The following is a 144179-nucleotide window of genomic DNA, read 5'->3' as shown; positions in this document are numbered from 1 at the left end:
ATTTTTGCCCTTGCTTCCCTTGCCTATGGCGATGTTTCTAGGAAGAAGTTCCTGCGGCTGAGGTCGAAGAGGTTGCTGCCTGTGTTCTCCTTTATGATTTTGATGGACTCCTGTCTCACATTGAGGTCTTTCAACCATTTTGAGTCTATTTTGTGTGTGGTGTAAGGAAATGGTCCAGTTTCATTCTTCTGCATGTGGCTGTCCAATTTTCCCAGCACCATTTGTGGAAGAGACTGTCTTTTTTCCATTGGACATTCTTTCCTGCTTTGTCAAAGATTAGTTGACCATAGAGTTGAGGGTCCATTTCTGGGCTCTCGATTCTGTTCCATTGATCTGTGTGTCTGTTTTTGTGCCAGTACTATACTGTCTTGATGATGACAGCTTTGTAATAGAGCTGGAAGTCCAATTGTGATGCCGCCAGCTTTGCTGTTCTTTTTCAACATTCCTCTGGCTATTCGGGGTCTTTTCTGGTTCCATACAAATTTTAGGATCATTTGTTCCATTTCTTTGAAAAAAGTGGATGGTATTTTGATAGGGATTGCATTGAATGTGTAGATTGCTCTAGGTAGCACTGACATCTTCACAATGTTTCTTCTTCCAATCCATGAGCATGGAACGTTTTTCCATTTCTTTCTGTCTTCCTCAATTTCTTTCATGAGTATTTTATAGTTTTCTGAGTACAGATCCTTTGACTTTTTGGTTAGATTTATTCCTAGGTATCTTATGGTTTTGGGTGCAATTGTAAATGGGATCGACTCCTTGATTTGTCTCTCTTCTGTCTTGTTGGTGTATAGGAATGCCACTGATTTCTGGGCATTGATTTTATATCCTGCCGCTTTACTGAATTCCTGTATGAGTTCTAGCAGTTTTGGGGTGGAGTCTTTTGGATTTTCCACATAAAGTATCATATAATCTGCAAAGAGTGAGAGTTTGACTTCTTCTTTGCCGATTTGGATGCCTTCGATATCTTTTTGTTGTCTGATTGCTGTGGCTAGGACTTCTAATACTATGTTGAATAGCAGTGGTGATAGTGGACATCCCTGCTGTGTTCCTGACCTTAGTGGGAAAGCTCTCAGTTTTTCCCCATTGAGAATGATATTCGCTGTAGGTTTTTCATAGATGGTGTTTATGATAATGAGGTATATACCCTTTATCCCTATACTCTGAAGAGTTTTGATCAAGAAAGGATGCTGTACTTTGTCAAATGCTTTTTCTGCACCTATTGAGAGGATCATATGATTCTTGTTCTTTCTTTTGTTAATGTATTGTATCACATTGATTGATTTGCAGATGTTGAACCAACCTTGCAGCCCAGGGATAAATCCCACTTGGTCATGGTGAGTAATCCTTTTAATGTACTGTTGGATCCTACTGGCTAGTATTTTGGTGAGAATTTTTGCATCCATGTTCATCAAGGATATCGGTCTGTAATTCTCCTTTTTGATGGGGTCTTTGGTTTTGGGATCAAGGTAATGGTGGCCTCATAAAACGAGTTTGGAAGTTTTCCCTCCATTTCTATTTTTTGGAACAGTTTTAGGAGAATAGGTATTAATTCTTCTTTAAATGTTTGGTAGAACTCCCCTGGGAAGCCATTTGGCCCTGGGCTTTTGTTTGTTGGGAGATTTTTGATGACTGCTTCAATTTCCTTAGTGGTTATAGGTCTGTTCAGGTTTTCTATTTCTTCCTGGTTCAGTTTTGGTAGTTGATACATGTCTAGGAATGCATCCATTTCTTCCAGGTTATCTAATTTGCTGGCATAGAGTTGCTCATAATATGTTCTTATAATTGTTTGTATTTCTTTGGTGTTGGTTGTGATCTCTCCTCTTTCATTCATGATTTTGTTGATTTGGATCATTTCTCTTTTCGTCTTGATAAGTCTGGCCAGGGGCTTATCATTCTTGTTAATTCTTTCAAAGAACCAACTCATACTCTTTATATTTTAGGTGTAGCTTCATATTTCAGTTTGTCATAACCAGGCTACTGAAAGCTCCTGAGTGAAGTAATTTTCAAAGGGTCAGGAAACAAAATGTTCCACATGTTGTTGTTGTTGTCACGATTGCTGCTTTTTAACACTATCTTTTAAATGTGCAAATGTTTCTTCCATAACAAATACTCTGTTCCAACTGTATCATTTTTCCATAGTTTTCAATAGATAGAGATAGTCAGATACAGAGAAAGAGAAAGGGAGGAGAGAGAAAGAAAAGGGAGAGGAAAGGAAGAGAAGGGTAGGGAAGACAAGACAGAAAAAAGGAAGAAAAAAGACATCATTTTAAAAAGAATGGTTTGAGGGTGAACAAGAATTCAGAAGAAAGAATATTCATAAAATGGAGTTTGGCATTATGAGTTGGCTTTCACCCTCAATATTTTCAAAGTTATCACTATCAGAAATCAATTATGAAATACTTTTATGCCCCCTAAAAGCTAGAGTCTAGAAAAGAATGATGGTCTCTGAAAGTCCGATGGCTATTTCCAACTGCACAGATGTCCATTTTGCAATTCTAAGTAGTATTACAACACAGATTGGGGGGGAGTGTGGGGATGTGATGAATTAGGTATGGAAAAAAGATCATTCCCTGCCTTCCTCTCTCAAATCAATGCAAATAAGACATTGGCTTTGCATAATGTGGTCAGAATACACTACAATGAGGAAATAATCTTACCTGTTGATACAATGTCTCTCCTCTCCAGTGAAGGGAGGAACCACATAAAGTCTGTTCTGTTCTGAGTCTCCAGTATCTGGTATACTCGCTATACACATGATAAGGAGAGGCCTTTACAAATCTTTTGGGTTGTATTTTGAGTACACAAGATGACAAAGAGAAGGACGGGAAGCACAGTGCAATGGAGTATGGAGAAATTAAGGAAAAAAGTTCACAAGGCATGCACAGGGAAGAGTCCCCCTGAAGTCAACGGTCTTCCAAGCCAGCAAACCAGGCCAGATTCTCTCCAAACTTCCTGACTAAGCCCCTTTCCATTTCACACATCTGGTCTTAAGAGAGATTAACACAGTCCATCAAATTATAGTCAACCATTCAGACTTAGGAGCAAGGCTGTCCCTCATTCTGTTCTAGTCCAATATATTTTTAACTTAAACTTTAACCTCAGAGGGCAATATTTTCCATTTCTAAGTTTTTGTGTTGAAACTGGTTTATCAGTTATGTGGCCATGGGAGATAATTTTCTGAGTTTTATTTCTTCATTTGTAAATAGGGATTGTTATGTCACTGGATCATTGTGTGCGCTTAATAGAGATAATGTATTTAAAAGACATTTTATATATGTTAAGAATTTTTCTCTTTACTGACCTTCAATTTTTTCACCCATTTCCACTCCAATGCCCCTTCTTTAAACCCCACAGGAAATATGAGAGTATGTCTCTCCTTTTTGATGGTAGTGGGAAAACTGGGAGCCATCTGCCCTGGAAGGCCTTAGTTGTCTGACATCCACTCATATTCATCTTTGTGCTACCTATAATCTAAGACATGTGCCACCTATAAGTCCAAATATCAGGAAATCCTGTTAGTAATGGCCATAAGTGGATATCCCAAATTTCCCATAGAAAGGGAAAAATGTATAACTATGAAAAACATGATAGAACTGTCAAAATTATACTAACTCAACTACATTCATTGTGAGATATAATGAATTCCATCCATTCTAAGACTATATAAAAATCAAGGATTTTCTATCAACATAAGAGACAAAAAAAGACTGCAAATGTTTAAATTGCTCCATCTTTCAAAGTCTTCTCAAGCCATTTCTAAGGACTATCTCCATTAGTTACTCAGCTTGGGTAGGGTAGGGAGAAGAGCACCATAGATTGTAAGAGATACCCAAGTCCTGGCATGTATGAGTAACTTTGAGAGCACAAAATAGCCTTTTTGTTGCCCTTACTAAAAAATATTACCAACTCCTATCATAAACAAAGGGAAAATTTCTCTAATATATATAAAGACCTACTAAAAATTTCAGTGGAGTGCCTGGTCCAAGATGGTGGCATAGGAAGTCCCCTGAACTCACTTCCTCTCATGGATGTACTGAATCTACACCTACATATAGAATAATTCCTCCTGAAGAAGAACTGAGGACTGAATGAACACCTTCTGTAGGACAATGGGTACAGGGACCACATAAAAAAATGGCAGGAGAGACAGAAACATGGTAACATCAGAACTGTACCACAGGGCACCTGGGTGTCTCAGTCGTTTAAGCATCTGCCTTCGGCTCAGGTCATGATCTCAGGGTCCTGGGATCAAGTCCCATGTCAGGCTCCCGGCTCAGCAGGGAGCCTGCTTCTCCTTCTGCTGCTCCCCCTGCTTGTGTTTCCTCTCTCTCTAATAAATAAATAAATAATTTTTTTTAATAAAAGGGAACTATACCACAAATACTAGGAACTGCAGTAGGAAAGGATAACACTGAGAAGGCAAACACAGATTCACCTGACCTAGAGCACAACATTAAAAACAATTTAAAGGGCAACTAGACTTTAAGTGAAGGAAACCCATCTACTAATACTAGAGCCTTCACCAAATGGTGGGGGAACTGTTGGAATTATCTCCAAGGTCATAGCTGCTGGCAACACCATGGTTTACATTCCCCTTCCACCTTGATAGTACAGATCAGAACATGGTCACAGTGCTCCAGTTGGCCTGCCATCTCAGTGAGCCCCAGATGCCTATTCTACACTAGGTCCAGCAGTCCCCCCAAGGTGTCCCTCACCCACCAGTGCCTACCCCAGCTCTAGCTGTCCACCAAAGTTGCCCCAGCACAGTATACACCAGGAAACCCCCCACCCTACATCCACTACAGTAAAGTCAATCTCATCAAGGCAGCCCAAGGGCAAAGCATCCCACAACACCCCTAGCTGACCCACTTGAGTTCCACCCATCCCACCAGACATCACCTGCACAGAGTGCCTGAGCCCACCCACACCAACCCCAGCTCCAGCCAGCCAGCCAAAGCCACAAGGCACACAAAGTCTATACATGGGACATTCCTACACAAGACCACTCCTTCAAGACTGGGAAAGGCAGCTGTTTCACCTACTTCATAGAAACAAACACAGAAAGTCAAACCAAAGGAGGGGACAGAGGAATATGCTCCAAATGAAAGAATAAGACAAAACTGGAGAAAAAAAAAAACTAAACAAAATGGGGATAAGCAATCTAACTAATAAAGAGTTTAAAGTATTGCTCATAAAGCCCCTCACCAGACTTCAGAGAAGAGTGAATAACTTGAGTGAGAACTTCAACAAAGAAAATATTAAAAGAACCAATGAGAGTTGAAGAATACAATCAGTGAAAAAAAAGTACACTAGGGGGAATCAACAGCAAATTAAAGGATGCAGAAGAACAGATCAGCAACCTAGAAGACAGGGTAATGGAAAGCACCCAAGCTAAGCAACAACAAAAAAAAGACTTTTAAAAAATGAGGATAAGTTAACAGACCTTTGGGACAACATTAAGCATAATAACATTCACATTATAGGGGCTCCAGAAGGAGAAAAAAGAGTGAAAGGGGCAGAAAAATTGTTTGAAAAAATAATAGCTGATACACTTGTGGTAAGCATAGCTTAATTTATAGAGATGTTGAATCAATATGTTATATACCTGAAACTAATATAACATTGTATGTCAACTATACTGAAAACAAATCTTTTTTTAAAAAGATTCAGAATAGCTAGACTAGGGACTATTCCTCCATATAGCACAACTATTTAATATTTAATGTGCATTTAAAAGTTATGAAAAGTGGTGCCTGGGTGGCTCAGTAGGTTGAGTGTCTGACTCTTGATTTCAACTCAGGTCATGATCTCAGGATCATGAGATCCAGCCCCACATCTGGATGCATGCTGGGTGTGAAACCTGCTTAAGATTCTCTCTCCCTCTGCCCCTCCCTGCATGCTCTCTAAATAAATAAATAAATAAATAAATGAATGAATGAATAAATAAATAAAGTTATGATAACACATTAGGTAAAACTAGCGAAAATTAGAAAAAAGTATGGACTATAGTTTAAAAATACTGTATCAGGGCACCTGTGTGGTTCTGTCAGTAAAGTGACCAACTCTTGATTTCAGCTCAGATCATGATCTCAGAGTCATGGTATCCATCAGGCTCCATGCTCAGTGGGGAGTCTGCTTGAGATTCTCTATCTCTATCCCACTCCCTCTGGTCCTCCTCCTGATTGTGCTCTCTCTCCCTACAATAAATAAGTAAATCTTTAAAAACAAAAATACTGTATCAGTATTAGTTCATTAGTTGTGATATATGTACCACAGTAATATAAGATGTTAATAACAGGAGAAACTGGGAACAGCGTATTTAGAAATCCTCTATGCTGTATTTATAACTTTGCTGTAAATCTAAAACTATTATAGGGGCACCTGGGTGGCTCAGTCAGTTAAGCATCTGCCTTCCGCTCAGGTCATGATCCCAGGGTCCTGGGATTGAGCCCCATATTGGGCTGGGAACCTGCTTCTCCCTCTCCCTCTGCCTGCCACTCTGACTGCTTGTATGTACTCTCTCTCTCTCTCTCTCCCCCCATCAAATAAATAAATATATAAAATCTTAAAAAAATAAAAAAGCTATTCTCAATTAAAGCTTTAAAAAAAAAGAGAAATAGCTGAAAATTTCTGTATAACTTTTCCGTAAATCTAAAACTATTCTAAATTAAAGCTTGAAAGAAAGAAAGAAAAGAAAAGAAAAGAAAGAAAGAAAGAAAGAAAGAAAGAAAGAAAGAAAGAAAGAAAGAAAGAAAGAAAGAAAGAAAGAAAGGTGAAAATTTCCCTAACCTGGAGAAGGAAACAGACATCCTGGTCCAGGAAACACAGAGAATCCCAAAGGAGATGAACCCAAGGAGATCTTTATGAACACACATAATAATTACAATGATAAAAATTAAAGATAAAAAGAAATTTTAAAGCAGCTAGAGAGAAGCAAATAGTTACATACAAAGGAACCCCATAAGGCTATAATCTGATTTTTCAGCAGAAACTTGCCCGTTAGAAGAGAGTGATATTACATATTCAAAGAACTGAAAGAAAAAAAACTTACAACCAAGAATATTCTACCCAGCAAGGATATCATTCAGATCTGAAAGAGAGATAAAGAGTTTCCCAGACAAACAAGTTAAAGGAGTTCATCATCACTAAACCAGCCTTACAAGAAATGTTAAAGGGATTTCTTTAGGTAGAAAAGAAAAGCCATAATTAGAAGTAAGAAAATTATAAATAAAAAGATGTAAAATGTGACAACATACATATAAAATGTGGAGGGGAAGTAAAAGAGAAATTATTTTAAAATGTCTTCAAACTTGAGTGACCATCAACTTAAGAGAGTGCTATATACTTAGGATGCTACATATAAACCTCATGGTAACCACAAACCAAAAACCTATAAAAGATACATAAGAAATAAAGAGAAAGAAAACCAAGCATAACACACACACACACACACACACACACACACACACACAGTCATCAATCACCAAGAAAGAGTGCAAAAGAAGGAAGAGAAGACCTACAAAAATAATCATAAAACCAGTAACAAAAGTACATAATCATCAATAATTACTTTAAATGTAAATAGTCTAAGTGCTCTAATCAAAAGACACAGGGTGGATATAAGTGGGGGTTCCAGAAATATGGTGGAGTAGGAGGACCCCAAACTCACCCCAACCCATGTTTAGAACTAGATATCATTCCCATCCAACTCAGTAAACTGAGGAGCAATTGGAAAACTAGCAGAACAAACCACAACGAAATGCAGAGAAGGAGCCACAATGGAAAGGTATGAAGGGCAGAAACAGTGGTTGAGAGCTGCCCATAAGAGGGATGGGGCTGCAGGTACAAGATGAAAAAGCACCAGGGAACCCACACAGGGAAAATAAATCCCCACAATGTCTGCTCTTGAAAACCAGAGGGGATGAATTCCATGAGTTTGTATAATTAGTGGGACTTGGAGCCTGGAGCTTTAAAGTCTGCTGACTCAGCATTAGGCAAGCAGGAAGGGTGAGTGATAGCTGGGTCCCCACCCTTAGAGAGACAATAGCCCACAGAGAGGCAATGTAGAATTGACAGTGTGCACAATGCTTGGGAGTGTTGGGGGACTTGTCTGAGAACAAAGAAGCTGGCAGGCACCATTTTCCTTTCCTGCTATTCAGCGTAAACACAGAACCACCCGCAGGAGGCAATGCTGCACAGACATTTTTTTATTTAACCTGTGAGCAGTGTGCTCTGCCCATGAGTTCTCCTGAGGACTTGCCCACTCTAAGCCTGTATGTTATGGTCCTAGGCTCAGTGCAAAAATTTTTTTTCAGTGCAAATTTTTTAACACAGCCTGTGCCCCACCCAAGAACCACCTCAAATGTCATGCCCCCAGGAGCCATCATGCTTCAGGAGATACAGCCTAGGAATAGCAGCTCAGCACAAATTTTGCTAATGCTCTCAGGAGCCACCCAGGTACCACCAAGCTCCCACTCAGCCTTGACACACACAGATGCTCAGCTATCATGTGTCTCTGGGCCTCTGCACACACAGATGCCCAGCCCTGCTCCGCACCCCTGGCTGCTGCCACTAAAGCAGGCTGCACCCCTGGCCACCATTGCACCCCTAGCCACCACTACACTTTGGGAGATCTAGCCTAAGACTAGCCACTCAGTGCAAATTTTGCTAAAACCATCAACCTGCCTCCCAAGCCCTCCTGCAGCCATGCCCACTCAGAGCCAGCCTACCTGGGTCTCAATAACACCACAGAGAGCAAGTACAACCCACAAGAGGCAGAGAGAAGTGCAGAAGTCTAGCTGAAAGGAAAAGCTACTCAGACACAACAGTAGGGCACACACAACACACATAGAAGACATCCCTGAAGCACTAGGGTCTGGTGAACAGGGTACATCGCATTGCAAGGCACTACAGGACCTCTTCTTTATAAAGCTACTACTTTCAAGAGCAAGAGATGTAGTTGACTTTCCTAACACATAGAAACAGACACAGAGTTAGACAAAATGAGGAGACGGAGGAATATGTCCTAAATCAAAGAACAGGAAAAAAATCACAACAGGAGACCTAAGTGAAACAGAAATAAGTAGTATGCCTTATAGAGAATTGAAAGTAATGGTCATAAAGATATTCACTGGACTTGAGAAAAGAGTGGGAGACCTCAGTGAGATCCTCAACAAAGAGATAGAAAACATAAAAAAGAACAAATCAGAAACAAAGAACTCAATAACTGAAATTAAAAATACACTAGAGGGAATAAATTGTAGAATAGAGGAAGCAGAAGAATGGATAAGTGACCTGGAGGACAGAGTAATAGAAAGCAAACAACCTGAACAGGAGAGAGAAAAACTAATAATAAAAAATGAAAATAGACTTAGGGAACTCAGCAATACTATAAAGCATAATAATATTCATATTATAGGGATCCCAGAAACAAAAGAGAAAGGGAGCAGAAAATTTATTTGAAGAAGTTACAGCTGAAAATTTCCCAGATCTGGAGAAGGAAGCAGAGATCCAGATCCAGGAGGCATAGAGAGACACCAACAAAATCAACACAAAAAGGTCCACATCAAGACACATAGTAATTAAAATAGAAAAAAGTCATGATAAAGAGATAATTTTAAAGGCAACAGGAATAAAAAAGACAGTTACATAAAACAGAAACCCCATAAGGGTATATCTGATTTTTCAGCAGAAAATTTGTAGGCCAGAAGAGAGTGGCATGATATATTAGAAGTGCTGAAAGGGAAAAAAAAAAAAAAAAAACACAACTGCAGCCAAGAATACTCTACCCAGCAAGGCTATCATTCAGAGAAGGAAGACAAATAAAGAGTTTCCTAAACAAACAAAAACTAAAGGAGTTCATGACCATGAAACCAGCCCTACAAGAAATGTTAGAGGGGACTTTTTGAGTAGATAGGAAAGACCATAAGTAAGAGTAAGACCAGTAGAAATGAAACACAAAAGCAGTAAAATAAAGTTTATCTAAAAAAATCACAAAATAAAAGGATGTTAAGTATGACACCACACACCTAAAATATGGTGGGGAAAAGGAGTAAAGAATGAATTCAAGGGGGGAGGAGCAAGATGGCGGAGGAGTAGGAGACCTGGATTTCGTCTGGTCTCAGGAATTCAGCTGGATAGGGATCAAACCATTCTGAACACCTACGAACTCAACAGGAGATGGAAGAAGAGAATAGCAACAACTCTCTGAACAGAAAAGCAACCACTTCTGGAAAGTAGGACATGCAGAGAAGTGAATCCGAGGCGATATTCGGGAGGATAGATGGCGGGGGAGGGGGCCTCCATCGGCCACTTCCGGCAAGTGACAGAGCAGCAGAGCACAAAATCAGAACTTTTAGAAGTCGGCTCTGCTGAGGGATGTCACTCCAGTGGCTAAGCAGGGGGTGGAACCCTCGCTGGGACAGTGTGGTCTCAGGACCCTCAGGGTCACAGGAAGACCAGGAGTGCCTGAGTGCGGCAGAGCTCTCAGGTATCAGAGCAGGGAAGCCAGCTGCAGAGACAGAGCTGAGGAATGGGCTCTCAGATCAGGGTTGCCATAAACTGTGATCTGTGGCACAGTCAGGCCACTGCTCCTCCAGCAGGGACCCAACAAGCGGCAGATCCAGGGAGACTCCTCTTCCTCCCCCAGGAGGAGCAGTGCGGGAGCGCACTGCAGGGATCTGCTGGGTTTGGACACTCCATACAGGGTCGTGTGCCAGAAATAGTAACGCTCCGTCACAGGCTGGATGAGCACAGAGTGTGGCTGGAGACAGGGGAGACGGGAGTCATTGACTGCTTTTCTCTGGGGGCTCACTGAGGAGTGGGGCCCCGAGTTCTCAGCTCCTCTGGGCTGAGATTGGGAGGCCGCCATTTTCACTCTCATCCTCCAAAGCTGTGTGGAAAGCTTGCAGGGAACAAAAGCTCCCAGAGCAAACCCGAGCAGATTACTTAGCCCAACCCTAGCAAAGGCGGGACAATCCCTCCTCCAGCAAAGACATTTGGGAACCACAGCAACAGGCCCCTCCCCCAGAAGATCAGCAAGAACAGCCAGCCAAGACCAAGTTTACCAATCAATGAGAACGGCAGAACTCCAGTGTTGGGGGAATACTAAACATAGAATTCATGGCTTTTTTCCCATGATTCTTTAGTCTTTCAAAGTTAATTTTTTTTAACTGTCTTTTTTTTTTTGGAATTTTTCTTTTTCCGTTTTTCAAACAACATCTTATCAATCCCTTTTTTAAAAAATCTTTTTTATTTTTCATTTTTAGAGTCATATTCTACCCTTCAGAGTAGTTACCCTTATTTTTGGTATATATATATATAAGTTGTTCACTCTTTAAAAATTTGGGATACAGTTTCTTCTAACAGATCAAAATCTATCCTAAATCTCTAGTGTATGGCTTTGTTCTAGTCTCCTGCCTGATCACATTCTCTCCCCCTTTATTTTTAAATCCTCTTTTTTTTCAACCAACTTCTTATCAATTCCTTTTATAAAATCTTTTATAATTTTCATCTTTACAGTCATATTCCATCCCTTCATCAAATTAACTTATTTTTGTACATATATAAGTTTTTCTTTCTTTAAAATTTTGGGAGGCACTATCTTCTAACAGACCAAAATACACCCAAAATCTAGTGTGTGGCACCGATCTATGCACCAGTCTGATCATATTTGATCATATTCTCTTTTCCTTGTTTTGTTTTGTTTTTGTTTGTTTTTATCTTTTTTTCTTTTTTCTTTCTTTCCCCCCAGTTTCAGGTCTTTTCTGATTTGTTTAGTGGATATTTTCTGGGGACATTGTTACCCTGTTAGCATTTTGTTCTGTCATTCATCTATTCTTCTCTGGACAAAATGACATGATGGAAAAAATCACCTCAACAAAAGGAACAAGAGGCAGTACCGACTGCCAAGGACCTAATCAATACGGACATTAGTAAGATGTCAGAACTAGAGTTCAGAATGATGATTTTAAAGATACTAGCTGGGCTTAAAAAAAGCATGGAAGTTATTAGAGAAACCCTTTCTGGAGAAATAAAAGAACTAAAATCTAACCAAGTTGAAATCATAAAGGGTATTAATGAGATGCAATCAAAAATGGAGGCTCTAACAGCTAGGATAAATGAGGCAGAAGAGAGAATTAGTGATATAGAAGTCCAAATGATGGAAAATAAAGAAGCTGAGAAAAAGAGATAAACAACTACTGGATCACAAGGGCAGAATTCAAGAGATAAGCGATACCATAAGATGAAACAACATTAGAATAATTGGGATCCCAGAAGAAGAAGAAAGAGAGAGAGGGGCAGAAGGTATATTGGAGCAAATTATAGCAGAGAACTTCCCTAATTTGGGGAAGGAAACAGGCATCAAAATCCAGGAAGGCACAGAGAACCCCTCTCAAAATCAATAAAAATAGGTCAACACCCTGACATCTAATAGTAAAACTTATGAGTCTCAGAGACAAAGAGAAAATCCTGAAAGCAGCTCGGGAGAAGAGATATGTAACCTACAATGGTAGAAACATTAGATTGGCGACAGACCTATCCACAGAGACCTGGCAGGCCAGAAAGGACTGGCATGATATCTTCAGAGCACTAAACGAGAAAAATATGAAGCCAAGAAGACTATAACCAGCTAGGCTCTCATTGAAAATAGAAGGAGAGACAAAAAGCTTCCAGGACAAACAAAAACTAAAGGAATTTGCAAACACAAAACCAGCCCTACAAGAAATATTGAAAGGGGTCCTCTAAGCAAAGAGAGAGCCTAAAAGCAGCATAGACCAGAAAGGAACACAGACAATATACAGTAACAGTCACTTACAGGCAATACAATGGCACTAAATTCATATCTTTCAATAGTTCCCCTGAATGTAAATGGGTTAAATGCCCCAATCAAAAGACACAGGCTATCAGATTGGATTAAAAAACAAGACCCATCGATATGCTGTCTGCAAGAGACTCACTTTAGACCCAAAGACAACCCCAAATTGAAAGTGAGGGGGTGGAAAACCATTCACCATGCTAAGGGACACCAAAAGAAAGCTGGGGTGGCAATGCTTATATCAGACAAATTAGATTTTAAACCAAAGACTGTAGTAAGAGATGAGGAAGGATACTATATCCTACTTAAAGGGTCTATCCAACAAGAAGATCTAACAATTGTAAATATCTATGCCCCTATGATGGGAGCAGCCAATTATATAAGCCAATTAATAACAAAATCAAAGAAACACATTGACAACAATACAATAATAGTAGGGGACTTTAACACCCCCTCACTGAAATGGACAGATCATCTAGCAAAAGTACAACAAAGAAATAAAGATGTTAAATGACACACTGGACCAAATGGACTTCACAGATATATTCAGAACATAACATCCCAAAGCAACAGAATACACATTCTTCTCTAGTGCCCATGGAACATTCTCCAGAATAGATCACATCCTAGGCCACAAATCAGATCTCAACCAGTACCAAAAGATTGGGATCATTCCCTGCATATTTTCAGGCCACAATGCTTAGAAACTAGAACTCAATCACAAGAGGAAAGTCAGAAAAACTCAAATACATGGAGGCTAAAGAGCATCCTACTAAAGAATAAATGGGTCAACCAGGAAATTAAAGAAGAATTTAAAAACTCATGGAAACCAATGAAAATGAAAACACACCTGTTCAAAATCTTTGGGATGCAGCAAAGGCAGTCCTGAGAGGAAAGTATATAGCAATACAAGCCTTTCTCAAGACACAAGGAAGGTCTCAAATACAAAACCTAACCCTACACCTAAAGGAGCTGGAGAAAAAACAGCAAATAAAGCCTAAACCCAGCAGGAGAAGAGAAATAATAAAGATCAGAGCAGACATCAATGAAACAGAAACCAAAAGAACAGTAGAACAGATCAACGAAAGTAGGAGCTGGTTCTTTGAAAGAATTAACAAGATTGATAAACCCCTGGCCAGACTTATCAAAAAGAAAAGAGAAATGACCCAAATCAACAGAATTGTGAATGAAAGAGGAGAGATCACAACCAACACCAAAGAAATACAAACAATTATAAGAACATATTATGAGCAACTCTATGCCAGCAAATTAGATAACCTGGAAGAAATGGATGCATTCCTAGACATGTATCAACTACCAAAACTGAACCAGGAAGAAATAGAAAACCTGAACAGACCTATAACCACTAAGGAAATTGAAGCAGTCATCAAAAATCTCCCAACAAACAAAAGCCCAGGACCAGATGGCTTCCCAGGCGAATTCTACCAAACATTTAAAGAAAATTAATACCTATTCTTCTGAAAGTGTTCCAAAAAATAGAAATGGAAGGAAAACTTCCAAACTCGTTTTATGAGGCCACCATTACCTTGATCCAAAACCAGACAAAGATCTGGTTTTTTACAGACCAATACCCCTGATGAACATGGATGCAAAAATTCTCACCAAAATACTAGCCAATAGGATCCAACAGTACATTAAAAGGATTATTCACCATGACCAAGTGGGATTTATCCCTGGGCTGCAAGGTTGGTTCAACATCCACAAGTCAATCAATGTGATACAATACATTAACAAAAGAAAGAACAAGAATCATATGATCCTCTCAGTAGATGCAGAGAAAGCATTTGACCAAGTACAGCATCCTTTCTTGATCAAAACTCTTCAGAGTATAGGGATAGAGGGTACATACCTCAATATCATAAACGCTATCTATGAAAAACCTACAGCGAATATCATTCTCAATGGGGAAAAACTGAGAGCTTTCCCACTAAGGTCAGGAACACAGCAGGGATGTCCACTATCACCACTGCTATTCAACATAGTATTAGAAGTCCTAGCCACAGCAATCAGACAACAAAAAGATATCAAAGGCATCCAAATCGGCAAAGAAGAAGTCAAACTCTCACTCTTTGCAGATGATATGATACTTTATGTGGAAAACCCAAAAGACTCCACCCCAAAACTGCTAGAACTCATACAGGAATTCAGTAAAGTGGCAGGATATAAAATCAATGCCCAGAAATCAGTGGCATTTATATACACCAACAAGACAGAAGAAAGAAATTAAGGAGTCGATCCCATTTACAATTGCACCCAAAACCATAAGATACCTAGGAATAAATCTAACCAAAAAGTCAAAGGATCTGTACTCAGAAAACTATAAAATACTCATGAAAGAAATTGAGGAAGACAGAAAGAAATGGAAAAATGTTCCATGCTCATGGATTGGAAGAACAAATATTGTGAAGATGTCAATGCTACCTAGAGCAATCTACACATTCAATGCAATCCCTATCAAAATACCATCCACTTTTTTCAAAGAAATGGAACAAATGATCCTAAAATTTGTATGGAACCAGAGAAGACCCCGAATAGCCAGAGGAAGGTTGAAAAAGAAAAGCAAAACTGGTGGCATCACAATTCTGGACTTCCAGCTCTATTACAAAGCTGTCATCATCAAGACAGTATAGTACTGGCACAAAAACAGACACATAGATCAATGGAACAGAATCGAGAGCCCAGAAATGGACCCTCAACTCTATGGTCAACTCATCTTCGACAAAGCAGGAAAGAATGTCCAATGGCAAAAAGACAGTCTCTTCAACAAATGGTGTTGGGAAAATTGGACAGCCACATGCAGAAGAATGAAACTGGACCATTTCCTTACACCACACACAAAAATAGACTCAAAATGTTTGAAAGTCCTCAACGTGAGACAGGAGTCCATCAAAATCATAAAGGAGAACACAGGCAGCAACCTCTTCGACCCCAGCTGCAGCAACTTCTTCCTAGAAACATTGCCAAAGGCAAGGGAAGCAAGGGCAAAAATGAACTATTGGGACTCCATCAAGATAAAAAGCTTTTGCACAGCAAAAGAAACAGTCAACAAAACCAAAAGACAACCAACAGAATAGAAGATATTTGCAAATGACATATCAGATAAAGGGCTAGTATCCAAAATCGATAAAGAACTTATCAAACTCAACACCCAAAGAACAAATAATCCAATCAAGAAATGGGCAGAAGACGTGAACAGACATTTTTCCAAAGAAGACATCCAAATGGCCAACAGACATATGAAAAAGTGTTCAAACGTCACTCAGCATCAGGGAAATCCAAATCAAAACCTCAATGAGATATCACCTCACACCAGTCAGAATGGCTAAAATGAACAAGTCAGGAAACAACAGATGTTGGCAGGGATGCAGAGAAAGGGGAACCCTCCTACACTATTGGTGGGAATGCAAGCTGGTGCAGCCACTCTGGAAAACAGTATGGAGGTTCCTCAAACAGTTGAAAATAGAGCTACCCTACGATCCAGCAATTGCAATACTGGGTATTTACCCCAAAGATACAAATATAGTAATCCAAAGGGGTACATGCACCCCAATGTCTATAGCAGCAATGTCCACAATAGCCAAACTGTGGAAAGAGCCAAGATGTCCATCGACAGATGAATGGATAAAGAAGAAGTGGTATATATACACAATGGAATATTATGCAGCCATCAAAGGAATGAATTTGCAATGACGTGGATGGAACTGGAGGGTATTATGCTGAGTGAAATAAGTCAATCAGAGACAGACATGTATCATATGACCTCACTGATATGAGGAATTCTTAATCTCAGGAAACAAACTAAGGGTTGCTGGAGTGGTGGGGGGTGGGAGGGATGGGGTGGCTGGGTGATAGACATTGGGGAGCGTATGTGCTATGGTGAGTCCTGCGAATTGTGTAAGACTGTTGAATCACAGACCTGTCCCTCTGAAACAAATAATACATTATATGTTAAAAAAAAGAAGACAGCAGGAGGGGAAGAACGAAGGGGGTAAATCAGAGGGGGAGACGAACCATGAGAGACAATGGACTCTGAAAAACAAACTGAGGGTTCTAGAGGGGAGAGGGTTGGGGGAATGGGTTAGCCTGTGATAGGTATTAAAGAGGGCATGTTCTGCATGGAGCACTGGGTGTTATATGCAAACAATCAATCATGGAACACTACATCAAAAACTAATGATGTAATGTATGGTGATTAACATAATAAAAAAAAAGAATGAATTCAAACTTAAGTGACCCTCAACTTAATATAGACTGCTATATGCAAAAGATGTTAAAAATAAACCTAATGGTAACCACAAATCAACAACCAGTAATAGATATGCAAAAACTAAAGAGAAAGGAATCCAAGTATATCACTAAAGACAGCTAACAAACCATGAAAGAAAAGAGGAAGAGAAGAAAATGACAGAGAAGAGCTACAAAAACATTAAAATGAATAACAAAATGACAATAAGTATATATCTATCAATCATTACTTTGAATGTAAATGGACTAAATGCGCAAATCAAAAGACATAGTTTAATGGAATGGATAAAAAAGCAAGACCCATCTATATAGTCCCTAAAAGAAACTCATTTCAGACCTAAAGACACATACAAATTGAAAGTAAAGAGATGGAAAATCATTTACCATGCAAATGGAAGTGAAAAGAAAGCCAGGGTAGCAATAGTTATAACAGACAAAATAGACTTTAAAACAAAGACTGTAACAAGAGATGAAGAAGGACACCATATAATCATAAAGGGAATAATCCAACAAAAAGATGTAATGATTATAAATATTTATGCACCCAACATGGGAGCAACCAAATACAAAAAGCAGCTAATAACAAACATAAAGCAAGTAATCAAGAGTAATACATTAATAGTAGGGGATTTTAATACCCCACTTACATCAATTGATAGATCATCCAAACACAAAATCAACAAGGAAACAGTGGCTTTCAATGACACACTGGACCGGATGGATCTAACAGATACATTCAGAACATTCCACCCCAAAATAGCAGAATACATAATCTTCTCAAGTTCACATGGAACATTCTCCAGAACATATCACATGAGGCTACGAAACAAGTCTCAACAAATTCAAAAAGATTGAAACCATACCATGCCTCTTTTCTGACCATGACACTATGAAACTAGAGATCAGCTACAAGAATAAAATCTGGAAAGAACACAAATACATGGAGGTTAAAAAACATGCTACTAAACAATGACTGGGCCAACCAAAGAGGAAATCCAAAAATACATGGAGACAAATGAAAATGAAAATGGCCCCAAATCTTCAGGATATAGCAAAGGCAGTTCTAAGAGGAAAGTATACAGCAATACAGGCCTACCTGTAGAAGCAAGATAAATCTCAAATAAACAACTTAACTTTACACCTAAAGGAGTTTGAAAAATAAGAACAAACAAAACCCCCAAACCAGTAGAAAATAAAGATTAGAGCAGAAATGAAGAAAATAGAAACTGAAAAAATAAAGCAGATCAATGAATCCAGGAGCAGGATCTTTGAAAAGATCAACAAAATTGATAAACCTTTAGCCAGCTCATCAGAGAGAGAGAGCAAGACAAAGAGACAGAGAGAAAGGACACAAATAAAATCACAAATGAGAAAGGAGAAATAACAACACTACAAAAATACAGACAATTATAAGAGAATATTACGAAAAATTATATGCCAACAAATTGAAAGAAGAAATGGATAAATTCCTAGAAACATAATCTCCCAAAATTGAATCAGGAAGAAATAGAAAACCTGAATAGACCAAATAGCAGTAATAAAATTGAATTAGTAATCTAAAAATTCCCAACAAACAAAAATCCAGGACCAGATGGCTTCACAGGTGAATTCTACCAAACATTTAAAGAAGAATTAATACCTATTCTTCTCAAACTATTCTAAAAAACAGAAAAGGAAGGTAAACTTCCAAATTCATTCTATGAGGCTTGCGTTACCCTGATACCAAAACCAGATAAAGACACTACAAAAAAAGAGAACTATGGGCCAATATCTCAGATAAACATAGGTGCAAAAATCTCAACAAAATATTAGCATACTGAATTTAACAACACATTAAAAAAATCATTCACCACGATTGGCTGGAATTTATTCCTGGGCTGTAAGGGTGGTTTAATATTTGCAAACCAACCAACATGATACAATCACATCAATAAGAGAAAGGATAAAAACTATATGATCATTGCAATAGATGCAGAAAAAGCATTTGACAAAGTACAACATCCATTCATAATAAAAACCCTCAACAAAATAGGTTTAGAGGGAACATACCTCAACATAATAAAGGCTATATATGAAAAATCTACAGCTAACATACTTAATGGGGAAAAACTGAGAGCTTTTCGCCAAAGGTCAGGAAAACACAAGGATGTCCATTCTCACCACTTTTATTCAATATAGTACTGGAAGTTCTAGCCATAGCAATCAGACAACAGAAATAAATAAAAGGCATCCAAACTGGTAAGGAAGAAGTATAACCATTTGCAGATGACATGATAGTAGATACAGAAAAACCCTAAAGACTCCACCAAAAAACGACTACAACTGATAAAGAAATTCAGTAAGGCCATAGGATACCAAATCAATATACAGAAATCCATTGCATTTCTATACAGTAATAATGAAGCACCAGAAAGACAAATTAAGAAAACAACGCTATTTGTGACACCTGGGTGGCTCAGTCAGTTAAGTGTCCAACTCTTGATTTTGGCCCAGGTCATGATCTCAGTCAGGGTTGTGAGATGGAACCCCATGTTGGGCTCCATGATTCTCTCTCTCTCTTTCTCCCTCTGCCCCTCCTCCAAAGAAAGAAAGAAAGAAAGAAAGGAAGGAAGGAAGAAAGAAAGAAAGAAAGGAAGGAAGGAAGGAAGGAAGGAAGGAAGGAAGGAAGGAAGGAAGGAAGGAAGGAAGGAAGGAAAAGAAAGAAAGAAATCCCATTTACAATTGCACCAAAAAGGGGCACCTGGGTGGCTCAGTCATTAAGTGTCTGCCTTCGGCTCAGGTCATGGTCCCGAGGTCCTGGGATCGAGCCCTGCACCGGGCTCCCTGCTTAGCGGGAGGCCTTCTTCTCCCTCTCCCACTCCCCCTGCTTGTGTTCCCTCTCTCGCTGTGTCTCTCTCTGTCAAATAAATAAATAAAATCTTTTAAAAAAAAACGAACAATTGCACCAAAAAGAATAAAATACCTAGGAATAAACCAAGGAGAAAGAAGAAAGATCTGTACTCTGAAAACTATTAAACATTGATGAAAAAACTGAATATGACAAAACAAATGGAAAGATATTCCATGCATATGGACTGGAAGAATTAATAACGTTAAAATGTCCATACTACCCAAAGCAATCTACAGATTCAATGCAATCCCTATCCAAATACAAATAGCATTTTTCACAGAACTAGAACAAATAATCCTAAAATTTGTATCAAACCACAAAAATCCTCAAATAGCCAAAGCAATCTTGAGAAAGAACAACAAATCTGCAATTATCACAATTCCAGATTTCAAGCTATACTACAAAGCTACAGTGAAAAGAACAATATGATAGTCACATAAAAATAAACACATAGATCAATGGAACAGGACAGAGAGCCCAGAAGTAAACCACATATATAATGGTCAATTAATCTTTGACAAAGGAGGCAAGAATATACAATATTCAATCTCACCAGTTTGGGGAAAGCTGGACAGTGACAGTGCAAAAGAATGAAACTAGGCCACTTTCTTATGCTATATATAAAAATAAACTCAAAATGGATTAAGGACCTAAATATGAGACGTGAAACAATAAAACTCTTAAAAGAAAACATAGGCAGTAATCACTTAGACATCAGCCTTAGCAACATATTTATGAATATGTCTCCTCAGGCAGGGGAAACAAAAGCAAAATTAAACTATTGTGACTACACCAAAATAAAAAGCTTTTGCACAGTGAAGGAAACCACCAACAAAATAAAAAGACAACCTTGTGAAGGGGAGAAGACATTTGCAAATGATATATCTGATAAGGGTTAATATCCAGAACATGTAGAGAACTTAACACCAAAAAAATCCCAAATAATCTGATTTTAAAATGGGCAGAGGACCTGAATAGACATTTTTCTAAAGAAGACATAGAAATGGTAAACAGACACATAAAAAGATGCTCAATCTCACTAATCACCAGGGAAATGCAAATCAAAACAATAATGAGATGTCACTCTACAACTGTCAAAATGGCTAGTATCAAAAAGATAAGAAATAACAAATTTTGATGAGGATGTGGAGAAAAAGGAGCCCTCATACACTGTTTGTGGAAATGTAAACTAATGTAGCCACTGTGGGAAACAGCATGGAATTTCCTCAAAACATTAAATATGAGGTACCATATAATCCAATACTTCACTACTGGGTATTTACCCAAAGAAAATGAAAACACTAATTTGAAAAGATACATGCACCCTTATGTTTATTGCAGCATTATTTACAATGGCCAAGATATGGAAGCAACCCAAGTTCCATCAATAGAGCAATGGATGAAGATGTGGTGTGTGTATATATTTATGGATGGACCCCAATATGGATGGACCTAAAAGTTATTATGCTAAGTCAAATAGGTCAGAGAGAAAAATACCACATGATTTCACTTATACGTGAAATCTAGAAACACAAACAAATGAAAATAAAGCAGAAACAGACCCACAATACAGAGAACTCATGGTTGCCAGAGTGGAGGGGGTGAGGACGGGTAAAATGGTAAAACGGAGTAGGAGATACAGGCTTCCAGTTATGGAATGAGTAAGTCATGGAGATAAAAGATACAGCCAATGGTATTATAATAGCATTGTATGATGACAGATGGTAACTATACTTGTTGCAAGTTAGCATAACATTATAGAGTTGTCAGATTACTATGTTGTATGCCTGAAACTAATGTAACATTGTGTGTCAACTATATGTCAAATTAAAAAAATTTTTTTAAATTTTACTCCATTGTCTCCTTGCATTCACTATTGCTGTTAAAAAAGCTAAAGTCAATTTGATTTTTGTTAAATTTTAGTCAAGTTGCTTCCTTTTCTCTAAAAGCTTTAAAATTTTTAGGGATGCCTGGGTGGCTCAGTCGTTAAGCGTCTGCCTTCGGCTCAGGTCATGATCCCAGGGTCCTGGGATCGAGTCCCACGTTGGGCTCCCTGCTCAGCGGGAAGCCTGCTTCTCCCTCTCCCACTCCCCCTGCTTGTGTTCCCTCTCTTGCTGTCTCTCTCTCTCTCTGTCAAATAAATAAATAAAATCTTTTTTTTAAAGATTTTATTTATTCATTTGAGAGAAAGAGAATGAGAGATAGAGAGCACGAGAGGGAAGAGGGTCAGAAGGAGAAGCAGACTCCCTGCTGAGCAGGGAGCCCGATGTGGGACTTGATCCCGGGACTCCAGGATCATGACCTGAGCTGAAGGCAGTCGCTTAACCAACTGAGCTACCCAGGCGCCCAAATAAAATCTTTTTTAAAAAATAAAATAAAAAATAAAAGCTTTAAAAATTTTTCTTTAATCTTGAATGTCTTAAATATTCTATATGTCTAGATGTGGGTTTTTCTTTCTCCTGATTGGAATTCTATGTGCCTTTTTGGTTTTTTGGGTTTTTTGGGGTTTTTTTTGTTTTTTTAGATTTTTTATTTATTTGACAGAGAGACAGCGAGAAAGGGAGCACAAGCAGGGGGAGTGGGAGAGGGAGAAAGAGGCTTCCTGCCCAGCAGGGAACCCGATGCAGGGCTCGATCCCAGGACCCTGGGATCATGACCTGAGCCAAAGGCAGACACTTAACCGACTGAGCCACCCAGGTGCCCCTCTATGTGCCTTTTTGATCTAAGGTAATTTTTTTTTTAATTCTGAGAAATATATTTATACTATATTTCTCAATTATTTCCTCCTCTCCATTTTTATTTCTGTTTCTGAAATTTCTATTATTGACACTACCATGAATCATCTTCCATATCTAAAGTTTTCCTTCTGGGAATGTGCCTTCTAGGAGTCTTCCTTACATTTACCAGTTCATTCTTCAGCTATATCCTCCTTATTAGTTGTCTCATCTACTGTGTTATTCCAACTACTTTCTAGATTTTTCTTATACCTTATACTTTCAGATACCTCTTTTAGGAAGAGACAGCATTTAGAAAAAGTCTATCTTCCTTGATCATAACATTTATTTAACTTTCACTTTGTATTTTTAAACATTTTTCAAAACTTGAAAGAACTTGCTTTTGCTTTATATCATCTTAAAACTTCCATAATAGCTCACATTTGTGAAGCACATTACCAAGCACTTTCAAAGACATTATCATAATCTCTTCAATAGGCCCAAGAGATAGATACTATTTTATCTCAATTTTACAGAAAAGAAAGTAGAAACCCAGATAGAAAAAAGTGAGTTGCATAGTGTAATACTGTCATTTATAATAAGAACTACATACATTTGGTCTTTGTCCATTTCTGTCACAGAGCTCCTAAAACCCTTGAAATTTCTTAAGTGATAAGAACCATAATGATGCTTTGATATCCCAATAAATCTCTTTCAAACACACCAGAGTTTATGTTAATGTAGTGAATTTTAAAAATCCAGGTGTACCAACCGTGCAATCGCACGTTTAGAACTTTCAATCCCACCCAGCCACCCTGACTTCCTGGGAGGAACTGGAGATTGAATTGATAGTCAATGACCAATAATTTATCAATCATACCTAGGGATTGGGTATGAAGAGCTTCTAGGTTGGTGAACATGTGGAGATTTGAGGAGAGTGGTATACTTGAAGAAAGCATGGAAGCTCCAAGGCCACATACTTTCCCACACACCTCATCCTACGCATTTCTTCCATGTGGCTGTTCCTGAGTTATATCCTTTTACAGTAAAGTGGCGATCTATTAAATAAACTAGTTTCCTGAGTTCCTGAGCCACTCTAGCAATTAATCAAACCTAAGAAAGGGGACTCAGGAACCTCTAATTTATAGTCAGTTGGTCAGAAGCCCCTGGACTTGTGATTGGCATCTGAAGGAGGGGCAGTTTTGTGGAACTGAGTCATTAACCTGTGGAATATGACACCATCTCTAGAAAGACAGTATCAGAAATGAGTTGAATTGTAGGACACCCCACTGGTGTCAGAGAACTGCTTGATGGTGTTGGGGGGGGAATACACACCAGAATTGGAATCAAAAGCATACATAGTAATGGAGCAGTTTGGCCTAAAACCCAATTCCTATGACCCCAAGTCCAGCGCTAATTCAGATACATGCATCTGAAACATGTATTATCTACCAAGAAATTTTTGCTTTGAATTCATTATGATAATTGATACTTTAAATTATTTGAATACTTTTTAAATTATTTTAATTCTAACAGTAAATATAATCACACTACAGAAAATTTAGAAACAAGAAAATAAATTACTATTACCATTATTCTAACATATAACCTTATTATTTTCCCTTTAACATAGTACCATAATGCAGAGACTTCTTGACTATATTTAGAGAAAATACATTTAGCAAATAAGTACAAGACCATCAGTAGGAAAATTACCTTTACCCCCAGTTCAAATTCCTATGTTCTGATTACTGATGCTACCTGTCTCTTTCTGCTCCTGTTTCCTGGATCTTTGTATTTTCTCTTTGACAAATTAGACCTGGTTGTTACAGTCTCTAATTTCAGATCCTTGGCTTTCACCTAGAAAATAAGTATCTTAAATCTCTAGCCTGTGATGGTGAAAGTACCTGGATTCATGGGAAAGAATGACATCTACTAAAGGATCAACCATGGAGCCAGAGGGTAGCATTAGAGTTTTTGTTAATTTTGTCCTGGGCCTTGATCTTTAAGTTGTTTCTATTTTGGGTAACGTTAATCATGAACTTAATAGTTCAGAATCCATATTTCTGTTCCACCTTCTAAGTCCAGTTCTCCAACTAACTTAATCCTATCTCCTCCTACCTTCCAGAATGAACTGGAAAAAAAAAAACCATGAAATTAAGTGACTTATGATATATTTACTTAAAAGAATACTTTCTAAAGCCATTTTTAAAGGTTTATGCAAACTTTATAATAATATGAAAAACTTATGATTTTTACCTGAACAAATTATTATATATACAATATTAAGGTAACTGATTTTTTTAACCTCTGCAGAAAAAAATGGAGTGGAAAACACCAAAATTTAAAAAATTATTTTTTAAATGGTTGAAATGTGGTATTTTATTTCTGCTTATTTTAACTTTTGAGAAAGAGCTCAAGCGGAGAGAGGGGCAGAGAGAGAATCTCAAAAAGGTTCCATGCCCAGCCCAGAGCCCAATGCAGGGCTTGATTCCAAGACCCTGAGATCATGACCCAAGCAGAAATCAAGAGTCAGACACGGGCATCTGGGTCACTCAGTTGGTTAAGCGACTGCCTTCGGCTCAGGTCATGATCCTGGAGTCCTAGGATCGAGTCCCGCGTCGGGCTCCCTGCTCAGCAGGGAGACTGCTCCTCCCTCTGACCCTCCCCCATCTCATGCTCTATCTCATTCTCTCTCTCAAATAAATAAATAAAATCTTAAAAAAAAAAAAAGGAGTCAGATGCCTAACTGCCTGAGCCACCCGGGTGCCCCTTCTATTTCTTCTTATTTCTATTCTACATTTAGTAATAAAAAATAAACATTATGAAAAAATACAACTTTAAGAAGCAACAAAAAAGTCTAAGATATAGTTTAATACCTCTCATTCATTATTTTTAAGAAGCAATACATAAATAATCAAATTTTCCTTTGTCAATTCAACCAGAATCCTAAAATTGTCAAAAGTTCTCTACCTAGGAGTTGATTCTCAACTTCTAGACTGCCATAGTCTTCAAAGTTCCCAATTTCTTTATTCCTAGAGGCCAGCTGTCTTTTCCATCCCAGCACCAATTGGTCTCTTCACCCTTTGCTGTATAGGCTTATCTTGTACCACAAACCCTTCATATGTACAAAATTTATTTTTGCTACAAATAAGAATATAAAGATATACACTGATACATATGTATTAGACTTATAGGTTATGTGAAAGGTTAGATACAGAGAAGATACAACTTGCCATAAATTAGTTATAAGACACATGATGGAGCATCTGGCCAGGGCCAAAAAAAAAATCTTCCTGATTTGGTAGAACATTAAAAACTGAATGCCTCTGGGTATGCAGGAGAACATAGTCAAAAGAGTCAACAGTCTTAAACAGTAATAGTGAAGAATACAGTAACTATGAAATGCATTTTCTATTTCTCAAAAATTTTTTAAGAAAAAAAAAGACATCCATCTTCTAAATCCCTCAAATGGACTACTATAATTTCTACTCTTCAAAAATGTATAATGAGGGGCTCCTGGGTGGCTCAGTCGGTTAAGCGGCTGCCTTTGGCTCAGGTCATGATCCGAGGGTCCTGGGATCAAGCCCCGCATCGGGTTCCTTGCTCAGCAGAGAGCCTGTTTCTCCCTCTCCCTCTCTCTCTGCCTGCCTGCCACTCCCCCCGCTTGTGCTCTCTCTCTCACTCTCTCTCTGTGTCAAATAAATAAATAAAAACTTAAAAAAATGTATAATGAACACAAAATTTTGGGAACACTGAGGTAGGTAACACTTTTCTATTCTCTCTACATGTAATGCCTCTGTTCCCTTTCTCTCAAACACTAATAATAAAGAATGCAAAAACTATTTAGCCTGCGTCTGATTTCCCTAAAATTGAGAGACATTTCCCTCAAATTGGTGTGAGAGTTAATGAACTCACTTTAATCTCTTACTCAAACCAGAACTGACAGTTTTGTATTCCATATTACATTATTTATTTGTTCTACACAGATGGTCCCTGACACTGGCTTTGGCCTGAAAAATGAGCTTTAATTACAAACTATTTCTATTAAAGGGAGGGTATCTCCTACAATAGAGTATTTTGATTAATAAACCTGCACAGAAATTAAAATTTATTTCTTTACATGTATAGTGAATCTTTCTGCCAACCATTCAAGAAAATCTCTGCACTTGAAATAAACAAGCTTCTAATTTACCAAAGTCATGAAATAACATATGACTTGTTACCTAAGAACATTTTATTTCTTATACAGAAGTTATCCTTCCATTTCATTTCAAGAAAATAAGGGGAAATAGATTTTTAACTCTCAATAATGTAAGGGCAGTAAACAGACTCATGCAAAAATAGCGGAGATGCACTTCATTTTGGTCTCTAGAATAGTCTCAGATAGCTTTGCTGACCCCAAAATTGACTCACTTCTCCTAAGAGATACTACTGTAGGATTAATGGCACTTACAAAGCATTTTTTTTTCCACAGATATGCCTTGTCTCAACAACCATACTGAAGACTTTCTAGAATAAAGACTCATACCTCTTAGTGTCTTCAGCATCTATCCTGGTGCCCCAGGCATACTTTCAACGATGATAAATGTGATCCTTGCCAAGAACCTAGCCTTTCATGCCTCACTTTCCTTCCTCCTCTGTAAAAGAATAGTACTTGTACTTTTGTTGTAAAGATTAAATGAGATAATGTAGACATAATGCCTAGCATCCCCCCTCCACCTTGTGCACTGTGGTAATTGATTGTACATAGGCTTTCATTATGAAACAAAATAACATTTCCACACTTCATAAATTTTTAACACAAAAGGAGGTAAAAATTTAAAGCAGTAGATCAAACTAACAACCAAAGTATATTTTAAAATCAATTGTTACATCAGGGTCTGAAGGTTTACTTAATTATATTGATGGGGTTCAGGCAGGCCACCCCAGAATGTGCCGATTTGGCATATGGATTATTTGAGCTGAAGGCAAATCAAGGCCCAGCAAACTCAAGAAGAACTTTTTACCTCCCCCTTAACTACCAAAAAAATTTAGATACGGGGCCTATAACAGGAAGAGAGCTATTACCAGAGATAATCTTTTAATCAGAAAGACTTATCCACATGACATGGCAAACATTTGTTTACCCAACATTTGCTCTTCCCATCTTCCTCTGAATTGTCTTCTTTCCCTTTGGGGCCCCAGATGCTTACCTTTTTCTCTTTAGCCCAAGATGGCATTTAAGCCTCAATTGCCTATCTTTGACCCTCTCATGCCTCTGTCAGGCTCCCATACATACAAAATTAAATTTGCTTTTTAATTAATCTGTCTTATTTCAATGCAATTATTAGACCAGCCAAAGAACCTAAAAGAAAAGAAGGGGAAAGTTTTCTTCCCCTACAACATTGAAGTTATCTATGGCTACTCTGGCTCAGATTTTTACTACAAATGTGTTATAATCATGTAAGAACAAACCACATACCTTCCCAACTTGCAAAAATAAAATGAAATAATTTTGTCAAGCTCGTTAATTAGTAAAAAATCAAATTTAAAATAACCTCTAAGCACTACGAAATGGAAAAAAAAAACATGTCATTTAGCAGGGCATAAAGTTTATTGTTAAAGAAAAAGCTGAAAATTCTTATAATGGCCCAAAAGAAATTATCTAGGTTTTCCTACTATAGCAAATTGTAATCACATATTTATCTGCTATGACTTAGGCTTATGTGGGGACTGAAAAGATATAGTGGAAATAAAATTTACTGAATCATAAATCAGATTGCAGAAGATGATGCAACCCATGACTCAGGCAAGTACAATAGTGATGATCAAACTTATGCTGGCATTTTTCATATACATTTTGTCATAGCAATTGTAATTTGTAGTTATCAGCTGATTGTCATAAGTGGAGCTGATGTTAGATAAAAATAAGTCATGATGTTCAAGTAAAAGCAAATAAATGTTAAAATATTAATCTGTATAATATTTTTAGACAGTTACAAAAACATGATGATAATCATCTAAGTCTGTACCTTAGTACAAAGTTGTTCAAGAAATATTTTAGGTGATTAACATAACAATAAAAAATAAAAGTTAAAAAAATTTAAAAAAAGAAATATTTTATATTGCCCAAATATCTGTTATAAAATTTCCTCAGCAGTAATTAATCTTTCTCTAAACAAACTAGTAATGGTAAAAAAAAAAAAGTGTGGCGTGGAGATTCAGTGAGAAGAAGGGAAAGAGGAGAGAGAAGACAAAGGAAGGGAGAGAAGGTATGCAATATAGACATTACTTACCTTTCAAGGAATTGAAGAACAGTAAAGATCTTCAAAGCCCCAGTCCTTCAGGCTATATGTATAATGACTCTTCCTTGTCAAGTACAATTGAAAGAATACATGTCAAAGCAGAATACAGTGATAAAACACAAAGTTTGCCAATAATTTAATTTTTGAACTAAGTAATTTTGTGATCCTATTTCTTTGGAATATCCCTTCTTTCTGTAAAACAAAAATCCTCCTAAAAACAACTGTAATGTTTACTCTCCATGAATCTTTCCACCTTACTATCAAAAATTCCAAAATATGACATTAAATTCTTTAAGAAAGACATCTCTACTTACACTAAAATTCTCCCAACACCTTTTATTCTGAATAGCTTCATTTTATGAAAAAAAAAAAACTACTATGTTTTGTAGACAGCTTATCAAATATTCTCTCCTTAAAAAAAAAAAGACTTTAAACTGAAAAATCCTTCCCCCTGGTTATTCCAGTAGACAGTTTAATTTATTTGGCTATACTATTAGATTCTTGCCTCGATGATTTTATTCTCTAGTATGTAGAGACAAATTGATAGTTGATGACATCTAACATAGAGAGAAATTGAGGATTCCTTTAAGGGGAAGAAAAAGAAGAGTATTTTTTGGTTAAAATGTATTTCAACATAGTTAGGTTCTACTGTCCTTTAAAAATGACAACATTTTTTCCATTAAAAACAGAAAAATATTTTCATCTAGGAGCCATTTTTAAACTATGAAGAATATTTAAAGTTAACCCTTTTATCCTTTATTAAAAGAAAATAAAAATCAAACAATCACAATTCTTAAAGAATAGATTTATTAATTCCTATAAAACAGCCTTCAAAAAAATGCTTCAAATTATTCTTTATGTGTATCTATTTAACAAATATTCACTGAATGCCTGTCACAGTGCTAGGTATAGTCCCAAACTTCATAGAGTTTATGTTTAAAGAGATAAAAACATAAATCACACTAAAGAAAAATTATAGTTGTGATGAGTTTTCATTGCACAAAAAAAAATGGATATTTCCATTTCTAATTTTAACCTTCCTAAAATAATAATTTCAAATAGGTGATAATATAAACATAGTTGCAGCATAACCCAAAACTTTTGACCTGGATGCTGTGGAGTCAGAAAGTCAAGTTCCAGGCCAAAGAAATTGTTGCAAAGTCTTTCTGAACAATAAAATAAATACATAACCTAAATTACTTTAGATCTTAATGAAAAAGAGATTTACTGTACCCTTACCGAATAAACAAGTCTGATTGCATTTGGAAGTTACCTTCACTAAAACCCTTCCTTGCAGATGCTTATCCCAGGATGCTGTGGGTCCAGAGCTACACCTGGTGGCCATTCACAAACTTACAAGAAACTGTTCTAAACCTTTTAATGGAAATTTAGAAGTTATGCCTCTGTTAATCAAAAATAATCATCTCTCAAGAAATTATTATTACGGGCGCCTGGGTGGCTCAGTTGGTTAAGCGACTGCCTTCGGCTCAGGTCATGATCCTGGAGTCCCGGGATCGAGTCCCGCATCGGGCTCCCTGCTCGGCAGGGAGTCTGCCTCTCCCTCTGATCCTCTTCCCTCTCGTGCTCTCTCTCTCATTCTCTCTCTCTCAAATGAATAAATAAAATCTTTAAAAAAAAAAAAAGAAATTATTATTACTTGATAACTGAGAGAAGTGTTAAATTTTTCATGAAAAATAAATTTTAAAGTATTATGGCGAAGTATAACAACAGGTTAGTGGCAGAATTTAAGTGATAATATATGGATATTCACTGGAAAATTCTTTTATCTTTGCCGTATGTTGGTAAATTTTCATAATAAAATGCTGAAAAAATTAAGTATTTTAAAAAATGTTCCATCACTGTTATTTATAACACAAACACATTTTTAGGTAGTGTTTCCTTGTGTAAATGAGCATAATGTATGTCTTCATAATTCAGCTTGTGTAACACTCTATGATATTGACATACAATGAATTATTAAAGGATTCATTTGTTCTACATTTATTCAATTTCCAATTTAAAGTCTACAAATGCCTGTTTTTGTTTCTGTTAAAACATGTTTCAAAGACAAATTTTTTTTAGGATTTTATTTATTTATTTCACAGAGAGAGACAGGGGAGTGGGAGAGGGAGAAGCAGGCTTCTTGCTGAGCAGGGAGCCCGATGCGGGGCTTGATCCCAGGACCCTGGGATCATGATCTGAGCCAAAGGCAGATGCTTAACGACTGAGCCACCCAGGTGCTCCCAAAGACAAATTTTTTAAGACTGGGATCACTGGGATCAAAGGAGATAATCATTTTTATGGCTCATGAGACATTATCAAACTACTTTATTCCAACTTCACACTGTTTTCATAATTGAAAACTGACACCAATTTAACCACAACCATGGGACCTAGCCATTTTAATATTTTGCTGCTTTACTAAGCATAAAAATATAATCCAGAGGTTAATTTGCACTTCTTTTATTTTTGAAAAATTTTTACATATTTATTTCTGTATTCACCTACTGGAATCTTAATAATTTTTTATGAATTTGAATAATCACTTTACGGGTTATAACTATTAACCTACTATCTCCTAAACTCAGGCAAGTTTTTCTCATCAGCTACCATCCTTTACCATTTTCATTATGTTTATGTTTATATATTCTAATCTGTCAGTCTCGTCCTTCGTGATTTCTTCAATCCATTTAGGACTAAGAAATAGACTATTTCTTCATAAATCTAATAAATATTCTAAAACATTTTTGTTTTCTTTTTTTCCCTAAAGGAGCCACAGGACTGAAAGGAGCATGGTCCTCTCTTCTCCCCGCCATGGCATACGCTCACCCTTTGATATCAATATGATACAAAAAGGGGGAGTCATTTGGCAAAAATGTTACTTTGCCTGCCAGGTTCAAAGCTCCTATTAGACCTGATATTGTGAACTTTGTTCACCCGCTTGTGCAAAAACAACATATAGCCCTATGCTGTCAGTGAATTAGCCAGTCATCAAACCAGGGCTGAGTCTTGAGTACTGGCAGAACCGTGGCTTGAATTCCCAGAGTTCGAGGCAGTAGGATCATTGATCTGGCCAGGGTGCTTTTGGAAATATGTGTCGTGGGGGGGCCGCACATTTGCACCAACCAAAACCTGGAGCCATTAGCGCTGCAGAGTGAACACAACACAAGAGATGTATCATCTGCTCTGCCCTGGCTGCCTCAGACTTACCAGCACAGGTCATGTCTAAAGGTCATCATACTGAGGAAGTTCCTGAACTTTCTTTGGTTGAAGATAAAGTTGAAGGCTACAAGAGGACCAAGGAGGGGGTGCTGGGGTGGCTCAGTTGGTTGAGCGTCCAACTCTTGATTTTGGCTCAGGTCATGATCTCAGGGCTGTGGGATTGGGCCCCGGCTCCACACTCAGTGGGAAGTCTGCTTTAGATTCTCTCTCTCCCTATCTCTCTGCCCCTTCCCCTTCCCCTCCCCACACATGTGTGCTCAATCGCTCTCTCTCTAAAATAAATAAACAAATCTTAAAAAAAAAGAAAAAGAAAAAGAAGACCAAGAAGGTTGTTTTGCTTTTTAAGAAACTTAAAGCCTGCTGGGCTGAAGCCTTTATTTGTTGGTGCAAGGCTCTAGTGTTTTTCCTGCCTCAGTCATGGAAGCCTATACAGAAAAAGGGGCCAGAAACTCAAAGGAGTTTGGAATACTGAGGCCCCTACATGGAGAGCAGCTGTTCTGTAGAATCCCACAGTCCTGTGATGGACTTTATAGGAATGAGAAATAAACTTTTGTTAAACTACGAAAGAAAGAAAGAGAGAGAGAGAGAGAGAGAGAGAGAGAGAGAAAGAAAGAAAGAAAGAAAGAAAGAAAGAAAGAAAGAAAGAAAGAAAGAAAGAAAGAAAGAAAGAAAGAAAGAAAGAAAGAAAGAAAGAAAAAGAAAGAAAGAAAGAAAGAAAGAAAAACCTACAACCTGGAATAATATAAAAAAGGTCTATGCCTCTCCTGCAAATCATCGTACTCAGCAAAGAGGACCCTGCATCATCTATAATGAGGGCAATGGCATCACCAAGGCCTTCAGAAACATCCCTGGAATTAATCTACTTAATATAAGCAAACTGGACATTTTGAAACTTCCTCCTGGTGGGCATGTGGGGCTTTTCTGAGTTTGCAAAGACTGAAAGAGCTTTCCTCAAGTTAGATGATCCGTATGGCACTTGACATAAGGCTGCCTCCCTCAAGAGTAACTACAACTTTCCCATGCACAAGATGCTTAATACAGATCTTAGCAGAACCTTGAAAAGCTCAGAGATCCAAAAAGCCCTCTGAGCACCATGCAAGAAGAGTCATCGCAGAGTCCTAAAGAAGAATCCACTGAAAAACCTGACATGTTGAAGCTAAACCCACATGCAAAGACCATGCACTGGAACACCATTCTTTGCCAGACCAAGAATCACAAGTTCCAGATGGATAAGACAGTGGCAGCCTTAGAAGCCAAACCAGATAAGAAGGGGGATCCAGGCAAGAAGCTGTGGGAGCGAAGAAAGGAAAGAAGGTTGTTTGTGTTCAGAAGCCAAAGAAATGTTTGGTGAGAAAAAAGGCTGCAGCTACCAAGAAACCAGCAGCTGAGAAGAAGCCTGCGGGGCAGGGGGGTGGAAACCATCACAGAAGAAAAGAAGCCTGCTGCATAAACTTTGTTTACTCCATGAATGTCAAATCATTATGGGCAGCTAATTTTGATCAAAGGCAGAGAGAAACATGAAAAAAATTAATAAATCATTTTAAAATAGATTAAAATAAAATCATTTTAATCCATACACATTCAATTCAGAAAGTAAAACTCCCTTTAAGAAGATGAGAAGGAAATAAATAAAAATGTGGCTGGTAAAACTGAGACTTCATTCTCCCAGAGCACTGGTTTTAAATGTGGTCCTCCCCCGTAGATGCATCAGAGATACTTAAGGGAACTTGTTATAAACATAGATTCTTCAGTCCTATCTCTGATACACTGAAGCAGAATCTCTGAGTACAGACCCTGGGAAACTTTCATTTTTTAAAAAGATAACCAGATGATTCTCATGCAGATTTAGGATCGAAATTACAAACCAGGAGCAAGATTTTGGTGAGTCATGCACATGGGATTATTAAAATGCCTGAAAATCAGGAGACACTCAAATACAATCTGCATGAACACATACATGCATTTTTTTTCTTATAGGATAGTTTTTTGAGGTATAATTCACACACAACAAAATTCAACCTTTTAAAAAAGTGAATAATTCAGTGGTTTTCATATATCCAGAGTTGTGAAACCATCACCACTATCTAGAGAACATTTCCATCACACCAAAAAGGACACCCATACCCATCAGCAGTCATACCCTCTCCCTACTACTCCCCATCTCCAGGCAATCCCTAATCTACTTTCTATCTTGATAAATTTACCTATTCTGGACATTCCATAATGCCCAGAAATGAAATGTTCAGATAAATGAAATCATACAGTATGCAGTCTTTTGTGACTGACTTCTGACAATACACTTTAATGTTTTTAAGGTTCATCCATGTTGTGGCATGTTTTAGTATTTCATTCCTCTTTATTGCTAAGTAACATTCCATCGTATGGATACACAACATTATGTTTATTTTTTCATCAGTAGATGGATACTTGGATTGTTTCAACTTTTTGGCTATTATAAATATGCTGCCATGAATGTTCATGTATAAGGTTTTTGGGTGAACATAACTTTTCATGACTATTGGGTAATTAGCTAGAGTTTACTCACCAGGCCGTAAGGTAACACCATGTATGACATTTAGAGGAATTGTCAAACTGTTTCTCAAAGTAACTGTGCCATTATACATTTCCACCGGCATTACCAGTTTCTATCAGTCCTCCTCAACAGTTGTCATCTGACTTTTCAATTCTAGCCATCCTAGTGGGTATGAAGTAGTATCTCATTATAGTTTGATTTGCATTTCTCTAATGATTAATGACATTGACTATTTTCTCATATGCTTATTGGCCATTTGCATATCTTCTTTGGAGAAATGTCAATTCAGACCCTTTACCCATTTTTACATTGGTTTGTTTTTTTATTATTGAGTTATGAGTTCTTTATACTAAATACAAGTCCTCTAGAAAATATAGGAATTGAAACTACTCCCATTCTGTAGGTTGTCTTTTTACTTTCTTGTGTCCTTTGAAGCACAAAAATTTGTAATTTAATAAATTCCAATATATCTAATTTTTCTTCTCTTGTGCTTTTGGCATCCTATTTCAGAAAACTTTGTCTAACCCAAGATCACAGAGATTTACACCTATGTCTTCTTCCAAGAGTTTTATAGTTTTAAAGTTTTATTGCTTTACATTAGGTCTGTGAACCATTTTGAGTTCATTTTTGCATGTAGTATGAGATAGGGGCGCAACTTCATTCTTTTACATATCCAGTTGTCTCAGCATCATTTGTTGAAAAGACTTCTTTCCTTAGTGAATTGTCCTAATACACTTGTTAAAAATCAGCTGACCATTATGAAATTTATAATAGAAACTCTCAATCCTATTCCATGGATCTATATTCTATCCTTATGCCAGCACCCACACCATTTTGATTACTATTGCTTTAGAATAAGTTTTGAAATTAGGAGTGTATTCCTAGAAAAATTAGATTTTTTTATTTGTTTTGGTTATTCTGGGTCCATTTCATTTCCATATGAATTTTAGGATCAGCTTGTCAATTTCTGTAAATATAGACGCACAGATTTTGATAGAGATTGTGTTGAATCTTTAGATGATTGGGGAGTATTTCCAACTTGCCAATATTGTCTTCTAATCTATTAACATTACTTTGACTTTATTTTGGTCTTCTCTACTTTCTTTCACCAATGTTTTGTAGTTTTAGTGTACAAGTTTTATGTTTCTTTTGTTAAATTTTTCCTAATTATTTCATTCTTGCTGATGTTATTGTAAATGGAATTTTTTTTATTTTTATTTTTTTAGATTTTATTTATTTATTTGAGAGAGAGAGAGAGAAAGGGAGAGCACAGAGGGAGAGGGTGAAGGAGAAGCAGACTCCCTGCTAAGCAGAAACCCAGACACGGGGCCCAGTCCCAGGATCCTGTGATCATGACCCAAACCAAAGGCAGATACTTTTTTTTTTTAAAGATTTTTGTTTACTTATTGAGAGAGAGAAAGAGAATGTTAGAGAGAGAGGATGAGAGGGAAGGTCAGAGGGAGAAGCAGACTCCCTGCTGAGCAGGGAGCCCGATGTGGGACTCGAGCCCAGGACTCCAGGATCATGACCTTAGCCGAAGGCAGTCGCTTAACCAACTGAGCCACCCAGGCGCCCCCAAAGGCAGACACTTACCCGACTGAGCCACCCAGGTGCCCCTGGAATTGTTTTCTTAATTTCACTTTCAGTTATAGAAATTTCTAGAGTATAGAAATGCAATTTATTTTTGTGTAATGATCTTGTATCTGTAACCATGCTGAACTTATTAGTTCTAAAAGTTTTTTAATGGACTTAGATTTTCATTTTTAAGATTTTTAAAAGATAAATCTAAGTATATTTTTAAGATTATCTATGTACAAGATCAAGTCATCTGCAAATAGGGACAGTTTTACATCTTCCTTTTCAATCTGTATGCCTTTTATGTATTTTTCTTGTCTAACTGCCCTGGCTAGAACAAAATAGTCCAATGTTAAATAGAAGTAGCAGGAATGGACATCTGTCTTGTTACTGGAAAGCATCCATAGTGTTTTACCATTAAAGTATAATGTTAACTGTGGATTATTTATAAATATTATTTATCAAGTTGAGGATATTCCTTACTATTCTTAGTTTGTAGAGTGTTTTTATCATGAAAGGTTGCTGGATTTTGTCAAATGCTTTTTCTGTATTTATTAACATCATCATTGAGTTTTGCCTTTATTTTGTCAATACAGTATATTATATTGATCAATTTTCAAACATTAAACCTGCCTTGTGTTCTTGAGATAAATCCCAGTTTTTCATGGGTATAAATAATCCTTTTTAAATGTTTCTAGATTTAGAAGGAGAGAAAATGGCAAAGGAGAAGAATCCTGAGCTTACCCTGTCCCAAAAGACACACGAAGGTAACAGCTACCTTTAGGCAACTAACTCTGAAAATGACTTGAAAACTGGCAGAACAGACCTTCCATAGCTAGTCACAGAGAAAATGCCACATTAAAAAGGTAGGAGGGGCAGAGATGTTGTTGGGAGCCAGACCCCCAGAGTGACCAACCACAAATGGAAGGGACAACACAAGCAGAGAGAAGAGGATCAGACCCCACACTAGGTATCCCCAGCATTGGAGAACTGCATTGGGAAGATGAGTCCCCATAATGTCTGGCTTTGAAAACTAGCAGAGCTTAACTCCGTGAGATTTAAAACTCAATGGGCTTGACTCCAGGACTCCAGGAGGGCAATAGGAAACCAAGTTCCTGCCTTTAATAGCCAGCATACTAAATAAGCCCAAGATACAGCACAAAAGCAGCACAGGGAGTATACGTAAAGGAAATTTACTAATATCAGAATGTGTGCCAGAGGGGCAAACACCTGCAGATTTCTACAGGAATGAAAGTGCTAGTGGACACCATTTCTCCTCCTCTTTCCAAACCTAAATAGCCAGATATTTGCAGGAGCCAGGGCCAACACTCTCCATCTACCTTACCAGTGCCTCATACCCTCCCCCACTGTTTCCTTGTGGCCTCACCCCAACCCACCCACCTCAGCAAGCATCTCTCCAAAGTGGCTCCTACTCTACCACACGCAGCAGGAAGCCTCAGCCAGGACCAGTGCCACTCCAAAGTGACTCCTCCCCTGGGGAGGCAGAAACGATAACTACACACATCAGCGTACCCTGTTCCTGCAGCCAGGCCTCTTAGCTGGCTGTGCAGGGAGCAATCCCTATCCTTCTGTGGGCCTGCAGCTATGGCAGAAGGGCTAACTACAGATGGCTATGCTGCCTGCTGGCCTTACCTACCAATGAACCTGCAGCAGCTTCAGCCAATCCATTCAACAGTACGGGGAGCAAAATATGCTCAGTGTACCTATAGCTGACAAAGCAGGCTATTGAAGCCAGCTGGGCTAAAAACAATCATGGCTTAGATACAACAGGAGAGCACATGGAGCCCACACAGGGGACACGCTGGAGTGCCTGATTCTGGTGGCTTGGGGGATTGCACAATAGGGTACCACAAGACCTCTTCTACACAAGGACACTACTTTCAAGACCAGGAAATGTAGCTGACCTATCTAATACATAAAACAAACACAGAGAGGAGTGCCTGGGTGGCTCAGTCGTTAAGCATCTGCCTTCAGCTCAGGTCATGATCCCAGGGTCCTGGGATCGAGCCCCGCATCAGGCTCCCTGCTCAGCGGGAAGCCTGCTTCTCCCTTTCCCACTCCCCCTGCTTGTGTTCCTGATGTTGCTATCTCTCTGTCGAATAAATAAATAAAATCGTTAAAGAAAAAAAAAAACACAGAGAGTTAGACAAAATGAGGAGACAAAGGATTATGTCCCAAATTAAAGAACAAGACAAAATCAACAGTAAAAGAGCTAAATGAAATGGAGATAAGAAATATGCCTGACAAAAAATTCAAGGTAATGGTCATAAAGATACTCACTGGATTTTAGAAAAGAGTGGATGAACTCAATGAGAACTTCAACAGAGAGATAAAAAATATTTAAAAAAAAAAAGAATCAGTGAGAGCTGAAGAATTCAATAACTGCAAAGAAAAAATAAACTAGAGGAACTCAAAAGTAGAGTAGAGGAGGCAGAATGGATCAGCAATGTGGTAGACAGGAAAATGGAAAGCAACAAGGCTGAGCAACAAAAAGAAAAATAATAAAACATGAGAATGGATTGAAGGAAATCTGTGGCATCATCAAGAATAATAACATTCACATTATAGGGATCCCAGAAGGAAAAGAGAAGGGGAAGACAATTTATTTGAAGAAATAATAGCTGAAGACTTCCCTAATCTGGGGTAAAAAACAGACATCCAGAGGGGTGGAGCAAGATAGCGGAGGAGTAGGAGACCTGGGTTTCGTTTGGTCTCAGGAATTCAGCTGAATAGGGATCAAACCATTCTGAACACCTACGAACTCAACAAGAGATCGAAGAGAAGAATAGCAACAACTCTCTGAACAGAAAAGCAACCACTTACTGGAAGGTAGGACATGCAAAGAAGTGAATCCGAGGCGCTATTCGGGAGGAGAGACGGCGGGGGAGGGGGCCTCCGTCGGCCGCTTCTGGCAAGTGATAGAGCAGCAGAGCACAAAATCGGAACTTTTAGAAGTTGGCTCCGCTGAGGGACGTCACTCCAGTGCTAAGCGGGAGGTGGAACACTCGCGGGACAGTGTGGTCTCAGGACCCTCAGGGTCACAGAAAGACTGGGGGTGGCTGGGTGCAGCAGAGCTCCCAGGTACCAGAGCGGGGAAGCCGGCTGCAGAGACGGAGCCGAGGCGCAGGCTCTCAGCTCGGGGTTGCCATAAACTGTGATCCTCGGCCCAGTCGGGCCACTGCTCCTCCAGCAGGGACCCAACAAGCAGCAGAGCCGGGGAGACTCTCCTTCCTTCCCCAGGAGGAGCGGCGTGGGAGCGCACCGCAGGGATCTGCTGGGTTTGGAGACTCCACACGGGGTCGGGTGCCAGAGATAAAAAAACTCGGTCACAGGCCGGGGAAGCACGGAGTGCAGCCAGAGACTGGGGACACGAGAGTGACTGCTTTTCTCTGGGGGCGCACTGAAGAGCGGGGCCCCGAGTTCTCAGCTCCTCTGGGAGGAGATTGGGAGGCCACCATTTTCACTCTGGTCCTCCAAACCTGTACCGAGAGCTTGGAGGGAACAAAAGCACCGGAGAGCAAACCCGAGCAGATTGCTTAGCCTGGACCGACAAGGGCGGGACAACTCCGCCTCCGGCAAAGACATTTGGGAACCACGGCAACAGGACCCTCCCCCAGAAGATCAGCACGAACAGCCAGCAACCCAAGACCAAGTTTACCAATCAAGGAGAATGGGAGAACTCCAGCGCTAGGGAAATACCGCACATAGAATTCATGGCTTTTTTACCATGATTCATTAGTTTTTCAAAGTTGATTTTTTTAACTGCTTTTTTCTTTTTTTGAATTTTTCTTTTTCCCTTTTTCAACCAACATCTTATCAATCCCTTTTTGAAAAAAAATTTATTTTTCAATTTTTAGAGTCATATTTTATCCCTTCATAGTAGTTACCCTTATTTTTGGCATGTATATATATAAGTTGTTCTCTCTTTAAAATTTTGAGATACAGTTTCTTCTAAAAGATCAAAATATACCCTAAATCACTAGTGTATGGATTTGTTCTAGTCTCCTGCCTGATCACATTCTCTCCCTTTTCTTTTTTTCTTTTCTTCTTTGTTTTTTAATCTTCTTCTTTCTTTTTTCAAACAACTTCTTATCGTATCAATTCCTTTTATAAAATCTTTTATAATTTTCATCTTTACAGTCATCTTCCATCCCTTCATTGTATCAACCCTTATTTTGTACATATATGAGTCTTTCTTCTTTTAAAATATTAGGAGTCACTTTCTTCCAAAAGACCAAAATACGCCCAAAATCTAGTGTGTGGCACTGATCTATACACTAGTCTGATCATATTTGATCATATTCCTTTTGTTTTGTTTTGTTCTGTTTTTGTTTGTTTTTATCTTTTTCTTTTTCTTTTCTTTTTTTCCTCTTTCTTTTCCCCTGGTTCAGGTTTTTTCTGATTTGTATAGAGTATATTTGCTGGGGACGTTGTTAACCTGTTAGCATTTTGTTCTCCCATTCATCTATTCTCCTCTGTACAAAATGACAAGACAAAAAAAATCACCTCAGCAAAAAGAACAACAGGTAGTACCGTCTGCCGGGACCTACTCAATACAGACATTAGTACGATGTCAGACCTAGAGTTCAGAATCATGACGTTAAAGATACTAGCTGGGCTTGAAAAAAGCGTGGAAATTATTAGAGACGCCCTTTCTGGAGAAATAAAAAAACTAAAATCTAACCAAGTCGAAATCAAAAAGGCTATTAATGAGATGCAATAAAAAATGGGGGCACTAACTGCTAGGATAAATGAGGCAGAAGAGAGAATCAGCGATATAGAAGACCAAATGATGGAAAATAAAGAAGCTGAGAAAAAGAGAGATAAACAACTACAGGATCACGAGGGCAGAATTCGAGAGATAAGCAATACGATAAGATGAAACAACATTAGAATCATTGGGATCCCAGAAGAAGAAGAAAGAGAGAGAGGGGCAGAAGGTATATTGGAGCAAATAATAGCAGAGAACTTCCCTAATTTGGGGAAGGAAGCAGGCATCAAAATCCAGGAAGGCACAGAGAACCCCTCTCAAAATCAATAAAAATAGGTCAACACCCCGACATCTAATAGTAAAACTGACGAGTCTCAGAGACAAAGAGAAAATCCTGAAAGCAGCTCGGGAGAAGAGATATGTAACCTACAATGGTAGAAACATTAGATTGGCGACAGACCTATCCACAGAGACCTGGCAGGCCAGAAAGGACTGGCATGATATCTTCAGAGCACTAAACGAGAAAAATATGAAACCAAGAAGACTATATCCAGCTAGGCTCTCATTGAAAATTGAAGGAGAGATAAAAAGCTTCCAGGACAAACAAAAACTAAAGGAATTTGCAAACACAACCAGCCCTACAAGAAATATTGAAAGGGGTCCTCTAAGCAAAGAGAGAGCCTAAAAGCAGCATAGATCAGAAAGGAACACAGACAATATACAGTAACAGTCACCTTACAGGCAATACAATGGCACTAAATTCATGTCTTTCAATAGTGCCCTGAATGTAAATGGGTTAAATGCCCCAATCAAAAGACACAGGCTATCAGATTGGATTAAAAAACAAGACCCATCGATATGCTGTCTGCAAGAGACTCATTTTAGACCCAAAGACACCCCCAGATTGAAAGTGAGGGGGTAGAAAACCATTTACCATGCTAATGGACACCAAAAGAAAGCTGGGGTGGCAATCCTTATATCAGACAAATTAGATTTTAAAACAAAGACTGTAATAAGAGATGAAGAAGGACACTATATCCTACTTAAAGGGTCTATCCAACAAGAAGATCTAACAATTGTAAATATCTATGCCCCTAACATGGGAGCAGCCAACTATATAAGCCAATTAATAACAAAAGCGAAGAAACACATTGACAACAATACAATAATAGTGGGGGACTTTAACACCCCCCTGACTGAAATGGACAGATCATCTAAGCAAAAAATCAACAAGGAAATAAAGACTTTAAATGAAACACTGGACCAAATGGACTTCACAGACATATTCAGAACATTCCATCCCAAAGCAACGGAATACACATTCTTCTCTAGTGCCCATGGAACATTCTCCAGAATTGATCACATCCTAGGTCACAAATCAGGTCTCAACCGGTACCAAAAGATTGGGATCATTCCCTGCATATTTTCAGACCACAATGCTTTGAAACTAGAACTGAATCACAAGAAGAAAGTAGGAAAGAACTCAAATACATGGAGGCTAAAGAGCATCCTACTAAAGAATGAATGGGTCAACCAGGAAATTAAAGAAGAATTTAAAAAAATTCATGAAAACCAATGAAAATAAAAACACAACGGTTCAAAATCTTTGGGATACAGCAAAGGCAGTCCTGAGAGGAAAGTATATAGCAATACAAGCCTTTCTCAAGACACAAGAAAGGTCTCAAATACACAACCTAACCCTACACCTAAAGGAGCTAGAGAAAAAACAGCAAATAAAGCCTAAACCCAGCAGGAGAAGAGAAATAATAAAGATCAGAGCAGACATCAATGAAACAGAAACCAAAAGAACAGTAGAACAGATCAACGAAAGTAGGAGCTGGTTCTTTGAAAGAATTAACAAGATTGATAAACCCCTGGCCAGACTTATCAAAAAGAAAAGAGAAATGACCCAAATCAACAGAATTGTGAATGAAAGAGGAGAGATCACAACCAACACCAAAGAAATACAAACAATTATAAGAACATATTATGAGCAACTCTATGCCAGCAAATTAGATAACCTGGAAGAAATGGATGCATTCCTAGACATGTATCAACTACCAAAACTGAACCAGGAAGAAATAGAAAACCTGAACAGACCTATAACCACTAAGGAAATTGAAGCAGTCATCAAAAATCTCCCAACAAACAAAAGCCCAGGACCAGATGGCTTCCCAGGCGAATTCTACCAAACATTTAAAGAAAATTAATACCTATTCTCCTGAAACTGTTCCAAAAAATAGAAATGGAAGGAAAACTTCCAAACTCATTTTATGAGGCCACCATTACTTTGATCCAAAACCAGACAAAGATCTGGTTTTTTACAGACCAATACCCCTGATGAACATGGATGCAAAAATTCTCACCAAAATACTAGCCAGTAGGATCCAACAGTACATTAAAAGGATTATTCACCATGACCAAGTGGGATTTATCCCTGGGTTGCAAAGTTGGTTCAACATCCACAAATCAATCAACGTGATACAATATATTAACAAAGGAAAGAACAAGAATCATATGATCCTCTCAAAAGATGCAGAAAAAGCATTTGACAAAGTACAGCATCCTTTCTTGATCAAAACTCTTCAGAGTATAGGGATAGAGGGTACATACCTCAATATCATAAAAGCCATCTATGAAAAACCTACAGCAAATATCATTCTCAATGGGGAAAAGCTGAGAGCTTTTCCCCTAAGGTCAGGAATGCAGCAGGGATGTCCACTATCACCACTGCTATTCAACATAGTATTAGAAGTCCTAGCCACAGCAATCAGACAACAAAAAGATATCAAAGGCATCCAAATCAGCAAAGAGGAAGTCAAACTCTCACTCTTTGCAGATGATATGATACTTTATGTGGAAAACCCAAAAGACTCCACCCCAAAACTGCTAGAACTCATACAGGAATTCAGTAAAGTAGCAAGATATAAAATCAATGCACAGAAATCAGTGGCATTCCTATACACCAACAACAAGACAGAAGAAAGAGAAATTAAGGAGTTGATCCCATCTACAATTGCACTCAAAACCATAAGATACCTAGGAATAAATTTAACCAAAGAGTCAAAGGATCTGTACTCAGACAACTATAAAATACTCATGAAAGAAATTGAGGAAGACAGAAAGAAATGGAAAAACGTTCCATGCTCATGGATTGGAAGAACAAACATTGTGAAGATGTCAATGCTACCTAGAGCAATCTACACATTCAAAGCAATCCCCATCAAAATACTACCCACTTTTTTCAAAGAAATGGAACAAATAATCCTAAAATTTGTATGGGACAAGAAGAGACCCCGAATAGCCAGAGGAATATTGAAAAAGAAAAGCAAAGCTGGTGGCATCACAATTCCGGACTTCCAGCTTTATTACAAAGCTGTCATCATCAAGACAGTATGGTACAGGCACAAAAACAGACACATAGATCAATGGAACAGAATCGAGAGCCCAGAAATGGGCCCTGAACTCTATGGTCAACTAATCTTTGACAAAGCAGGAAAGAATGTCCAATGGAAAAAAGACAGTCTCTTCCACAAATGGTGCTGGGAAAATTGGACAGCCACATGCAGAAGAATGAAACTGGACCATTTCCTTACACCACACACAAAAATAGACTCCAAATGGTTGAAAGACCTAAACGTGAGACAGGAGTCCATCAAAATCCTAAAGGAGAACACAGGCAGCAACCTCTTCGACCTCAGCCGCAGCAACTTCTTCCTAGAAACATTGCCAAAGGCAAGGGAAGCAAGGGCAAAAATGAACTATTGGGACTCCATCAAGATAAAAAGCTTTTGCACAGCAAAAGAAACAGTCCACAAAACCAAAAGACAACCGACAGAATGGGAGAAAAGATTTGCAAATGACATATCAGATAAAGGGCTAGTATCCAAAATCGATAAAGAACTTATGAAACTCAACACCCAAAGAACAAATAATCCAATCAAGAAATGGGCAGAAGACGTGAACAGACATTTTTCCAAAGAAGACATGCAAATGGCCAACAGACACATGAAAAAGTGCTCAACATCGCTCGGCGTCGGGGAAATCGAAATCAAAACCTCAATGAGATACCACCTCACACCAGTCAGAATGGCTAAAATTAACAAGTCAGAAAACGACAGATGTTGGCGGGGATGCGGAGAAAGGGGAACCCTCCTACACTGTTGGTGGGAATGCAAGCTGGTGCAACCACTCTGGAAAACAGTATGGAGGTTTCTCAAACAGTTGAAAATAGAGCTACCATATGATCCAGCAATTGCACTACTGGGTATTTACTGCAAAGATACAAATGTAGGGATCCGAAAGGGTACGTGCACCCCAATGTTTATAGCAGCAATGTTCACAATAACCAAACTGTGGAAAGAGCCAAGATGTCCATTGACAGATGAATGGATAAAGAAGATGTGGTATTATATACACAATGGAACATTATGCAGCCATCAAAAGGAATGAGATCTTGCCATTTGCAACAACGTGGATGGAACTGGAGGGTGTTATGCTGAGTGAAATAAGTCAATCAGAGAAAGACATGTATCATATGACCTCACTGATAGGAGGAATTCTCAATCTCAGGAAACAAACTGAGGGTTGCTGGAGTGGTGGGGGGTGGGAGGGATGGGGTGGCTGGGTGATAGACATTGGGGAGGGTATGTGCTATGGTGAGCGCTGTGAATTGTGCAAGACTGTTGAATCACAGATCTGTACTTCTGAAACAAATAATGCAATATATGTTAAGAAAAAAAAAAAGAAGAAGAAGATAGCAGGAGGGGAAGAATGAAGGGGAGTAAGTCGGAGGGGGAGACGAACCATGAGAGACGATGGACTCTGAAAAACAAACTGAGGGTTCTAGAGGGGAGGGGGGTGGGGGGATGGGTTAGCCTGGTGATGGGTATTAAAGAGGGCACATTCTGCGTGGAGCACTGGGTGTTATGCACAAACAATGAATCATGGAACATTACATCAAAAACTAATGATGTAATCGATGGTGATTAACATAACAATAAAAAATGAAAAAAAAAAAAAAAAAACCCAGCCATCCAGGTCCAGGAATCAAAAAGAACCCCAAATAAGATGAGCCCAAAGTCCACATCAAGACACATAATAATTAAAATGCCAAAGATTAAAGATAAAAAGGGAACTGTAAAAGCATCAAGAAAAAAGCAACAAGGGCACCTGGTGGCTCAGTTGGTTTAAGCGACTGCCTTCAGCTCAGGTCATGATCCCAGAGTCCTGGGATCGAGTCCCACATCGGGCTCCCAGCTCAGTGGGGAGCCTGCTTCTCCCTCTGGCCCTCTTCCCTCTCATGCTGTTTCTCTCTTGCTCACTCTCTAATAAATAAATAAATAAAATCTTTTTTAAAAAAAGAAAGAAAGAAAAAAAGCAACTACTCACATATAAGGGAAACCATATTACAGGCCAGCAGAGAGTGGCATGATATATTCAAAGTGCGGAAAGGAAAAAAACCTACCACCAAGAATACTCTACCCAGCAAGATTACCATTCAAATTAGAAGGAAAGATAAAGAGTTTCCCAAACAAACATGTATTAAAGGAATTCATCACCACTAAATCAGCTTTATAAAAATGTTAAATAGAATTTTTTTTTTTTTTTTGCTTGTACTGATAATACTTTATTTTTTTCAGTTGAGAGGTAAGTATACACATGATCATTGTTTTGGGGGTTTTTGCATACTTGGAAAACAATTTTTTTAACTGAAGATATTAGAAATCCAGCTTAACATCTATAGTTTTCAGATAGAAATTATTCATAAGCTCTTCCTCTTCCAGGGAGCACACCCAGAAGCAGATAACCTCCCTCCTTTACACTGTGGTCCTTCTCCACATTATGTTTAAAGTCACAATAACTCCTTCCCATGCTGTCACCTAGAACATATAAGGTTAAGTACCATATGTCACATTTTTCCTCATGTCATGAGGCACACTGCAGAACACAGGAGACTTATTTGATGTTTTGTTGGCTTGCACCCTGAAGCTTTCTTTACAATACCTTCTATCCAGGAGCACAGAGAAGGATCTGATATTTATTTGTTCCATGTTTTGTTTCCCCTGGACCTTCCATGAGATATCTCAGCAGTAGAGCAGGCAACCAAACATTTAATCCATGAAGCAGGAAAACTACTAATGTTTACCCCTCAAGTCCAACTGATATACTGGGGCTAAAAAGAATTCTTTAAGTGAAAAAGAAAAGGGCATAACTAGAAGAAAATTATAAAAGAAAAAAATGTAAAGGGTAAAAGCAAACATGGTAAAGGTAGTAGATCAATCACTATTATAAAGCTAATATGAAGGTTAAAAGACAGAAGTATTAAATCAATTATATCTAAAATATTAGTTAATGGATTCACAAAATAAAAAGCTGTAAAGCATGACTATATATATATATAATGTGGAAGGGAAATTAAAAATGTACTGCTTTTAGAATGTTTCGAATTTAAGCAACCATCAGCTTAATACAGACTGCTGTATAATTAGGATGTTATATATGAACTTCATGGTAACCACAAATCAAAACTTGTAATACATAAATAAAAAATAAAGAGTAAAAAGCCAAGCATAACACTAAAGAAAGCCATCAAACCTGTTCCTTTCTTCTTTTGTTCTCTTCCTCCAGGTTTGATCAGTTTCCTCATTATTGATCTACTGGGATTTTCTGCTGCTTCTCGTGTCAGTTTTACAGGTTTGTGTCTTTCTAGGAATTTGTCCATTTCAGCTAGGTTATCTAATTGTTGGCATACAGTTATTAATAGTATTCCCTTATAATCCTTTTTAATTCTGTAAGGTCTGTAGTGAAGTTTATTCATTTCTGATTTTAACTGGAGTGTTCTTTTTCTTGGTCAATCTAGCTGAAGTTTTCTCAATTTTATTGAAGTTTACATAGAACCGACTTTTGGTCTCATGGATTTTCTTTATTGATTTTCTATTCTTTATTTCTGTTCACATCTTCATTATTTCCTTCCTTCTGCTTGTTTTGGCTTTACTTCGCTCATCTCTTTCTAGCTTCTTAACTAGATAGAAACTAAGGTTAAGTTAGGTTAGATTATTGACTGACATCTTCCTTTTTAAGTAAATTGTGGTCCAGTAGGTCTCAGGTCTCCACAATTGCCATGGTGTTGCTCAGCAAGCAGATAGCCCACTGGATTCTGGCCACATTGCCTCCTGGCATCATGGCTGAATGTTGCTGAAACTAGCTGGAAACCAACCTACAAACTGAACAAAAATCCTTGACTTTATTGCTGCAATTCCAGCATTCAAATCCTTAGGGACCACATTCCCTCTGTACAGTAAGCAGCAGGCCATATAATTGCCAAGTTGAAAATCACACTTGACTAGCTGGTTAGAGAACTTAAAGAATGTAGTGGTATATCTGACAGAGAGCTACTCACAGTAGGTTTTGTCAGCAGAGACGATGAGGGCAAAGGTTGTCATGGGGAAATGTATTCTCAGATTAGGTACGGTGTTGGTCTGGAACTCAATTATTAGGTCTACATTCAAGGGCCCTTCAAACCAAGGGAAATAATAATGGAAGACCTATCAGCCTATTTATGCGGGAATAAGAGGGGTGTTTTACACCAAGTATATGATGCCACATGTCACAGATGGTCATGGATGGTAAGGATAGAGTTGTAAGGCTCTACAGCAGTGGAGATCCTTAGGGCTGGATATACAGAGAACTCCAGTTTAATCTTCCTGCTATATTCTATCAAAAGCCACACCATTGGGGTATGCCTGGGTGGCTCAGTTAGTTAAGTGTCTGACTTTTTTTTTTTGGTCTTTTATTCACCTTGTTGTCTGCCTCTTTGTAAAGACTTACTTTTTGGGTTTGTTTGGTTTTTTTTTGATAGGCCATTTTTTTTTTCTCCTTAAGCGTCCAACTCTTGATCTTAGCTCAGATCTTGATCTCAGGGTCGTGAATTCAAGCCCCACATTGAGCTCCACACTGGGCATGGAGCCTACTTAAAAAAAAAAAAAAAAAGCCACACCATTAAGAGAGATATAAATCTTGACTCAATACCTCCTTCCAAAGCTTCAGAAAATTAAAAATCCCTTAAGTTCACTGCAGTGTTCTGCCAGCTTTTGGTCCTCTCTATTTCCAGATTGACAATCTCTGATGCCACAGAGTTGTGAACTCAGGCATGTTTGCTTGCAGCATCTTCCTTTATGCTAAGAAGATGCACTGGGTAGAAGAGTGAATAGTAGTTCCCTGCAAGAATCCCATCTGTAGCAGTTGGTCTAGGTCTGGGAGGAGTTCTCTGGGCACACATATCCCAGCTCTTGCCTCACAAAAGAAGGTATCAAAAGGCATTCATATTCTCCATTTTAATATTTTCCAACTGATCCTTTCTATTGTCAAAAATGATGTCACCTGGCTGTATTCCACATTCCAGGCAACAGTGTTCTCAGGAAGTGCTCCCAATCTGAATGCCAGGTTTGCCAATGTTAACGGAAAGGCATTTCCTCATGCTGATCTGAAGGTGTCAGCACCACATGGTAGTAATTCTAAATTGTGTCTCTTATAGACAGTACATAATTTAGTATTTTTAAATATACTCGTCCAGTTTCTATCTTTTGCTTAGAAAGCTTAATACATTTGTATTTAATATATTAGCTATGGTGCATTTTACATCTTTCATTTTGCTTTCTATTTTCAGTTATGTCTTATATCTTTCCTGTCTCTCTGTATCCCCACTACTGTCTTCTTTAGTGTTAGATATTTCTAATATACCATTCCCTTGTTTCCCCTTTATCACATTTTTTATTTTCTTAATAGTTTCCCTGGTAATTACAATTAAAACCTTACTTAAAGCAATCTAGTTTGGGTTAATACCAACTTAATTTCGATACCCACAATTTCAATGTTCAGTAGCAAACAAAAACTTTGCTGCAATATACCTCCATTTGCTCCCCCTCCTTTGTGCTATAATTGTCATACAAATTGTATCTTCACACATTGTAAGCCCCTTAATACAGTTTTATAATTAATCAATGCTTTATGCAGCTTTCTTTTAACTCTGATAGAAGAGTTACAAACAAAAATATACTTATACTGTCGTCTATATTTACCTATAGAGTTACCTTTACCAGTGTCTTCATTTTTGTGTGTGGATTGAAGTTACTATCTAGTATGCTTTCATTTCAGCCTGTATTGTTTTTTGTAGGGCAGGTATTCTAGCAACAAATTCCCTCAATTTTTGCATATTTAAGAATGTCCTAATGTTACTTATATCATTATGCCTTAATGCCTTAATATCACCTCATTTTTGCTAGATATAAAATTTTTGGTTGGAAAGGGGTTTTTTTCTTTCAGCACTCTGAATATATCATCAAACTGAATTTTAGCCCTTATTATTTCTAATGAAAAATCAGCTGTTACTCTTATTGAAGATACCTTGTACTCAATGAGTCATCAGTCTTGCTACTTTCAAGATTCCCTCATTAGCTCTAACTTTTAATAGTGTGATTATGGCATCTTTGGTTGTAAATCTCTTCAAGTTTATCTTACTTGGAGTTTCCTAAACTTCTTAAATATGCAGACTCATGTTTTTCATCAAATTTGGAAATTTTTCAGCCATTATTTCTTCAAATATTCTTTCTACCCCTTTCTCACCTCTCCTTCTAGACTCCCACTAGGCTGTTGGTATCCTTGAAGGTATCCCCACAAGCCTCTTAGTCTTTTTGGTTTTCTTCATTCTTTTTTCTTTCTGTTCCTCATTCAAGATAATCTCAATTGACTCATCTTTAAATTCGCTGACTTTTGTCAATCCAAATCTGCTCTTGAGCCTAATGAATTTTTCATTCCAGTTATTGTACTTTTCAGCTCCCTAATATCTATTTGATTATTTCTTATAATTTCTCTTTATTGATATTCTTTATTTGATGAGATATATTGTTCTTATACTTTCCTTTAATTTTTTTCCCAGAGAGGGAAGGGGGAGGAGGAGAGGGATAGAATCTTAAACAGTCTCCATGCCCAGCATGGAGCATGGCATGGGGTTTGATCTCACAACCCTGAGATCATGACCTGAGCTAAAATCAAGAGTCAGATGCTCAACCAATTGAGCCACCCTGGCACCCCTTCCTTGGTCTTCTTGTAGCCTTCAACTTTATCTTCAACCACCAAAGGAAGCAGGAACTTAGTATGATGACCTTTAGACATGACCTGCACTGGTAAGGCTGAAGCAACCAGGGCAGAGCAGATGATATATTGCTTAACCAGCTTGGCCACCCAGGCACCCCTCCTTTAATAATTTAGATAAGTCCAACATCCAGGCTTGCTCTTAGACAGTTTTTATTGTTTGCTTATTTTTTCTTGCACATGGACCATACTTTCCTGTTTCTTCACACATCTTTTTCTTCTTCTCAAAAGTGGACATTTTAAATATAACAGTTTCCAACTTTGGAAATCAGACTTCCCCCTCTCAACCCTTTATTATTTTAGTTTATTATTTGGATTTAGTTTATTATTACTGTGAGTTTTATTGAAAATAATGATGATGATTACTTAATGACTTTCCTGGACTAATTCTATGAAATCTGTATTCTTTCCATGTTCAGCTTAGCTTAGTGGTCAGCTAATATTTGGACAGACATTTCCTTAAAATGCCTGAACGCAGTAAGTTTCCCAACCTTTGCTGAGAGGCTATATTTTGGAGCATACCTTCAACACCCTGGCAGTTTACCACCCTGCCTTAGCCTTCACATCCTATTTTCCAGAACCTCAAGTTCAACTAGAGATGAAAGATCAGGGCCTTTGCAGGACATGCTGATAGCCTTGAACATGTCTACAGCCTTTTAGAACCCCAGGAATTCATTAGAGCTTTTCAATGCAGCCTATGAACATCATTCCCCGATTTTCCTATTAAATTGTTTTCCCTCAACAGGTGTTGCCACCTCAGACAGCTGTGATGTTAAACAACTGCCATAATTTTTTTCAACAAATGCCCTGGGAAAAGAGTTTTTCCATTGAAAAAACTCTGAGTCAAATCAAATAAGGACAAACCCTATGCAAGGGGCCTTCCCAGAGAGCTGCCAAACCGGTCAAATAGTGACAGTTCTCTGGCAATCGTGCTTTTTGAGGAGTTCGAAACATTCTGCCACTTCCATTGGCTGTTAAGCCACTGGTTTTCACAGCTAACATGATTGTGAGGCTGCTGGTTTACAAGGCTACTGCAGAGCTTGGGACAGGGAGATGGGAATAGGGCAAGTTAAACATGACAAAATTTGTAATTCTTACCAAGATTCAGGCGTCTTTCCTTAAATATGTTCTTCAAATTGTTCCAAGTCCTTGATTAATTCCCAGAGTTCTGAAAAAGTTGATTTTGACAACATTCTGCCAGTGTTCTTGTTGCTTTTATGGAGGAGATTTTCAGAAGTCTTTACTATGGCCAATCCAGAACTGCTTCCACATGTAGTTTTAATGGCAGAAGATACAGTTATACCAAAACTAAGAAACAATAAAGCATGTCATTTGCTGAGTTAAAAGAGAGATGCTAAGGAGAATTTAACAAATGTTGACATTTAAATACACCCTGAAATGACTTAGCACTGACACTATGAAATGGACGAGAAGCTTCCCATAAATTTAAGATTTTATTTAACTATTTATATATTTGACAGAGAGAAGTGAGTACGAGTGGGGAGAGGGACAGAGGGAGATGGAGAGGGAGAAGGAGAATCCCCACTGAGCAGGGAACCTGATGAGGGGCTCAATCCCAGGACCCTGGTATCATGACCTGGGCCAAAGGTATACAGTTAACCAACTGAGCCACCCAGGTGCCCCACCGATAAATTTATTTTGAGAAGAAGTTTATATTCCTAATTCTCTCCTTTTCAGTACCTTGATCTAAAACAGGACATTTTCTTCGCCTCATTTACTTTAGTGAAATGTGCCATCCTTAACTCCTTCCTCACGTCCTTTATTTCCCTACCCAAATCATACTCTCTGGTTAGCCATTTTACTCAAAAGTATAGGACTGTGTGATGCAGCTGCTCATAAGTTTAGAATAGTCTCATCTCTTATATAGCAACTCACAACTTCTATGATCTGTCCCCAAAATACTTTTCCAAGCCTATTTCTCAGCTCCACCATTAATGTCCTATACTCCAGCCAAAATCTTGCCTTTTCCTAACTCTACCCTTTGAGCTCTCTTAATTCCCTTGGCCCAATTCCAAACAAATAAAATCCTACTGCTCCTCTAAAATGTTTCAAATGTCTATTCCTCAACCTCATCATTCTTCTCTTGCCTTCCTTTCTTGTAGTGACATACATTATTTCTTTTCTTACAGCTTATTATATACTGCATCATTCTCAAACTGCCTATAGGGCAGTGAACATATCTTCTTGGCCTTTGCATTGCCTTTACACATATATATACACATATTTCAAGAAACACTTGTGGCATTGAAGAGATACTTAAAAATTTGTCTCTTTCCATCACACATCATTTGCCACTTTAAAACAATAAATAAAAATGCTAGCTTCGTATGCCAAAAAATCTGATTCTCACCCATTTCACAAGAGATAAGTTGCTAGGTATTTGTGAAAAAAGAGAGCTCATCAATTCTGGCAAACACTAAATAAAACTAAACAGCTCATCAATTTTGGCAAACACTAAATAAAACTAAACAGGTTTCGGGGGTGCCTGGGTGGCTCACTCAGTTAAATGTCTGCCTTTGGCTCAGGTCATGATCCCAGGGTCCTGGGATCAAGTCCCACACTGGGCTTGATCCCACTCAGCGGGGAGCCTGCTTCCTCTCTCTCCCTCTGCTGCTCCCCCTGTTTGTGCTCTCTCTAATAAAATCTTTAAAAAAGAAATAACTAAGCAGGTTTCTTTTCTAGACAACTTTCTAGAAACTTCCCATCTAATATGCATAATCTCAAATTTACCATTATTTTCCAAACAACTAATCACAGAACTTTTTGTGAACATCCCAAGGGACTAGTGTTCAGCAAAACACATTTGGAAAATGCTGGTCTAATTCTTTATTTTAAACACATTGGTATAAATAAAGTGATCTATTCTTTGTTGTCTTTAATTATCCAACTTTACTTTAAACCTAACTACTGTGTCTTTACAACTGAATCAGCTAAAATTAAGGTCTACTATAAAACAGGAAACCCAAAAAGTAGCAATGGCTGGAATATATGGCAATGGTTCTCTTTAGTATGCATTAGAATGACTTAAAGTGCTTGTTAAAACACAGATTTTCAGACTCTACTCCTGGATTCTCATGTAGTAAATCTGGAAAGGAGCCAAGAATTTGCATTTCTATTAAGTTCCCAGGTGCTGTTGAGGCTGCTGGTACAGGAACCATATGATGTAAGGCTTTATACTCTCAACTAATATAAAAACCTGTGGCTAGTACAGAGGCTCCAGAATGATTAAGGATATTAGCTCCTTTTAACTTGCTGCTCTGTCACTCCAGTCATGGGTTTCATCCTCAAAGTCACTTCATGATACAAGGAGGCTGCTTAAATTCTAACCACCATATTCACTTCTAGGCAATAAAAAGAGGATAAAGGCAAAAGGGCACATCTCCCAGGTAAGTCAGCTCCTTTAGGAGCCTTATCTGTAGGAACTTATTCAAAAGGCCTCAGCTAATGTAGGAAATGGTAAATATAGTCTTTTAGCCAAGTACACTGCCATCTCAAATGAAACCGGAATCTATTACCAAGGAAGAAAGGAAGGCTGGGTTTTAAATAGGCAACTAGAGAATCTACCATACTACTTTAGTCTACATACACTTCAATCACCAAGTTCAACTGGTCTGCCTTCTAATTATTTCATAAAATTTGTCACATATGTTTCATCACTATCTCTACTCCCCTAGACCCTGTTTTCATTATTTCTCATCTACTTTATTATATTAGCCTCCTAAACAGTCTCCCTACCTCCTATCCTGGTAGTAGGTAGGTGGATTTTGAAGGAGCTAAAGCTGTTTAAAATTCTTCAATAATTCCACATTTTCTATAAAATGATTAGGTAGGTCTGAGCGTTTTATTATTTTGTACGAAGTCTTTACCCACGTACTATATGACTATTCCCTTCTATTTTATACTTTTAAACACAACAAAAAGTTTCTCCCTTCAGTGCTTTTATCATGCTTTCTCTGCCAATTAAGATACTCTTGCTCTTTCCACTTTATTACTCATTCTATAAAATGTAATTAACGTACTATATCTTCCAGAAAGCCTTCCATGACATCCCTCTTCCACAGTATGAGTACTCTCCTGTGCTCCTATAAAGCTCCATACAAAGCTATCACTGATTATTCCATACTGTATTACGAAGATTTGCTTATATCTTTCTCAATACATTGTGTGCTTTGTAAGTATTAGGACAATGTTTTAATTACCTTTATATCCCCAGAATTGGCCACAAGGCCAATTATTTGTTGAACGTATCACCATCAGTGATTCATATAACTGAAAATCTGTATAGGATTTGTCCAATAGCTAATAACCTTTTCTATTACAAGTATCATAGTCTACGGAATTTCAAAAAGTACTATAGACAGAGGGCGGAGCAAGATGGCGGAGGAGTAGGAGACCTGGACTTTGTCTGGTCTCAGGAATTCAGCTGAAGAGGGATCAAACCATTCTGAACACCTACAAACTCAACAGGAGATCGAAGAAAAGAATACCAACAACTCTGAACAGAAAAGCAACCATTTTCTGGAAGGTAGGACGTGCGGAGAAGTGAATCCAAGGCGATTCGGGAGGATAGACGGCGGGGGAGGGGGCCTCCGTCGGCTGCTTCTGGCAAGTGATAGAGCCGCGGAGCACAAAATCCGAACTTTTAGAAGTCGGCTCCGCTGAGGGATGCCGCTCCAGTGGCTAAGCTGAGGGTGCAACCCTCGTGGGACAGTGTGGTCTCAGGACCCTCGGGGTCACAGAAAGACCGGGGGTGCCTGAGTGCGGCAGAGCTCCCAGGTATCGGAGCGGGGAAGCCGGCTGCAGACACGGAGCCGAGGCGCAGGCTCTCAGCTCGGGGTTGCCATAAACTGTGATCCGCGGCCCAGTCGGGCCACTGCTCCTCCAGCTGGGACCCAACAAGCGTTAGAGCTGGGGAGACTCTCCTTTCTCCCCCGGGAGGAGCGGCGCGGGAATGCACCACAGGGATCTGCTGGGTTTGGAGACTCCACACGGGGTCGGGTGCCAGAGATAGAAACACTCCGTCACAGGCCGGGGGAGCACGGAGAGCAGCCGAAGACCAGGGAGATGGGAGTGACTGCTTTTCTCTGGGGGCGCACTGAGGAGCAGGACCCGAGTTCTCAGCTCCTCTGGGCGGAGATTGGGAGGCCACCATTTTCACTCTGATCCTCCAGAGCTGTACCGAGAGCTTGCAGGGAACAAAAGCTCCTGAGAGCAAACCCAAGCAGATTGCTTAGCCCAGACAGACAAGGATGGGGCAATTCTGCCTCCGGCAAAGACATTTGGGAACCACGGCAACAGGCCCCTCCCCCCAGAAGATCAGCACGAACAGCCAGCAAGCCAATACCAAGTTTACCGATCAGGGAGAACAGGAGAACTCCAGCGCTAGGGGAATACCGCACATAGAATTCATGGCTTTTTTACCATGATTCATTAGTTTTTCAAAGTTAATTTTTTTAACTTTTTTTTTTAATTTTTCTTTTTCCCTTTTTCAACCAAAATCTTATCAATCCCTTTTTTTAAAAAAAGTACTATAGACAGAAAATCCTTCCTTAACAACTCCAGTTAAATGAAATTTCAAACTGTACAATTTTTTGCATAGCCAAACATCTTTTATTTTTCACAACTGGAATACCAAAGACACAACCCAACTAGCTCCGGAACACTTCCAGATTTTTTTCTGTTTATTTAACCAAACTAAACAAAGTTTTAAAAGGAACATCTGTAACAACAAAAAAAATACTAATCTATCAATCAGAGTTGGCTTCATCATTTCTTGTCTTTTCCTTATATTTATCCAAGTTCTCCATCTTTAATTCTTCTTTTTCTTTATATTGGGTATATTCAGTATCTTTTTCTGGGTTTGGAGTTGATTTCCCCTTTGGCACCAAGAAACACTCAGCATTCAAAACTTGCTCAGCAGTCATTGAACTTCTGCAATAGATCAAGCTATAGAGGAGGGATTTGACATTATGATCCTGCAAGGAAAAAGACAGGTTACAAAAGTAAAATCAAAAGGACAAACCTGAAATAAGGAAGGAGGATCCATTCCAAAAACACTTTTAATCAATAATACAGAGCTAACATCAATTTTTCCTATTTAGATTTTATAAGATTTCTACAAAATTCAACTACTTTTTATTGGAATTATTACTCCAATAATAAAACAATGGACTTAAATCACAGGGAAAAACTGTAATAGGAAAGATAATCACAGTTGAAATGTCTCAAAAACAAGTGAAATTCAAAAAAAAAATTTAAGACTACCCTTTTTCCTCTTTTTTATAGCACTGATCAGAGTTTGACACTGAAAATTTTACAGTGAAGCTTCTTTGGAAGGGTAACCTTCTTTACTGGTCAACTGCCTATAGTTTCAGTTTTGAAGTGATCTCCAGGAACTCCTCTATCACCACTACCATTATCATCATCATTATGGGGAGCCAGAATTTATTAGGTACCACTATTTCAAGGAACTATTTCAAAGTTGTTTGTATTACCACATGTAAACAACACTATAATACTGCTCTTTCATTATTTCCACCTGACAGAGCACCTGGGTATGCCTTTTTTTTGGTCCCTCTATGATGACTCCAAACAAAACACACTTCACACTGAATAAAAATCACCTTTATTGCTAGTGTCCTCATTAGACTCTAAGATCCTTAAGATTAGAAATTTTAATTTATCACTTCATCCCCAACAACTAGCACAGTGGCAGGGATACAGAAGATATTCAATAAATACTTGATAAATGAATGAATGCCAATGCCCACACTGCACTCTACAGAATATGTTTCTAAACATATTTAAAGACAGCACCTTCAGCAGGTATAACTAAAAATTACAAAATCTAGGGGCACCTGGGTGGCTCAGTCGGATAAACATACAACTCTTGGGGACACCCAGGTGGCTCAGTTGGTTAAACGTCTGCGTTCGGCTCAGGTCATGATCCCAGGGTCTTAGGATCAAGTCCTGCACTGGGCTCCTCACTCAGCAGGGAGCCTGCTTCTCCCTCAGCCTGCCACTCCCCCTGCTTGTGCTCTCTGTCAAATAAATAAATAAAATCTTTAAAAAAAGAAAAAGCATACAACTCTTGATTTTGGCTCAGGTCATGATCTCAGGATTGTGAAAACGAGTCCCACATCAGGCTCCACACTAGGCATGGAGCCTACTTGAGATTCTCTCTCACCCTTTCCCTTTGCCCCTCTAACCCCGTGCTCGCTTGTGCGCTCTCTCTCCCTCTAAAAAAAGAAAAATTATTGCTGGGAAGGTAAGCTGGTATAGCCACTGTGGAAAATAGTATGGAGGGTCCACAAAAAAATTTAAAATAGAACTACCATATGATCCAGCAATTCCACATCTGGGTATTTATCTCAAGAAAACAAAGACACTAACCCAAAAAGATACATGCACCCCATGTTTACTGAAGTATTATTTATGATAGCTAGGATATGGAAACAACCTAAGTGTCCATCAACAGATAAACGGGTAAAGAAAATATGGTGTAAATTATAGAAAAAGCCCAGGTGTCCACCCATAGATGAATAGATACAGAGGATGTGGTATACACGCACATACACACACACACACACACAGGAATATTATTCAACCATAAAAAAAAAAATGAAATCTCACTATTTGCAATGACATGGATGGACCTACAGAGTATAGTCAGAGAAAGACAAATACCATATGATTTCACTCATATGGAATTAAGAAACAAAACAAATGAGCAAAAGAAAGAAAAAAGAGAGAGACAAACCAAGAAATAGACTCTTAACTATAGAGAATAAACTGATGGTTACCAGAAGGTCAATGTGGGTAGCGGAATGGGTGAAACAGGTGATGGGGATCATGGAGTTCACTTGTCATGATGAGCACTGGGTGATGTATGGAATTGTTGAATCACTATATTGTACACCTGAAACTAATATAACACTGTATGTTAACTATACTGGAATTTAAAAAAAAAAGTGCTATTCTATGGCAAAAAAAAAAAAATATGGTGTGTGCATACACATACATACATACATACACACACACACACACACAATGGGAGCATTATTCAGCCATAAAAAAGAATGAAATCTTACAATTTGTGACAACACGGATGGATCTTGAGCATAATATACTAAGTGAACTAAGAGAAAGACAAATGCCACATGATCTCACTTATATGTGGAATCTAAAACAAAACAAAAATGAAAACCAAGGTCATAGACCAGACTGGAGGTTGCCAGAGGCAAGGGGGTGGGTAGGCAAAACTGGTGAAACGGGTCAAAAAAGTACAAACTACCAGTTACAAAATAAATAAGTCATGAGAATATAATGTACAGCAGCACGGTCACTACTTAATAATACTGTACTGCCTATCTGAAAGTTGCTAAGAGAGTAAATCTTGAAAGTTCTCATACCAAGGGAAAAAAATGTTTAGAACAATGTATGCTGATGGATATTAACTAGATGTTATTGTGGTAATTATTTTCCAATCTATACAAATATCAAATCATGAAACTAAATATGTGTCAAACTAATGTTATGCGTCAATTACACCTCAATTTAAAAAATGGAAAAATAATCAAGTTTTGCTACATGATATATGTACTTTTGAATATAATTAAACCACTTATGAAATTGTTTTTAAATAAAATATCTTATAATCAATGCAATACAATAAAGAGTAAAATAATAATAATGTCCTTAAAAATGGAGAGATATTATTTTCCCAACTACAAAAACAGTTTATCATTAAGACAGCAATTCTCCTTCAAATTAACCTATTAATTCAAAATGCTTACAAAGTAACAATGTTTTTCAGAGGACTTAACAAGTTGGTGCCAAAATTCATAAGGAAAAATAAAATGGCAAGAATAACCAAGACAATGTGGAAGAAAAACATAAGGAAGGAAAGTCAAAGCCCTCTCTCTATAAAGATACAGTATTTTAAACCATGGAACCCCATAATGTTGGCATAGGGATCAATAAACAAGCCAAAGAACAGAATAGAGCCCCAAACAGATCCCTGAGTACATGAAAACCTGGCACAGCATAGAGTGGCATTATTAATCAGCAGGGATAGACTACTGAATAAATGGTGCTGGGTCAACTATCTGTCCACATATAAAAAAAATTTTTGAACCTTACTTCATATATACAAAAATGAATTCCTGATAGGTTGAAAATATAGGGGGGGGGAATAGAAAAAAAAGGCAAGTTCAAAAAATGGTAGATGAAGAATATTTACCAGAAAAAAATATAGTAAAGGTTCATTCATTCATTAAAAAAATATTTATTTAGGTCTTACTATGTATCAACTATTGACACTGGGGATACAATGATGCATAACACAAAGCTCCTGCCCTTACTGAGGGTACAGGGCAAATAGAATTTTTTTTTAAACTTAATAAAATAATAATCTGTTTTTTAAAAGGACACATACATACACAGACCCTTCTATGTATGTATCTATGATCTGGCAACTTCTAATTTGGTCTCTGTATCTTTGTTTTAGATTCCACATATAACTTTCTGCAAAGATTCATAAGAAACTAGCAATACCACTGGGAGAAGAGACTTGGGTAGCTGGGGAACATATCAATAGGGATGTGCTTCTTTTTGTAACTTTTGAATATTATATCACACACATGTTATATGAAGGAACATCTATTTGAAGGAACTACCTTCAAATAAACATAAGAGTTGTACAATAGAGAATGAATTTATCTGAACTTAAAAGCACTTAAGCAAAGGCTAAGACCTATGACGAAAGAAATTCTTCTGGGGGCTGGGAATTAGTGAATTAATTATCCTCTAATATCTGTCAGTTACATAATTCTATTATTTCTCTCCACTTTTCATATGGCCCCTGTAATGTCTAAATTACAGTTCCATTTGTTTGGTAACTACATGTGATTACAAAATACACATAAAGAAAACCCCATTCCCAGCAATAACAGCTGCCTCAGATCACACAAATACTACACAAGCCAAATATTCTTCTAATGTGATCTCAATAAGCAACTACCCACAATAAGTAAGAACTTCTTATACTTATTCACCTTCTTTATACATTCACCTAGCAGAGGGCCTAGCACACAGCTAACAGAATATAACTGTGGTAGGCAACTTCTAAGATGTTGCCCATTGATCCCTACTTCCTGGTATTCACATCCTTACATAATCCCTTCCTCTTGAGTGTATGATTGACCTAGTGATTTGGTTATGAAAAAACTATGACTTCAGTCTAGCTAACAGACTTTCTACTCCTTTCTCTGCTTCTACACTTTGATGAAACAAGCTATCATGATGGAAATAAAGCAAAGAATTGAGGGCAACTTCTGGTGATCTAGAGGGGAAATGAATTCTACCAACAATCATGTGAGCTTGAAAGCAGATCTTCCTTAGTCAAGCATTAAGACAGCCCGATCAACAACTTGATTGCAGCCTTCTCTGTACCCTGAAGCCGAGAACCCAAATAAGCTATGCCCAGATTCCTGACTCACAAACTGTAAGACAGTAAATGTGTGTTAAGTCGCTAAATTTCAGGATAATTTATTACAATGTAATTTTTATATCAAGTCTAAAAGAGCAGGAGTTTCAAGTGTTCACTTTGGATGAAGCTACAACCTCTAAGGCAGGAGTACTGGTATTTTTCTAATGACAAGAAATCTGTATCCTGTGTTTCAGAAGTATAAAGTATTATCTATCACCTTCTTTGTTATCCCATTCTACACTACAGCCAGTAAGTGTAATAAACAATTTCATAGTCTCCCAAAAGTTGTCTCCAATGTTTTTTACTCTTATCCAAGAAGTATGGCAAAGCTCCTTACTAATCATTTCTAATGTGTGTTTTTTAAAAGCTAATTTCATGGGATATTAGATGTTATAAAACACAGTATTTCTGTGGTCAAATAAGTTAAAGGACTACAGAGTTAAATAAAACTGTATATGTTCCTTCATTACAGTCCAAATAATCAAAATGGCATGAGACCATGTTAATCTGGAAAGAAGAAATAAAACTGTTTTTGTTCACAGACAGATGACATGATTGTCTATGTAGAAAATCTGAAAGTATCAGAAAAAAAACTCCTGGAACTAGTAACTGATTATAGCAAGGTTGCCACATATAAAGCTAATATACAAAAGTCCATCACTTTCCTATACACAGCAATTAACAAGTGGAATTTGAATTTAAAAACACAATACCATTTACATTAGCACACCAAAAAACAAAATACTTAGGTATAAATCTAACAAAATAGGTATAAGATCTACATGAGGAAAACTACAAATCTCTGGTGAAAGATATTAAAGAACTAAATAAATGGAGAGATATTCCATATTTATGGATAAGATGACTCAATATTGTCAAGGATCAATTCTCCCCAACTTGATCTATAGATCCAGTACAATCCCAACCAAACTTCCAGCAAGTTATTTTGTGGATATGAACAAACTGATTCTAAAGTTTACATGGAGAGGCAGTAAGACTCAGAATAATCAACACAATCTTCAAGAACCAAGTTGTAGAACTGATACTAACCAACTTCAAGACTTAGTATAAAGCTATAGTAATCAAGACTGTGTGATATTAAAAAATAAACCAATAGGTTAATGGCACAAAATAGACCCATAAAATATAATCAACTAATATTTGACAAAAGGGAAAGGGGATACAGTGAAGATAGTCTTTTTAATATTTTATTTATTTATTTGAGAGAGAGAAAGAGCACCTATGGAAAGTGAGAGGGAGAAGCAGACTCCTTGCTGAGAAGAGAGCCTGATGTGGGGCTTGATCCCAGGACCCTGAGATTATGACCTGAGCCAAAAGCAGACACTTAACTGACTGAGCCACCCAGGCACCCCAAAGATAGCCTTTTCAACAAATAGCAGTGGAACAACTGGACATCCACATGCAAAAAATCAATCTACACAGAGACCTTACACTGTTCACAAAAATAAACACAAAATGGATCACAGATGTAAATGTGAAATGCAAAACTATAAAATTCATAAAAGATAACACAGGAGAAAACCTATGGGGCGCCTGGGTGGCTCAGTTGTTAAGTGTCTGCCTTCAGCTCAGGTCATGATCCCAGGGTCCTGGGATCAAGCCCCGCATTGGGCTCCCTGCTCAGCAGGAAGCCTGCTCCTCCCTCTCCCACTCCCCCTGCTTGTGTTTCCTCTCTCACTGTCTCTGTCAAATAAATAAATAAAAATCTTTAAAAAAGATGACATAGGAGAAAACCTAGACAAAGTTGGGTCTGGTAATGACTTTCTAGATATAACATCAAATGCCATGAAAGAAAAAACTGATAAATTAGACTTCACTAAAATTAAAATAAAAAATTTCTGCTCTGCAAAACACACTGTCAAGAAAATTAAAAGACAAGCCACAGATTGTTAGACAATATTTGCAAAAGACATTTCTGATAAAGGATTGTTCTTCAAAATATACAAAGAATTCTTAAAACTCAACAATAAGAAAACAACATGATTTAAAAATGGACCAAAGACCTTGCCAGACACCTCATCAAAGAAGAGACATAGATGGCAAATCAGCATATGAAAAAATGCTCCACAAATCATGTCTCACAGAAATGTAAATTAAAACAAGATACCACTATACATCTAGAATACTGACAATATCAAATGCTAGCAAGGATGTGGAGCAACAGGAATGGTAATGCAAAATGTCATAGCCACTTTGGAAGACAGTTTGGCACTTCCTAACAAAACTAAACATACTCTTACCATACAAGCCAGCAACTGGGCTCCTTGGCATTGATGCAATGAAATAAAAATTTATGTCCACACAAAAACCTGCACATGGATGTTTATTCATAACTGCCTTAAAACCCATAAGCAACCTAGAAGACCTTCAGTAGATGAATAGGTTAAAAAAAAAAAAAACCTTGGTACATTCAGAAAATGGAATATTATTCAGCACTAAAAAGAAATGAGCTATTAGGCCATGAAAAGATCTAGAGGAACTTTAAATGCATATTACTAAGTGGAATAAAGTCAATCTGAAAAGGCTACATACCGTATGAGTCCAACTACATGACATTCTGGAAAAGACAAAACTATGAAGACAGTAAAAAGATCAATGGTAACCAGGGGTTTCGGAAGAAAGAGATGAACAGGCAAAGCACAGAGGATTTTTAGGGCAGTGTAAATACTCTGTATGATTCTATAGTGGTGAATACATGCAATTATACATTTGTCCAAACTCATAGGAATGCACAATGCAAGAGGGAACTGTAATCTAAACTATAGACTTTAGGTGATAATGATGTATCGATATAGGTTATCAACTGTAACAGATGGACCATTCTGGTGGGGGATGTTAATGGACAGACTATGCATATGTGGGAGAAGGAGGTATATGGGTAATCTCTGTACCTTCCTCTTAATTTTGCTGTGCTAAAACTGCTCTTAAAAAAATAAAGTCATAAAAAAATTATAAGATATTTTTAAATAAATATTTTCTTTCTTAAAAAATGGCATGAGAACTTTTAGAGCTTTGTTATTATACTTCCATAAACTCATTTACTGCCATATTTATAACCTCTTAATATCTAGTCATATGGGACTATTCCATTCAAAAGAATTTAATATTTTCATGTCTTAGTGCAGATTATTTATTGTCTTTACCTGGAATACCACCACTTCATTCTATCTCTTGTAAACTCTTAATTCAATCTTGAAGATTCACCTCCAACTACTTGGTGGCATTTTCTGCCTACCTCTCTTCTCTCCACCTATCTCTGCAGAATTAAAAATTAGCTTCCTCCAAAGTACTTTCTTAATACCCTACTTAGAGATCTTGGTTGTTTACCTGTTCAGATTTCTAAATTATTCATTTTTTCAATGCTACAATCCTGGTAATCCATCATCTAGTTCAATTCATAGTGTGGAATAGATACTTACAATATGTTTGCTGAATACATAAATAAATGGCAAAGCAATATGAATGACAGATGACAAAGAAAAGACACAGCTAGATACTTATAAAAATTAGTAAAACATTAATTTTAATATATTATCTTGGAAGATAAAGCAAAGACTATTTTTCTTTAATTATTACTTACAATATTATATAATTTGTGTGACAAATGTACAATCCAGCTATATTCTCTAGCAGTAATTCTCTGGCAGTGGTCTAAGGCATTTGAATATTTTTCAATATTTCTTTATTGTGAATGCTATTTTGCATTCTTACAGAAAGTAGAGAATATCTTCAGTCAAATATTTATGTTTACATTACTGCTACAACTACACCATATGTTTCCAACCAGTAAATGACAAAAAGGTCACATACCAAATGAAACTGATCCACTTTTGGGATTCCATCTTCATTTGTTTCAAATTTCTGATTTTGAACAGAAAGCTGTTAAAGAAAATGAGAATGGATAAATTCCCAATGTAACAAAATACCAATCCTACAGCACAGTCAAATCTGGAACTCTTCATATTCTGGAGAAAAGAGAAGAGTTCATTCAACACACATTAGCTCTTACAGGATAAAAACACTTTCATGTTAATAACTACTTATTCACAGGTAACTAAACAGTTCTTGGGGCTCCCCCAATATCAGTCAGAGTTGATGAATACACTATAAGCAATTTCAATACTTCCTCACCTTTCAAGCAAATATATCAAAACTTAGTAGCTTATACAATGTTCATTTCATATATTAAGTACAAGGAAAATAAACAAGCATGTTTCTTTCCTCCCTAATACTTAACCTATGTTCAAGAAAAACACATTAAACTTTTAAAACTATTAAGTATGGAGATTTCTTACATACACAAAATATTCTGAATCCTATGTATTCATCACCCAGCCCCAACAACCATCAACCTTATGCATAAACCTGTATAAATTATTTTTGAGGTAAATCCTATCCATCTCATAATTTCATCTGTAAATATTTTAGTACGTATTCATTTTTTTTTTTAAAGATTTGATTTATTTATTTGACAGAGAGAGACACAGCGAGAGAGGAAACACAAGCAGGGGTAATGGGAGAGGGAGAAGCAGGCTTCCCACAGAGCAGGGAACCCAATGGCGGGGCTCAATCCCAGGACCCTGGGATCATGACCTGAGCTGAAGGCAGACACTTAACGACTGAGCCACCCAGGTGCCCCTTAGTACGTATTTCTAAAAGTTAAAGTCTTTGATTTTGACACAGTATCATCACACTAAAAATTCAGTAATCTTTTTTTAGTAATTCTTTAATACAGGCATACCTTAGAGATATTGTAGATTTGGTTTTAGACTACCACAGTAAAACAAATATTACAATAAAGCAAGTTAAATAAATCTTTTGGTTTCCCAGTGCATGTAAAAGTTGTGTTTATATCATACTGCAGTTGATTAAGTGTGCAGTAACATTATGCCTAAAAAAAATACCTTATTGCTAAAAAATGCTAACCATTATCTAACCTTCAGTGAGTCATAATCACTGATCACAGATCACAATAAGTATACTAATAATCAAGAAGTCTGAAAAATTGTTAAGAATTACCAAAATATGACCCAGAGACACTATGTAAGCTAATGCTGTTGGAAAAATGGCATCAATAAACTTGCCTGACACAGAATTCTGTACCTTCAATTTGTTAAAAAAATGCAGTATCTGCAAAATGCAATAAAGTGAAGCACAATGAAACAAGATATGCCTGTATAAAATATCTAGTTTTTAAAAATTTTTTTAAGATTTTATTTCTGAGTAATCTCTACACCCAACATGGGACTCGAACTTACAACCCCAAGATCAAGAGCCAGCCAGGCACCCCCAGTTTTCAAATTTTTAATCATCCCATAAGTATCAGAAATTATTTTACTTTTATATAGTTTACTTAAATCCAGACCCAAATAAATTCCATACGTTGTAATTTAAAAATGAGCAAAAGGACTTATGGTTTCTTCCTGCTCCTCACCACTAAGTAAAACTATGTTGGAAGTAACAGAACACAACCAAAGGAGGTCTCTGAAAGAGTAAAGAGGAAGACAAACTGGTTAAAGACCCCAGGACTGGAGTGTCTTATGATCCCCACATCCAAAACAACAAAAAAATGACTCAACTAGGATAAACTCTAATTGATGAAACTTCTGAAAACTAAGAACAAAACTTGAAAGCAAACCAAGAAAAACATTACCTACAGAGAAATATCAATTTGAATAACGAAAGATTTCTTATGTGAAACCATGGAAACCAGAAGGAAGTGGCACAACATTTTTCAACTGCTAAGAGAAAAGAACTTTCAACCACAAATTCTGTATCTAGTGAAACTATCCATCAGGAAAAAAGGTAAAATCAAAATGTTCACTGATGAAGGAGAACTAAAAGAATATGTCAAGAGAAGATACATTCTTAAAGACTGGCTAAAGGAAGTACTTCACCCAAAAAAATGAATTTTGGGGGCACCTGGGTGGCTCAGTTGGTTGAATGTCTGCCTTCAGTCATGATTTCAGGGTCTTAGGATTGAGCCCCACATCAGGCTCCCCACTCAGTGGGGAGTCTACTTCTCCTTCTTACTCTCTCTCTGCCCCTCCCCCCACTCATGCCCTCTCTAATAAATAAAATTTTTTTTTAAAAAAAAAGGAAATGAATTTTAAAAAGAGTATTGGAGCATCAAGAAGGAATAACAATGGAAAGAATAAAAATATGAGGGAATGCCAAAGATTATCCTTCTCAACATAAGTTTCTTAAATCATATACAATGACTGAAACAAAAGTTATTACATTATACTATCTGATGCTTAAGACAATGATAGTTAAAAGTGCATAGAGTGAAGGAACCTAAACAAAAGGCTTCAACACTTCAAAGTGTTGAAACACTGATACCAGTAGAATGCGTAAGATACATACATATATCGTGATATCCATACCAACCACTCAGAAAACTATAGAAGGCAATATCAAAACACCATAAATAAATCAAGATCAACTCTTAAAAAATGTTCAAGCAACCCAAAGAAAGGCAAGAAAAATCAATGAATAAGAAACAGAACAAAACAAATAATAAAATGGTAGGTTTACCCCCAACATATCAATAATCACCTTAAGTGTTGCAACCAAATGGATGGACCTAGAAAGTATGAAGAAATAAGTCAGAGAAAGACAAATACTATATGATTTCACTTATATGTGGAATCTAAAAAACAAAACAAACAAAACAGCTTTACGTGCTGAAATAGATTACTATTTCCCTTATCTCTATTATCCTACATCTTCCAATGTACATGAAAGCTTTAAATTCCTGTATTAAAACCCTTTATAACTGAAATATGTAAAGTGTGTCTTCTGTTTTCCTGACTGAACCCTAAGAGTCCTCACAACTATGTCCTATCCTGCATCAAAGCAAAGCAAACTGCAGTTTATAAATTAGAAGGCATTAAAAAGAAAAATCACAGGCTCAAAAAATGGAGTCACTCAGGTTAAGGTCCCATGTCAGTAAACCATGACTTACTACCTACTGTAACTGCATTTTCATTCACTCCCCCAGGAATGTAACCTCTAACTAAGCCACAAGGGAATTTCCTGGTCAGCACAAAGAAATTCACTGACAGATCCTCTCCATTCCCTATAGGAGGATGATCTTGCCTAAAACAATGGAATCTTTGCAAATAACTTTTTCCACTCCCTCTTCACCTTTAAAAGGCTTTTCTGTTCTATAACATTTTGGAGCTCTCTTCTACTTACTCGACGGGATGCTGACCGACTAGTGAACTGATTAATAAAGCTAATTAGATCTTTAAAATTCACTCAGTTGACTTTTAGTTATTTAACAAAATCTTATCTTCTAACAAGCCTCTTACTAACAAGATACTGAACTAGTTTAAGAGATAGAAGAGAAATTTGAGAAGTCATAAGATAGTAAAAATGCCAAAGCATGATTAACTAGAAGGGCGGGATGAAGGAGATGGAAGAGTCAAAGAAGACTAAAAGTTGTCAGCTTAGATGACTAGAAGAGACTGTTTGGGGAAGGCTGGGAGAAATGGGATAGTGGTAAAGAGTGCACCTTCTGGAGACAGATTGGCTAGATTTTAATCTTGGTTTCATCTCTTAGCAGTCACTGGATCTGGACAAATCACCTAATTTCTCTTTGCCTCAGTTTCCTCACTCATAAGGCCACTGCAAGAATTAAGTTCGATAAATACTTGCAAAGTAACTGATACACAGTAAGCACTCAATAAGTGTTACCTATTTTTGTTTTTTAAATTTCAGGTAACTTGGGACATCTGTGTTAGCAATGTGAAATGCTGTCTTTATGAGAGCCCCTAGTTTTATCACTAAGAGTAGCGTGGTAATTAAACATTGACAACAGCTGAATCTGGCTGAAGAGTATAAAGGATTTCGTTATTTATTCTTTGTTTTTGTGTAAAACCTTCCATAACAAAACAAAAACTAAGACAACAGCTTTACTTGTCCTAATTGGCCTTTTATCTTAGATATAATGGTTGGTATGACAGACTAGATTTCCTTTCTTATAATTGCTAGAAGAAAGATTAGAGCAATCCTAGTCGTTTATCCATAGAAAATATATTCATCAAGGATGGGAAATAGGCTTGTTTTTCACTCAATACTATCCCTCACGGATGTTATTTTGAGGTCATACCCGAGCTCAGTGGACATGAGCACTCTCACTTGGCAGTGTCTGCTACAAGAAAGGAACAGCAGCACGTGAACTGTGTATTAGCAGCTCTCAACAGGTTTCTGTGGCATGCATTTTGTTGTTCTGTTGTTTTTAGATTTTATTTATTTATATAAAGAACAGGGGGAGGGGCAGAGAGAGAGAGAAGGAGAGAGAGAATCTTAAGCAGACTCCACACTGAGCGCAGAGCCCAACGCGGGGCTCGACCCAGAGATCATGACCTGAGCGGAAACCAAGAGGGAGACGCTTAACTGATGGAGCCACCCAGGCATCCTGTGGTGTGCATTCTGTAGTACTCTCATTCATGGTTCAACTCTATGTTCACACCCCCTTTTTTCTTTCTAAGATTTTCATTTATTTATTTGAGAGAGAGCGAAAATGTGAGAGATCACAGAGGGAGAGGGAGAAGCAGACTCGCCTTTGAGTGGACAGCCTGATGTGGAGTTTGATCCCAGAACCCTGAGATCATGACCTGAGCCAAAGGCAGATGCTTAACCAGCTGAGCCACCCAGGATCCCCCCACACCTTTTTTTTAAAGATTTTATTTATTTGACAGAGACACAGCGAGAGAGGGAACACAAGCAGGGGGAATGGGAGAGGGAGGAGGAGGCTTCCCGCCAAGCAGGGAGCCCAACGCCGGCCTTGATCCCAGAACCCTGGGATCATGACCTGAGCCGAAGGCAGACGCTTAAAGACTGAGCCACCCAGGCGCCCCCCCGCTTTTTTTTTCTTTCTTATCTACTTTCAATTTATCATGTCTTGCTCTGTTTTAAAGCATTTCTGTGAACTGATTGCCTTGTATCCTTTCTGGAACAAGATAAAGTATCTAATAAATTAAGGTAAAGTTAGCCAGCAGGAAAGCATATGTACACAATTGGAAACTCTGGCAAGAGCATCAGATTACTGCCATAAATGTGGGAGCTACTAACAAATAAATGGTACTAGACACTATAAAAGTAAGTAAGAACACCCAAGGAAAGGGTACACAGTGAAAATTTTAGTAGAATGTGAGCAAAATCCTTGGGGACACTAACAGTTAACAGGAAGTAGAGTTTAAAAAAGAAAAAAGCCCAATCACAAGGGTCAAAAAAACTAAGATGTGTCACAGAAATCAATGGGTAAAGGAATTACTGTGGATTTTTTGTTTGTTTTTTGATATACCAGACTTAATAACCCTATTTTTAGGCTGAAGGAAAGATGCAGAATAAAAAGAAATACATTGAAGATACAAGCAAGATAAAAGTAGAGTAAAAGTGATGTTCTAGAATAGAAGATGAGAAAATGGGGTCAAGGCCACATGTGGATGGTTTGCACTGAAGGAATACTTTCTCTGAAATTGGACTAGAAGACAGAAGACAGGATAAAGAAATGATTAGTTTGTAAACAGAAGAAATGAAATTTGAGAGAAAGCATATATAATCTTTTTTTTTTTTTAAGAATGGGGTGCCTGGGTGGCTCAGTTGTTAAGCATCTGCCTTCAGCTCATGTCATGATCTCAGGGTCCTGGGAATGAGCCCCACATCTGGCTCCCCACTCCGCGGGAGGCCTGTTTCTCCCTCTCCCACTCCCCCTGCTTCTATTCCCTCTCTCGATGTGTCTCTGTCAAATAAATAAAACCTTTAAAAAAAAAAAAGAAAAGAAGAGGCAAGGTCTACTGAAAAGAATGAGGGTATGATTTCAATAGGTGCTTGAGGAAAGCAGTAAAAGTTTTAAAGTAATCTTTGAGGGAAGTATGAGAATGAGCTGGCTGTGGGCAAGTAAAAGGACAAGAAAGCACTGAGGACCCAAAAGAAATGAAACTGATGTGGTGGTGACATTGTGCAAAAGCATTCAGCTTCCAAGGTATAAAGGCATTCAAGGGATTCCAGCCAAATTAAGTAGTCCCATTCAGCATCAGTCCTGAAAAAGAAAATCTGGATATAATAAAAAACACAAACATAAGAAGACTCTGAAAAGTGGAAAGAAGAAGGTGAAGTAGCTAGGGACACCTTGGGACTTGAAGAATGACACAATGGTGAATTTCCTGAGTTTTCCCTTTGATCCTCCTATATCCCAAAGGAAGTGCTAGAGAAGCCTGCAATTCAGAAACATCAAGAGACACAGATCCAAAAAAGGCCCCTAGAAAAGCCTGCTCCCTCTAGCCAAAGAACTGGGAAGAGAGTGGTCCAGCAGCAGAAAAACTTTTTGGTAATATTCCCTACTCCAGCCAAATACCAAATGAAAAACTCCCCCATCCCATCCACTGTCAGCGGGGCTGAGTGGGAAGCTGGACTTCCACCCCCATCATCAACAAAGAGGCAGAACAAGGCAGTGTGAGATGGCATTAGCTGGCACTCTACCCAACTGGTGCTGTCAGTTAGCAGGGAAGCTAACTTCCAATCCTACTCAGAAGCAACAAAGTGGAACAAAGCAATGTGAAGCAGTGTTAGTGAGACTCTATTTTCCCTTCTCCCCTCCCCAAGTGTCAGCAGGACCCAGTGGAAAAGAGAACTTCCATGCTTACCAGGTAGCAACAAGGCACAAGGAAGTAAAACAAGGTGGTGGTGGTAAAGCAGTAATTTAAGTATGGCTCCTGCTCCCCAGTGTCAACAGGACTCAATGGAGAGATGAATTTCCACCACCACCCAGCAGCAATGAGACGAGGCAAGGCACTCACTGCAAGTCGGCATTCTGTTTTTGCTGGGGGGTCAGCAGAGCCCAGAGAGGAGATGAAGATCTAACCATATCTGAAACTGTACACTATACCTAACTGGGGGCCTGTCTGCAAAAAATGAAGGTTAAATAGGATGCAGAGTCTCAGAACATAATACCCAAATGTTCAGGATATGGTCAAAAATCACATGTCAAACTCAGAACCAAAAAAATCCCAACCTGAATAAGAAAAAGACAACCAACAGATACCAAGATGACACAGATGTAGGGATTATCTGACAAAGATTTTAAAGGAGCCACCATAACAATGCTTAGAGATCAATCACAAACACTCATGGAACAAACAAAATAACCTTGGCAAAGAAAAAAACAAAAGATATAGTAAAAACCAAAAGGAAATGTTAGAACTGAAAAAGAACAGAATTTTTTTTTAACTCATTGGATTGGCTCAATGGCATGAGGAGTATGACAGAGGAAAATACCAGTGAAATTAAAGAAAAATAGAAAGTACCCAATTTGAACAGCAACCAAAAAATGGACAGAACCTCAGGAACCTGTGAAACAGTAATAAAAAGATCCAAAATTTATGTCATCAGAGTTTCAGAAAAAAAGAAGAGTGTAAGGCCAACAAAATACGTGAAGAAATAATTGCTGAACCAAATTTTACAAATTTGGTGAAAACCATAAACCTACAAATTCAAGATGAGCAAGCCTCAAAGAGAGTAAACCCAAAAAATATATGCCAAGACCCATCATAATCAAACTGCAGAAAACTAAAGACAAGGAAAAATTGTAAAAGTACTAAAGAAAAACATCACATTACCAAGAAACAAATGATTTAAATGACAGTGGATTTTTCATGAGAAACCATGAAGCCTCAAAGAAGGTGGCACAACATTTTTCAAGTGCAAAAAGAAATATAAACCTAGAATTCCATACACAGCAAAAAGTATTCTTCAGAAATGAAGGTGAAATCAAGATGCTCTCAGACGAAGGAAAACTAAGAATCCGTCATTGGCCAACTTATCTTAAACAAGTGGTGAAAAGTTCTTAAAACAAAGGAAATGACAAAAGAAGAAATACTGAAACATCAGGGATGAAAAAAACAATAAAAAGTAAAAATATAGTTAAACAGAATAAACTATCCTCAAAAATAACACACTTTGGGAGGTGAACTCCTCCAAGCTCTCTGCACTTGGAACCAATAAAAAAGGAATGATGAGTTTTAGGTTCTTGACTGGGTCTTAAAGGAGGTCCAGAAACACAGGAAATTTCTGTACAGAGGAGAACACTAGAAATATTAGTGGGTCCATTCAGTCTGGAATCCTTAAGTCTCCAGCACCCAATCTGCAACAATGAGATCAATTCCACTCAATCTGCTTATAATGTTAGAATCACTTCCAGATTTTAGGGGACTGCCACCACCCCTTTTCCTTCTCCTAAGATTTCTTCCTTATTGGAATGTTCCTGACATGCACACATCACAGGCCACATAAACTAGATCTAAAGAAATGACAGGATATGGAATATTATTTTTCCCACTGTCTCTTACTTTTGGATTAAGCACCAAAACAAAGCATAATGTGTGAAAAGTACACCTAAATTCTAAAAAGAAGTGTTAAAACATGTCCATGCAAGGCTAAGAAGAGGATTTCTCACCAAACAGCTCACAGAAGATAAGGTTAGACATGCCTCAAAAAGCAGATTATATAAGAGAAAAAAAGGAGTAAAAGAGAACACAGTCTGGATGTTCTATGATGGGGTTCAAGGTTGATGAAGGAAAGAAGAGAAGCTAGGAGGTTGCTGATACACGAGGAGAAAATAAAGTGCACAAAACATATTGGAGATTTAAGAGCAGTTATAGTAAAATAAGAGATTAGGGAATCCTGTCAAGATAAAAATGCACTGGATTGGATTCTACTTCTGTAAAAGAAAAATTACAGAGGATCACAAAATCATGGTTTTTAGAAGGTAATTGAAATTGCAAGAAGGTATGCATCTCAAGTTGTTAAGAAGGTCCAGAAAACCCAAGGTTAGTTGTTCAATGGATCAGTATGATTACTAACATCTCCTAGAAATACATTGAGTTGGAGTTTTTAAAAAATCTTCAAACAAGCTCCAAAGAAATATACAAGGTGGCATAAATGAGTAGATGAACTCACCAAGAAAACATGGTACACTTAAAAAAAAAAAAAAAACCTACTACTTCAGTACATAATTGTGGCTAAAACTTAAACATTCATTCTGATACCATAAAGACATGCATTCAGTCAATTAATATGTGAGTGCCCCTTCTGCACCCAGCACATTGCAGATATAGCAACAAATAAGACACACAAGCTGCCCCCAAGAAGCTCACATTCTATTGGCAGAAGCAGACAATAATAAACATAAATAAAAGAAATATATAGTATGTTGAGAGAAAACTAAAGCAGGGAAAAGGGTTGCATTTTAGATAAGAGTAGGCTGAAAAAGTGTCATTTGAATAAAAGAAATGCACCATTTACTTCTCTTAAATTATTCAGCTTCATCACAGAACCCACACACAAACACAATTTTTGTGTTTTGAAAATGTTTTTTCAATATAACAATGTCAGAATTGCTCTAATTTTTACAACTGGCTTCCAACAAAGCCTTTAAGGATTTCATTATAACCGGGGCCCATGGGAGGCTCAGTCAGTTAAGCATCTGACTCTTGGTTTTGGCTAAAGCCATGATCTCAGGGTCATGATCTCAGGGTCATGAGATGGAACCAGTAGTGGGCTCCACGCTCACTCCAAGTCTGCCTGAGATTCTCTCCCTTTCCCTCCCTCTCCTTTTCTGCCCCTCCCCTACTCGCATGCCCACACACGCGCACTCTCTAAAATAAAATCTTTCAAAAAAAGAATTTCATTGTAACCTAAAAAGAATTGAAGAATCTTTTTTTTTAATCTTTTTTTTTTTTTTAAAGATTTTATTTATGGGGCACCTGGGTGGCTCAGTCGGTTAAGCATCTGCCTTCAGTTCGGGTCATGATCCCAGGGTCATCAGGCTCTGTACTCAGTAGCGAGTCTGTTTGTCCCTATCCCTCTCCCTCTGTGCTCTTTCTCTTTCAAATAAATAAATAAAATCTTAAAAAAACAAAACAACAAAAAAAGATTTTATTTATTTGTCAGGTAGAGAGAGAGAGAAAGCACAACCAGAGGAAGCAGGAAGCAGAGTGAGAAGGAGGGTCCCTGCTGAGCAAGGAGTCCAATGCAGAACTCAATCCCAAGACCCTGGGATCACGACCTGAGCTGAAGGTAGATGCTTAACCATCTGAGCCACTCAGGCGTCCCAAGAATTGAAGAATCTTAATACAAATGACTTTAAGACAAAACAACCTTTCAAATGTACCAGTGAAAAGTTATGGTTTACTGGAGGTAGAAGGGTTGTGAACACTCAAACACTAGTTTTCTGTAGTTGAAAGCAGTCTTTGGAATATTTCCATCATTTAATCTGGTATCATAACAAAAAATAACTCAAAACCAAAATATCTTATGATGTGACCAAAATATCTAGTCTATTTTAGAGTTTTAATATCAAATAAGCTGTTTTTTTTATTTTTGCTAATTCTAAAACTTTTAAAAGCCATAAAATGATAGTCATCCATTCATGGCCCTGGAAATACGATCTTTTGATAACGAATGGTTCCAGTTTAACTCTGAATAATGCCTTTTCAAACACAGCCCCTAGGTCTTGACTTTCTGTCATTTTATAAATTTTGCACTGTATGTTTTTGCTATAACTTGCCTAATTCTTTGAGAAGGAAGATCAAAGTATACATAATCTTTAGTACTAAACTAACTTTCCTATCAATAAAATAATTATTTTGAAATAAAATGAACTTGAACTAAAAAAAAAACCCAAAACTTTTTAAAAATATCACAATAGCTCCAAAAAATGAAATACTTAGGTATAAATCCAATAACAAACATAAGGGATCTCTAAGCTCAAAATACCAAAAGCTGATTTAAAAAAAAAAAAAAATCAGGGCACCTGGGTGGCTTAGTTGGTTAAGCAACTGCCTTTGGCTCAGGTCATGATCCTAGAGTCCCTGGACTGAGTCCCGCATCGGGCTCCCTGCTCAGCAGGGAGTCTGCTTCTCCCTCTGACCCTACCCCCTCCCATGTGCTCTCTCTTTTTCTCTCTCTCAATAAATAAAATCTTTAAAAAATAAAATAAAAAATAAATCAAAGAAAACCTAAATAAATGGAGTTCATGGATCAACCTGGTAAAGATGTTAATTCTCCCCATATTGACCTACAGATTTAATACAATTCCAATTAAAATCACAGCAGGGTTTTTGGTACATATAGATAAGCTGTTTCTGAAAATGTATATAGAAAGGCAAAGATATCCAAAGAGCTAAAACAATTTGACGAAGAAATTCACACTAATTATACTACCCAATTCTTTTTTTTTTCTAAATGGGGTGATTTAATGAACAATGATACCTAAATATAAGAACTCCAAGCCAAGAGGATAAAATTAAGGCAGCTACTTTATTTTGAACAAGAAAGTGGCAAAAGCAACTCCAAGTATCCTCCCACTAATATGAGAGCTTGCCCCCAACAGCACTCCCCATGCAGTTCTGGGGGAGAAGTTTCTACCTGGCAAGTACCATCATCAACTATGACACCTTCTTACAAAGTAGGCATGGCATCAACCAACATCTGCTTACAAAAAACCAGGTTCAGATGGAGCAGCGTGGCACTTACATTTGGGGAGATGACTCTCATTCAGGTTAAACGCAAACACATGTGCTGACACAGGGTTGCTGACCACTGATCTTGAATTAGGTAAGATGAATGAGATTTGTCCACATTCTGTTTCTCCCATGTAAAAATCACTTTTATAATAAAGTTCCTTTCATTAACACATATTCTAATCAAATAATCTTGCAAAGGAAAGCTCACCTAGCCCCAAGTCTACAATATAAAAGCGAAGGAAAAAGACTGGTTCTCTGTTGTGATCATGTTCAGGACATTCACAAGGGCAAAGGGTGAGCTAGGCCCTTGAAGCACCTCTACACTGTCTGCCCCAAAACTTCCATGTACTGCCCTCGAAATGGTCAGCCGGCCAATTGTACACCATGCACACCAGTTCTCCCACAATAGCCCCATGGCCTTCATGTAGCTCCTTCCCCCAGTGTGAAGTGGTGATAAATCCCTGCAGAGTTATCATGTTTCCTCCTTCCATGAAAATGAGGATCCACTGGTCCTCTTTCTCTCTCACATCAAAATACCCACTGCCATCCAAGATGTAGCAGATCTATTCATCATCCAGGTGCAAATGCTCCTCATAGAACATCTTAATCTTTTCTTCATAATTTGGTAGTTTATCCTCACATATGGTTATTATATCCATCCAGGAGTAGTTTATCTCTCTTCAGATCTTCTCTAATTCTTGATCACTCTCATATTTGTCAGCAGCCAGCCTCCAGTAAAGAACTCTGAGCCAGCACAGCTTCTCCAAGCTGACCAGATGGCTGGGCACAGTGTGGTGGGGCCTCCTCTGGTGGCTGGTGGACTCATCCATGTACCAGGCCTGCACCATGGCTGGGCCAGGCTGCCACAAGCACCCGCACCTGCACAATGGCCCAGCCCCAGCCCACTGACCCTGTACCTACTACCCAATTCTTAAGACTTACCATAAAGATACAATAATCAAAACAGTGTGGTATTAGTAAACAGATATATAGATCAATGGAACAGAATAAAGAGTCCAGAAACAGACTTACACAAACATGACCAACTAATGCTTTACAAAGATGCCAAGGAAAGTCAGTAGAAAATAAGTCTTTTTGGCCATCCTGGAGTCTGTGGAGGCCTGCTGGGAACAGGACTCCTATAATGCCAAATAATGTCTGGAAGGCTGTGGTCCAAGGCCATTTTTGCTGGCTATAAGCAGGGTCTCCGGAACCAGAGGGAGCACACAGCTCTTCTTAAAATTGGAGGTGTTTATGCTTGAGATGAAACATAATTCTATCTAGGCAAGAGATGTGCTTATGTGTACAAAGCGAAGAACAATACAGTGACTCCTGGTGGCAAACCAAACAAAACCAGAGTAATCTGGGGAAAAGTAACTCGTGCTCATGGAAACGGTGGGATGGTTCGTGCCAAATTCTGAAGCAACCTTCCTGCTAAAGCCAGTGGCCACAGAATCCGTGTGATGCTGTAACCCTCAAGGATTTAAATTTAATGAAAAGTAAATAAATAAAGGTGTAGATTTGTTCTCTTGTATTTTTGTTTAAAAAAAAAGTCTTTTTAACAAATGGTGTTGGAACAATTGGACATCCATATGCAAAGAACACAGACATTGACATAAACCTCACTCCTTAAACAAAAATTACATTAAAATTGATTCTAGATCTAAATGTAAAGCATGTAACTATAAAGCTTTTAGAGGGAAATAACAAGAGAAAATCTTCAAAGGACTGTATGCCAAAAATAGTCAACTGTACTACATTTTAGTTAGAAAATAAAGTTTTAGGGGTGCCTGGCTGGCTCAGTTGGTAAAGCATGCAACTCTTGATTTCAGCGTTATGAGTTCAAGCCCCACATTGGGCACAGAGATTACTTTAAAAAATTAAATTAAATTAATTTTAATAAATAAGAGCAGAAATTCAGTACAATAGTATACGGACTCATATAGAGCTCTTTACTACCATTTGATGAAGAAAGAAAAGAGATGAAATAAAGACTATTACCATACATAAATGATATTTTATGACAGCTCTGAGGAACATAAAAATATACAACACATTTACTTTCATCCCTCTGATGTAAAGAAGAAACAGATTACTGAAGCAATGATTAAAATGATGCCAGTTTAATTATTTCTATGACTATGATGGTTCTATGAAACTGAGCTCTAAATACCTAAGCCAGCAAAAGGCTAAAACTTGAAAATAATTAAATGGGGAGATTCCCAATGATTTTGGTAACAGCTTTGAGATATAATTGATGTTCAACAAACTACATATATTTAAAGTAATATGATTAGTTTTGATATACGTATATACCTACAAAATCACCACAATCAAGCTAATGGAACACAGTGATCATGCCAAAAAATTCCGTCATGCCACTTTGTAATCCATCCCTCCCCCTTCCCCTCTGCCCTCAGACCCCAGAGCATTAATGATCTCCTTTATGTCACTATAAGTAAGCGTACATTGTTCAGAAGTTTATATGGCTTCTTTAGTTTGGCAGGATTATTTTAAGATTCTTCCATATTATTGAGTGTATTAATAGTTCTTTCCTTTTTACTGCTAGTAGTATTCCAATGGATATACAGCAAACTGTTTATCCATTCACTTAGTTGATGGATATTTCAGCTGTTCCTAGTTTTGGGCTATTACAAATAAAATGTCTTTGAATATTTGCATACAGCTCTGTGTGGACATATGCTTTCATTTCTCTTGGCTAACTACCTAGGAGTAAAAATGGCTGGGTCACATGGCAGGTATATGTTTAACCTTTTAACAAACTGCCAAATTTTGTTTTCCAGAGTGGTTGCTCCACTTACATTCCTCTCGGCAATATGAGAGATGCAGCTGCTACACATCTTAGTCAACACTTGGTATGGTCACTCTTTTTAATTTCAGGCATCCTTGTGGAGGTGTAGTAGTATATCATTTCAGTTTTAATTTGCTTTTGCCTAATAACTAAAGATACATGTTTATTTACATATAGATATCTTATTTCATAAAATGTCTATTTAAACAATTCTGCCCACTTTTAAACTGAGTTGTCTTATTTTTGAGTTTTAAGAGCTCTTTGTAAATGAGATACAAGACTTTTGCAAATACTTTCTCCCAGTTCATACGTCTTGCCCTTCATTTTTGTCTCTTTTGAAAAGCAAAGTTTTAAATTTTGATCAAATCTGAATTACTGATTTTTTTCTTTTATACTTGATGTTTTTTAATATCCTATTACAGAAATCTTTGCCAAACTCAAAATCAATAAAATTATCTCCTATGTTTTATTACAGTTTTAAAGACTTAGGTTTTAATAGTGATTCTAAGGGGCATATGCACCCCAATGTTTACAGCAGTAATGTCCACAATAGCCAAAATATGGAAAAGAGCCCAGATGTCCATCCACTGATGAACAGATAAAGAAGGTGTGGTATATATTATTACTCAGCTATCAAAAAAATGAAATCTTACCATTTGCAATGACATGGATGGAACTAGAGGGTATTATGCTAAACAAAGTAAGTCAATCAGAGAAAGACAAATATATGATTTCACGCATATGTGGAATTTAAGAAGCAAAACAGATGAACATAGGGGAAGGGAGGGAAAAATAAGATGAAATCAGAGAGGGAGACAAATCATAAGAGACTCTTAACTATAGGAAACAAACTGGAAACTGGAGGTTGCTGAAGGGGAGGCAGGTGGGGAGATGGAGTAAGCGGGTGATGGGCATTAAGGAGTGCACTTGATGTAATGAGCACTGGGTTATATGCAACCAATGGATCACTGAACTCTACGTCTGAAACTAATAATATACTATGTTAATTGATTTTAAATAAAATAAAAGACTTCAGTTTTACCTTTAAATCTAATATACACTTAGAGTTAATTTTTATAAATTGTGCAAGGATTAAATCAGTTTATATTTTATATATAGATATCCAACTGTTACAGCACCATTTGTTGAAGATGATCCTTTTCCTCACAGAATTGCCTTGAAATCTTTGTCAAAAATAACTGATTATATATTTCTACTATTTCATCTATTTCTACTGCCTTTACACTGAGCTGTATGTCTGACTTTACACCAACATCACAATGTTTGATTCATTATAATTTTATTAAGTCTTAAAATCAGGTAGTTTAACTTTTCAAAACTGTTTTAGCTACCTGAGTTCCTATGTATTTTCATATAAATTATACCTGTCAATTACTGTTGAAAAAATAAAAGGGCCTAGAAATATTTTTGTTGAAATTGTATTGAATCCATAGACCTATTTAAGAATTCACATCCAGGGGCGCCTGGGTGGCTCAGTCGGTTAAGCATCTTGCCTTCGGCTCAGGTCATGATCCCAGGGTCCTGGGATGGAGCCCCACGTCAGTCTGACTCCCTGCTCAGTGGGGAGTTTGCTTCTCCCTCTCCCTCTGCCCCTCCCCGGCTCGTGCTCTTGCTCTCTCTCAAAAATAAATAAAATATTAAAAAAAAAAAAAAAGAATTCACATCCATACAACATTCAGTCTTCCAGTCCATGACCATGATGCAGCTCTCCATTTATTTATGTCTTCTTTAATTTCTCTCAACAATATATCATAGTTTTCAGGGTATAGGTCTTGCACATTTTTTGTCATATTTAGCCCTAAAAATTCCAAATTTTTGATACCCATGTAAATGACTTTTTAATTTCAATTTCCTATTGTTTGTTGCTAGTATATAGAAACAGTTAATTATTATACTGATTTTGCATCCTGCAACCTTGCTAAACTTCTTAATTCTAGTAGCTCTTAAGTACATTCCTAAAGTTTGCACATAATTAATCATGTCATCTTTGAATAAAAACAGCTTTACTTCTTCATTTTTAAACTGTATGCATTTTATTTCTTTTTGTTGACATCATACTGGCTAAAACCAGGATGAGCAAACTACGGCCTGCATGCCAAATCTATGTCACTGCTTATTTGTGTATAGCCTATAAGCCAAGAATAGTTTTCACATTTTTAAGTGTTTAAGAGAAAATTAAAGAATACTATTTCATGGCACATGAAAATTATATGAAATTCAAATTTCAATGTCCATAAATAAAGCTTCATTGGAACACAGCCATTCATTCATTTACGTGTATTTATGGCTACTTTCCACAGCAACAGAGACCATATGGCTCCCAAGGCCTAAAATATTTACCATTTGGCCCTTTATAAAAAACTCTGCTGACCCCTGGGCTAGAATCTCCAGTACAATGTTAAGCAAAAGAAGTAAAAACAGACATCCCCTCCTTGTTAATACTTAATCCCTCATAATTTGTAGGAAGAATAAATTTAAGCCATGGATAAAAAAGCAGCTACTTGATTTATAGTAAAAGCAGGAACACTTACTCAAGGCTCATTTAACATTTCTTTTCCACATGCATGAACCATTTATAGATTAATATAGGACAAAATCATCTTTACTGTTAATCTTGACTTTAATAAAACACAATAGCATGATATGTAAAATATATATCAAGCCAACTCATAGTAAGTATACAATAGATGATAGGAAGTATATAGCTTATGATAAAACTTTTTTTAAAAAGGGAAGAAAAAAAGCAATTTTCTACTAAGTTTTTTTTACTAAAAAGCTACCACTGCTCTTTATCCAGAGCAGTATATTCAGTAAAACCACTATAAAATCATCGCTTTATATACTTAAATATATATAAATATATTTACACATATTTATATATTTTTATATATATGACTAATCTATTTCAACAAAAAAATAACATACCCATAATAAAAGGCAGCCATAAGCATACAAGTCAGAACTTGGAGAAGCAGGCTTTCCCATTTTCAGTTCAGGTGATATCAAACTCAAGTCACCGATTACCATATTCACTGAGGCTCGCTGACTCTACAAAAACAGTAAGTTAAATATTTTAGAGGCAACACAGATGAGGTAGCTTCTGTGAAGTCCTCTGCATTTAATCAACACAAAAAACAAATTCATGTGAAATATTTTGTTCTCTCTTGCTTTCAAATATTTTTACCCAATATCTGCTATTACAAATTGCTCTTAAAATCAGTCTCATAAAATTAACAGTGAGACTTTGGTTACATTTCACATTACAGCCTCAAGTAGATTCAAAACCAAGAAACACTGATTATTTAAACATTAGGAACCTCTTTTAAAAATAAAGTTCATAAGGGCAAGAAGGAGTGCTATTTTCTAATTTTGAAAATTCTAAATAGTTTTTTTAAAAACTGGAAGTCTACAAAGTACTTTCCTTCCTTATTGATTATTTTCTAAGTATACCATTTCTTATGTGTCAAAAGATGTTCAGTGATAAGAACGTGAACCCTGGACTCAGACCTTGGCAGCAATTCCCACTCTCCCATTTACTTGCTGTGTGACCTTGGGCTTTAACCTCTTTGAGCCTAAAATAACTGTAATATGAAAATAACATCTTACAGATTTACTGTAAAGATAAAGGTAATTAGCACAATAATTACCTAGTACATATCATTAAGAGTTAATTATCTCTTCTCCTCCCACTACCTTTTATCCTTGCTTCTTACAGTGTAGTCAAAAGTCCTGTAGCTAAGGCATCACCTGAGACCTTTTTGAAATGCAGACTCTCGCCCAGGAATTTGCGTATTAACAAGATCCCAGGTGATTCACATGCACTGTAAAGTCTGAAAAGCAATGATCTTGACAACAGACTATCTTTCAAATTTTTCTTCCTGATTAATACTTCAATCTGAGAGCAGTAAGAAAAGAGTGGAGCAAAGGTGAGTTTAATAAGTATTTCAGAGTAAGTAATTTTAAATGAAGATTAAAACGATGTTTTGGGAGGGGCGCCTGGGTGGCTCAATCATTAAGCGTCTGCCTTTGGCTCAGGTCGATCACCACATCTGGCTCCCTGCTCAGTGGGAAGCCTGCTTCTCCCTCTCCCACTCCCCTTGCTTGTGTTCCCTCTCTCGCTGTGTCTCTCTGTCAAATAAATAAATAAAATCTTAAAAAAAAAAAAAAAACGATGTTTTGGGAGATAATAACAGTTGACAAATCAGTATAAAAGAGGAAAAATAATTCTTGGAGTAGTCATGCGTATACATAGTTGTGCAAATGGCATGCTCAAAAGGTTAACTAGGATCTCTAAGAGTTGAAAACTTTTTTAAACTCCTAATTCAGTCATTTTTCTTAGGATAGTACTTTAATTTTCAGATAAATTAATGATAAAAAATATTTCAATATGTCTACTTTGTATAAATCTTTCTTAATCCAGCATTTCATTATAGTTCTACATTTTCATTTTCTCCTCTTTTTGACTACCATATGAAAACCATTAAGACTACATATACACCGATGGCATTACCCTATGACTTGCAAATGACCAAAGTATAAAGCATTAAGACTTACACTAGTCAAAAGGGAACTGCTCAGACAATAAAATGTTAGCAAGAATGTAGAGAAACTGAAATCCTCATACACTGCTGATGAAAACGTAAAAAGATGGAGCCACTTTGGAAAATAGTCTGGTTCCTCAAAAAGTGAAACACAGAGTTACCATAGAGCAAAACAATTCCACTCCCAAGAGAAATGAAAACATGTCCACACAAAAACTTGTATACTAATGTTCACAGCAGCATTATTCATAATAATCAAAAAGTAGAAACAATCCAGCTGTCTACCAACTGATGAATGTAAAAACAAAATATGGTATATCCATACAACAAAATATTTGAGCATTTTTAAAAAGGAATGAAGTTCAGATACATGCTACAAGACACCTGAACCTTGAAAATGTTACACTAAATGAAATAAGCCAATCACCAAAGGGCACATACTATATGATTCCATTTATAGGAAAGGCCCAGAATAGTAAATCACAGGGACACAAAGTGGATTAGTGGTTTCCAAGGGGCTGAGTAAAGGAGGAAATGGGGAATGACTGCAAATTTGTATGGGGTTTCTTTTGGAGGGGGTGTTAAAGTTGTTCCGGAATTAGATAGTGGTGATCAATACACAACTTTGTGAATATACTAAAAACTAGTACTGAACTGTACACATGTGAATTACATCTCAATAAAGCTGTTATTTTAAAAAAGAAAACTGCTTGCCCATTCTACGAAAAAAAAAATCACAGTATGCTCTTCCATTGTCTAAAATCTCCTCTCTTTAGGGGTGCTGGGTGGCTCAGTCAGTTAAGCATCTGCCTTTGACTCAGGTCATGATCCCACATGAGGCTCCTTGCTCAGCAGGGAGCCTGCTTCTCCCTCTCTTCCCCACTCTCTGTCTCTCTCTCTCAAATAAATAAACAATAAAAATAAACTTAAAAAAAAAAAAACTCCTATCTTTACTAATTGCCTGTTCTGAGGCACTAAAATTATGACACCAAATTAGCAGCTAACATAGTTGAACCATCACTTAAACTAAATGGAAAAGTCCAAGGTTCCCAAGTTTCTAAGAATATCCCATTAATCAAAATTAGCAAAATATGTATATCCATATTTAATCTACTGGTGGGAGAGGGCACCAGCAGAACGGGAGATAGGAGATGGCCAACTAGTTTTCCTTGTGTATTTACAAGGAATTAAATATTTCTTGATGATGATAAAATAATCATTAGTGCTGTCAGTGCCATTGACTGTAATGTTAGGTTGCTCCTAATACTTAGAGTTAAAAAATATAATGCACAGGGGCGCCTGGGTGGCTCAGTCGTTAAGCGTCTGCCTTAGGCTTGGGTCATGATCTCAGGGTCCTGGGACCAAGCCCCACAATGAGCTCCCTGCTCAGCAGGAGGCCTGCTTCTCCCTCTCCCACTCCCCCTGCTTGTGTTCCCTCTCTCACTGTGTCTCTCTCTCAAACAAATAAAATCTTAAAAAAAAAAAAAAAAAAATATATATATATATATAAGGCACAAATTTAGAAACTCTTGTTCTAGCACCTAGCTGGTAACAGTTAGTTGCTTACACTACATAACACTACATACCTTAACTAAGACAGAGGTCTTATAATAAATTACCATATCATGTAAAAGGCTGTACTAATGTCTAATAATATTAATGAGGTCTAGAACCTATTTGTAAAACCACAATACTTTACCACAGATTTGGTGAAGTCAAAATCTCCAACAATTCCTTGTTCACGATTTAAAGCAAATACATTGTTCTGATGAAGTGATCCATGAATTATGTCAGCCTTGTGCAATGTATGCAGGCCCTGGGCAACACCTTTCATGACCTTTAAAGCTTCCTACAGACAAGTACACACAAAAGATGTCAGGAAGTCAGCAAATAATTTTAATATCTGAACCTTTTCTTTAATTAAAAGACTTTTCCAGGAGTGAGTAAAGCTTCTTCCAAATGAACCTGTAATAAGAATACAGCATAGAGAAAAAATAGAAGACCAGAAGCCCTGATTATGTAATATCATACACATATAACTTAAAACACTGAGTCTCTAACAAGACTTAGATTACAAATGAGCATATATAGCATCTAGAAAAGAGACTAAATAGTGTTACCAGGTAAGAAGAATCAAGCCATCCTCTATTTTTATTACTAATTCAAGTTTACAATGTAAATTAAAGCTGTCACTTAAGCACTTATAATATCAAGTGCTATACTACACAATTTATATACAGCACAGCTTAATGGTTATAAGCATGGGCTTTGGTACCAAAAGACTTAATTTCAGTTCCCATCTCTGCCTCTTATTGAGGACCCTGTGCAAGTCACTTAATCTCTGTGAGCCTCATTTTTCTCATCTGTATATAACAGGATAACTCACATCACAGGATTGATGTGACAATTACATAGCATAATATCAGTAAAAATTTTACATAGTATATAAAGCATATACTATGCCCTCTAACATTAGGGATTATTTTCTCATTTAATATATCCATGGAAATAGTGTTTTTTACTTACTTCTGAAGTTAAAGGCACACTGGCTTGAACAGCACTCAGGTTTGCCCTAGGGTAGTATGGGACCATCAGATAAGCCATAGGATCAGACTAAAAGCAAAACAGAATGAAACTCAAAGTGAAAAATTCTTCAATGTATTTTTAGTATACATCAATTATATAAGATAACTTTTCCTTTATGTTAAAAGGAATGGACTACCTCTCTAAAGCTTGGAGCTAAAACTTATTATAAATAAAATGTTTTCTGCAAGAGATTAGCATAAGAACTTTACCTTACACAAAAATAGGAATATCAATGGTAGTAACCCAGACTCTTCTTTAGCTTTTCTCCAAGCTCTGTGATAGGCGGCTGCTCTCTGAATCACCCTAGCTTCTGTGTCCACATCTACAGAATAGCCCTGGTACCAAAAAGAGATACAATGGTAATTCCAACATTAAAAATCTTACTCTAATTATACATTATTTCAACTTAAACATAGTTATTTTTATATAATTTAAATTATATCTAATTTTATTTTTTAATTGTATAAGTACCTTTTCTATCTGCCTTGAATGCTATAATTTAGAAAGAACAATTCTACCTACACCTTTTTATTTTATTATGTTATGTTAGTCATCATACATTACATCATTAGTTTTTGATGTAGTGTTCCATGATTCATTGTTTGCATATAACACCCAGTGCTCCATTCAGTACATGCCCTCCTTAATACCCATCACCGGGCTAACCCATCCCCCCATCTCCCTCCCCTCTAAAACCCTCATATTGTCTACCTATACCTTAATATACATTCTATAATGCATTGCTACTAGGGCCAAATTAATTATCCTATTATGATTAACAGTTTCCCAGCTCAAAAAAGAAATCAAAGAATAGAAAATTGTATTGGCAAAACAGTTGAAATTTCAAAGAGCAGTGTAAGTAAAGCAAGAATTTTAAAAGGCTATTGGATAGAATGTAGTAAGTTCACCCAAAAAAGAAAAGCCAAGTATATCCTATTAAAGATACATATTATTTAGGAAAATGAGGGAAACTGAATTCAAAATTAGTTCTGGCAGCCAAGTAGGAAACATAAGCATCATGCCAGTTAACTCATATAATTTTTTTTAAGGGGGGAAGGAGAGAGAGGTGTGGAGGGGAGGAGGGGTAGAGGAAGAGGGAGAGAGAGAGTCTCAAGCAGCCTCCATGCCCAGGACCCTGAGATCATGACCTGAGCCAAAATCAAAAGTCAGATGCTTAACCGACTGAGCCACCCAGGTGCCCCTCAACTCATACAATTTAGAAAACAAGCAGTGAATTTTTACTTTCCTGAAAATAATACCACCACTCCTGTTTATACTTCTGAGTCTTCCACAGGTCAGAACTTAAACTTACCTTTAAAAGAATTATCTGCCCATTAACCTCAGAACAAACTAAAGGGCGCTTGCTGCTAAGTTCCTTCATGGGCTCAGCATCAAGAAGATCCCGTTCCAAACTCATAGTAAGAAGACCACCAGAGTTCTAGGCACAAATTTTGGTACAGTTAAAGAATCCAACCCATCCCAGTACTTTTAAATCATCAACATAACTAGTTACATGCTATGAGATGATTTGGACATCATCAACCCTACTGGAGAAACCAGTAAAATAAAAATACTGAAAGCTTCCTGATTTTTCCAGTTCCTGGCTCTTGAAGTCCTCTCACCCAAAGCGTAATCAACATACATTTAACAGCTGCTACAGTTGTAGAACAAAATCCGAATATGATTGGTATTAACCAACCAGATATGTATCCAAAAAACCCTGATGTTTACTTGGAAGATTTCATGTGTTTCCTAAAAATATTAAAATGATGACAGATAAAAAGAAGGCTGTAGAATGGGAATGAAAAGTATAAAAATTATGACTACTATGAAGTAATTCTAACACCTCTGCCTCTGTTTGAAGTGGAATCCCTGAAAGTGAAAATGGTTTTCAAATATTTTAATCCTATTAGATATTTCTGCTACTTTTTAAAAGGAATACATTTTTTGGATAAAACCTATCAACATTTTAGATCAAGGTAAATTTTATTGTGGTGTAATTTTAGTAACAGGGGCTGTGAAATTATTTTCTGGTTTTTATTTTTATGTGCTGTCAATATTATTTAAGTAAACTACAAAATATAATCAACCTACAGAGGTTTCCTGGGCATACATCACAGTCAAACATCTTAAAATCATTAAAGGAGTCCATTAGCTATGATTAAAACGTTTTATAATCTTTCACAATAAAGAGATGAGCACACTTCTAAAAACTAATTTTCAAGTCCTACGCAGCACCACTCATTCATCCATCCTACATGAGTGTCTAAGCTAAAGTTAAAGAACTGTGAAGAAAATCCCACATTATTTTAAAGTCTAGTCTGGAAAAATTTTACAGTAATTAACAATTTAAGGGGACCTTAATCTTACATATTCATGAGTTCATAACTCTATAAATACAGCCATTTCTGTACTATCTTTAAGCTATTATCATGAATTTAATGACAATCTTAAAGAATAGATCTTTCATCTAGTCCCTCATCCTTAGCAGGCAATATAAAACACAGAGCTAACAGATTCTGCCCTGAGAGCCCGAGTTTACTAATCCTGCTCCATACAGGCCTTCTGTCCAATACATTGATTTCCCAGGCTTTGAATGCTGCCTGCCTAGAAAACTATGCCCATGTCCACATCTCTACTTAACCAATTCTCTAGAATTCCCAGCCTGCTTTAACCTAAAAGATACATTCTGCTTAAATTCCTCATGACTGGCAGTATCCTGCTTTTATTCTAACTCTTGAAACAACAGCTAAAATTGCTTTATCATTTCAAAAAATAAATATCTGTAATTCAAACAAGTGTCATGCAATGTACTGAATAGATATGAGGGAAAGAGAAAAACATGCAAATTAATATAAACATTAGAATACAATATACCAATACTAAAGATAGTCTTGAGGAAAAGTTCTAACAATACCCAGAAACTATTCATCAGGAAATCTTCATAGTAAGGACAGCATAAATTTAACATTGACACACAATTTAATATCACTTTTCAACCCTCTATGGAGTAGTAATTCTCAGGGCAACAAAGCTTACCATGTACTTAAGTAACCCTATTTCAGGATAAAGCAAAGGCAGCTCAGGGAACCATTTCTGTACCAAGCTATTCAGCTTCTCCTAAATTTAAAAAATATTTTTTATTATAAATCAACATATATTCAATTGTGACATGTTGCTCTTCAGGAAAAAATAACATACCAGTATCTCCCTTACTATAAATCTAACAAGATACACAATCTAATAAAATGTATAATCTAATAAGATATATAATCACTGATTTTGCCTTCTACTACAAGAGATATCAAATGAGGGGCGCCTGGGTGGCTCAGTGGGTTAAGCGTCTGCCTTCGGCTCAGGTCTTGATCCCAGGGTCCTGGGATCGAGCCCCACATGGGGCTCCCTGCTCAGCGGGAAGCCTGCTTCTCCCTCTCCCACTCCCCCTGCTTGTGTTCCTTCTCTCGCTTTGTGTCTCTCTGTCAAATAAATAAGTAAATAAATAAAGAGATATCAAATGAAAACCAAGAGTCATCCTGGGTCAAAGTCACCATCTTACTACCAGAAGAAAAACTTAATTATCAATTTTATACTGGGGTGTGTGTGTGTGTATATATATATATATATATATATATATATATATAGGCACAATATCTTGCCTAAGATCAAAGTAGACACTCACTTCCAAGCTAAAATGAAAATGTATGTTGATAACATCAATTTGCATCATAAAATTGTCATTTCTCAGAATATTAAGAATACACTGACATTTTAAAATAATAGCTATTTCATTTAGGAGGGGAAAAAAATCATAAAAGCCTTGAAAGAAGAAGCAAATATGCAGCTCTACAAAACCCACTTTGAAGTAAATGTGAAAACTGAGGATCCTTAGAAAAGTCATTTGTCACATTTATTAAGTAAAACTTCTAGACACTTGTCAACTTACTGGGAGATAGCTATTTTACCCAAGGTTCATAAGGTGAGTAACTAAGCACACACAGTCAGATGAATTTGCTAAATAAAACATAACACTTAGAATGTCTATTATTTTCTTGTCTTTTATTTTATTTAAAGTCAATTAACATATAGCATATTATTAGTTTCAGAGGTAGAATTCAGTGATTCATCAGTTGCATATAACACCCAGTGCTCATTACAACAAGTGCCCTCCTTAATGTCCATCACCCACTTACTTCATCCCCTGAACCCCCCCTTCCTCTAGCAACCCTCAGTTTGTTTCCTATAGTTAAGAGTCTCCTATGGTTTGTCTCCCTCTCTGACTGCCTATTATTTTCATTGTATTTTTATTGTTCAAAGCAGTGTCCACCTTACTTGTTCCCCCATAACATCCCTGAAACATAAAATGTATCACTTCCATTTATTTATTTGTGAGATAAAGAGAGGCTGCATGCAGAGCAAGAGGGGAAGGGCAGGGGGAGAAAAGAATCCCAAGCTGGCTCCACACCCAGTGCAAAGCCTGACAAGGGCTTGATCTCACAACCCTGAGATCATGACCTGAGCCAAAATCGTAAGTCTAACGTTCAACAGACTGAGCAACCCAGGCACCTCATATTCTTTACCTTTTAAAGAGAAAATACACTGATGAGACTCTCCCAAGGTCACAAAATATTAGCATAAAAGTGGAGCCTTAAAGATGTAACTTCCCCCCAAAATTCAGGTAGTTGCATTTTGTTATATTCTTCAACTAAACTATGCTGCCCGATTAATGTTTTCATTGCAGCATTAGGTTAAAAGGGTGTTGATTTAGATTTTATTAAAGGAAAAAATCTTTAGCTCCATGTGAAACAGAAATCAAGCAGTATGTAAAAGTATGTTTGTGCTATAATCTCAGAAAAAAAGACTAAAAAGAAAGTTAAGTGAAAAGTTAACAGGGACTACTACTGTTATAACTGAATGGAAAAGTTACAGGTGGTATTTTTTCTTCTTTATAATTTTCTGTAATTTCCACATTTGGTACAATGGATATTAATTATCATCAGAAATTAATTTCTAAATTCACATAAACATTACTATGCAAACATAACTATGCTAATATAATCTTGTCTTGTCATTATAGTGCACTTCATAAAATGGATATATGAATTCAATTTCTACAGTAAAAACTAATTCAAAACTTCAAAGAATTAAATACTTACATATTCCTCCCGCTCGCGGTAAATTTCCTGAAAGACACTATTGCGCAACTGAGCTATTTCTTGTTTTATTTTCTCAATTTCAGATCCATCATAGTCATCAGACTTTAATCAGAAAGAAAAAAGTGACCTTACAAGCTTATTAAAGTAGACCGAAAACAAGTCTTCCTAGTAAGAATGCAACTTCTATAGCAAATCACTCTGATTTCTATGTGTCCTTCTGTATCTAGCAGAAAACAGACCCCCATAACACTTTATTCTAACAGACTTTTCCCAAACCTACAAAAAGGAATAGAAAATAAAGACATAAAATCAACACAGATTTTTCTTGTCTCTTAATTTGCTATAGATTTTCTCTAAGAAGATGACCATCTACCAACATAAAATAAATGTCAAAAATAACCAAAATACAACTAAATTCCCTGGAACTGTTTTCTACATGAGATTTGGTTAAAAAAAAAAAAAGAGTAATGTATGGTGTGTCTATTAGAGGACAGACAATGCAGGCCTCAAAAAGACTCCTTAAAACTCCAACGATAATAAGCCACCTTAAAAAGTATATATGTTTTCTATGTTATATTTCTCCAAAAATTAAACTAAAAAAGACCCCATCCCCCAGAGTCCAGAATAGAACGAAAAACTGGAAAAATCTTAAACCATTAAATTAGTTTCACTCCAAGTCCAATTAAGTGCTCCAAAGAGGAAGAGCCAACTCAAGTTGGATTAAGACATAATGTAGATTCCTTTTGTTCATTAATCAATCCTCAAGGGAACACAAAGAATTACCAGTTAATTCAGTTTCAAACTGAAAGAAGGAGGTTAGTCCAGATTAGAGTGTCTGAATTCTTCCAGTTCTATTATTGTATGAAAACAGCTTAGAATATTTAGGCGGAATAGTAAGTCCAGCCATTAAAAAGAGAGCTAACAAAGAACATCATGATCTTAAAAATACATTATGACAAAATTCTACCTTTAGGGGAATACCTTGCATGTAGTAGATTTGTATTGTTTTAGGTATTATAACAGTCTAAACCAAAGAATTTTTAAATTGTTCTAAAATATTTGTTACTAAAAACCAAAGTAGCCATGTAAAATGTTTTCAAAGAACATTTAAAGACATGGTAAAATGTTTACACTATTAATGTAATAATCTTACATACACAGAAAAAAAGATAAAATATAAAACAAAATGTAAATAATAGTTTTCCTATTGTAAAGAATGTATTTACGCATTATTTTCAGGAATCAGAGTAAAATGAGGCACACGTGGAATTTCATAAGAACCAAGTGTTTCCTTACTTCTTCCAAATTATTCTTTTCAACCAATTTCCATCTCAGTCGAGCTTTTAAGTTTTTCAATGTCTTTTTAATGGACAGCAAGTGATCCACATTGGGGTTCTTATTTAAACATTCGATAATCTGCTTCTTAAACTAAGTAAGAAAAAAGTTATTATATTTTCAAAGCATAGACAATATTTACTGAAGTCACTTACTGACCATTTCTTATTTCTCTACTAAGATTCAACTAGTATTTACTAAGTTCAGACTGAAATAAGAAATTCCACAATTTTCAAAAAGACAATCTACTAACTGATTTCTTAGTTACCCACATTTCTATCCAGGAGAATATGAGTCCCAGCAATCAGAGTAGCAAAGGTAAGAGAAATATTTCAAGCTGAGAGCTACAGTGAGACATCTTTGCTAGATATGATGCAAACAGAATTTCTAGTGAGGATATAAACTAAAATTACCTTCCCCAAAGTAGTGTGACAATACGTTATCAATTTTTAAGAATGTTGATTCCTTTTGACTTAGTAATTAACAATTTTTAGGAATCTGAGGAACATACAAAAGAATGCACAAAGATTATGTACAGTGTTGTTTATGGCTAAAAATAAATAGAAGTAACCTTAACATCTAACACAGATGAATGTTAAATAATTTTGTACATCTATGCAAGTGATGATGCTTTAGTTGCTCAAAATGACAGTACAGAAGAATCATTAATTACATGGGGCAGTATTCATAATATACCATTAAATGAAGAAACATTTTCAAAACAGTTTACAAAACAATGCAATGCACATGATATATGTACATATATATAAGTCACCATACAAAAAGAAAATACTCTGAAACTAGCCCTGAGTATCTATCTCTTAGGCTAAGGGGATTATAATCAATGTTATTATTTCTTATCTTCCTGTATTTAGCAAATTTTCTACTGTAAACCTGTACAGGCATAAAGATAATGATGGTAGAGATTAGGTTTTATTTTTTTTTTTAAGATCTATTTATTTATTTTAGAGAAAGAGAGAGCATGAGCAGAAGGGGCAAAGGGAGAGGGAGAGAGAATCCCAAGCAGACTCTGCGCTGAGAGCAGAGCCCAATGTGGGGGGGGGTGGTTCCCATGCTATGACTCCGAAATCATGACCCAAGCCGAAACCAAGAGTCAGACACTCAACTGACTGCGCCACCCAGGTGCTCCAGTAAAGGTTAGGTTTTGAAGAACACAAGGAAATCAAAGATTTAAGACAATCCAAAACTTCAATATATTTTTATCAATTAAACCACTATTTTCACTGTAGGGTGAATTTAATTACACACCAGCTAACTATACTGTTTTTCTAGCAATAATAATTAGTTACCTATACACTGGATATTAAACTACTTGAGAAAAATTTAAGTATTAAAAAATTCGAAGGCTCAATATAGAAGACCAAAAAAATAAAGCATAATCCAACCTCAATACTGTCCTCGTACTTGGATTGTATTGCAGCAATAAGCCTTTCCTCTGAACGGATCTTTTGTAGTACTTGACTATATGTATTTAAAATGATCTCCTTGTCTGCATCACCTTGCTCCTAAGTGAAATAAATCATACACACAGAATTATTCACAAAAGAGTATCCAAAATAATTTAAACCTCCAATAACAATGAATAGACTTTAAAATAATGCCTTTAAAAATTCTTTTTTTTTTCAAAATATTTCTTAAATACGTATCTTTTTCGAGGCAGAAGAGAGACTGATATCAAAGATGTTCATGTAGAAAATTTTGCTCCCATCACATTATTATTCCTACAGCTTTCTAGATTAGTGTTAAAGGAAATCAAGGATACCACTACACTAAATTTAAGAACTAACAACACATAGAATTTCAACACTTTATTTTTAGAAATCATCTATTAACAACCACTTCTAAAATCAAGTCTGACAAAGAGGTACAAACTTCCATTTATAGAATAAATAAGTCATGGAGATGAAAAGTACAGCATAGAGAACATAGTCAATAATATTGTAATAAACAGTCTTACAAGGTGACTGACAGTGACTAAGATTATCCTGGTGAACACTGAGTGATGTATAGAAATGTCAAATTACTATGTTATACACCTGAAATTAATGTAACGCTGTATGTTAATCATACTTCAGCAATAAAATAAAATAATGAAGTCTGACTAAACCATCTAAATACTATTAAAAAAAGACTTTAAAAATAAGGAAATACAGAAACATATATGTATTTTTCAATGCCAACCTGAAAAAACAGCAAAAGGGAAAAAGAAACAAGTAAAAGGAACAACATAACCAATGAGACTTTGGTAAACAGCCTGAAACACTGGGAAAGAGTCCCAGTGAGCAATAATAACATTACAAAATGCTCTTTTGAAGAGCTACACTAATTTTTAACTTGGCATGACGATAGGGAACATACACGGAACAGAAAGGGAGCTACTAATCATTCTTGTATATACACTTCCAGAGCTCTCCCAGATTTTATTTTAATTTTTTACAAATTCTAAAGTCTTTTCTTAGTCATTGGGTATGATGGACTCAAGAATCAAATGACACAGAAAGCTGATACACTCAGATTAAGAGGAGTTTTCCTAGAATTAAACATTAGATTTTACTTTTTTAATGTGAAATGTCCTATTAAAATGAAAATATCAGGAGATGGGTATTAAGGAGGGCACTTATGATGAGCACTGGGTGTTATATGTAAGTAATGAATCACTAAATTCTACTCCTGTAGGCAACATTACACTATATGCTAACTAACTAGAATTTGAATAAAAATTTGGAAGAGAAAAAAAAACAAAGTACACATCATTTAACAAAATGATGGTTACCAGAAGGGAAGGGGGTGGGAGGGTGGATTAAATAGGTGATGGGGATTAAGGAGTGCACTTGTCAAGATGAGCACAGGATGATGTACAGTAGTGCTGAATTAACTGTAGTGTACACCCGAAACTGATATAACCCTGTATGTTAACTAACTGGCATTAAAATAAAAACTTAAAAAAAATGAAATTATCACTGTGGATGAATAAAAATTTGCATTGTGTTTGGGTTAGAACTTGACAACGTTACTATTTCAAATAGGTCTATAAGAGGAAAACTAAGATCAGTCTTCATACTTTCTAATTAGCAAGAAAAACCATACTGCTTCAAAGGAAGCAATATCAAAGAATATCAATACTCACAACCAGAGATATCTCCAGCTCTTTGCAGACGCTTGACTCAGTCTTCTCTAGGATTTCATCAAGACTACTGATTGTGTCTTCAGAAGTTCGTGATTCTTCCACAGAGAGATCAAAAGCCTCATTTGCAAAAAAATTAAAACATGAAAGTATCTCATTTAATTATTTCAATTAGTATTATGTCCTTATACCTAGAGCAAAGCATTAGCCTATGCACTGGGCAATGTGGGGGAAGTAAGGATACACAAGAAAGATAAAGTACTGCCCTCCCAAAACTTACACATCAAAAAAGAAAAAGCACACACAGATCACACACATAAAACACCAATTTTTTAACATAATCTGTGGTTAAGAGACATAAGAGGAAAAGTATGAAAAAAAAACAACAAAACAGAAACAAGACCAAGACTTTGTGAGGACAGTAAAAGAAGCGGTCTGAGTAAAAGCTGGTAAGAACCTTAAATGCTTAGGTGAAAAGTTTAAATCTGATAGGTAGTAGGCAGACAATGTCAGCTCTTTAATAAAAAATACCAGGTATATAATTATACCTGGTATTTAGTGATGACCTACTAAGTATTTAGGAATCTGGAGATTAAAAATTAAAGATTAAACCCAGATGACGTCCATCTCTTCAGGAAAACAAAGGTATTTTCTACCAGGATACAGACTTTATAATAAAGTGTTAAATAGAATAAAATCATGGGCCCAAATTATAATATAGAACATAAAAGTCATAAGCAGTCACTTTGATTTCAGACATTAGATATGTGATTATGGAAATCTGGATTTGGGAAACAGCTATGGAAATGAAAGAAAAGGATACATGATAGTTAACCCAAGCAGAAAAACATTCTGATCAATAATAAAAGACAACAAAAAAATAACTTAGTTAATATATCCATTAAAAAGTACCAAAATGAAGAGTTCTGGAGGTAGCTGGGAGATTAAAGACTTTTTTTCCCCAAAACAAAGCTAGAAATGCATATATGTAAGTCATTCACACAGATAAATGACACCCTGGTGTCCCTTGCCCTTGCTGAGAAGGTTGTAAAACAGAGAGAAGAACACAGAAAACAGAGAATCAGTAACAAAATGAGGCTGAAATTTAATTAGGGTTCCAAGTATATTAACACAACACTACATGCCCCCACAGCTTTTGAAAAATTACATGGTGTTTTTAAAATAATAAATAAGAATAAATAAGAACTAAAAAGAATAATACACAAAAAATCATTTCTAATATCTAGTATCAACTGAGACTAGTATTCTCCAGTCACGTTAGATATCTTTAAGATATTTAAGATATCTAAAACTTAAAAGACTTAAACACTGTCAATTAACATATTTTCAGCATGAGTAGTTAGCCAACTAACATTAAAACACATGTCTTGCTAAAAAAGAAACTAAACAAAGAAAGCTCTACTACCATCTAAAGCACATGTATATACAATAAGACCCTTATCTCTGCACTACAGCTACAGAAAATACACTAGACTTGTAATAAATTCCAGTGATACTATCTTATACCTACAATGGTTTATGAAGCTATTTTTCATATATGTTCCTAGAGAATACAAATATGTAAATCCTTCACTCCTCCATCCCAGCCCTCTTCCCCTCAATCCCTCTCTTCCTCTTCCTTTCTTCTCCTCAGAAAAGAAATAAATTATACTTGGAAAATTATTAAAAAACCCATATTCCCTGGTTTACACTACAACACCAATACCACCACTGGGTAAGAGCTCTTATTACCTTTACAGTGTTCTGGAACCATGCTACAAGACGTTGTAGAGAAACCTCTGTTTCACTTCTAACATTGGTGAACTCCTCTCTTTTATCACACTTCCAGTCATAAAATTTCTTAAGTGTTTCTTCAGAGTTTGTCCCTTCTTTGGCCTGTCCATATACTGCCTCTAAAGAGGTTGACAAATCCTATAGAAACATATTTCTGTTTATTAACTTCATATTCAGATTCAAGCAGGGGGCGCCTGGGTGGCTCAGTCGTTAAGCGTCTGCCTTTGGCTCAGGTCATGATCCCAGGGTCCTGGGATCGAGCCCCACATCAGGCTCCCTGCTCCGCGGGAAGCCTGCTTCTTCCTCTCCCACTCCCCCTGTTTGTGTTCCCTCTCTCTCTGTGTCACTCTCTGTCAAATAAATGAAATCTTTGAAAAAAAAATTTAAAAAATTTTAAATCTATGAGACAGAAAAGTAGTATGTTGAGGGGTGCCTGAGGGCTCAGTCAGTTAAGCATCTGCCTTCGGCTCAGGTCCTGGGATGGAGCCCCCCATCGGGCTCCCTGCTCAGCAGGGAGCCTGCTTCTCCCTCTTGCTCTGCCTACTGTGCTCTCTCTGTCAAATGAATAAATAAAATTTTTTTAAAAAGTATGTTGAATCTCTATCCTTAACAATCTTATAAATAAAACTTAGAAACATTAGATATGAAAATATAAAACTACCTAGAAGGTGATTTATTTGGACTATAATAGTAAAAGTTAGACAAATAATTCCAATTAAGGAAGACATTGAACATATTTATGAACTTAAAAAGCATTTTAGAAAGGACTAGAAGAGATAAGACAGCCTATAGCTCTCTCTAGGAATAAAACTCCAGAAATGTCACTGAGACAAGAGGAAAGCTTAAAAAAATCCCAGAAATTTTAATCACAAAACTTTAAGATACCTTTAGAAAGACAGAAGCTAGTTGGTGCTCAGCAATGAGGAAGTCACTGCAAAGCTGAAGAAGCCTTGTACCACAGCAGAAAACAGCATGTGGGAAAAGAGAACCTTCTTCATATGCCCTTCTCTCTCACACTGTAAAGCAGTAGCACAAAGCAAGAGGCAATGGTTTATACAAGTACAGTACAGGAACCTAGATGAGGCAAAAACTGATAACTGGCACAGAAAAGTTGGCTATCCCCTAAGCATTTCTTTTCTTCCCTTTTCCCCCTGAATACCAGATAGCATTTACACCCAAGGGTAGTAGCCCTTGAAAAAGAGTAGTGGCTGAGGCAGAGGGACTGGGAGGTCCACTGAAGAGTAAGATCATCTAGAAGAAAAGTCTACAGGAAGTAGTTGAGCCCAAAATGTAACCCTAGAAGCTCTGAGAAACAACCTCATCCTATTCCCTAAACCCACCTGAAGTCTTTGAAGTTACATCCCAAGCTTTCATCCCTCCCTAGGACCCCTTTACCACCCTATCCCATACCTACACAACAGTGTAGAACTAAGACAGCTTATAGTTCTCCAAGGCAATATGAGATCTTGGAGGGGAGGTACAGAGGAGGATGAAATGTGTGACCAACAGAACTCTGAATGGAATGTAACAAACGAAGCCACCTTATAAAAAAGGAAGCAAAAGTCAAGAACTCGAAACAAGCATAACAAATACTCTCAACAAAAAGAAAGAATACTGAAAACACAAAGCAAAACCAAGTACTTATAAACAATAACCAGCTGAAGTTATTAGGTATAAAAGAAATAACCTTTGAAATAAAGAACACAAAGCATTCACTATTGCAAAAAGGATACAGCTAGAGAACCATTTAGTGAGCTAGATGGTGAAGTCAGGATTCCTCAGATCCCCCCAAAAAAGACACAGAAAAGGATAAGATAGCAAAAAAATGGATGAACAATTAAAATATGTAGAGGATAGAAGAAATTTAAATGTCCATCTAACAGAAGTCCCAGGATAAGAGAAAAAGTAAAGGGGCAGGGGGAGAAGGGATAATATCTTAAGAAATAAGTATCAAATATTCCCTAGAGTTAAAGAAAGATATAAAATCTCAGACTGAATTGACTCAGATTAAATCTAAACTTTAGTGCAACTTAGGAACAAAGTCAAGAGAAAATACTAAAGTTTCCAGTGGAGAGAAAAGGTCACAGAAAAACAAAAATCAGATTGAGAACAACTATGGGAATAAAAAGACAATGGGTTAATACTGTCAAAAGTTTGAAAGAAAAATGGACTTTGGACCTAATATTTTATAGCCAATGAAACAAATGTTTAAAGTGCTTAAATGCAAGCAATTGTTTAAATGTTTAAATAAGATATCCTGAGACAGGGATGCCTGGGTGGCTCAGCTGGTTAAGTATTTGCCTTCAGCTCAGTCATGATCTCAGGGTCCTGGGATCAAGCCCCACATTGGGCTCCTTGCTCAGGAGGGAGCCTGTTTCCTCCCTCTCCCTCTGCTGCTCCCCCTCTCCCCCTGCTTGTGCGTGCTCTCTGTCAAATATATAAATAACACCTTAAAAAAATAAAAATTAAAAATAAATAGAGGGGAAAAAAGATAAAGCAAATAATAATAAAAAAAAAACAGGTAGAAAAGGAATTTTTAAAGGAAACAATATTTTAACACCATAAAGGAAAAATAAGGTTAAATAAGGGTTAAAAAGAATACAGTTTAAAATACATAACAACCAATAAATACATTAACACCCAACAATACAGCACTGAAATTTTTTTAACAACTTAAAGAACTAGAATATATAACAAAAATACCTCAAAACTGATAAACTGATTAGACCAAAAACTAAGCAAAGATACAGAAGATTAAGGGTTAAAATAATAGCTATAAATCAGGAACTGTACACCAAGAACACCCAGAATGTACTTTCTTTTTTAACTTATAAGAACAGTCATGAACAATCAACCATATACTTTAGGCCACAAAAGAAGTCTCAATAACTGTTGAGGAAATCAGAAATCATGAACTTTAATTTCTTTGACCTCTATTATTGTTAAAGTTAAGTTTTATTTCTTAAGTACTTGAAGAATATAAGTAAATATCAAACTACTTCACCAAAATAGAAGTTCAAAGAATATTCTGGTGACCGAGGGGAACAGTAGAAAGGGAAACAAACCAGATACAGCAAAAAGTCTCTTAAGATTAAACTTTAAGAAGAAAAGAGTTTTTCAAACAATCTCAGTTGCAGGGGCACCTGCGTGGCTCAGTCGTTGGGTGTCTGCCTTCAGCTCAGGTCATGGTCCCAGGGTCCTGGGATCGAGCCCCACATTGGGCTCCTGGCTCAGTGGGGAGCCTGCTTCTCCCTCTCCCACTCCCCCTGCTTGTGTTCCCTCTCTCGCTGTCTCTCTCTCTCTGTCAAATAAATAAATAAAATCTTAAAAAAAAAAAAATCTTGGTTGCAACCCTATGTTTACTAACAGTTCATGAGAAGAAATAAGCCTTTACAGGTTAAAGTAGAAATTGCACTGTAGACAGGTACATTCTTACCACACCACTCCCCTTTTGTATGCACAGGTTACTTCACTATTCTGGAAGAACTTATACTATACATGGTATCATCTAAACTACATCGTCCTCCAGGCAGACAGAAAGAGTGCTCAGATGTCCCTGAATATCCTTTTCTCCAACTCTCTAGCAAACACATTCCCTGCAGTCCAAAATAAGTCAAGGATGCCAACTAGCACAGCCACGACTTAACTTGTTCTAAAGATGCTGACCAAAGCAGTAAAAGTTCAAATATATATAAAAGTAGATGGAGAAGAGGGTTACTGTTTTCAACTGATATGACCATAAAGAAAGTTCAAAGAATATTAATAGAGAAATGAGAACTAAAAGAGTTCAGGAGAGTTGCCAGAGACATCAATATATAAAAATCAACAGTAAAAAAAATAATAAATAAATAAAAATCAACAGTATTCCGCTACACCACCAAAAATAACTAAGAAATGGAAAGTAAGATAATATCCACAAAAGCAACCAAACATATACATAGCTTGGAGTTAAATAAAGAAATGCCAGAGGCTTTTAGAGAAAAACTTTAAACATAATTAAAGGACATTAAAAAAAAGATCTGAATAAGTGAAGAGAAAAATTACGTTAATAGGTGGAATGTTTCATAACACTGCCACATATGCCCATTCACTCCAAATTAAAGTCATTGCTGAGATAACGGGATAAGGCTGAAGACAAGGTTCCATAACATCCTATTGCTATTGTACTCTAGCCCCTGATCCTAGATCAGGACTCCTCTCCTAAACTCTTGACATGTGACCCTACCAGATTTTCTGCCAGAATGCAACAGACAACAGGGACTCACATGCCCGCTACTGCTTCTGCCTCCATTGAGTTTTCCCAGTGAATGTTGCTCTAGCAAGCCTGATGTGTCCGACCATTTTACCTTATTTGCAGGATACACCTATATACATAAACATATTTAATAGACTGAAGTAACACTTCAATTCTATTAAAAAGAAATTAGAGTTCATCGAAGAGAAGAAAAATTTTTGCAGCCATCAGTACTATCTGAAGTCTCAAGGTAAATGCGAATTTCACCTCTCAAATGATAAACATATTTTTTTGATAAACGTATTTTAATGTACATATATCTTTTTAAATTCTAACCTGCAATGTTTTCAAGCGTTTATTAAGAGGTAACTCATCTACTTCCAGAATAAAAACTTCTACTGCCATGTTCAGTTTCTGTTGCACTTCATTTCTTTTGGCAATCAAAATATTTCCTTCACTCTGGAAAAAGAAAACAAATAACCATCATTAATACACCAGGTGGGTTTTTTTTTTTTTACACATTGACCTATGTCAAAAAAAATATTGATGTCTTAAAGTAAAATTTAACATTACATTCTCCAAACACAGTAGTTTTTAAGACAAATATCCCTCTCCTGAAATCACCCAACTCACAAATAAGACATTTAATAATCCTGCTCTAATTTTTCCTATTATATGTACAACACTGAAATTTTTGTTTCTCTTAAGAAAATTATACAAGTTCCTATTATTAATTACACACTAACTCCCTCCTACTCCCGTTCCACCCTCAATTCCTTCATCTACTTATCCTTCAAGATTCAGTTAATCTCCACCATGGTAAAACCTCCAATTTGTCTAAGAGGCTATGTTGGAAATAGGCATATGAGAGAGATCCAAGAACTCTATGCATTATCTCTATTACAGTACTTATCAGTTATATTGAAACTATTTATATGTATATCCCATACCCAAGAGAGAGGATCATGTCTTAAATTTGTGTCTCTGCTACCTATAACAGGTCTGCCACATACACTTAAAACTTGAATTTTAGAATATTCTTTGTTGTGTAAGCTCAACCAGACCATTCTGTAACTATATAGGAAAAAGAAAAGAATCTCTTCACCAAAAATATACATGGCAATCAAGTTAAGGTACTGTGCAAAATACATAAATGAAAATAATAATACTAAGACCTAAATTAAGTTCAATAAGGGAAATAAAATGGTGGGGCACCTGGGTAGCTCAGTCAGTTAAGTGTCCGTCCACCTCTTGATTTAAGCTCAGGTCATGATCTCAGGGTTGTGAGATCAGGCTCTGCACTAGGCATGGCGCCTGCTTAAGGTTCTCTCTCCCTCTCCCTCTGCCCCTCCTCACCCGTTAAAAAAAAAAAAAAAAGGCAACTCTGAGCAGCAGTTATAACTGTTGTTATTCAATTACCCACTCTTCAGTCTATCAAATGAACTTTAGGGCAATGAAGCCTAAAATTAAGTCCTGAAACGTTAGCAGTCAGCAGAAACTAATACCGCTTAAAAAAAAAAAAAATCACAGGGGCACCTGGCTGGCTCAATCTGGACAACATATGACTCTTGATCTCCGGGTCATGAGTTCAAGCTCCACATTAAGTGTAGAGATTAAATGATTTTTTTTTAAAAATCTACTAGAGGGGATCCTGGGTGGCTCAGTTGGTTAAGGGTCTGCCTTCGGCTTAGGTCATGATCCCAGAGTCCTGGGATCAAGCCCCACATCAGGCTCTCTGCTCAGCGGGAAGCCTACCTCTCCCTCTCCCTCTGCCTGCCACTCTGCCTGCTTATGCTCTCTGTCAAATAAATAAAATCTGTTTAAAAAATATTTTTTTGAAGTAGTGTTCCATGATTCAGTGTTTGCGTTTAACACCCAGTGCTCCATGCAACACATGGCCTCCTTAATACCCATCACCGGGCTAACCCATCCCTCCACCCACCTCCCCTTTAAAATCCTCAGTTTGTTTCTCAGAGTCCATAGTCTCTCATGGTTCATCTCCCCCTCCGATTTCCCCCCCTTCATTTTTCCCTTCCTTCTCCTAATGTTCTCCATGCTATTCTTTATGTTCCATAAATATGTGAAACCATACGATAATTTACTTTCTCTGCTTGACTTATTTCACTAGGCATAATCTCCTCCAGTCCCATCCATGTTGATGTGAAAACTGGGTATTCATCCTTTCTGATGGCTGAGTAATATTCCACTGTATATATGAACCACAACTTCTTTATCCATTCATCTGTTGAAGGGCATCTCAGCTCTTTCCACAGTTTGGCTATTGCGGACATTGCTGCTATGAACACTAGGGTGCATATGGCCCTTCTTTTCACTACATCTGTGTCTTTGGGGTAAATACCGAGTAGTGCAACTGCTGGATCATAGGGTAGCTCTGTTTTTAATTTTTTGAGGAACCTCCACACTGTTTTCCAAAGTGGCTGTACCAACTTGCATTCCCACCAACAGTGTAAGAGCGTTCCCCTTTCTCGACAACCTCTCCAACATTTGCTGTTTCTTGCCTTGTCAGCTTTTGCCATTCTAACTGGGGTAAGGTGGTATCTCAATGTGGTTTTGATTTGAATTTCCCTGATAGCCAATGATGAAAAAAATTTACTAGAATACCAAGCCTTGGAGCTATGTTAAGCCTTCTCCCTCTCTGTCCTGAGTCACTTCCCTATGCTCAAACCATAAAAACAACAAAACAAAAATTAAAATGCAGTTCTTTTTCATCTTATTACATGAAAATACATCATGAATTACTTTAATATTTACAATACGGTTTAAATGGAAAGAGAATACACTTCGCAGTCAGACATACCTAGGTTCAAATACCGTATTAACATTTAGCACTATGTAATTTTCAGCAATTTCCTTAAACCCTGTAGGACTCAATTTCCTCATTTATAAAATAAGAGCAAAACTGTCCATTTTAAAAGTATAAGAAAAAGTTTATAAAGTACCTAATAACATTACCTGTGTCTCATATAGATTCAAAACTTACGGCTTCTGTCACTTTTTTCTTACATAATCAGAAGTAATCAGTTAGGGCCTAACATGTAAAATGACACAAATATAATCCCTTCTCCAAATTTAACACTCCTGGCATTTCCAAAGGCCTAGTTATTCTGTTCACTCCTCACTTAGAGTCAGCTAGGTTGCCAAATGAGCAACCTAGGTATGAATAAGGCTTTTGGGGTACAATCCCCAGAGGTAGAAACCACCAATAATTCAATGGGGCAACTCCAAACACAAGTACAGAACTCATACATACTATGGAAAGCTATGATTGTGGTAAGTATCTTTATATGAAAAACAAGGAGTTCTGTTCAGCTCAATATAAACTAAAAATTGTGAGAGGAAATACACTTGCACCTTTGCTAATAAAGATGTCATAGGAAATAATATGTTCTTCATACCCTCCCCTACCCGTTAATAACCACCTCTCAATAATGGGTGGCTTAAATAGCATTTAATAGTAAGGCAGAGTCCAATACTGCAGCATAAAACACACCATTCAGACCCAAAAACAAGATACATTAGCAGGTATCACAGCCACCCTAGCTTATAAGCTTCACCCCCCTCAAAAGCCACCATCTTTTATAGGCATAGCTTCCAAAGTTCCTCAAGGATGGTATGCCCAGTTGCAAGAGCCCCCACCACCAAGTATTTGTAGTTTAAAGTTCCTCAAGTCCAGATATAAATTACCAACTAGGGAGATTTATCTAGTCAACGCTGCCTAGTAACATGACTGAAATACCATTTTACCAAATTACCAAGGGAAAAGAGAAGGAATTGACCAATGGTCGAATGTTCATGCAAAAGGGGAAAAGATTTTGTTAACACTTTATCCACAATCACCATTTATCTATCCTATCTTTTTTTAACAAGGCAATAAAATTAGGAATCAAATTATTAATATGCAGATGCTGTAAAAATTAAATATTTCATACAAAGTATCACTATAATACCTACAATCCTTCTTTCTCAAATGATAGCCCCTTATGATCAACAAATAAAACCATAATAGAGAAAAATTCTTGACCCACCACATTTTCACAAGTTTGTATGTTCTCTTGAGCAAGACTGTATTCTGCCCAAATTCTCTCTAATTCAGGCAAAGAAGCTGGGGTAGTAAAGCACTCTTCATCTAACACTTGCATAGCATCTGAAAGATCATTTCCAAAACGAACACTGATGTTGACACGTCTGTTTAAAAACATAAGCAAAAAGGAAAAGATCAAGAAATTTGTAAGTTGATGTGAGAAAAAGTTGCACTTAAATAATAATAGTCTAAAGTTAAAACATACAACATTGGCTATGAAGAGGTACTTGCTAAAACCTTATATAAAATCATAAATTAACTGGCATAACTTGTAATTAAAAATATATTTGATTCATGGGGCACCTGGGTGGCTCAGTTGGTCAAGCATCTTTTTTTTTTTTTAAGATTTTATTTTATTTATTTATTTTAAAGAGAGGAAGAGAGAGCACAAGAGGAAGTACGGTCAGAGGAAGAAGCAGACTCCCTGCTGAGCAGGGAGCCCGATACGGGACTCGATCCCAGGACTCTGGGATCATGACCTGAGCAGAAGGCAGTTGCTTATTCAACTTAGCCACCCAGGCGCCCAAGTATCCGACTCTTGGTTTAGCTCAGGCCATGATCTCAGGGTCATGGGATGGAGTCTGCTTGAGATTTTCATTCTCCCTCTCCCTCTGCCCCCCTGCTCGTGCTTACACACACTCTCTCTCAAATAAATAAATAAATCTTAAAAATATATATACATTTGAGAAAAAAATCAAATAAAACTTTTATCAAAAAGTTTTACATAGGAGCGCCTGGGTGGCTCAGTCAGTTGGGCATCTGCCTTCGGCTCAGGTCATGATCCCAGGACCCTGAGATCAAGCCCCACATCAGGCTTCCTGCTCAGTGGGGAGCCTACTTCTCCCACTTCCCCAGCCTGTGCTCTCTCTCTGTCAAATAAATAAAAATAAAATCTTAAAAAAGAAAAAAATTTTTACATAAAGGACAACTTCAAAAGTCTGCAGAACTTTAAATGATATCAGATACACCTTCAATGCTGGTATACAGTTAGATTTCTGAATAATTCTTTAAAAACGTTAGACTTAGCCAATCTTGCTTACTAAGACTGCAGGCACATTAGTCCTTATACCCTATTAAGCAGACTAGCATTTGTGGGTTGAAAAAAGGAAAAAAAGCAATTGGAGAAGCAGGCCAGCTAGCAAAACCAACAAGGTCCATCCATATTCTTTTCTCTAGTTTCTAACTAGACTGCCACCATTCTAATAGCACATTATTTCCTCAAAAATGTACTAAAATATATTGGATTATTTTGGTCCTAAGTTTGTCTCATAGCTGTGGCAGTGCAGCTACTTAATTTTTGGTAGTGCATGAAAAGCTGATCAGGCTCTAGAGGGACAAAATTACTCAAACTATCTAGAGGCTTATAAACCAGATGACAACTGATGGATTTATACTGGAGAATATAAATTTCCACTGGACAAAACACCAACACACAGTTTTAATTCAGATGACCATCTTCTTATTGTTTCAAAGTATGTGAGAAAATGAATTACTGATTTAAGTTCTTTGTGTAGCATGAAAAGGGAACTAGGTTGTCTTGAGAACTATTTTTTTTTCCACATTCCAGGAAAGAGTGACAAATTATCCCTAACCAACAATAAGGCCATCATCTATTAATATAATACCTAAATAAATCATATACAGAGTCTGACAAATGCTGAATAAACTCTGCACAAGACTTGCTAAACAATTTCTTCTCTTCTGATTCCATGAAGACTTTTCTTCTGACTGTACGAAAACCACTTTTTTCTTTCAAATCTTTAGTTTTGGTATAAGCCTAAAAATAATACTAAGCAATACAATGGACATAGTAGTTTCCCATAAAACCACTTAGAACTTGTGTTTTTTAATTTCACTCTCATCGATGACTTTAGAACAAAATAACTCCATGTAGTGACAAAGGAATGCTGACACAAACACTATAAAACTTATCTCAGTAGTATTTTTAGTTTCTCTCTTTAGTATCAGGGTGCCTGCGTGGCTCAGTCATTAAGCGTTTGCCTTCGGCTCAGGTCATGATCCTGGGGTCCTGGGATCGAGCCCCACATCTGGCTCCCTGCTTGGCAGGAAGCCTGCTTCTCCCTCTCCTCCCTCCCTACCCTCCCCTGCTTGTGTTCCTGCTTTCTCTCTCTGTCAAATAAATAAATAAAATCTTTAAAAAATAAAAAAAATAAAGATTAAGTGTCAAAGGAAAAATGGTGGACATATAATTTAAACAAAGCATTAACTAATTAACAATTATTTTAAATTATCCTTCTCAAGGTACCCAGGCAGCTCAGTCAGTTAAGCATCCGACTCTTGATTTCAGCTCAGGTCATGATCTCAGGGTTGAGATCGAGCCCCAAGTCAGGCTCTGTGTTCAGCACGGAGTCTGCTTGAGATTCTCTCTCTCTCTCCCCTTTCCCTCTGCCCCTCCCTCTACTCTCTCTCTCAATAAATAAATCTTAAAAATAAATACAAATTAAAATTATCCTTCTCAAAAATATGCTTTTACCTACCTAATTTCTTTCAATATTTCAACCTTAGCTGCCAGATTTTCCATTCTGGTACCTACATGAGTCTTCAGAATGCTTTCTAAATGTTTAGTCAAATCCATGGTAGTCGCTTTCTCTTGCTGCAACAAAAATCAAGCACATCCTAGTGAATCTCAAACAAGAAACTATATTTCTACTGTCACTTAAATGATTTTAAGGCATAACCAAAATTTTAAAGGTTAAAAAATATTGGGGTACCTGGCTGGCTCAGTTGGTGAAACATGCAATCTTGATCTCAGGGTCATGGGTTTGAGCCCGATGTTGGGCATAGAGATTACTTTAAAAAAACTGGGGGGCGTCTAGGTGGTTCAGTCAGTTAAGTGTCCGACTCTTGGTTTTGGCTCAGGTAATGATCTCAGGGTCATGAGATCGAGCTCCACACTGGACTCCATGCTCAGTGTGAAGTCTGTTTGAGATTCTTTCTCTCCCCCACCCGACTCATGCTCTCTCACTCCTGCTTTAAAATAAATAAATAAATAAATCCTTTAAAAAAGTTTTTTTTTTTAAATGTTTAAACCACAGGACAACTGATTTCCCTACTGATTGGGATCTGAAAAAGATAATCTATTCCAGTCTTCTGCCTTCACACAGATTACAGACTCATCTTTCATTCTAATAAAAAGCCAAAGAGAAACAAATTCCACATATTTTATGTCTTAATACTTAAATTTTAAAAAGATAAAAGATCCCTAGAGACACCAAAAGATTATCAATGACTATTTTTTGAAAAAGTCCTGTGTCATTTTACATTACAAAATAATCAAAAACATCACTTCTTTGACCTAAGCTAGATTAAGCTCCCTGATTCTGAGTGGTATCTTAAATACGAGTCTACCATGATTATCTAAAATAATGTATAGAGCAGTAATATGAATAAAGACCTAGCAGTTTTAGTCTAATTATACTCCAAACCAGATATTACATAAACATAGAAATTTTACGCAGTATTTGAACAGCATGCTCCTTAGTCCTCACATTCTCTCCAATTCTTCAGTTAAATAAAAAGAGAGAACCAGAATATACTGAATGCTTATGCTTATTACTAGTATGCTACACTCAGGTATGTTCATGCCCTTCTGCTCCCTTTTGTTGAGTAGGATGACCATGAAGAATCAGTTATGTTTGTTCTCAATTCTGTTTATAGCCACTGGAATTGTTATTATAATTACTCCAAAATTACATAAATCTAAGAAATTAAATAAATCTAAGAAGAAAATACATAAATCTAAGAGTGGGAAAATAAAAAGTTGTTAAATCTTTGAAAATGTACTTAATGTTTCACAAAGACATTAAACAAATCTTTAATACAAATTACTAATGAACTGTATGTGAAAGAGAACTATAAAATACTGAGGAAAAGAATCATTTAGATCTAAAAGAATTGTGAAATTAAGCTGGTTCTCAAATATCTTGAGCTTATTATTAGTCCACTTGTATAAAAAAAACACCAACCCTGGAAATCAGATGAAAACAATGAGTATGGTTTTTAAGACAAAGAACAAATAAGACAAACAGAAAAGATGGCAAATTCAAACCCAACCACATCAATAATTACAGTAAATGAAAATTAGCTTAACACTCCAATTAAAAGATAGGAGATTATAAATCTGGATGAAAAAGCTCAGGTTCAACTATATGTTGCTCTTCAGACACACTTATTAGATAAAAAGAGACAGATAAAAATTAATGGATGGAAAAGATATACTATGCAAACATGGCTATGTTAACATCAGGCAATGTGGACTTCAATACAGGGAGCATTCCCAGCAATAAAAAGGGATATTCCATAAAAATGATTCATCAGGAAGACACTATTCTAAATGTGTATGCAACTAATAACAAAGTTTCAAACTCACAAAGTAAAACTTAACAGAAAAAAAGGAAGAAACAGACAAAACCACAAAAATATCTGGAGATTTCAACACTCTTCTCTGGGTACTGATAGAACAAGTAGACGGAAAAATCAGTCTGGATACAAAAGACTTCAACAACACTATCAGCTAATTTGATTTGATTTAGAGAATATTCCACCACACAACTGTAGAATATGCATAATTTTTTAAAGTACATGGAACACTTCCAAAAACAAATCATATGCTGAGTAATAAAGCAAATCACAATAAAAGAACTGAAACCACAGAAAGTATGCTAATATCAGGAGATTAACTAAAACTCAGTAACAAAAATATACTGGGGGAGGGGCGCCTCGGTGGCTCAGTCATTAGCCATCTGCCTTTGGCTCAGGTTGTGATCCCGGGGTCCTGGGATCGAGCCCCACGTCAGGCTCCCTGCTCAGCGGGAAGCCTGCTTCTCCCTCTCCCACTCCCCCTGCTTGTGTTCCCTCTCTCTCCCTCACTGTGTCTCTCTCTGTCAAATAAATAAATAAAATCTTTAAAAAATATATATATACTGGGGGAAAAAAAATCTCCAAATATGTGAAAATTAGATAATATGCTTCTAAATAATTCATGATTCAAAAAAAAATCACAGAATTCTAAAAATATGTTTAATCAATAAAAACAAAGTATCAAAATCTGTGGGCTACAGATAAGGAAGTACTTAAAAGGAAGTATCTTTAAATGTTATAAGGAACATGGGCACCTGGGTGGCTCAGTTGGTTAAGCGACTGCCTTTGGCTCAGGTCATGATCCTGCAGTCCCAGGATCGAGTCCCACATTGGGCTCCCTACTCAGCAGGGAGTCTGCCTCTCCCTCTGACCCTCTTCCCTCTCATGCTCTCTATCTCTCATTCTCTCTCTCAAATAAATAAAATCTTTAAAAAAAAATAAATGTTATAAGGAACAAAAGATTAAAAACGATAATATGAATTTCCATCTAAAGAAGATAAAAGGGCAAATTAAAGAGGAAGGAAGGCAATTATAAAGTAAAAAAATCAATTAATTAAGTAAGAAAGAAAGAAATTTTAAAAACCAACAGATACAGAAATCAGTACTTTTTGAAAACATTAAGATCTTCAGGTTTCTGGTCCAGCATGTAAAAAGCCTGGAAGTCACTCTAACATCCTATCAACAAGTAAAAAGCTAAACAAACTGAAAAATCAACAAGCCTTCTTAGATCTTTAAGAAAGATGAGGTCACAGGGCAAACTGCTGCCCTCAAAACTGGAGAGACAGACAGGAAAATAAAAACCATTCACAACTTATATGGAACAGCAACCTCTGAGGGAACCAGCTGGAGTAGGTAAACCTCAACTTCAAATGACAATTGCTGAAGACTCAGCGTGAACAACTCAGAGTTAAAAACTCCAGGCAGACCCAGTCATCAGGATGCCTCCACTTTTACCCCCAGGATCTCTACCACGTTCTCACAGTATAAATATAAGAGAAAAATCCTCTCAAGCTTCCAAAAGGGAAAGGGGAAAAGGTAGCATTTTACGCTACAGTATTCTGTTCTTAACAAGATCTGCCCTCAGGGAAACTTTTTTTTTTAAGTTTTTATTTATTTATTTGACAGAGAGAGAGAGATGGCGCATGCACATAAGCAGGGTGAGTGAGAAAGGGAGAATATACACTAAAAGACAAAAAACACAGAGGAAGAGACAAAGCAAGAATCAGAATCAGACCCAGACATGGCATGGATAGATGCTCAACTGTCAAGACCAGAAATTTTAAACATGGTATGATTAATATGCTAAGGGCTCTAGTACTTAATTAGACAGAATGCAAGAATAGATGGGCAATGAAAGCAGAGAGATGGAAATTCTAATAAAGAAGCAGAAATACTAGAGATCAAAAACACTAGAGCAGAAATGAACAATTCTGATGCACTTATCAGTAGACTGGATGTGGCTGAGGAAAGAATCTCTGTAATCCAAGATACATGAATGCTATGTGTTCACAAAAAGACCTATACAAAAATATTCACAATGGCTTTATTCATAACAACTAAAAACTAGAACACCCTAAATACAAACTGTGGTATATTGCTACAATGGAATACTACTCCATAATAAAAATGAACTTTTTTTTTAAAGATTTTATTTATTTATTTGAGACAGTGAGATAGCAAGAGCAGGAACACAAGCAGGGGGACTGGGAGAGGGAGAAGCAGGCTTCCCGCTGAGCAGGGGCCCAATGTGGGGCTCGATCCCAGGACCCTGGGATCATGACCTGAGCCGAAGGCAGCCGCTTAACCGACTGAGCCACCCAGGCGCCCCAAAAATGAACAAACTTCTAATATACACAACATAGATAAATCTCACAACCATTATGTTCAGTGAATGAAACCAGATCCAAAAGAATACATATCAGAGGATTACATTTTTATGAAGTACAGGATCAAGAAAAATAAACTATGGTGATATAAATCAGAATAGTGGTTGTCTTGAGTGGGAGGAAGAGAGGTTAGACTGTAAGGAGGCACCAAGGAACTTTCTGAAGTGGAACTGAACATTTTATACCTTGAGTAGGTACAGTAGATGTACTGTAATCCATTTATACTTTTTGATGGAAGAGGACAGGGGAACACGCCCAGAGAAAAAAAATAAAAGGCAGGTGACTAATCTCCCTATCAACTAGACCTCTAAAGAAACAGACTATTTTCTAAGAAGAGACCTTATCTCTGAAATGCCCTTCCTTAGTAGGATATCTCCAGATAAAAAGTTAGTTATGGGGCACCTGGGTGGCTCAGTCGGTTAAGTATACAGACTCTTGATTTCGGCTCAGGACATGATATTAATAAATATCAGACTTGTGAGACAGAGCTCAGTGCTCAGCAGAGAGTCTTCTTGGATTCTCTCCCTCTCCCTCTGCCCCTCCCCCTCCCCAGCCTCGAGCACGTGCTCTCTCTAAAATAAATAAACAAATCTTTAAAAATAAAAATAAAAGGTTATAATGGACAGAACCCAAGATTTATGGATTTATGAGGCAGAGCTCCCTGGAAAATGCCACATATGGATTTAAAGGTTGAAAATTGAGTTCAATTACCAATGGTCAATGAATTCATCAATCAGACCTAATGAAACGGTCATTTAAAAAAAAAAAACCCTCCAAATAATTAGGTTTTAGGGAGCTTCCAAATTGGTGAACAAACCCATACTGGTAGAGTGGTAGGCTAAATACCCGCAGCTTCCCTACTCTACCTTTCACCCCCATCATAACTTCCTCTATGCATCTCTTCCTTTTATTTGGTTGTTCCTGAGTTATATCCTTTATAATAAAACTGTAATCATAAGTATAGCACTTTTCTGAGTTCTATGAGTTGTTTGTAAATTATTGAACAGGGGAGTAGGGATCACAGGAACTCTCAAATTTACAGGCAGAAGTGTAGGTAGCCTGGGAACCTGACTGTGGCTGGTATCTGAAGTGGAAGAAGTCTTATGGGACTGAGCCCTTAACTTGTGGGGTCTGTGCCAACTGCTGGGTATTTAGTATCACAAATGAATGGCAGGACATCCAGTTGGTGATGGTGAATTGGAGACAGTGTTAGGATGGCACATTTAGTATAAGAAAACACTTACACATTTGAAAAATACACAATATTCTTGGGGTAGAAAAAAATGCCCTGAATCTGAGCAAACCTTGAGACCTAACTACCATAAAAGGAAATACATGCAGAAAAGGAGACTCTTAAGCAACACAAGGATGCAGATTAAGCAATTTAAGAGACTATCATACAAAATGCAAGGCACAGGCCTAAACTAGGATCCCCACTGGAAGAAGCTAAGGGACATTCATAGAACCACCCAGGAAATCTGAACACTGGATATTAAAAGATATTAAGGAATTACTGTTAATTTTTAAGTATGTACAGTATTACGGTTGTCTTTTTCAAAGTTATTCTCTACCAGAGGCACACACTAAAACATATACAGTAGAATATTATGAATGGGATTTGTTTTAAAATAACTCTGGGCCACCCAGGTGGCTGAGTTGGTTAAGTATGTGCCTTCAGCTCAGATCATGATCCCAAGGTCCTGGAATCGAGCTCTGCGTCAGGCTCCCTGCTCAGTTGGGGAATCTGCTTCTCCCTCTCCCTATGCCCCTGCTCATGCTCTCTCTCTCTCTCACTCTCTCTCAAATAAATTTAAAAAATCTTTAAAAATAAATAAATAAATAAATAAAATAAAGTAACTCAGGAGGTATAGCTTTTTTTGAAAAGACTGCCCATGTGTCTAATAATGTAAAAACCGGGTGATGAATACATAAGGTTAATTATTCAACTCTCTCTCCTTCTGGAATGTTTGAAATATCCCACAGTTAAAAGTTTTTAAAAAAACATAAAAGGAGGGGCGCCTGGGTGGCACAGTCGTTAAGCCTTCGGCTCAGGTCATGATCCCGAGGTCCTGGGATCGAGCCCCGCATCAGGCTCCCTGCTCAGCAGGAAGCCTGCTTCTCCCTCTCCCACTCTCTCTGCTTGTGTCCCCTCTCTCGCTGTGTCTCCCTCTCTGTCAAATAAATAAATAAAATCTTTAAAAAAAAAGAACATAAAAGGAAATATAAATGAATCACTAATTTTTCAAACACTCAATGAAATCCAAAGATGATTAGTTTGGAGTGTAAGAAAAAACTTCATCTGTAAACAAATATAAAGAAAAGAGAGAATGAGAGAGGAGGAGAGAAAGGGAAGAAAACAAAAAGTGACAGCAAATTAAACAAAGAAGAGCAGATGAGTATACAGATTACCCAGTCATTCTTTACCTTACACCAGTGAACATATCATACCTGCAGCTCCTGGGCAGTCTGTTCTACTTTGGATTCTAGAACTTTATAACTTTCAAGAAGAACCTCCTTCTCTGTTTTAAGCCTTTCATTTTCTTCAATCAGCTTCTGGTCCTGCTTAATTTTTGCCAGGCTGACATTAGACCCTAAATTAAAGTCTCCAACAGCCAAATTTTCCCTATTAAAAACAAATTCACTCATTTTAAAAACCAAACTGTCTAAGGCTGACAGAGATCATAAAGCTGAACTAAATCATCTTGAGCTTTTTATACCATAATATATATTAAGCTAACTTCAAAAACAATGCTGCCAACACTCAAATATATGCCAGCTTGTAGCAATATCAACTCTAGCAAATACAGTAAAAAGCATTCTTTATCAGTTTCTTCCAATTTCTCCTCCCCATCAACCCCACTCCATTTTACAGTTTTTTTCTAAGATCCCAAAAACAGCTACATAACCCAAGACATGGAATCATGGCCTGGATCATGATACAGAAGTTTATAAATCGTTTGGTACTTAGAAACATTAAACATGGCTTTCAGCTTCAAATTTATAATTCAAGATCGTCTAAAAAGTGAATTCCCTTTGTAATAATCAAATTCCATCATAACAAGTTATCACAGGAAGAACAAAGAGTTTCTCTTTTGTTAAAAAGGAAAGGTAATGCCCTAAAAGTCATTAAAATATTCTTAAAGCCATAGGAAAACTTCAAAGTTTATCTGAAATTTTGGCTTTGCCTAAATAATTCAGATTTAGGGGTATATTTTTATTTTTGATAAACATATTCCAAAGAATTAATATGAAGAGCTAGTATGTGAACTTTAAACAACTGAGGCATGATTTTTCTTTCAAAATGGCTTTTAATAAAAATGTTCCTGCAAAAGCAGACAGAAATACATGTTTGAGAAAAATAGAAATGAGTACCATCCCTCAAAATCACTGACATAGATAAAAGACTCCAAAAACATAAGCCTTGACTTCTACTATGACAAGAGCTTCTACCATGAATTAGAAACTAGTTAAGATTAAAAACCCCGTGACAGTCTTACTTTGGAAATGTCACATGATTTCCTGCATCATTTTCATTCTTCAGATCAAGAGTCATCCTCCCACTTAAGCGCCCCTTTGGCCGGGTGAAGGCTGACTGGTTTGATCTATGCCCCCATGAGGGAATGGGGCTTTTGAGGTTCCTGAGGACAAGCTGACCAGGATCTGATTTTTTTTCCTCACAAGTGTTAGTGCTGGAAGTGAGTTTGCATTTTTCTGCAAATCCTTTTTTAGCCACCTCCTCGCCTATATCCACACTGCCATACTCAGCCTGAGCAATAACTGTTCCATCTTGATAGGTTGCTTTAATTCTCATTTTTATCTCCTTTTCAAAAATCAAGCTCCCCAAAAAGGTTCTGCCCTAAGAAAGACAGGGAAGGAAAAAAGTTGTAAACCAACTACACCAACATGTTTTTCTTCACTTTATTTTGTTTCTACCCAGTTTTTCAAACAATCATACTTCTTCATTCTGAAAACTCTATAAAAGTACTCTTACCTTGTTATTGGCTATATGCAAATATACTTCTCCATTTGTATGAATATATTCTAATTATACATTTAGAGGAGAAATCTTCCTTTCCAGAAGTAGAGTTAATACCTGTATAGGCAGCCATATTTATAAATTTTAAAATGTGTACCAATTAAACACCCTAGAATAATTGTTTTAAACCAAGCAGATGGTGTTGACCATTTTGGTCCCAATGAAATGAAATGGTGTCCTGAGGAGTACAGCACATAAAAATGAAATCTAGTATCTAGAAAAGGCACTCAAATTCAACAAAACTTTAAAAATAGTTTTACAAGGGCACTGGGGTGGCTCAGTCAGTTAAGTGTCTGCCCTTGGCTCAGGTCATGATCTCAGGGTCCTGGGATGGAGCCTTGCAACAGCTCCTTGCTCAGTGGGGAGCCTGCTTCTCCCTCTCCCTCTGCCCTTCCCCAACCCCTGCTTGTGCTCACTCTCTCTCAAAAAAAATGAATAAAAAATCTTTAATAAATTAATTAATAAAATAAAACAAAATACATAGAATTACAAAGAAAATTTTTTCACTGTGATACATTTTAACCCCAAGTTAAGAACCCCTGGACCTAGAAGGGTGCATCCGAAAGGGCAGAAGGTGGTAAACGGTAAATGCTCATCATTAACCATCCCAAAAAAAAAAATTTTAATCCACAAACCAAAATGACAAAGTATTTTAAGTTTACAAAAACACGGGCTTTGTAAATCTTTCAAATCATAAAATTTTTAAATACACATCCTGAGAGGCTTGAATTTACCAAGAATACCAATATAGATAGCAAAGATGGTTCAGAAGGCATCACCAACAAATGAGATCAAGCAAACAAAGCTAACCAACTCAAAATATGGTTCACAGAAATATGTCAGATTAAGATTTCAATCAATCAGAATGTGATTTTGGGTTAACCTCTTTCGTACAAAAACCCTCGGTTTCAACTGATGTAACAATGTTGGGGTTCAGGAGCAAACGGTCAAGAAAGAATTTTTGAGATGTCTTCTCAAAAGGTGGTTTTATCAAAGCACGGGACAAGATCCATGGGCAAAAAGAGCTGCACTGGGGTCATGAGGAGTGGCCCATTATATACTTTCAAAATGGGAGGAGGTCAGGGAAAGCTTAAGTCTCTAAGGAATTTGGAAGCAAGGTTTAGAGGACATTGAGGGGCTAGCTGTTGTTAGGAAAAGGTCATTTGCTACTGTCTAGTAAAATCTTAGTCATGAGACCCTTCAGATGTCTATCAGTGGGCCAAAGCTTGGAGGATGACTGCTAACATATATCTTGCGGGGAAGGGGTGGGTAGAGATAAAGGAAGTTTCCAAAGGAATTTTTACATGTTAAAGGAGACTTGCAGGATTTCGGAGGTCAGGCTAATGTTAAGCTAAGGTTGCCTTTTGCTACTAGCAAAGTTTTAACATGGAGGCAGCTGAGTTCCTAGAGGAAGGACACTCTGCCTGTCTCAAGGACTTGTCAATGGCTGTAAATTTTAAGGAAATTTAATTTTTTTTCTTTTGCCTTTGTTCACATCATCACCTTTATGCTGAAAGTCTATCTAAAATCAAGTACAACTTTCTACTCCTAACCAATGTTAATGGAAGTGACAGTGTCTGAAAATTATTGCTGGAATATGTAAAATTCTTAATTTCAAGAAACTCTGTCTTTGGGCAACATATGGATTTAAATGGAAATAATCTACTTTCTACAAGAGTTCTAATTACCTAAAGCTGAATGCTCTAAAGGTATACTACTCCTTGTTTAAAATATGTTATGCAAAAATCTGATTTTTAGACTTTTCCCTGAAGTCAAATTCCATTTAGTTATGGTTGCCAATCACATTTAGTTGTTCAACAAAATTCTCCCTGAATTATACATAATCACAAAGACAGAACCCTAAACTTGGAATAAATTCTAAGTTCTCCTAAATTCTAACAAAAAGAATGACCAAGTAGATGATACATGGGTTTTTTAATATTATACTTTACCATAAAAATATATATTCTACATATTTTTTTAAATGTCAAATATTTAATTTTTATAGTGAGAAATGTGTTATAGTTCCCATTAAATCTTGCATGCCGGAAAGAGAGATCTATTTATTTATTTTTAAAACATAGTTAGGTATTTAAAAGGCATAAATAAGATTTATCTTTTAAATAAATCTAGTCATTGTTTTAGAACAGAGCTTTCAATGATTAAAAAAGGATGATGTCATTTTTCTAAGACATATCTCATTGTGTTTCCCAAACTGGTAAGCTTTATTCAAAACCAAGAAAGCATCACTTGCTTTCTATTTTAATTTACCTAATCTTGTCTGGATATATTAGAAAACAGGCTAAAAAGCCTTTAATCTTTTAAACCCAAATTCCAATCTCTAGCTCTCATTCCCTGATTCTACATAAAATTTTCAAAATAAGGAAGGCATTTAGGGCATAAATCTTCATGTGATCTTCAGCATTTGTAACCACTATTCTGAGTATTAATTTCAACTGTGTTATAACATGGGTATGAAAGTGTTGGTTTAAAACGTACTGAGGGTATTTTAGTGCCTAGGTCACCCTCTGGAAGGGTCTCTCCTCTCTCTCTCTCTCTCTTTTAAACTAAATCCCTACTATTCATTCATTTGTTCAAATGCTAGATAAACTGGATGCTCGTCTAACACCTAACAGGCAAGATCAAGGAGATCAGGCACAGAAAAATGAATAAAATATTATCTCTACTAAGACAGTCTCATCTCACAAGCTCACTATCTTGTTGGGGAAGGAAAAATGCAATTCTATATATCTTATTCACTGAATGAAACAGCTACAGGGGAATGGATGGTGGGTATTAGCAAAGACTTTACATAGGAAATTATATTTGAGCCTTGAGCTGAGAATTAATGGCTAAACATGGGGTTCCTAAGCAGAGACATTCAAGAGTAACTATTTTCTTCCAGAAAACATTCAGTTTGCTAATAGTCTTTTTACCGAACATAAGCATGCAAATACAAATAATACCACCTGTAAAGAATCTATGAAGCACACAAAACATTCCCAATAATTAAAGTTTACTCCTCAGTTCCAAAACTAACTTTTAAAAATGACCTTTTATTCTTGATTCATATTTGTTTTAATCAACATAAATTTTATATCGCCTTACCATGAGAACAGCAACAGACTTGAGTTCTAGCTCTCACCCAGCCACAATTAGCTTCATGACTTTAAATATTAGTCATGTAATTGTTCTAGACCAAATTTCTTTATAAAATAACAAGGTGAGAGCAGAGGAATTCTAAGGTCAGTAAATGTAAGATTCTAGGGTTCTAGGCATATAAGAAATTCAAAACAAGCCCCTACCTTGGTCAAAACATCTAGATTAAAGGGAAACATAAAAAACTTCAGATTTTAAACCAGAAATTTAGGGGTGTAATTTTACAATAATATCTATGTACTTCTGAAAGTCTGAGTTCCAAGTACAGAAATGTTTCTTATAAGTAACTATACTGCAGACAAAACTATGCCCAACAACCTCCAAGGTTCTCAAAACAAAACAGAAAAAAAGAGGCAAAGAGGTTTCTGAATTTTACTATTCCACATAAGTCATATGAGCTGCTAAATAAAAAAATGCAAATCTGATTACTTAGCAATAATATCTCAACAGCATTAACACACACCAAAAGAACATCATTATTGCACAGGAGATTTAAAAGGAGGTAGAATTCCCATAAGACTACCCCTGAAATTATCAGATGGCTGCCAGAATTAGGTTACTAACCCAAACTTTAATGGAAATTGATACAAACTAGAATCTATGGATACAAACTAGAATCTAGATAGAACATCATTGAAAAGTACACCAAACAGTATGAACCCTTGCCAAAATGATAAAAATCTGATTAATTCACAACTCTACTAATTTCAGTTTTGTGATATTTATGGCCAGGGCTAGGTTAAAGATCACTTTTATGTAATAAATACTGCCTCAAAAACAAGTCTCCATTATAAAAGACTCAAGCTTTCACATGAGAAGAAACTATTTACACTTATTATGTAAATATATAAGCATATACAACTCTGATCATCACGAATGTTTACCTAGCAAAGATGAGTACAAATAATTGCTTTTGAATCATTATATAATTCATATTTTAAATTACATAATTACTTTCAATTATTCTATAATTTGTATTTTTCACTAATTTATACAGGCTTTTATATTAAAGAAAATCAGCAGAATTTAACTACATTTATATTTTGTGTCAAATACATAGCTTTACTTCCATTAACAAAAATATTTAAAATCTGTGACTTGCCTGATCAAACTGGGTAACTTCTTGGCCAGAAGGAATCTGTAGTCCCCAAAGTCTGTATTTTTTGGCAACACTAGAAAATTGCAGATCCAAAGGAATCTCAACTATATCGGATCGATTTAGAATTTCGGTATTTCCATAGTCAATGTATCTCACCAGACACTGGGAAAAAATGAGACAAATACTAACACGGAACTTAGATTAAACGTCTCCAAAGAAACCATCAATTTGCTGCTTTCTGTTAATTACCTGTAATTACCTCAGGGCATTTTACCTCAAATTGATAAAATGTATTTAGAAATAAGACCTCCAACAATATCTTCAAAATAAAGAAAATCCATGGTCCATGAGATCTTAGTAATCTCTCTTTGGTACTAGTTAACTAATAGTATTAGTTACTTATACTATTTCCAACAGTACCATTTCTCATTATGGTTATTTTTTTCTTAAACAGCTAGTTTTAAATAAACATAAATCTATGAAGCTTATGGCTTCTATCTCAAATGTTAAAATCAATTAACATTCCAAAATTCAAGTTGGAAACAGTAAAACATGAAAAGAAAGGCAAAATTATCAAACTTCCTTGGGTAAAATTAAACCCATCCCAGGTGTTTGACCTAGGAAATGTATCAAAGTCACCCTCACATCCAGCTCAACATTTAGAAAGTAAAAAAGAAAAGGAGTTTATCACAAGGTCAAAAGCCATCTTGCCCCTGAATTTAAAAAAGTTAAGGCCAAGGCAAAAGCAAACACAATATATCATCTCTAGTTGTCAAATTGTGAGGAAAACATCTAATTAGAAAGGTCTATTTCACTAAGATAAACCATTACCTTGGACAGTAATAAATCATGAAATTTTTCTTAAAAAGTTATTCTGAGCATTACTCAAATTGTTTCATCTTATCATCTCCTTATTACACTAAGAAAAATATCTATAAAATATATACACATGAGAAAATATTTTAAGTCCAGTAAAGCAGATACAGGAAAAAAACAGTAAAGGAAAGCTTACGGAGATGCTTTTACACAGCCTGCAATATGCAATTGCCACCAGCTATTCAGAATCTCATCTCCACAAATCCCCTTAAAAGCTCCCTCAAGTTCGTAATGTAAAAACTCAAATAGCTAAACACAAAGAAAATTCATCACATTTAACCAAAGCATTAAAAGCAAGTCAATCGTCATTAACAATATGCAAATCAACTAAGCAAAAGATAAAAAGAACTTCTTAAGGACACATCAAATGTTCTTTTCTTACTCAATCTTAGTAGATGAACTTTTTTTTAAAGTTATTTAGCAAGAACCAAGCATGATGATTAAGAACCATTGGTCAGTAGGGGCGCCTGGGTGGCTCAGTCAGTTAAGCGGCTGCCTTGGGCTCAGGTCACGATCCCAGGGTCCTAGGATCGAGCCCCGCGTAAGGCTCCCTGCTCAGTGGAGAGTAGGCTTCTCCCTCTCCCTCTGCCTGCCTCTCTGCCTACTTCTGCTCTCTGTCAAATAAATAAATAAAATCTTTAAAAAAAAAAAAACTGGTCAGCAAACATAATCTACAAATTATGTAATCTACTCTTGGACAATCTTCGGTGATTATATGACAACTTAAATTCAGAAGAATATTCCTGAATCTGACCTGGATTTTTTTAAGCAATTCATTTCTTTTCTGTTCACTAGGGCAAAAAAAAACATGTTTAATTAATTTATAAGTTCAACTGAACCAGATCTTATTACTACTATGTATAAGCAATGAAGGGCTAAATAAGCATCAAATTTTGGAGCCAAAATAATCATTACTCAGGCAAAAAAAAAAAAACTGAACACTTGTTCCTGCCTTTTCATCACTGATGATTTTCAGTACTTTGCATCTGTACCAACATTTATCTTCAGAAAATAATCCACCATAAATCTATAAAGAGAAAAATAAAGTAAAATTATTTAGCATTTTAATGATTCAAAGCTTGCTAAGTAGATCAGAATAATGGTTAGCATTTATTAAGCACTTACTGTCGGGCAAGAAGCACTTTATATATAATAACTTATTTTATTCTCACAGCCATAGGAGGTAGGTACATTGTGTTCACCATTATATGCCCAAAGTCATAAGCCAGTAAGCAACAGAACCAGGATTCAAAGTCAGGCAATCTGACTCCAGAGTCCATAATGCAATTCTGCTTCCCCGCCCCCCCAAAAAAGAGGAAAGACATAAAAACAAAATTCAAAAAAAAGCAGTCTTAAAATCATGCTGTTTTAATGTCTAAAGACATAAATGGTACAATTAATTATTCTTAAAATATAAACATGCCAAGTACATTGCCACTTAAGTCTAATTCTCAACCATTGGGATCCATGTGTCCTACCAGCCAAGAAAGATTTTTATACTTTTTACTTTATATAGAAAGACTCTAGTGCTATTGAATTGATAAAACTAGATAATATCCTTAATACTGAATTTTCATTTAAGTTTATATTTTAATTATGTTTAATTTCAAAAACAAAGGAAAATTTACATACTTATGTCAATTTCTCAACCTCAGCACTATTGACATTTTGGGACAGGATAATTCTTTGGCAGAGAAATGGGGCAGGGGCTCTCTCTGTCCTGTGCACTATAGGATAGTTAGCAGCATCCCCCTTGGCCTCTACCTAAATGCCAGTAGCACCCGCTCCAGTTGTGGCAACCAAAAATGTCTCCAAACATTGCCAAATATCACCAGGGGGTGAGTGTGGGGGATACAAAATCACCCTAGGTTGATAACCACTTTAAATCATACATTCTCAATGGGGTAACTCTTATTCCCAAGGAGTAAAAACTGGTTCAGGGGTGGGGGGTGCCTTCAGTATTACAATGGTTTGTATCCCTTCAAAGTTGACAACTTACACCTGACAACATAAACAGATATACAGTATGTCTGTGGTGTAAATATGTCTTGAGGGGAGGAGAACCATTAGGGAAAAAATGCCTTAGAAGGTCATAATGAGGGGCACCTGGGGGTTCAGTCGTTAAGGGTCTGCCTTCAGCTCAGGTCATGATCCCAGGGCCCTGGGATCGAGCCCCACATCGGGCTCCCTGCTCGTTGAGAAGTTTGCTTCTCCCTGTCCCACTCCCCCTGCTTGTGTTCCTGCTCTCGCTATCTCTCTCTCTGTCAAATAAATAAATAAAATCTTTTAAAAAGAAAAAAAAGGGCATCATGAAAGGCTGAGGAACACTGATTTAAGTGAAGTATAAAAAATTACTTTTAGATGTATCACTCTGAGGTAGGACAAATTCAGAAATTCTGAAGCAAAAGACATATACATATTAAAATATAAAAATTCTCAACTCCCCAAAGCTACAAAGTACAAATCAATTCAGACAAAATGGATATCTAACAAAGCAAATGTTACAAAGGATAGGTGTGTTCAATTAGCACTTAACTCTGGTTCCCTCAGCTAACACTCACCAACTGGCAGTCAAGAATGGGCACAAATGGCATGGTACACTCTCCCAACCATCTAACTACATTTTTCAGCAAGCAAAAAGGTTTAGTAGCAAAACAGCTGATAATCAACAGCCTTAATCAATTTCAAACTCTGCAAAAGGTCACATTACATTTAGTTAAGACTTTGTAATAATACACCATTAAGTTTAACAATTCAATATAAGACAAGTGACAGGGCGCCTGGGTGGCTCAGTGTTAAGCATCTGCCTTTGGCTCAGATCATGATCCCAGGGTCCTGGGATCGAGCCCCGCATCGGGCTCCCTGCTTGGCAGGAAGCCTGCTTCTCCCTCTCCCACTCCTCCTGCTTGTGTTCCTGCTCTCGCTTTCTCTCTGTCAAATAAATCAATAAAATCTTAAAAAAAAAAAAAAGACAAGTGACAGAATTGGGGTATAACTGCAACCCAGTCTAGGTAGGGGTGGGGATACTTAGAAATCCAGAAATAGAGCTGGGATTCAACAAAGTTGAAGAATCTGAAGTTCTTGACTCTGTTAGTGTGAATAATCACAACCATCATCAATACAAGTCTATCCCAAAGAGATTTGTCTTTAAAACACAGTCAGAGAGTCGCCTGGGTGGCTCAGTCAGTTAAGCATCTGCCTCCGGCTCAGGTCATGATCCCGGGGTCCTAGGATCGAGTCCCACATGGGGCTCCCTGCTCAGCGGGGAGTCTGCTTCTCCCTCTCCATCTGTGCTCTCTCTCTCACAAGGAAATAAACAAAATCTTTAAAAAATATAAAAAATAAATTAAACACAGTTATAACCATATATTCACTCCCATTGTCCCTGGTCCCAATCTTTTCCTCTCACAGCTCCACTATTTATAGCCCATGACCTGCCTACATGATGAGAGGAAGAGAACCAATCACTGAAAAATTTATAAAGTATAATCCATTCATAAGTAACCAGAGGTGGCTGAGTAATCATTTATAATAAGAAATCCATTATTTAAAATAGTTTGAATTTTTTGTAAAGCAAGTATTTTGCATTCAACAGAGAAAAAGTGGTTATGTCTTAATTTCTTAACACTACGATACACAGTTATAGGCTACAAAGACACTTAAAAAAAAACTTAAAAATTTACAAATTACATTCCCTTATCCATTCTTATGTTCAGCTACATTCTTTCCTTCTAATTTCTTCTTTTTACGTATTTTTATATATACCATTGGGGTTTTAATTACTTTAAAATAAAAATAGAAGCAAATTATTAAAAGAAAATCAAAGTACATCAAAAAGGGTAAACGGTAAGACGTCCTTCCCAACACTTAACATGGACTGCTGAAAATAATTTTACATTTACACTAATTTTACATATATGCTAAGATATATTTATTTTTTATTCACACAAATGGGCTTACTTACATACACTATTTTAACCACTAATTCCATATCAAAATATAAGACCTAGCCCTCTCATTTAAATAACCAGAGCTGGGGCCCCTAGTGGGTTGAGCATCTGCCTTCTGCTCAGGTCATGATCCTGGGGTCCTGGGATATAGCCCCACATGGGGCTCTCTGCTCAGAGGGGGATCTGCTTCTCCCTCTCCCTCTACCCCTTCCTGGCTCTTGCTCACATGCTCTTTCTCTCTCCCTCCCTCTCTCTCTCTCAAATAAATAAATAAATCTTTTTAAAATAAATAAATAACCAGAGCTTTGAGCTGGGTAATGCAAAGAAGGCATTCATGGCACAAAATTTAAAAGAGGCACTCACTCAGAGTGCCTCCTTAAATTTTAATTTTAATTTAAATGCCTCCTCATCACTCTCATACTTTGCTGGTAAGAATGAAAACCGGTTCAATACTTTGCCAAACTATTTGGCCAGTATCTACCCAAGTAAAACATGCCTACTGTATGACTTAGCAATTCTACTCCTAGATATATACTCAAAAGAATTAATACATTCAACAAAAGCCTGTATAAGTATTTCATAGTAGCTTAATTCACAGCAGCCAAAAACTGCAAACAATCCAAATGCCCATCAAAGGACAATAAATTGTGGTGTATTTACCTAATGAAATCTGCATAGCTTAAAAAAGAACAAACTACCAATACACAAGTATGCACAATAATATGGAAGAATCTCAGAAATTCTGTTGAACTAAAGAAACCAGATATACACAAAAGAGTAAATACTGTACAATTTAAGAACAAGCAAGTGAATCTATGGTGACAGAAGTCAGAATAATAATTAACTCTTGTTAGAGGGACTACTGTCCAAGAATTGACTGAGAAAAGACCTGCAAGAATTTTTCAGGAAGATGGAACACTATCTTGATCTGACTGGTGATTATACAGATGCATACATACGTAAAAATTCATGAAGCTGTACAGCTAAGACGTGAACACATTACTGTATTTAAGTTATACCTCAATTTAAAAAAAAGAGAAAAAGATCAAACTCTTCTCCATAAAGATTACTTTTACAGATTTTTTTGTCAATTGGTATCAAAGGCAAGGATTCTATCTTGTTCACCACTGTATTATCAGTGCTTATGACAGTACCTGGTACATAGCATATAGTCCATAAGTATTTCTGAAAGAATAAATTTACTATGACTACAGTTTACGTAAGTTCTAAAAATTTGCCTCTTCTTTTCAAATACATCAAAAATTCCAACAATTATAAAATCTAAGACATAAAGTTATCAAGAGAGATGGAATAATGATATCCAAGAATATGGCTCACCTTTTTTGGATCAAGATTCCCAAAAACTGAATTGGCATGGGGACAAACTTCAGACAATGAGCAACCAATCTTCATAATGTCCTTATTCCTACTAATACTCTAGAAAAAAGAATAGCTACATTATAAGATCCAGTAAATTATTATTTGACAGTGTTACATAACTGAAGAGTTCTTTTTTTTTTAAGATTTATTTATTTATTTGACACAGAGAGAGAGATAGAGAGAGAGCACAAGCAGGGGGGAGTGACAGGCAGGCAGAGGGAGAGGGAGAAGCAGGCTCCCTGCCAAGCAAGGAGCCTGATGCGGGGCTCAATCCCAGGACCCTGGGATCTTGACCTGAGCCAAAGGCAGTACCTTAACCAACTGAGCCACCCAGGTGCCCCCAAAATTGAGAGTTCTATTAGCCTAATACTTAAAAGATTTTGAAGCTTTAGAAATTAAATCAAATTCTTACAGCAGTATTTTTCATAATCCAAATGAGTTCTTTATAAGAAATGGTTCCAGGTACAGAAAATTTTTACTTTGCAGTGAGTTCAAATTACTTGGAATTCAAACTAAGATACCAAATACTATTAAATCATAAGAGGAGGTAACTTTAAACAACTACCTCTGGATTGTACTTTAGATCAAATTCTAATTGCTCAAAATGGACACATATTTTAGTCAAATGACATGAGTCTTCTCATATACTTGTTATCATATAAAGGAAACATGTAAAAAAAAATTCAAAATGTATATCATCCTCTATACACAAATACTACAATCTAGTTAAATAAATTCATTTCTCATGGATATAGGCTAACAATTTGAAACTCCTTTAGGTGTACACTAGGATTGAACAAATAAGTAAATATACCACAGATAATGAGAGCTGGAAGAAATTACAATCAAGGGGGAAAGGCTAGTTATGAGCCTACACCGTTAGATTAGAATTGAAAGGTATGCATATGAACTCATAGTATGCGTGTATGTGTGTGTATACATGTTTGTGTGCTCATATATGCATATGTGAAAGGAAGACACACAAAAATAGAGATGGGTATATGTGTAGTTTTTACACATATATATTTCCCAACTCAGTCTGCTGAGAGGGCCTAAAAGCAATGACACTCCAGGACCAATAAGAACACTCAGTGCCCAGATCTTAATTTCTAAAACACCATTCTCCAAGAAAAGGAATCAGAGTTCCTTGGAGAGTGGCAGATTTCAGGACTAGGACAGGGAAATAAAAGATGATCCTGGAACTTCCGGTGGTGCCAGAAAGTAAAGAAATGCTCAAAAATGAAATGGGGACATGTTTAAAGGACACAGCAGCCAATGTGAACAATCTCTTGATGCCCAAAGCTAGAACAATTCAAACAACAAAATAGTGGTAGTATTGGATTATAACCCATGGAATAAATAGCCATGAGTCTATAGTAATTTAAATAATTGAATAAATGAGTGGAGAAGATACAGCTCTTCCTTACAGAAGAATTCCAACTAATAAATGCAGAAGGAATGAGAGAAACAAAATCATTAGGCAAAGACCATAGTAATAAATAATAAAATGTGTGGATGAGAAGTTGAAGGAAAACAAGATTAGATAATCTCAATGTATCTCCCTCTAAAGCATTTATTAACTACAAAAGAACAGTAACTTTCAAGTGAAGAAACCCAGCAGTGAGCACCTTAACCAAGTAGAGCAAGCTCAACATCATCAATAATGATGTATCAATATCATGAATCCCAAATATGATACACTAACAAGGACACAGTATCACTTCTGTAGTATTACTGCTAATCTATTTATGAAAAACCATCAAACAAATCTAAACTGAGGGATATTCTATAAAATAACTGACCAATACTCATCAAAAATGTCAGTCATGAAAGACAAGGATAAATAAGAGAACTGTCAAAAGCTGGAGGAGACTGAAAATACATGACAACTAAATACAATGTGGGATCCTGGAACAGAAAAATGGCAACGAAAAAACTGCTGAAATCTGAATAAGGGCTAAGTTAATAGCAAGATACCAATGTTAATTTCCTGGCTTTGATAACTGTATTATGGTTATGTAAAATGTCAGCAGTAAGGGAAGCTAGATGAAGAATATACGGAAAGACTGTACTAACAAAACGACTGACATGGGAAAAAATTCTCAACATCACTTGGGCATCAGGGAAATACAAATCAAAACCACAATGAGATACCACCTCACACCAGAGTGGCAAAAATTAACAACTCAGGAAACAACAAATGTTGGCAAGGATGCAGACAAATGGGAACCCTCTTACACTGTTGGTGGGAATGCAAACTGGTACAGCCACTCTGGAAAACAGTATGGAGGTTCCTCAAAAAGTTAAAAATAGAACTACCCTGTGATCCAGCAATTGCACTATGAGGTATTTACCCAAAGGATACAAAAATACAGATTTAAAGGGGCACATGCACCCCAATGTTTATAGCAGCAATGTCACAAAAGCCAAAGTATGGAAAGAGCCCAGATGTCCATCAACAGATGAATGGATAAAGGTGATATATATATATATATACACACACCCACAGATATGTATGTACATACACACACATACACACACACAGGAATATTACTCAGGCATCAAAAAATGAAATCTTGCCATTTGCAATGACATGAATGGAACTAGAAGGTATTATGCTAAGTGAAGTCAGTCAGAGAAAGATAAATACCATATGATTTCACTCATATGTGGAATTTAAGAAAAAAACATGAACATAGGGGAAGAGAAGGAAAAATAAAATAAGATAAAAACAGAGAGGGAGGCAAACCATAAGAGGCTCTTAATCACAGGAAACAAACTGAGGGTTGCTGGGGGGAAGTGGGATGGGGTAATTGGATGATGGGCATTAAGGAGGGCACATAAAGTAATACGCACTGGGTATTATAGAAGACTGATGAATCACTGAACTCTACCTTTGAAACTAATAATACACTATAAGTTAACTAAATTGAATTTAAATAAAAAAATTTTTAAAAAGACTACTAATTTTACGAACATCCTGTAAGTCTAAAGTTATTCCAAAATAATTAAATATATATATGTTCTTAAAAAATATATCAGCAAAATAGTAAGGCTAGAAAGAACATGATCATCTCTGATGACTGAAAAGAAACTCTGAAAGAGCCATTCCAAAGACATCGTGATGAGTATCAGTATCACCATAGAGTAAAAAAGGGAACTGAATTTAACCTGAGCCAAAACACATTACAAGCAGCCTTTGTGAATAAAACCCCAGAATTCACTCTCTAAAGTTCAGAATACACCAAAAGATTCTGCATAATCAGATCTTATAGCTATCTGGACTAAAATAAATGGAAGCTCTTTCTTTCAAATAAAGGTGAAGGTCAAACACTTACGATTCCTTCAGCTGCTACTCATCCCACTGGGCCTACCAAAAATTCTGCAGTGTACGCATATAAGTGGCTTATAGGGCAGAAATCCACAGTGGCAGAAAAGCAGAGAATATACATGAGCAGATCTTTGTCTGATCTGCCTCCACATATTAGTAAATTTCTATTTACTCTTTATTTATATCTATTACAACTCCAATCAAATTTTACAATTTGTGCATCTGCCTTTGGCTCAGGTCATGATCCCAGGGTCCTGCGAAGGAGACCCATTCCGTCGGGCTCCCTGCTCAGTGGGGAGCCTCCTTCTCCCTCTGCTCTCCCCCAGCTGTGCTCTCTCCCTCCCTCTCTTTCAAGTAAATAAAAAAATTTTACAATTTGCTTCTTGAAATAATCATTCAATTCATGTGAATGCCACTAGTAGTTTTAACCCTTAATCTCATCCATTTATAACATGTTTCCTAATTTCTTAAAATGTTTAAATTTCTACAAGGCCTCAACTTCATGGCTGAAATAAGAGGTTGGCAAATTTTGGCCTCTGTCACTTGATTTGGTAAATAAAGTTTTAATGGATCACAGCTGCATCTATTTGTTTATGTACTATCTATGGATGCCTTTGCACTACAACAGCAAAGTTGACAGAGTTGAATAGTTGCTATAGACTATATGGCCCACTATCCTTAAAATATTTACTATCTAATCTTTTACAGGAAAAGTTTGCTGACTTCTGGTTTAAATAATAGCTCCAAATTCAATCAACAGCTTCACATAGCAGTCAACTGAAATCAAAGTTTATAGCTGCACTGACCAATTACAACAGCCAATACCCACTTTAAATATAGCTGATGTGATTTGAGATATATGTCTAAAATACATACCAGACTTCAAAACATAATATGAAAAAGGAAAATTAAACACCTATAAATATATCTGTGCTGACTGCATTTTGAAATATTTTAGATATACTGAGTTAAATAAAATATATTTAATAAAATTGATTCCACCTATTTCTTTTTACTTTTTTATGTGTCTGCTAAATTTCAAATTACTTATGTGGCTCACGTATTTCTACTCAACAGTGATGATCCAGAAAAATTTTTTTTGTAAGAGATGGGGGAGGGTTAGAGATTCTTTTTTTTTTTTAACTTTGGTATTTTTTTTTTAAGATTTTATTTACTTATTTGAAAGAGAGAGAGAGAAGGGTCAGAGGGAGAAGCAGATGCCCCACTGAGCAGGGAGCCTGATGTGGGACTCGATCCTGGGACTCTGGGATCCTGACATGAGCCAAAGGCAGTCGTTTAACCGACTGAGCCACCCAGGTACCCTTAGAGAGAGAATTTTTTTTTTAAGATTTTATTTATTTATCTGAGAGAGAGCGAGCACGCGCACAAGCAAGGGGAGCAGCAGAGGGAGAGGGAGAAGCAGGCTCCTCACTGAGCAGAGAGGCTGATGTGGGGCTTGATCCCAGGACTCCGGGATCATGACCTGAGCCACCCGGGCGCCCCTCGAGAATCTTAAGCAGGCTCCACACCCAGCATGGAACCCAATGCAGGGCTAGATTTCACAATGCCGAAATCAAGAGTTCACGCTAAACTGACTGAGCCACCCAGGTGCCCCTAGAAAATCTTATTTAAGCTATGAGCTTAAATATATTGATTATCTAACCTGGGACACAGATGCTATTAATACAGTGACAACAGGCAGAGAATATGTGGGCACCCTTTAGAAAATATCTGCATAAGCAGAGACACATATTTACCACAAGTTTTCTATGAGTATCAGCCTTCTACAATGTTTTCTATATAGAAGTAAAAACTCTGGGTTAATCATATTCTTCTACAAGTTTTCTTCTCACAAATTCTATTTCCCATATTGCCAAATCATTCCACCCCCACAAAAGAGTTCTTATACCACAGGAAGTATAGACAAATGTCATTCCCTTCCCTCCCACATAATATGTAGTTCACAAAATTAAAAATTAGTAATTGTATGCATTAGAGGGATTCACCTTCTTAAATTCTGGAACAGGGGCATTTTGGTGCTTTGCTTTATATTTAAAACTAAGCAAAGTTATCTGACTTGAAGTCTGACAGTAGAAAATTGTAAATGTTCCACTAGTGCTTCCAATTTTATGATGAAAAAGCTTTGGTATCTCAAACTCAAAATTAAGCCATTAAAAAAAAATGACATTTAAAAACATAGTATCTTTTAAGAAACAATCTTATAAAAGACCCCTAGATGGGGCTGTAACTTCATAAATACAAGTACCTTGGCATATTCAGTAATTTATGCAGCCTAGATTATTGGTATTAAATTGAGTGTAATTCTGAATCCACAATTATAATCTTGCTTTCTTTTTTAAGTCAGTGTATTATGAGTACACTACTCGTAACTCAGGTAGTAAGTCTCAGCTGTGGCCATTTGTCTTCTAATAATGTCCTGTGTTAAATAATACTAAGAATAATTAGGCACTCTTATATGGAACCAGAAAAGATCCCAAATAGCCAAAGGAATGTTGAAAAAGAAAACCAAAGCTGGTGGCATCACAATTCTAGACTTTAAACTCTATTACAAAGCTGTAATCATCAAGACAGTATGGTACTAGCACAAAAACAGACACACAGATCAATGGAACAGAATAGAGAACCCAGAAATGGACCCTCAACTTTATGGTCAACTAATCTTCAACAAAGCAGGGAAGAATATCCAACAGAAAAAGACAGTCTCTTCAACAAATGGTGTTAGGAAAATTGGACAGTCGCATGCGGAAGAATGAAACTGGACCATCTCCTTACACCATACACAAAAATAGACTGAAAACGGATGAAAGACCTAAATGTGAGACAGGAATCCATCAAAATCCTTAAGGAGAACACCGGCAGCAACCTCTTCGATCTCGGCCACAGCAACATCTTCCTAGAAACATCACCAAAGGCGAGGGAAACAAAGGCAAAAATGAACTATTCGGACTTCATCAAGATAAAAAGCTTTTGCACAGCAAAGGAAACAGCCAACAAAACCAAAAGACAACTGACAGAATGGGAGAAGATATTTGCAAATGACATTATCAAAAGGCTAGTATCCAAAATCTATAAGAACTTATCAAACTCACAACCCAAAGAACAAATAATCCAATCAAGAAATGGGCAGAAGACATGAACAGACATTTCTCCAAAGAAGACATCCAAATGGCCAACAGACACATGAAAAAGTGCTCAACATCACTCAGCGTCAGGGAAATACAAACCAAAACCACAATGAGATACCACCTCACATGAGTCAGAATGGCTAAAATTAACAAGTCAGGAAATGACAGATGTTGGCGATGATGTGGAGAAAGGGGAACCCTCCTACACTGTTGGTGGGAATGCAAGCTGGTGCAGCCACTCTGGAAAACAGAATGGAGGTTCCTCAAACAGTTGAAAATAGAGCTACCCTATGACCCAGCAATTGCACAACTGGGTATTTATCCCAAAGATACAAATGTAGTGATCCAAAGGGGCACCTGCACCCCAGTGTTTATAGCAGCAATGTCCACAATAGCCAAACTATGGAAAAAGCACAGATGTCCATCGACAGATGAATGGATAAAGAAGATGTGGTGTGTATGTATGTATGTATGTGTATATATACATATATATATATATACACATACATACACAATGGAATACTACACAGCCATCAAAAAAATTAAATCTTGCCATTTGCAACATGTATGGAACTAAAGGGTACTATGCTAAGTGAAATAAGTCAGTCAGAAAAAGACAATTATCATATGATCTCACTGATATGCCAAATTTAAGAAACAAGGCAGAGGATCATAGGGGAAGAGAGGAAAAAACAAAACAAGACAAAACCAAAGAGGGAGACAAACCGTAAGAGACTCTTAATCTTAGGAAACAAACTGAGGGTTGCTGGAGGGGAGGGAGTGGAAGGATGGGGTGGCTAGGTGATGGACATTGGGGAGGGTATGTGTTGTGGTGAACACTGGGTGTTGTGTAAGACTGATGAATCACAGACCTGTACCCCTGAAACATAATACATTGACACGTTAATTTAAAAACTTTAAAAAAAGAATAATTAGGCACTGAGAATGACAAAGGTATCTATATTCTGGGGTTTTTATTTTTGTTGGGCAGGACCTGGGTTAGTGGAGGAAGGGGAGGAAGTGGAGGGAGGAGAAAATCAACCAGGCTATTTACCTGGGCCCAAAATGTTACTGCATCTTCCACATGACTTCCAACCACATCTTCAACTAAAACCAAATGAAAATGCAATAAAAATTAGAAATTAATCAAGATCATGTAGCTCTTACATCCAAAAATAATTTTGTGTCAGTACCTTTATTGTAATGCATATCTTCATCCATCTGGACAATTCCTGAAAAACTAAAACAATTCAATACCTTGAATTAAGTTCAATAATCTGTCCATTCACGGTGAATAAAGACTACATAATGTTCAAATTCCTACAAGTATGTTTTGTTCCTAAATAATCAAATTTCAAACTCTATCAAAAATGACCTCAGAGATCTTCTTCAATAATTAATTCAAATAAAATCTGAATATACTACATTCTGCAATTTCATCATATACAACCTATCTTTATAAGTATCTCTTCAGCCAAGCTTTTACAAATTTACACTGTGGTGGATATCCAGGCATATTGTGATCAGTTACATAAATCAATACTTCAGAACAATGTGCATATTCTTTAAAAATAATTGATGCCCTCCCAAAAGGAGAGCAGGACTTCTACAATTCAAACAAAAAGAAACACTGCAAATATAGAGAACAAATGCTTCAGACTGGTAATCAATTTTATTTAAAAGGTACAGTGGTGTCTACTTTTGAAAATACCCTGCAATCAGACTGCAACATGAATCAATTTTTGCCCATTACATCAAAACTAATTTTCATTACATAATAAATATACTTTCCAACTCCAAAATGTTTCAAAATAAATGTTGACTGGTTTATGATTTTATCATTAATACACTAAAATACTGCACTTTACATGCCTAAATGTTAGTTCTTTGAAGGAAACTGAAAATATACTTTTTAAGAGCTTTAAAAGCTAAGAACAGTGCTACACCAAAGTCTCAAATGCTCTTTCAACTATGGAAAGAGAAAAACTGTCACAGAAAAAAACAAAAGTCAAATAAAAATTTTTTTATTGATTTTTGTTACACCTTAAAGTTTTTTTCACATACATTAAGCACCATGGGTATATCTTCAAAACAAGTATCGTTCCTCCACTAATGGTAAAAAAAAAAAAAAAAATTTTTTTAATTGAGCAAAAAGTTGTAATACCAAGTTAGAATCTGCTTGGAGAGACTACATTTCTCTGGACGCCATTGCCTTAAATTTAGTAAAACTGAAAATGTCTGGAAATCCCAAGAAACTATAGTTTCATCTTAAAACCTTATTTTAAAAGTGGCCAAAAAGACTTTACCCACGATAATTATGAACTAATGCTGCACCTGCTTCCCGCAAAACTGGATTACCAGATGGCACTTCCAAAACTCCAATTCATGGCAAGAATTTGGAATGAGTGAGTCCAGGTCGCTCCTCGACCCATTTTATGAGGGATTTTGAAGTTTAAATGGCACAGAATTTGCGGGGAGAATTCCACCCCACTACAGGCCTGAGACCCCATCTCCACTAAGAACACTCAGGCCGGAGTTATCTGCACGCCGGTTTCGCCTCCCAGCACCACAACTCAAAAGCTGGGGTGCCAGTCACCCTCAGAAATAGGCGGGCTCCCAAGGCTGAGGAAGGCCAGGAAACGGGCCTCGCCCCATACTTGGGAGGCCTAAACGGCAACCACGGGCAAAAGACGGTACTTGAAGCGGCCGCCATCGAACCTACCAAAATGACTACTACTGACCTCACACTTTCCGCCACATAGGTTCTAGAAAAGTGCCCTCGTTCCCACATACTGGGCCCTCAGCCCTCCGCCTGCCACCGCAGCTAGCCGTCAGCCCCCAGTCGCGCACATGCAGAGACTTACCGCGCGCGCAGAGACCGCTCAGGGTCTGCGCTGCGCTTGCGCGCACGGCGCTGCGCCATCCCCCGGGCTTGCTGGGAGCCGCTGCTTCGTTCACGTGGCCACAAAGCCTGGGGCCCGGGACGCGGGCGCGGCGGGGAGGGGTGGGGCGCGCTGGGCGGGGCCCCGCACGTGGAGAGCTTTGCACAGAGTCTGCGCAGGCCAGGGATTTCTGGGCCTCTTGGCGTCACACTAGCTGGCTTGATGATAGCTTTAATTTACAAGGCTTCAAATTATGACGGAAGATAGTGGTTTGGATTTCATAGTCTTTATTAATTTGCTCACGCTTATTTCGATTTTAAAAGAGCCGAATTAGAAGTATCCCCAACATTCGTTTTACAAGACGGAAAGTGAGTTCAGTAAATAAAAATGTGATTTTTAGATTAGTAGCTTTACAAGCATTTCTCAGCCTAACCTTGGCATCAGAGCCTTCTCATGTTGCAGTTTTTTCACGACACTAAGGGACAAAAAGTAATATAGCTTAGCTGTGCAGTTATATGCAGATCTTATACTTTGTGGCAAACCTTGCACAACAGTTGAAAATTATCTCCGTTAATTTTTGGCAGCTTGAAAAAAAATTTTTTTAGTAGCTTAAGGTACGATTGACATGCAATAAACTGCAATAAATTGCACAATTTGATAAGTGAACATATATATACACATCCTCACAAGGTAACAATCATTTCCTTCACCCCCCCCCAAAGTTTCTTCATGCCCCTGTAAAATACTTGGCTTCCCCACCTACCCCATATGACAGGTTCTGCTTTCTGTCACCCTAAAGTTTGAATTTTCTAGAATTTGATGTTAATGATACCATGCTGCAAGTACATTCTGATTTCTTTCATCAGCGTTAAGATTCATCCATTTTGTCATGTGTATCAACAGTTTATTGCTCATTATTGCTGAGTACTATTCCATTGCATGAATATAACACAATTTATCTACCTTTTGATGAGACATTTTTTAACTTTTTTTTTTTTTTTTTTTTTTAGGTAGGCTTCATGCCCATCGTGGAACCCAAAACCAGACTTGAACTCACGACCCTGAAGTCAAGAGCTGGGATCAAGCGTTAGACAATTAAGGGACTGAGCCATCCAGGTGCCCCTTGATAGACACTTAGATTGTGTCCAGTTTGGGATTGTTTCAAATAAAGCTGCCGTGAACGATCATTTGCAAATCTTTGTATGGGCATATGCTTTGATTTCTCCTGGGTTAATACCTAGGAGTAGAATGGTGGAGTGATATTGTTATGTTTAAATTTTTAAGAAACTGCTAGACAGGGTTGTGAGTTCAAATCCCACATTGGGTTCCACGCTGGGTGTGGAGCCTGCTTAAAAAAAGAGAGAGAAAGAAAAGACGCTGCTAGGCTGTTTTTACAAAGTAGATTTACTATTTTATATATGCACCAGCAGTGTTTAAGAGTTCTAGTGGCTCCATATCCCCACCATCATTTTTTATGTTCAATGTTTTTAAGCTCAGACATTTATGTACAATGGAATCTCCTTGTAGTTTTAATTTGTATTTCTCTGTTAACTAAAAATGTTGACCATCTTTTAGTGTTTATTTTCCACCTGTACATCTTCTTAAATTGCCTGTTCAAACTTGTTCCCATTTTTTAAATGAACTATTTTCTTACTGAGTTTTGCAGTTTGTTATACTGTGGATTTAACTCCTTCAAATTTGCATATATTTTCTCCCAGTTTGTAGCTTATCTTTTCATTCTCTGAAAATGATATTTCAAAGAGAAGTTCTTAATTTTTATGAAGTCCAATTTATAAGTTTTGTCTTTTATGGATCATGCTTATGTGTTGTATTTAAGAAATCACCAGCAGGGTGCCTGGGTGGTTCAGTTGGTTAAGTGACTGCCTTGAGCTCAGGTCATGATCCTGGAGTCCTGGGATTGAGTCCCACATCAGGCTCCCAGCTCAGTGGGGAGCCTGCTTCTCTCTCGGACCCTCTCCCCCCCCCCCCCCATGCTGTTTCTCACTCTCTCTCTCTCAAATAAGTGAATAGAATCTTTAAAAAAAAAGAAGAAATCATCAGCTAACCCAATTCACAAACGTTTTCTATATTTCCTTCTAGAAGTTTTATATGTTTAATTTAGGCTTTGTTTAGATCTATAATCCTTTTTGAGTTCACTTTTGTATAAGATGCAAAGCATGAATCAAAGTTTATATTTTTGCATTTGGACGGCTAGTTTTTCCAGCACCATTTGTTGAAAATGCCATTATTTTTCCATTGAATTGCCTTGACATCAGTGTCAAATATCAATTGACTGTATTTGTGTAGGACTATTTCTGGATTCTCTATTCTATTACACTGATCTATTTGCTTTCTTTAATCTTTCTTTAACCACATCATCTTGATTTCTGTAGTTTTATAATAAGTCTTAAAGATAGGTACTGAAAGACTTCCAATCTTATTCTGTTTCAAAGTTGTTTTAGCTTTGCAATTCTGTTTGAATTTTGGAATTAACTTATCAATGTCTACATACCCACATGAAGTCTGCTGACATTTTTATTGGAATTACATTGAATCTATACATCTGCTTGAAAACTGACAACTTAACAATATTGAGTCTTATGATTTATGAACATTGTATATATCCCCATTTACTTAGATATTCCTTTATTTCTCTGAGCATGTTTTGTATTTTTCAATATAAGCTTTGTACATCTTTTGTCTAATTTACCCCTAAGGAATTTTTACACTATTGTAAATGGTATTATTTTCTTAATTTCAATTTCTAGTTGTTTTGTTGCGAGTATATAGAAATATAATTTTTGTATATTGATCTTATTTTCTGCATCCTTGCTCAATTCACTTATTATTTCTAGTGAGTTTCTTTTTTAATATATTTAATAGAATTATCTACATATATGATGTCATATGCAAATAAAGACTTCTACTTTTTTCCTTTCCAATCTGGGTATCTTTTATCTCTTTTATCTTTCTTTATTAAAGTGGCAAGAACCTCCAGTAGGTTGAATAGAAGTGCTGAGAGCAGTCATCCTTGCCAAGTTCCTAATCTTAGGAGGAAAGCATTTGGCTTTCAGCGTTAGGTATGATGTTAACTGTGGGTTTTTAGTAAATACCCTTTATCAGATTGAAGAAATTGCCTTAATTCTTAGTTTGCTGAGAGTTTTTATCTTGAATGTGTGTTAAATTTTGTCAAATACTCATACACCTATTGAAGGGATCATGTAGTTCTTTTTAGTTGGTTAATATGATGAATTACATTAATTTTCAAATGTTAAGCCAACCTTCTATTCCTTGGATAACACCCACTCGATCATGATGTATTTCCTCTTTACATATTCTTATATTATATTTGCTAAAATTGTTAAGAATGTTTGCATCTATGTTTGAGAGGAATTAATCTGAAACTTTCTTTTCTTGTTATGTCTTCGTCTGGTTTTCATATCTGAGTAATGCTGCCCACATAGAGTAAGTTGTAAAGAAGTCCCAACTTCAATTTTCTGGAAAAGGTTGTTTAGAATTAGTAATCTTTAATCCTTAAATATTTGGTAAAATTTACAGTGCAGCCATCTGGGCCTGGAATTTTTTTTTTAAGATTTTATTTATTTATTTATTTATTTGAGAGAGAGAATGAGAGAGAGAGAGAGAGAGAGCATGGGGGGGAGGGTCAGAGGGAGAAGCAGACTCCCTGCTGAGCAGGAAGCCTGATGCGAGACTTGATCCCGGAAATCCGGGATCATGACCTGAGCCGAAGGCAGTCGCTTAACCAACTGAGCCACCCAGGCACCCTGGGCCTGGAATTTTATTTGTGGGAAAGTTATTATGTACAAATTAGTTTCTTTAATTGATATATGGGATAACAGTATACAATATAAGGGCTAATCAGGTTATCTATTTATTATTGAATGAGCTTAAGTTTTTGTATTTCAAGAAAATTTATCTATTTCCGTCTAAGTTGTAAAATTCATTGGCATGAAGTTATTTATAACATTCCCTTATTATCCATCTAGTATCTGTAGAATATGTAGTGATGTCATCACTCTCATTCCTAACATTGATGATTTGTGTGTTCTCTTTCTATCCTTTGCTGATCAGTCTAGCTGTTATCAATTTACGGGTCTCCTCAAAAAACCAGTGTTTTGTTTTATTCATTTTCTCTATTGCATTTCTGTTTTCTATTTCTGCTCTGGTCTTTACTATTTCCTTTTTCCTATTTATTTTATTTGCCCTTCTTTCTCTGGTTCCTTAAGGTGAAAACTGAGGTCACTTATTTATGATCTTCTTTTCTGATATAGGCATTTGGTGCTATAAGTTTCCCTCTATGTACTGTTTTAGCTGAATCCCACAAATATTTTTATGTTGTCTTTTCATTCAATTAAAAGTACTTTGATTCCTTTATTTTTTTTCTTTGACCCATGGATTATTTAGATATGTATTATATAACTTTGCAATTTTTGAAGATTTCCCAGATATCTGTTACTGATCCCTAATTTAATTCCATTGTGGTCAGAGGACATCATGATCTGAATCATCTTAAAAGTACTGAGACTTGTTTTGTGACCTAGAATATGGTCAGTCTTGGTAAATATTACCTGTGCATTTAAAAAAAAAGAATGGGTATTCGATTATTGGATTGAGTGTCCTATAAATGTCAATTACATAAAGTTGGTTAATAGTTGTTCAAGTCTTCTAGAGCCTCACTGACTTTGGGCCTACATAACACTTTGGTCAAGGGAGGCCCCTGGGTCATTAACTCTGACCCAAGCCTGCAACATCTGAGAAGTATCTGGGACATGAAGCAAGAGCTATCAATGTAGGTCCAAGGATTCTATCAGCTTCTAAGTATATCTATCCCAATTATGTATATTTAGGTACTTCAGAAATAAAGAGTGGAGCCACACCCATTATACCCACTGGGACGGACTTTGGTCAGGACTCCATTCATCACTGGGCTTGCATAAAACCAGAGGACCACAATTGTGTTTTGGGTCCTTTGGGATCCATATTAGCTCAGACCTTATATCCGAAAGTCCTTGGTTGAAAAATCTGAGTATTCTTCTTTCTCCACTGCATAGTTACCCTGGTAAATGGCTGCTCCTTTGGGGAAGGATCAAGGTGATGTTTATCATATATACTTGAGGACCCTTCCTCAAGGAAATCTGGGCTTTCCCTTCCATCAGTGCCTGAGATCTGAAAACTAGCTGCTAGTAGTTATACAAGTGGATATACAAGTCAAGTAGCATCCTAATCAGCTGTCCTTCTATCTTGCCCTTTGGCACATCATGATCTTAAACTCCTTCACAGATCCATGCCTTGGTACCCATTAATTATGTCCATTGGGCATGTGACAGTTAGGTTCCACAACTTGGCCTTCCACCTTTCTGTACCCCATCATCTACGCTGATATCAAAGAGCCCAGGATCATGGCAGCATCTGCTGCCATCGATTCCAGCCTGTAGAGCTCAGCCACAGCCACACTTCTCAAAGTTGCCAGTACACTCCTCACCACTACATTTTTGATCGCCTTACTTATGAGTGTCATCTGAGCCTTTCCAGGAAAAACACTCAAGTGGTAGCTTCTCAAGTTTCAAACAACAAATCCATTCTAACACTGCAACTTCCCTGAGCTTTATGACCCCTTCTTTAATACCATGCCAAATAAATTCTAGCATTTCCACCATATCTTCTAGATGCCGTCCTAGCAGTATGTTAGGAAAAAATATCTAGATATCTAAGGTATTAAAACCCAAGTCAGGAGTTTAAGTGCTACCATGTTACTCTCTCCTATCAGGCCTTATATTCCATCCCCCTCCAACGCCCTTGAGACCTACTCCCATGCATGTTTCCTGGGTTCCTGCCAATATATTTTAACCAGAACCTACAGTTCATTCAGATTGTAACCTATCCTCCTATTGAAAGGACTGTATTTCCCCACTTAGGGTATGCTGAGACCCGATCCTACTTTTCAGTATGGAGTTAAGGAGAGGTAGCAGGGGTGAGTCTTGAGGAGGACAAGTATCATCTTACAAAGCAAATGCCCCAGATAAATTCTTTGCAGGATCTCCAAGCAAGCGAAGGCTGCTCTCCATCAGCAAAGTGGAGGAGGGGAGACCACTTCTGTGGCTCAGAGAATCAAGGAGACATGAGGGTTCAAGATTCTGAGGCTCACCAACACAAATGTTCCCATTCTATGATTCAACATTACAATCTTTTCCTGTCAGCATGCTGACTTTGCTGGAGGAGATAATCGAGGCTGAGTCTTCAACTTCCTTTGCACCCTTGCCACCTTTACTATTTGGGCTGGATTGTCAGCACATATTGCCAGCATCGACGATGAGATTTTCCTTAAAGGGTGCTATAGAGGCATTCTGGCTCTCACAGCATGCCTTGACTTAAATAGCTAACAGGAACCTATGTCATTTTCTTTTTTCAAGGTTAATTAAAATATTGTTAAAGTAGTTAACAATAACTAACCAACACTTTCATCTTTATAATTTCCATTAGTCCCATTCCACCACAATGCCACAACTACGATATAACCTAATACTTCACCTTCCTCCCGCACTCTACCCAAATCC

At 36.9% G+C, this 144179-nt stretch overlaps 1 protein-coding gene and 2 pseudogenes across 1 annotated transcript; 1 reads left to right on the top strand and 2 right to left on the bottom strand.

The window, feature by feature from the left end:
• The first annotated feature begins 31755 nt into the window (after nucleotides 1-31755).
• Nucleotides 31756-33649, top strand: LOC114221184 (large ribosomal subunit protein uL4-like; annotated as a pseudogene).
• Nucleotides 33650-56841: 23192 nt separating this feature from the next.
• STK31 (serine/threonine kinase 31) lies at nucleotides 56842-135962 on the bottom strand. Its single transcript, XM_028119364.2, has 23 exons — nucleotides 135916-135962; nucleotides 135777-135829; nucleotides 128204-128302; nucleotides 123868-123942; nucleotides 122043-122201; nucleotides 117243-117601; nucleotides 116194-116368; nucleotides 109477-109592; nucleotides 106923-107082; nucleotides 103213-103335; nucleotides 98601-98780; nucleotides 96852-96968; nucleotides 95110-95229; nucleotides 93665-93796; nucleotides 92369-92470; nucleotides 90255-90335; nucleotides 88528-88653; nucleotides 87425-87550; nucleotides 87156-87242; nucleotides 86329-86478; nucleotides 83014-83136; nucleotides 65533-65601; nucleotides 56842-57187 (listed from the first exon to the last, which is right to left on the bottom strand). The coding sequence occupies exons 1-23, from the start codon at nucleotides 135941-135943 to the stop codon at nucleotides 56960-56962; spliced, it is 2988 nt and encodes a 995-aa protein (XP_027975165.2). The 5' UTR covers nucleotides 135944-135962; the 3' UTR covers nucleotides 56842-56959.
• LOC148162517 (acireductone dioxygenase pseudogene) lies at nucleotides 77574-78103 on the bottom strand (annotated as a pseudogene).
• Nucleotides 135963-144179: the final 8217 nt, after the last annotated feature.

Source organism: Eumetopias jubatus, unplaced genomic scaffold, assembly GCF_037043125.1.
Source record: "Eumetopias jubatus isolate StellerSeaLion01/CBP00866 unplaced genomic scaffold, mEumJub1_p1.0 scaffold_14, whole genome shotgun sequence".
Taxonomy (NCBI): Eukaryota; Metazoa; Chordata; class Mammalia; order Carnivora; family Otariidae; genus Eumetopias; species Eumetopias jubatus.
The sequence above is the reverse complement of the archived record's forward strand: the minus strand, read 5'-3'. Positions and strand labels throughout refer to the sequence as shown.

Excerpts from the sequence above, each read along its gene's own strand:
- STK31 (XM_028119364.2), bottom strand. The coding sequence starts at position 135,943 with ATGGATGAAGATATGCATTACAATAAAG. Across the intron at positions 135,830-135,915 it reads AGATATGCATTACAATAAAG|TTGAAGATGTGGTTGGAAGT; the intron begins GTACTGACACAA and ends ATTTGGTTTTAG. Across the intron at positions 87,243-87,424 it reads TATTCCTATTTTTGTGTAAG|TCTGATCCTATGGCTTATCT; the intron begins GTAAAGTTCTTA and ends TTTTGCTTTTAG.